The 118,306-nt window shown below is 33.8% G+C and overlaps 13 protein-coding genes and 1 long non-coding RNA gene across 16 annotated transcripts; 5 read left to right on the forward strand and 9 right to left on the reverse strand.

Moving 5' to 3' along the window:
* Positions 1 to 1,881: 1,881 nt before the first annotated feature.
* Positions 1,882 to 3,190, reverse strand: LOC108459546 (uncharacterized). Its single transcript, XM_053022366.1, has one exon. The coding sequence runs from the start codon at positions 3,188 to 3,190 to the stop codon at positions 2,087 to 2,089; it is 1,104 nt and encodes a 367-aa protein (XP_052878326.1). The 3' UTR covers positions 1,882 to 2,086.
* Positions 3,191 to 4,767: 1,577 nt separating this feature from the next.
* Positions 4,768 to 6,590, reverse strand: LOC108459583 (homeobox-leucine zipper protein HAT3-like). The gene is made up of 4 exons (XM_017758976.2): positions 6,167 to 6,590; positions 5,658 to 5,968; positions 5,490 to 5,569; positions 4,768 to 5,389 (listed from the first exon to the last, which is right to left on the reverse strand). Exons 1-4 carry the CDS (start codon positions 6,318 to 6,320, stop codon positions 5,056 to 5,058), a joined length of 879 nt encoding a protein of 292 aa, XP_017614465.1. The 5' UTR covers positions 6,321 to 6,590; the 3' UTR covers positions 4,768 to 5,055.
* A 3,914-nt stretch (positions 6,591 to 10,504) lies between these two features.
* LOC108459582 (uncharacterized) lies at positions 10,505 to 12,166 on the reverse strand. Its single transcript, XM_017758975.2, has one exon. It carries the CDS (start codon positions 12,164 to 12,166, stop codon positions 10,505 to 10,507), a length of 1,662 nt encoding a protein of 553 aa, XP_017614464.1.
* Positions 12,167 to 12,735: 569 nt separating this feature from the next.
* Positions 12,736 to 15,000, reverse strand: LOC108459584 (homeobox-leucine zipper protein HAT3-like). The gene is made up of 4 exons (XM_017758979.2): positions 14,493 to 15,000; positions 13,983 to 14,293; positions 13,815 to 13,894; positions 12,736 to 13,714 (listed from the first exon to the last, which is right to left on the reverse strand). The coding sequence occupies exons 1-4, from the start codon at positions 14,644 to 14,646 to the stop codon at positions 13,381 to 13,383; spliced, it is 879 nt and encodes a 292-aa protein (XP_017614468.1). The 5' UTR covers positions 14,647 to 15,000; the 3' UTR covers positions 12,736 to 13,380.
* Positions 15,001 to 16,113: 1,113 nt separating this feature from the next.
* On the reverse strand, positions 16,114 to 18,134 carry LOC128279228 (homeobox-leucine zipper protein HAT3-like). 2 transcript variants are annotated; one of them, XM_017758978.2, is made up of 4 exons: positions 17,607 to 18,134; positions 17,098 to 17,408; positions 16,930 to 17,009; positions 16,114 to 16,827 (listed from the first exon to the last, which is right to left on the reverse strand). In XM_017758978.2, exons 1-4 carry the CDS (start codon positions 17,758 to 17,760, stop codon positions 16,494 to 16,496), a joined length of 879 nt encoding a protein of 292 aa, XP_017614467.1. In that variant the 5' UTR covers positions 17,761 to 18,134; the 3' UTR covers positions 16,114 to 16,493. The 2 variants fall into 2 exon arrangements, with proteins under 2 accessions (XP_017614467.1, XP_052878327.1); XM_053022367.1 differs by having other exon boundaries at positions 17,098 to 17,462; positions 17,607 to 17,741.
* Positions 18,135 to 31,455: 13,321 nt separating this feature from the next.
* On the forward strand, positions 31,456 to 33,043 carry LOC108459581 (uncharacterized). Its single transcript, XM_017758971.2, has 3 exons — positions 31,456 to 32,463; positions 32,572 to 32,643; positions 32,739 to 33,043. The coding sequence occupies exons 1-3, from the start codon at positions 31,654 to 31,656 to the stop codon at positions 32,742 to 32,744; spliced, it is 888 nt and encodes a 295-aa protein (XP_017614460.1). The 5' UTR covers positions 31,456 to 31,653; the 3' UTR covers positions 32,745 to 33,043.
* A 3,418-nt stretch (positions 33,044 to 36,461) lies between these two features.
* On the reverse strand, positions 36,462 to 39,191 carry LOC108459580 (uncharacterized). The gene is made up of 4 exons (XM_017758970.2): positions 38,319 to 39,191; positions 37,874 to 38,032; positions 37,640 to 37,748; positions 36,462 to 37,492 (listed from the first exon to the last, which is right to left on the reverse strand). Exons 1-4 carry the CDS (start codon positions 38,763 to 38,765, stop codon positions 37,311 to 37,313), a joined length of 897 nt encoding a protein of 298 aa, XP_017614459.1. The 5' UTR covers positions 38,766 to 39,191; the 3' UTR covers positions 36,462 to 37,310.
* A 1,959-nt stretch (positions 39,192 to 41,150) lies between these two features.
* On the forward strand, positions 41,151 to 44,452 carry LOC108459579 (dnaJ protein homolog 1-like). The gene is made up of 8 exons (XM_017758969.2): positions 41,151 to 41,285; positions 41,740 to 41,909; positions 42,176 to 42,341; positions 42,449 to 42,590; positions 43,101 to 43,234; positions 43,322 to 43,464; positions 43,545 to 43,746; positions 43,843 to 44,452. Exons 2-8 carry the CDS (start codon positions 41,760 to 41,762, stop codon positions 44,172 to 44,174), a joined length of 1,269 nt encoding a protein of 422 aa, XP_017614458.1. The 5' UTR covers positions 41,151 to 41,285; positions 41,740 to 41,759; the 3' UTR covers positions 44,175 to 44,452.
* Positions 44,453 to 50,565: 6,113 nt separating this feature from the next.
* LOC108459914 (ethylene-responsive transcription factor ERF038-like) lies at positions 50,566 to 51,756 on the forward strand. The gene has a single exon (XM_017759314.2). The coding sequence runs from the start codon at positions 50,634 to 50,636 to the stop codon at positions 51,432 to 51,434; it is 801 nt and encodes a 266-aa protein (XP_017614803.2). The 5' UTR covers positions 50,566 to 50,633; the 3' UTR covers positions 51,435 to 51,756.
* A 5,079-nt stretch (positions 51,757 to 56,835) lies between these two features.
* On the reverse strand, positions 56,836 to 64,451 carry LOC108460904 (E3 ubiquitin-protein ligase BRE1-like 1). The gene is made up of 19 exons (XM_017760605.2): positions 63,877 to 64,451; positions 63,128 to 63,289; positions 62,907 to 62,988; positions 62,440 to 62,670; positions 62,079 to 62,240; positions 61,495 to 61,688; positions 61,330 to 61,413; positions 61,118 to 61,237; positions 60,829 to 61,015; positions 60,567 to 60,727; positions 60,380 to 60,451; positions 60,094 to 60,170; positions 59,057 to 59,251; positions 58,869 to 58,941; positions 58,705 to 58,791; positions 58,147 to 58,284; positions 57,867 to 58,069; positions 57,606 to 57,771; positions 56,836 to 57,271 (listed from the first exon to the last, which is right to left on the reverse strand). The coding sequence occupies exons 1-19, from the start codon at positions 63,985 to 63,987 to the stop codon at positions 57,140 to 57,142; spliced, it is 2,637 nt and encodes an 878-aa protein (XP_017616094.1). The 5' UTR covers positions 63,988 to 64,451; the 3' UTR covers positions 56,836 to 57,139.
* Positions 64,452 to 65,262: 811 nt separating this feature from the next.
* LOC108458041 (uncharacterized) lies at positions 65,263 to 70,079 on the reverse strand. Of its 2 annotated transcripts, none has more exons than XM_017757277.2 (9): positions 69,912 to 70,079; positions 69,372 to 69,434; positions 68,709 to 68,841; positions 68,186 to 68,456; positions 67,624 to 67,752; positions 67,486 to 67,535; positions 66,685 to 66,782; positions 66,321 to 66,608; positions 65,263 to 66,034 (listed from the first exon to the last, which is right to left on the reverse strand). In XM_017757277.2, exons 2-9 carry the CDS (start codon positions 69,420 to 69,422, stop codon positions 65,546 to 65,548), a joined length of 1,509 nt encoding a protein of 502 aa, XP_017612766.1. In that variant the 5' UTR covers positions 69,423 to 69,434; positions 69,912 to 70,079; the 3' UTR covers positions 65,263 to 65,545. The 2 variants fall into 2 exon arrangements, with proteins under 2 accessions (XP_017612766.1, XP_017612767.1); XM_017757278.2 differs by lacking the exon at positions 69,912 to 70,079 and adding an exon at positions 69,745 to 69,894.
* Positions 70,080 to 74,736: 4,657 nt separating this feature from the next.
* LOC128283795 (uncharacterized) lies at positions 74,737 to 75,896 on the forward strand. The gene is made up of 2 exons (XR_008274205.1): positions 74,737 to 75,041; positions 75,730 to 75,896. It is a non-coding gene; the product is annotated as an uncharacterized LOC128283795 (long non-coding RNA).
* Positions 75,897 to 98,450: 22,554 nt separating this feature from the next.
* Positions 98,451 to 99,983, reverse strand: LOC108459636 (uncharacterized). Its single transcript, XM_017759036.2, has 4 exons — positions 99,543 to 99,983; positions 99,262 to 99,409; positions 99,070 to 99,166; positions 98,451 to 98,979 (listed from the first exon to the last, which is right to left on the reverse strand). The coding sequence occupies exons 1-4, from the start codon at positions 99,836 to 99,838 to the stop codon at positions 98,714 to 98,716; spliced, it is 807 nt and encodes a 268-aa protein (XP_017614525.1). The 5' UTR covers positions 99,839 to 99,983; the 3' UTR covers positions 98,451 to 98,713.
* A 2,986-nt stretch (positions 99,984 to 102,969) lies between these two features.
* On the forward strand, positions 102,970 to 104,825 carry LOC108460005 (cell number regulator 6-like). The gene is made up of 5 exons (XM_017759391.2): positions 102,970 to 103,268; positions 103,421 to 103,530; positions 103,779 to 103,893; positions 103,988 to 104,253; positions 104,349 to 104,825. Exons 2-5 carry the CDS (start codon positions 103,423 to 103,425, stop codon positions 104,595 to 104,597), a joined length of 738 nt encoding a protein of 245 aa, XP_017614880.1. The 5' UTR covers positions 102,970 to 103,268; positions 103,421 to 103,422; the 3' UTR covers positions 104,598 to 104,825.
* Positions 104,826 to 118,306: the final 13,481 nt, after the last annotated feature.

Raw genomic sequence — 118,306 nt, forward strand, 5'->3', positions numbered from 1 at the left:
AATGCGATAACTCTTGATTAATAAGCAAGTGATATAACTTTTCGTTACTTATAACTTTTCATTTGCAACTATTAAAAACACTATATATATATATATATATATATATATATATATTGAAAATGTTCCAACAAAAATTACACAATTCTTGAACTAGTTCTAAACATGATAATGTGAATAATAAGCTCTAACAAGAATAGAATTTATCATAATAGCCATAATTATCTGCAGGGCAAATGTGTGAATAAAATTTAGGAAGGATTAGATATGAATAATAAATTTTGGAGGAGTCAAAAGATAATTTTACTATTATATTTATTTATAAATTTATAATTTGAAAGGATTTGAAAACAATTTTACAATTTTGAAGTACTAAACACCTGCCTACCCCTAAATTAACTTTTGATTATTTGTAAAATATTTTTAAAACGCCAAATGTAAAAAGGTGTTGGATAAATATTCATATTTTTATTCATGGAGTAATTAAAAAGAAATATATTATTAAATTGATGAAAATATTAAATAAAAATAGAAATTAAATGAAAAAATAAGAGAGGGTCACTTGGCGCTAGAGGTGATCATGGGCGGGCTGGGCCCAAATAAAATTTTAGGCTCTGTCTACTAGGCTCGGGCCCGACCGGCCTAAAATATGGGCTTAAAATTTTTCTCAAGCCCGCCCGAAATAAAATTACTAAGCCCGGCCCGGCCCGCCTATATTAATTTTTTTCTTATTTCATTAAATAAAAAATTTAAAATATAATAAATCAAATATATTTAAAACATAAAATAAATATTAAAACAAATAAAAATAATACTAAAACAATTCTTAAAACAATACACAAATTAACAATATAATAAAAATAGTTATATTAAAATTTTAAAATAATTAAAAATAAAATTAAAAAAATATTAATATATAATTTGGGCCGGGCCCGGGCCAAAAAAACTCTTACCCGAGGCCCGGCCCGTTTTTTAAACGGGCCTCGTTTTTTTGCCTAAGCCCATTTTTCGAGCCTATATTTTTACCCAAACCCTCCCATTTTCGGGGGGAGCCTTCGGGCCGGGCCGGGCCGCCCAACCCATGATCAGCTCTACTTGGCGCAATATCAACTTATATATCTTGACATATTATATATTAACTTTTTTACTGGTGGAATGCACGGGAATTAATGTATTTAATAATTAAATTTTATTAAATTAGTTCATATATTTTACATTTTAAAGTTTTCATAAATAATATGATTAAGAAATTAAAACATAATAATTAACAAATTAATTTTTCAAAAATAATAAATGATATTAAAATGAATATATTATTATATATTTATTTCGAATCATATGAATAATAGTTTATACCCATGCAATACACTGACTTATAAAGTCAATCTCAGTGTTCAATTTTAAAATGTTGTTATCATTATTTCGGCTTGATGATTTTGTTCTCGTTAGAGTAATAAGTATATTAATCTTGTTCGATTGAATCTTAACTCGATTGACATCGATATTTATACCACCTTAATATATTAAAAGAAATCCTTCTTTAATAATATATTATAATATTTTTTCTTATTCATATATTTGAAGAAGAACTACAACTAGCAATGCGTATTATAGAAATAGAAAATTAGAGGTTTTAATAGTGAAATTATGAAAGAAATTTGATCTATTTTGTTAGCTATTGATTATTAATTGATAAACATCTAATTAATTTTTAGAAAAATATGTTAAACAACAAGGCATTAGCTATACCAAACAAATATAGAAACAATGTAATATGTGTCCTAGTATTTAAAAAATAAATGTATATTTCAATTTATAAAATTTATTTTGCTTAAAAGAAGCAACAATTATATTTAAAATAAAAATAAAAATGGGATGCACCACTTGTAACAAACATACTGCACGTACCAGATAATTATATATGATTTGCATTAGATAATTCGTTATTATTTAAATTCATAATGGTTAGATTTGAAAGAAAAAAAAAAGTATCAGATAATAATATTAAGGTCACCACCCTAGGACTACGAGGATGAAGAATCCTCGACTTCCTAAGAGTGACAAGTGATATAAATCTACTACTAGAAATCTACTCTAAAAAATTCACGTTGAACCCTTTTAGTGTATCAATTGATGTTGTTCTTTGAAGCCTAATCTGCTCTCTGAACTTGGCTATAAACTCACCAGCCTTCCTATCAACCTCATAAGTATCACTTCCTGCTACACTCGTAGTTCCAGACATGGTTGCTTCATCTGACCTTTCTCGAAAATCTTCATCCCCTCTCTCCGACTCGGAATTCTCTGCAAACTCTTGGTTCCGGTTACTGGAATATGTTGGGTGTGGCATGTAAGCATTACCTCCAAGATTCTGCCTGTTGAACACAACCGAGGGATTACAATGTCCTACTTTAGGGTCACTTCCACCTTTGTAACCCTCAGACTTTTCAATTTCATCACATCCTTTTGTATGATTTCCCTGCTTCTCTCCGGCATCCCCAGACCCAATTATGGTAATGCCACTACCTCTAAAAGTTCGAACAGACTTCCCTCTTGAGGAAGCCTTGGAGGGAGCTATAGGCTTTGCATCAAATTTCAAGGGATAACTTGAGATCCTTTCTTTGTTGGTTGATGAATCATCATCCTTTTTGCTGTCACGGAATTCCTCCAATTCATCCTCAAAGCATTTCCTTGAGCGGGTCCCCAATAAGGAGCCATCACTATACTGCCGAGAATGCGATGCAATTAGTGGCTTCCGTCTTTTTAATGGTGAAGGCAGAGGAAAAGACTGGCTGGGACTGCTTTCCTTCAGGGATTCAATCATTTTGGATTTTGGCGGTTCTGAAGAACTGGGATGCGAGGGAGACGAGCTACTCGGTGAATGTGATTGGGAAGCGAGTTGGGAGTGTAAAGACCGTGATTTGAGTGATTGAAATTGAGATTCGTCAACTGAGAGAGGCCTGAAATGAGAAGGGCGTGTGACACCACCACCGTCAAATCGTTGTCTCATCCTTCCTGAACTCCAACGCCAAGGCATCGGAGAACCCAAAGCACCACTCTTGTTCAACTTCCCCTCCAAATTTTCGCAAGTCAAATCAGTAAAGCTCCCATTTTCACTCTTATCAGAACCATCCGATGAATCCATCGCACTCGGACCCGAAGAATCACTCGATCCATTGCCAAATTCAGGACTCATATCCCTGGATTTTAAACTCCTAACAGGCAACCCCAAAGGTTTATCATCTCTAAACGAAATCAATTCACCATACTTTTCGACACCACAATGTGGTTGAGCCAGCACAACCGTGGGTTCCCCTTGGACATACTTTGAACTCCAAGCTTGAACAACATTTTCCTCGTAAGGGTTGTCAAAGCTACCATTTTTAACATTAAAACATCCAGCTTTACCCTATCCACTACAGTACATGGAATGATCAAAACCATCTTCCAATATAGACGAAACATGGAACATTCCAGAAGCATGCGAGTGAGAATCATCAAGATTACCATTATCAATATATCTACGACCGAACAAGCCATAAGAAACAGCAATGCCAATGAACATAAGATGAAGAAGCTCCCAAAACTTGTTGAGTACTGTTTGGTTTATGAAATCTGGAGGTTGGGAAGGGAACAATGGGATTGCAATGAGTAAGAAAGCAAAAAACAGCAACTTACCAAGAAAGAGCGCGTAGTTATTACTATAATTGTTTCTTTGTATGCTGTTGGCCCTTGTGAAGGGAGGATCTGAATCCGCCATTAATAAAGTACAGAAGCTTCTCTGCTTCAGCTTGTTTGTTGGGTTTCTCTTCTTCTTTTGGTAAGTGAAGTGAAAATGGGGGGTGGGGAAAAATGTATCAGACTATACTTTGATTGAGGGAAGAAAGGAAGACTTTGAAATCAAGGAAAATAATGGTCCGGTTGCAAAGAGAGTAAAGTTAATTTTTTTATTTTTTTAGAAAAACAAAAGCAAGGAAAATAATGGTCCGGTTGCAAAAAGAGTAAAGCTTTTTTTTTTTTTTTAGAAAAACAGCTGGCCTGCATTTATTTCTAAACACAAACAAGAAATAAAAAGTAATAACTATCGTAATAAATGTCATGGCCGTTGAGTTAATTGACCAAATTGGCCTACGTTGCATCGTCGCTCCGTGAGGGAAAAAGAGGTGGTCCTTCGGGGTCAAAGAGTTGGACGACGTCGTTTGGACGGAAATAAAAAGAAACCTAACTAAATTGGGATGAACCCGTCGAAGCTCTTAAAATTGCACTCGAGTGCTCTGCTCCCGTGACCCCGGACGACCAATGCAAAGATTTGACAAAAAACCAAAAACAGATTTCCTTTTATATAATCACAGAAATACAAACTTTTTTTCTATTTTGGATTTTGGCTTTGCAGACGGTGAATTGGATAGTTGTTCATAGGGCGTTGATGGCTATAAAAAATGTTGAAACTACAATTACTAACTAGCCTCTCCTTCTGTTGACTAATCATTACCTGATAGTTTTTTTCTAGAATGACCAAATCGAATATGCTCCGTACTTGTGGATTTGACATTGCAAATGACTAACAAGGTATTGTTGATACGTTATTTTCAAGATACCTGTATAGAGAGGATTTCCCAACCGGAGATCGTCCCACATGTGATCCATGAGAAGCAGACAGAAAGAACTAGTTATTGCTTTCATCATTGTAATGCTTCTTTTTCTAGAGACTATTCAAGAGATTTGATGTTGATGCCATCTTTTTCTAGAAACTATCCAAGACATTAGATGAAATTAACAAATCATTTGATGATTTCAATTTAGGTTGAATTTAAATTGGATAGCAGTCACGGTAACATTAAATATTATAGCTTAAAATAAAAAATAAATTAAACTCACCACACCTCACCACATCCAATCACCCATTAATCCATTTAAATTTTTCCTTCAGCCTATGCTATCCTTTGTTGGTAAACGCTTTGACAGATCTCTGTAAAACAACAGGCATCTGATCAGACTTAACTCCGTCCTAACCACGATAATTGATATTTTGATTGTTATATACTCCCAAAGCAACTGGAACTATGGTCTAGAAGCAGAGGCATTGAAGGGTCGATGAGTAACAGGCAATGGCAATGCAGCCCAAGAACTGGCGGGTACCGGCCTTTGATGCTTTGAGTTAGGGGCAAAGGAAGTAGGCAAGGATAAGGACGAAGAAGAAGCAACAGCCACACGTTCACAAGAAGGGCACATGGTGAGGGTTGTGGGAGGGTTGATGTGGGTGTAGAGCTGTGGGGAGAGTTTTAATGCTCGAAGCTCTTGCACTTCCTTCTGAAGCCTTCTGTTTTCCTCTGTTAGATTGTCGCAACATCTTTTTAGATACTCACAGTCAACTTCCGTCTGCTTCAACTTTGTCCTGAACGTTTGCACCAATGAAGAAAAACAATGCTGAGCTTTCATTTCCCTTCAGAATACCCTCAACAATTAATTGAAGAAATAAAACATAACAAACTTACCTTGCTCTTCTGTTCTGGAACCAAACCTCCACTTGCCTAGGCCTCAGATTCAATTGCATTGCCAGTGCCAACTTTTGCTTCTGTATCATAAAACACAACTCCAACATTTCATTTCAAATATCAAATTGTTAAACTACCTGACGTTTTAAAGACTAATCGTTAACTAACCGGATTAAGGGTGCTATGTTCCTTGAAGGTTTCTTCAAGCACCAACGATTGTTCCTTTGAAAGCCTAAGCTTCTTCCTCGAGGCATCGTCACCAGCACCCACGCCATCTTCATCGTCACTGGTACGAGAGCAAGACGGTCTCTCAGCCTCGGTTTCATCGCACACGGGGTCTCTCCCGTTTCTCTTTCCACCTATGCTTGAAACGGTGCTGTTAGGCGAGGAGACCCCATCTTCTTCCTCGCATTCAGTCAAGGCCGGTGCCTGGTTCACATCAATTCCACCAGCAACTGATCTTGTTTCCAACTGTCCATCTGCATGCATACGGTCAATCACAAAACTCATTTCGTTGTGTTGGTCAAATCACACTGATGAATGTAAGAGATATGCAATGCAATCCAAAGATGGAAAGAGACGATAAAACATCAGATCTCAACATATTAAGGAATAGAAACAGGAATGAAACAAGACAACCCCGTAAACTGGTGCAAGAAAAGGGGACAACAACATACCAGAAGACTGAAACAGTTCACTCCAAATGTTCCTCTGCTGAAGGTTTTGCATGCAAGGTAAAGCTAAAGGCATGAGATTTAGCTTCAACGAGGGCTGATTCTGAGCACATCCCAAGCTCAAACTTAACCCCAAACTGTCATCTTTATCATCCATCTCTCCTTTTTTTGTCTTAAGAACTTCCACTTTCCCCAGAGCAGAACCAATCGAAGTTCATTGTTTTTTCCTCTTCCTTTCTGGGTTTACTCCCTTGTGTGTTTGGTTTCTGAGAAAAAGCAAAACGTAAGAAAAGAAAGGGTAGAAAATGGCTTGAGCTTTAACAGCCTTTTTGCTTTTGGTACAGTGGGACAGGGAAAGGATGGGACTTATATATAGAGATAAAACAGAGCCAGAGAAAGAGACAGATGGGGTATAGATTCAAATCATAACTTATGTCAGTGACCCTATTGGCTCAACCATGATTAGATAACCTTTTTCTCTGAGCTTGCAATTGCATGAATTAACTTAACGCAAGTTTAACACCTTTTTCTTTCTTCAAAAAACAATTTCCAAAACCACTCACTTTTAAGTCGATATACATTAGTTTTTTTGTCTAACTTTTAAATAATGAAAACTTATTATGTTTTTATACTAAATTCCTAAATATTAAATATTAATATTTACAAATATAATTTATCAAAATGATATAATTTTCGATGCCACTAAAAATAAAATTATTACACAATGCTTGAAAGATTAAAACTAACTTGGACGCAATATTTGAGACAGATGGAGATAGAAAGTGATAACACATTGTTAATCGATACTCTGCGAAATGGTCTAGCAGCAGTTAAGGTTATTGAGATTTGAAGATTCATGCATGGTGTTCTAAAGAATGGCAGGTGAAATTCCGACACATTTTGAGAAACAAAAATAAAGATGCAAATTGTATCGTGAAGGAGGCAAGGGATGTTCCTGGGCTTCTGTGTGTTTTTATGGATCCTCCGTTATATGTAAGGAAAATTATCGAAAACGATATACCTCTTACAATGAATGGTGTTTCAGATGGAGCTTAATTGTTTGGGATTTCTTTAATATTGTACTAAATGCATATTCATGAAACTAACTATATTGTTATTAATATTTATTAAGTTGATCATATATATAAACATTTTAAATGGTAATTAAATTTGTAAGTTTCTAAAATATATATAAAAGGAAAACGAAAGGTCTTTCAATAAGAAAATACTATCTATGTCCTTTCAGGACAGCTATCATAAAAGTATCTTTTGAGGATTTTAGGGTAAATTGTAAATAATCATAGAACTATTAGTGTAAACTCATATTTAAAATATTTTATTTTAGTCACCAATATTATCCAAATTTAATATTTTGGTTACTTATTTGTTAAATCATTAACAAAGTGCAAACGTTGTCATTTTTCATTAACATAACAATAAATATAGCCTCCAATATTTATAGATTTTATTAATTTAATTCTAATTTTTTTAAAATTTAATAAATTTAACCGTTAACTTTACACATTACATCAATTTAGTCTTTATTCTTAAAAATTCAAAATTCAAAAACCTTTAAGAAATAAAAAATATTAAAAATTATTTTTAAATAAAAATACATACAAAATTATTAATAAAGGAATGTAATTTTCTCCTATTTTAACATAAAATTTATTTATTACAATAATAATTTTATAAATAAAATATTTTTAAAAGCACACAAAGACTTAAATCAAATTCAAAGTTTTTTTTCAAATTTATTATATGAATAATAATTTATTTATTATATGTTTGGTCTTATTCCTTAGTCCTTGTCTAATTTATCAACCTAGAGACATTGATTCTTACCCTTTTTACCTCATGCTATAATTTTTACCCAACTTGAATATGATGGTCATTAACGTTGAAAGAAAAGGAAAAGCTGAATGTTCTCTTTCCTTAAATTATTTTATTTATAAAACTATTGTTTTAACAAGTAAAGGTTATGTTTAAAAATGAGAAAAATTATTCATTTGTTTATAAATATTTTTATAATTTTGGATGTATTTTATAAAATCTTATGAATTTTTATTAAAAAATAAGTTTTAGGTATTTTATTTTAAATTTTTAATTTTTAATTTTTAATTTTAATTTTAAGAATCAAGAGTAAATTGACATAATGTGTAAAGTTGAGGTTAAATTTATTTGGTTTTTAGAATTAGGACCAAAACAATAAAAATATGTAAACATTTGAATAGAAATTAAGCAGATGAATGGTCGAATATTAAATTTTGATAACATTAGTAACTAAAATAAAAATTTTAAACTTGGGTGACCAAAACATAAATACGCTAATAGTTGGGTAACTATTTCTCAGTTTACCCTTTTTAAATATAGTTATAGATTATTTTTAATTATTAAAGATATAACTATAATATTTAATAAATGTATATTGTAGAATTTATTGTAAATTATACTATTAGTCACTAAATTATTAGCGTGTTTTTATTTTAGTCACCAAACTATAAAAAATTAATTTCATCACTAATGTTTTAGTACATTTCTATTTTGATTGCTATCCGTTAAATGGCTAACGAAAATGAAGACATGACCTATTTCAAATTAGTATAATAAAACATTTAGTCCTCAATACTTATACATTCTATCAATTTGATTGTAATTCTAAATAATTTAATAAATTTAACTCTCCATATTTACAAATTCTATCAATTTAATTCTAAAACACTTATAATTAAATATAAATAATTAAAAGATTATTATATATTATAAGAGACAAAAGACTTTTAGACAAAGTTTATTATATATTATAGTTAAAATATTATATATATATATATAAAAGGGTTAGTTCTCTATTGTTGTTGGGGTTGAAAATATTTATTTAAGTGTATTTGAAAAGTGCTTTTAAAAAAAATGTTTTTGAAAATTGTGGTAGAAAAGTGCTTTAAAAAAGTATGATTTGTTAATTTGCAGTGTTCTCCATTGCTATTTAAAATTGCGTTGGAGCTTAAAACATCCATTTTAAACATGATAGTAGAAAGTAAAAATTAGTTAAGTTATATGATATTTAAATAATTTAATATAACAATATATGAAACATAAATTTTAAAAATCTTGAAGTAATTAATATAAATTATTTTTAAAATTAAATATAATAATAAGATTTAGATAATTTAATATAATCATAAATTATATTTAATATAATTTAATATAATAATACATGAAATATTTAAATAATTCAATATAATCATATATAAAATATAAATCAATTTCTTTTTATATATCTTTTAAATAATTAAATAATAAAGGTATTTTAATTATCTTCACTCTCAACCACAAGTTAAAAAGACAAAAGCATTTAAATCCTAACTTTTGCATTTGGGTGAAAAAGAATTTTTGACAACACTTTTGACTCCAAAAATCTATCGTTCTTCGTTGCTTTTACGGTGGAAAAACACTTTACACTGCAATGGAGAATGCACTTTAAATCTGTTTAGTTAAAATCAATTATTAGTTATGTATTATGCATATAATTGTAGATTTAGTCTATATTCTCCGATTGGATCATTTGAAGTCTATATACTTTTCAAATTTTGAAATTCCAATGTTGACAAAACTGACATTTATTAACTAGATCTTTAGTAAGTAATATGTAGAAATAACAAGTTGATATGATAATATGGGTGTCGCATTAGACTTTAGAAATAACATAACTTAATAAATTTAACAATTATAATTTGGTAATAATTAAAATTTTATAGTTCAAAAGTATAAAGATTAAAAAAATAAATAAATTAAAGTATATGACTTGAACCAAAACTACTCATGAGGAATATGAAGTCGTGACTAGTAGGTCACAACTTGAATTCTAACTAACAAAATTATATATTTCTAGTAAATAATATTTAGTTTTTAATTAATACAAATTAATTTTATTATTAATTGATTTTATTTAGATTTAATTGCATTGTTACTTAGTGAAACATACCAAAGAAAATTAACCAACCGATATTTAGTCGTTCGTTTAGGTCAATTAAGGCATACGTCAGTAAATTAGTTTATTAAATTTAAGTTGGTTAAATTATAAAATCCGACCCAATTAATTGAGAAAGTTGTTTGCTCTCACCTAAACACAAATAAGGATATATGAATGGTTTTGCATGAACTTGCTCAAACAAAAAGAATAATACTAATAAATCATATCTTCAACCATATAAAGAAAGATAATATAGAATGACAAATATTAAGGTCACCACGCTAGGACAACGAGGATGAAGAATCCTCAACTTCCTAAGAGTGACCAGTGATATAACTCTTCTATTAGAAATTTACAGCCAGCAAATACTTTCACTCTAAAAAATTCACGTTGAACCCTTTTAGTGTATCAACTGATGTTGTTCTTTGAAGCCTAATCTGCTCTCTGAACTTGGCTATAAACTCACCAGCCTTCCTATCAACCTCATAAGTATCACTTCCTGCTACACTCGTAGTTCCAGACACGGTTACTTCATCTGACCTTTCTCGAAAATCTTCATCCTCTCTCTCCGACTCGGAATTCTCCGCAAAATCTTGGTTCCAGTTTCTGGAATATGTTGGGTTTGGCATGTAAGCATTACCTCCAAGATTCCGACTGTTGAACACAACCGAGGGATTACAATGTCCTAATTTTGGGCCACTTCCACCTTTGTAACCCTCAACCTCTTCAATTTCATCACATCCCTTTGTATGATTTCCCTGCTTCTCTCCGGCATCCCCAGACCCAATTATGGTAATGCCACTACCTCTAAAAGTTCGAACAGACTTCCCTCTTGAGGAAGCCTTGGAGGAAGCTATAGGCTTTGCATCAAATTTCAAGGGATAACTTGAGACCCTTTCTTGGTTGGTTGATGAATCATCATCCTTTTTGCTGTCACGGAATTCCTCCCATTCATCCTCAAAGCATTTCCTTGAGCGGGTTCCCAATAAGGAGCCATCACTATACTGCCGAGAATGCGATGCAATTAGTGGCTTCCGTCGTTTTGATGGTGAAGGCAGAGGAAAAGACTGGCTGGGATTCCTTTCCTTCAGTGATTCAATCATTTTGGATTTTGGTGGTTCTGAAGAACTGGGATGCGAGGGAGACAAGCTACTCGGTGAATGTGATTGGGAAGCGGAGTGTAAAGACTGTGATTTGAGTGATTGAAATTGAGATTCATCAACTGAGAGAGGCCTGAAATGAGAAGGGCGTGTGACACCACCACCGTCAAATCTTTGTCTCATCCTTCCTGATCTCCAACGCCAAGGTACCGGAGAACCCAAAGCACCACTCTTGTTCAACTGCCCCTCCAAATTTTCGCGAGTCAAATCAGTAAAGCTCCCATTTTCACTCTTATCGGAACTATCCGATGAATCCATCGCACTCGGACCCGAAGAATCACTCGATCCATTGCCAAATTCAGGACTCATAACCCTGGATTTTAAACTCCTAACAGGCAACCCCAAAGGTTTATCATCTCTAAACGAAATCAATTCACCATACTTTTCGACACCACAATGTGGTTGAGCCAGCACAACCGTGGGTTCCCCTTGGACATACTTTGAACTCCAAGCTTGAACAACATTTTCCTCGTAAGGGTTGTCAAAGCTACCATTTTTAACATTAAAACATCCAGCTTTACCCTGTCCACTACAGTACATGGAATGATCAAAACCATCTTCAAATATAGACGAAACATGGAACATTCCAGAAGCATGCGAGTGAGAATCATCAAGATTACCATTATCAATATATCTACGACCGAACAAGCCATAAGAAACAGCAATGCCAATGAACATAAGATGAAGAAGTTCCCAAAACTTGTTGAGTACTGTTTGGTTTATGAAATCTGGAGGTTGGGAAGGGAACAATGGGATTGCAATGAGTAAGAAAGCAAAAAACAGCAACTTACCCAGAAAGAACGTGTAGTTATTACTATCATTGTTTCTGTATATGCTGTTGGCCCTTGTGAAGGGAGGATCTGAATCCGCCATTAATAAAGTACAGAAGCTTCTCTGCTTCAGCTTGTTTGTTGGGTTTCTCTTCTTCTTTTGGTAAGTGAAGTGAAAATGGGGGTTTGTTTGTTTGTTTTTTTTTTTTTTGGGGGGGGGGGGGACATGTATTAAACAATACTTCGATTGATTGAAGGAAGGAAGACTTTGAAAGCAAGGAAGATAATGGTCCGGTTGCAAAGAGAGTAAAGTTAAATTATTATTATTTTTAGAAAAACAAACGCAAGGAAAATAATGGTCCGGTTGCAAAGAGAGTAAAGGTAAATTTTTTTTTTTTAGAAAAACAGCTGGCTTGCATTTATTTCAAAACATCAGGAATTAAAAAGTAATAACTATTGTCATGACCGTTGAGTTAAATGACCAGATTGGCCTACGTTGCATTGTCACTCCATGAGAGGAAAAAGGGCGACCCTTATGGGTCAAAGCGTAGGAGGACTTCGTTTGGAACGAAATAAAAAGAAACCTTAATTAAATTGGGATGAGCCCGTTGAAGCTCTTAAAATTGCACTCGAGGGCTCTGCTCCCGTGACCCCGGACGACCAATACAAAGATTTGACAAAAAACCAAAAACAGATTTCCTTTTATATAATCACAGAAATACAAACTTTTTTTCTATTTTGGATTTTGGCTTTGCAGACGGTGAATTGGATAGCTGTTCATAGGGCGTTGATGGCTATAAAAAATGTTGAAACTACGATTACTGACTAGCCTCTCCTTCTGTTGACTAATCATTACCTGATAGTTTTTTTCTATAATGACCAAATCGAATAAGCTCCGTACTTGAGGATTTGACATTGCAAATGACTAACAAGGTCATGATTGTTACGTTATTTTCCAGATACTTACATAGAGAGGATTTCCCAACCGGAGATCGTCCCATATGTGATCCATAAGAAGCTGACAGAGAGAGCCAGTTACTGCTTTCATCATTGTAATGCTTCTTTTTCCTAGAGACTATCCAAGAGATTTGATGTTGATGGCATCATTTTTCTAGAAACAATCCAAGGTATTTGATGACATGAACAAATCATTTTATGATTTTAATTTAGTAGATTTTTCCTTCATCATATGCTATCCTTTGTTGGGAAACGCTTTGATAGTTCTCTGGAAAACAACAGGAACCTGATCAGACTTAACTCCGTCATAACCACGATTATTGATATTTTGATTGTTATATGCTCCCAAAACCATTGGAATTATGGTCTAGAAGCAGGGGCATTGAAGGGTCGATGAGTAACAGGCGATGGCAATGCAGCCCAAGAACTAGCGGGTACCGGCCTTTGATGCTTTGAGTTAGGGGCAGAGGAATCAGCCAAGGATGAAGACGGAGAAGAAGCAACAGCCACACGTTCACAAGAAGGGCACATGGTGAGGGTTGTGGGAGGGTTGATGTGGGTGTAGAGCTGTGGGGAGAGTTTTAATGCTCGAAGCTCTTGCGCTTCCTTCTGAAGCCTTCTGTTTTCATCTGTTAGATTGTCGCAACATCTTTTTAGATACTCACAGTCAACTTCCGTCTGCTTCAACTTAGTCCTGAACGTTTGCACCAATGAAGAAAAACAATGCTGAGCTTGCATTTCCCTTCAGAATACCCTCAACAATTAATTGAAGAAATAAAACATAACAAACTTACCTTGCTCTTCTGTTCTGGAACCAAACCTCCACTTGCCTAGGCCTCAGATTCAATTGCATTGCCAGTGCCAACTTCTGCTTCTGTATCATAAAACACAACTCCAACATTTCACTTCAAATATCAAATTGTTAAACTACCTGACGTTTTAAAGACTAATCGTTAACTAACAGGATTAAGGGTGCTATGTTCCTTGAAGGTTTCTTCAAGCACCAACGATTGCTCCTTTGAAAGCCTAAGTTTCTTCCTCGAGGCATCGTCACCAGCACCCCCGCCATCTTCATCGTCACTGGAACGAGAGCAAGACTGTCTCTCAGCCTCGGTTTCATCGCCCACAGGGTCTCTCTCGTTTCTCTTTCCACTTATGCTTGAAACGGTGCTGTTAGGCGAGGAGACCCCATCTTCTTCCTCGCATTCAGCCAAGGCCGGTGCCTGGTTCACATCAATTCCACCAGCAAATGATCTTGTTTCCAACTGTCCATCTGCATGCATACGGTCAATCAAAAAAATCATTTCGTTGTGTTGGTCAAATCCCATTGATGAATGCAAGAGATATGCAATGCAATCCAAAGATGGAAAGAGACGATAAAACATCAGATCTCAACATGGTAAGGAATAGAAACAGGAATGAAACATGACAACCCCGTAAACTGGTGAAAAGAAAAGGGGACAAAAACATACCAGAAGACTGAAACAGTTCATTCCAAATGTTCCTCTGCTGATGGTTTTGCATGCAAGGTGAAGCTAAAGGCATGAGATTTAGCTTCAACGAGGGCTGGTTCTGAGCACGTCCCAAGCTCAAACTTAACCCCAAACCGTCATCTTTATCATCCATCTCTCCTTTTTTGTCTTAAAAACTTCCACTTTCCCCAGAGCAGAACCAATCGAAGTACACCATTTTTTCCTCTTCCTTGCTGGGTTTTCTCCGTTGTGTGTTTGGTTTCTCAGAAAAAGCAAAACGGAATAAAAGAAAGGGTAGAAAACGGCTTGAGCTTTAACAGCCTTTTTGCTTTTGGTGCAGTGGAACTGGGAAAGGATGGGATTATATATAGAGATAAAACAGAGCCAGAGAAAGAAAGAGATGGGGTACAGATTCAAATCATAACTTATGTCAGTGACCCTATTGGCTCAATCATATGATTATATAACTGTGGTTTTAGAAAAAGTTCGCTCCGTCGCTAAACTTTGAAGATGTGTGCATGAAAGATTTGTTTACTGTTATAGGGCTTTAACGGAATTAAATATTTATAACAGTGATTTGGTTAATTGGTTAAATGAAACCGAAGAAATATTGTGAAAGTATTTATGCACCATGAAAAAACTATATTGATAAAAAAATTTATAAATTTATTAAAAGACATCAAAAAATGACTAAAATAAAGAAAAAATCTCTATGATTTGTTTGTCCTAAATATATTTTATCTCCTAATTACCACTCAAGAATTGTGAATTTCTTTCATGTAAAAATGATATGCATAGAAATGTAATATTTTTAAATAATGTATAAAACTGTGATAAGTTTTGACTAAAAACAAATATTTTGATAGTGATAAAAGAAACTAAATAAATTAAAGTTTTTGGCCTAATTATCGATTAGATGATTTAGCTTGTATGAATTCATATTGGTTTAATACTAATAACGGTAGTTGTTTTAATATGATAAGGTTCCGTATGTATCCGTGTTTAAAAATTTGTTAATGGTACATTTTAATTGAGGAAATAGATATGTAATAGTAAATAAAAAAAATCTAATAACATATATACCATTTAATATTTTAATGTATTTTTCAAATCAATTTAATATAAAAGAATAATATTTTCTATCAAAAGAATAATACTTAAATATAATATATTTAAAATAATAATTTATACTAAATTAATTTGATATTTAATATTAAATTATTTAAAATATTTCATTTTATATTTTCTAAAATTTTGAAATTATATGTCATATAAAATTATGGTAAAATATTTTTATATTAATTTAAATTCATATCTTATATTAAATTAAATTAAAATATTTATAATATATAACCTTAAATCTTTGAATAACTTTCATAACATTTTCTATAAATAATATACTTTTTCTATAAATTTATTAAATTATTGTTTATAACAAAGTTATGATAAAAAGCTATAACATTTTTTAATAAATATTATAATAATATATAACATTGGACACAATATTTTTTTAAACCCGACCAAATCAACAGGAAATAATTACACCGTGATTTACTTGAGAGCCAGCTTGCAAGGTGTCAACAGTGTAAATTTTTAGGTCATTTAAGTCATAATTTTCAAATTGTGTCATTCTTATAAATATTTATTTTATTTTTTTTGGATTAGTGGCCTAAAAAAGCCTCCCATATGTGATCCATGAGAAGCTGACAGAGAGCTAGTCATTGCTTTCATCATTGTAATGCTTCTTTTTCCTAGAGACTATTCAAGAGACTTGGTGTTGATGGCATCTATTTTCTAGAAACTATCCAAGAGATTAGATGACATGAACAAATCATTTTAGGATTTTCAATTTAGTATATTTTTCCTCCATCCTATGCCATCCTTTGTTGGGTAACGCTTTGACATATCTCTGGAAAAAAACAGGAATCTGATCAGAGTTAACTCCGCCCTAACCACAATAATTGACATTTTGATTTGTATTTTGCTCCCACAGCAATGGAATTATGGTCTAGAAGCAGGGGCATTGAAGGGTCGATGAGTAACAGGCAATGGCAATGCAGCCCAAGGACTAGCGGGTACCGGCCTTTGATGCATTGAGTTAGGGACAGAGGAAGCAGCCAAGGATGAAGACGAAGAAGAAGCAACAGCCACACGTTCACAAGAAGGGCACATGGTGAGGGTTGTGGGAGGGTTGATGTGGGTGTAGAGCCGTGGGGAGAGTTTTAATGCTCGAAGCTCTTGCGCTTCCTTCTGAAGCCTTCTGTTTTCCTCTGTCAGATTGTCGCAACATCTTTTTAGATACTCACAGTCAACTTCCGTCTGCTTCAACTTTGTCCTGAACGTTTGCACCAATGAAGAAAAACAATGCTTAGTTTTTCATTTCCCTTCAGAATACCCTCTAGCAATTAATTGAAGAAATAAAACATAACAAACTTACCTTGCTCTTCTGTTCTGGAACCAAACCTCCACTTGCCTGGGCCTCAGATTCAATTGCATTGCCAGTGCCAACTTGTGCTTCTGTATCATAAAACACAACTCCAACATTTCACTTCAAATATCAAATTGTTAAACTACCTGACGTTTTAAAGACTAATAGATAACTAACCGGATTAAGGGTGCTATGTTCCTTGAAGGTCTCTTCAAGCACCAACGACTGCTCCTTTGAAAGCCTAAGCTTCTTCCTCGAGGCATCGTCACCAGCACCCCCGCCATCTTCATCGTCACTGGAACGAGAGCAAGACGGTCTCTCAGCCTCGGTTTCATCGCACACAGGGTCTCTCTCGCTTCTCTTTCCACCTATGCTTGAAACGGTGCTGTAAGGCGAGGAGACCCCATCTTCTTCCTCGCATTCAGCCAAGGCCGGTGCCTGGTTCACATCAATTCCGCCAGCAACTGATCTTGTTTCCAACTGCCCATCTGCATGCATACGGTCGATCACAAAACTCATTTCGTTGTGTTGGTCAAATCACACTGATGAATGTAAGAGATGTGCAATGCAATCCAAAGATGGAAAGAGACGATAAATCATCAGATCTCAACATATTAAAGAATAGAAACAGGAATGAAACAAGACAACCCCGTAAACTGGTGAAAGAAAAGGGGACAAAAACATACCAGAAGACTGAAACAGTTCATTCCAAATGTTCCTCCGTTGAAGGTTTTGCATGCAGGGTGAAGCTAAAGGCATGAGGTTTAGCTTCAACGAGGGCTGATTCTGAGCACACCCCAAGCTCAAACTTAACCCCAAACCGTCTTCTTTACCACCCATCTCTCCTTTTTTGTCTTTCAAAACCAACAAAAACTTTCACTTTCTCCAGAGCAGAACCAATCGAATTTCTCTGTTGTTTCCTCTTCCTTTCTGGGTTTTCTCCCTTGTGTGTTTGGTTTCTGAGAAAAAACAAAACGGAAGAAATAAAGGGTAGAAAATGGCTTGAGCTTTAACAGCCTTTTTGCTTTTGGTACAGTGAAACAGGGAAAGGATAGGACTATATATAGAGATAAAACAGAGCCAGAGAAAGAGAGAGATGGGGTGCAGATTCAAATCATAACTAATGTCAGTGACCCTATTGGCTCAATCATGATTATATAACTTTTTTTTCCCTTCGCTGGGCTTGAAATTGCATGAATTAACTCAACGCTAGTTTAACACCTCTTTCTTTCTTTTGACCATAGATTCAAACTCTAACTGTGGTTTTAGAAAAAGTACGCTCCGTGGCTGAACTTTGAAGATGTGTGTGTAAGTGTGTTACTTGTAACTGATATCTTTAAACTTTATTAATCATGTTAAGTCTTGGGGAGGGTAATGAAGTTGGCTTAAAAAGCGGCTTTCTCTCTCGTTGACCGATGTGAATAAATGGGACAGCAAAAGCAGCTGCGATCCCCCTACACGCAGGGACCACGATCTTTCAAAATCCATCAGATATGATGGTAAATCATGTGCACAGCAATCTCTTACTCTCCCAAGCCCAGCCCTTCCCACAAGTCGGGCCCATGAGTGGCTCTTTTGCCTGCTTGCCAACCTCAAATCACGAGGCAAATGAATGTGTTGGGGGGGAGGACCCCATCTGTTGTCTTGTCCCAAGGCAATAGAAGGCGTGCGGGCTGATTTGGCGCTACTCTCCATGGGAACCACATCAATGGACTTATAGATTTTCGAGGAAACTGCATCCTCGTGATGACCTGGTCAGGGAGTTACCATGGAAATTGGGCAAATTAATGCCCCATTAATCACTCTTAACTTTACAGATTTTCCTTCAAAACAAAATTACAGGTTTGAAAGAGCTAACGATTGCTCTAAAACTCTTAAGTTAAACCTTCAATTTATGCTAATGTCGGATATTAGATTTTTTATTTTTTTTGGGGAGGGGGTTCGAATATTACATCTTTCATTAATATATAAGCTTGCGATAACATTGAAGCTTCGGTTTGTATTTGTTAGTTGTTGTCGTCGTTAAACGTAGTAAAATTCTAACGTACCAAATTAGCGTGAATTGCTTCGCTGTATATTCTATCCCCAGTAATTTACACAAATTGGAAGGATAAATTATGTGCAGGATTGTTAATATTCTTGTGAAAATATGTGCTTCAAAGATGATTATGTCTTAACTCGATTGGTATAGCATTGTTGTCAAGGCAGAAAAACGTGTGTTTCAGTGCGTTGAAACACATTATACTTTTATTTATGGATTGAGAAGTGACTATGAGTAGTTTTAAGTATTATGTCATTTTACACAAGAATATATAACAAGATGATCATATAATTGATGATTTATATTTTGAAAAAAAATCATTTTTACTATTAGAACGAATATAGAATTTGAGAATATTATAAGCTTAAATACTATAAAATATGAGAGAATATTTGATGCACTATCGGTGGATAAGTTCATGTATCATCAATTAATAATAACATGACACTTCATTAATAAATAAAACAAAAAAAAGTGGAGTATTTATAAGTAAATACTAATAACTTTGTTAGAACATAATTAAATAATAATTAATTATAAATAAAAGTTAAAATTCTAAACCCTAAACTCAAGATCCTAAATTGAATGTTAAAAATATTTATTTATAATAACTACATTTAATGTTTAATTATGCTTAAATAAAATTATTAGTATTTATTCATAAGTCCTCTATATTTTCGTTTAACTTAATGATAAAATATCATGTTATTATTAAATGATTATACATGAAATTTATACACTATATTATGCAAATATTATCCCATTAAATGTTTTAAATATATATATTTTCATTTATGATATATTGTTGCATATTTTATCATTTACCTAAAAAAGATTTGACAACACTTTTACATATTACAAATTAACAACTTGGTTTTTATTCTCGACCATTTTCTTAGATTTTCGGGAATCCTAAGGACAACTCAATCCAAAGAGATTAAAGGCTCATTTGGATGCTCGGTTTCCTCCAGTGAAGTACGATTGTTCTTGAAAATGGTGTAACACACTTCAATCATCTATTTGAATGACATTATATTCTGCCAATGAAGAGATTTCATAGCATTGGGCACTTGGTTTTTGACTAAAGCAAGGAACTCCAATATAAAAAAAGATGTGGTGGATTTGCCTGTAACATCCCTTACCCGTATTTGTCGCCGGAATAGGGTACGAGGCATTACCGAAGTTTACCGAATTAATTTTTTGTTATTACGAGTTAAATAATATTCATTTACCGAAACATGTCATGACGTCCTTTAGATGGGCCTCCAAAGCCCAAAACATACTTTAGGACCAAACCGAAATTAAATTGAAACCATAGAGAATTTTTTGCAAAATCCCAAATTTTTTTTAAAAAAAAAATTATAAGCTCAATATAACCCCTTTATAAATATCTAACCATCCCTACAATTTTAAAACCAAGACCAATCCAAACCAACCAATCCATTTCAACCAATTTGATACCAAATCATACTTCTATTATAATTATACCATTTAGCACATTCATCACTCTTTACTTTAATACATATTCATTAAACAAGTCTTAGCATTTATTTAATCATCAAACCATATACGTGCCATATAAATCAAAAAGGAAATTTACAAAAGTTACCAAGATAATCTAGATAGTGTGATCATCAGTGTTGATCCGATCCTCCGTATATTTTCAAGTCAATCTACAAGACACATTGAATACACTCAAGTAAGCTTATAAAATCTTAGTAAGTTCATAGGCATAAAACATAAATCTTACCAAATATTCATACACTTATACAATATACACAATTATTAAGTTCAACTATCAACCACAATCATTGGTGAGTTCCCTTGTATAAACTCACTACCACTTATCCATTTACTTTAATTCTTTTGGGCCCATTTGTCACATACCATTCTTAATCAAATTAGGGAACGGTTATGAAAAATTGATTACTTCACTTCCACTTTGCCATAGTATAACTACAATCTTGCGTATGATCACTTATCATTTTTCGAAGCCATAGCCCTACCACGGTCTTACACGGATCACATTTATCACTTGTCACTTCTCACTAATCAGATAAGTGTAGCTAAAGCTACCACTTATTACTTGTCACTGATTAGATAAGTGTAGCTGAGGCTACCACTTATCACTTATCACTTGTCACTTGTCACTGATCAGATAAGTGTAGCCGAGGCTACCAGTTATCACTTGTCACTGATTAAAAGTATTCAAATCTGACGTTCCGCTCAATTTGATCATTTATTCGATTTTCGCATTGTTAATTTATTCTCAATTCATCAATAAATATACATCATCATATATTATATAATTTATGAAATTAACATTTAATCATTAAATTTTAGCCATATGAACTTACCTGGGTCGATTTGCAAAATTTGTGAAAGTTTCAGGACTAATCAGCTACTTTTTCTTTTCCTCGACTTGTTTCGAGTTCTCGATCCATCATTTTCAAATCATTCATTTATCAGTATTGAATTCACCTTCACTTGATTTCACATCCTTAATGTTTATAACCCGCTTATAAGTAACATTATCTATAATTTCACTATTTACTTATATATATTCAATGCTGTCCCTCCATGTCATAGTCACTAAATTATTTTTATATTGACCTAGAGAACTCCAAATTAAGATCCGCTAATTTTTCCTGAAACTACACTCACATATCTTCTTACCATAAAATTTTCAGAATTTTTGGTTTAGACAATAAATACATTTTATTCTTTAAAGGCACCACTGTTCTGCTGTCTGAAAGTTTTGACCCTTATTCACTAAAAATCAATTATCTCATTGTACGAGATTTGAATGATGTTTTTGTTTGTTTCTCTTGAAAATAAATTTAAGCCCCTAATTATTTTTATCTAATTTTTGATGATTTTCCAAAGTCAGAACAGGGGAACCAGCAATCATTCTGACCTTGTATCACAAAATTTATTATATCTCATGATTTACAATTCCGTTGCTTACACAATTTCTTCTATAAGAAACTAGACTCAATAAGCTTTAATTTCATATTTTATTTATCCTTTAATTCGATTTATACAAATTTTGGTGATTTTTCAGAATTAGATTACTGCTGTTGTCCAAAACTGTTTTAGTGCAAAATGTTGATTTCAATTTTGCCCCAAATTTCACAGTTCATAAAATTCAGTCCTTACTCAATTAACCCCTAAATTATGCTAATTTTTCTTAATTAATACTTTACCTAGACATTATAAGTTATTTCACAACTATTGAAATTCATAATTTCCACGTAAAACTCTAACTTCAAACTCTTTTACAATTAGGTCCCAAACATTCACTTTTTATTCAATTCTTTCAATAAAATTAGCACATAAACAATTTAAAGGTCTAATTCCATGCTAAATCATCATATACTTCCAGCCCATATTCAAATCAACTTTAAATTTCTTTCATAGAATCAAAAACTAATGAACTCAACAAGTGGACCTAGTTGTAAAAGTCCCAAAAACACAAAAATTTTAAGAAATAATGAAGAATTGAACTTACTTACAATAAAAATATGAAAAACCAGCTTAAGGAAACGCTTCTATGGTGTTCTTGCTGATGAGAATGCAGAAAAATAAAGAGAAATCTAGATAATTCCACTTTAGTCCTAGCTTTATTAAGTAAATTTTGCAATATTCCAATTTTTCCCTTAATTCTCCTTATTTTCTCGTTGATTTCATGCCCTTGCGGTCCAGCCCAAATAGACCTTGGGTCTATTTCCCTTTTAAACCCTCTTTCTTTTATCATTTAAGCTATTTAATTATTTCCCATAATTTTACATTTGTTATAATTTAGTTCTTTTTATTCAATTAACTATTGAAACTTTAAAATTTATTGACGAAACTTTAATACTAACTTATTAACACTCCATAAATATTTATAAAAATATTTATGACTAGGTTTAAAATTTCCAAAGTCTCAATACCTCTTTTTCGATTGTAATTATTTTAATATTTATTTCTAGTACACTATTCACCATTTCAAAAAATTTCCTAACTTCACATTTAACTTATACTCACTAAATTAATAATATTTTCTACTCATTTGTCTGATTTAGTGATCTCGAATTACTGTTCCGACACCACTGAAAATTTAGGTTATTACATTGTCTTTTACCATTTTTACTTGTTTTGTTTTAGCTTTTTTTTTATTATATTTTACAAGGTGGTTGTGTTTTTTGTTTTGAAAGTGGGCTCCATAAAAATTAATTATATTATCGTATTGCACCCTTATTTGGCTAACTGGTACTGTTTGAGAGACTACGCTGGCAAAGACTGCTTAAGCCGTGAGACTTAGATGGGATAAGGTTGGTAACTTTGTGGCAAAGTACTTCATAGAACTTCGTCAATACTACGGAGTTCTACTTCACGAATTGACAAGTTCTTTGTTGTGATGAGAACCTTATTAGGCAGACTTTCCCACTAATAAGTCAGCCACTTGTGTTTTTGTTTCGCTACTAATGTAAACGTAGTAATTAGTGGGACACGTTTTAGTCATTTAACATCCTAGTGGAGGTAACATGTCAAAAAAAGGACACACGGAGAGTTCCATAGGATGTGAGAATAATTATTTATTAGAGTTAACCTGTATGTGATTTGGATGTGAGTTATCTATAAATAGGATAGCCTGTAGTGGAAAAAAGACTTTTGTTTTTTCTTCTCTACTAGTGTTTGTTATTATCGAAGAAAATGAGAACTATCTAAGCTTTTATCTTAAGCTATCTCCTAGTAAACTTTTAAAATTTTCTTTAAGTTTTACCATATAGAAAGAAGTTGTTGTAAGAGAGGTTCAATAAGATTTTCATTTGGTTACTAGATAGCAAGGGAACCTCTATCCAAAAATTGTTTGCATGTCTATAGATTCATGTTACTTTATAAAGTTTTGGTTTTTTTTTATGTTTAAAGAAGTCGTTTTTATTGTTTAGCTAAAAAAAAGGGAGAAGGTCTCAATGATTCATGTTACTTTATAAAGTTTTGGTTTTTTTTTATGTTTAAAGAAGTCGTTTTTATTGTTTAGCTAAAAAAAAGGGAGAAGGTCTCAATGCCCAAAGAAAGGAACACGTAGAGTAGATAAAGCTCTAAGTAAAGAATTCTGGTGAGTTCTTTCATTCTTTGAGTCTGTTATCTGCGTTATTTCATTTAACCCTTATCATTATATAACCAAGTAAGTGGCTCTGTTATTTGGTTTTGGTACTCATGTCTAAGGAAATGTGTTTAATGAGTTGGTGCATGCAAGGGTATAAGCTGTTAAACAAACACAAAAGTTTGGTATGTTCATGGTATAAATATTCCTTCTTTGGTGCGCAAGCTCTATATCTGTGACAGGTGAAAACCCGACCTTGTAGAGGAACACCTACATGTTCGAATACGATAAAGGATATTAGGGGTATAGAGGTTATGACTAGTAAATATCTTTGATGAGTGGTATGAAGACATAGGCAAAATGGTTTTTCAGAACTACGATCAGAAGCTAGCACAAAGAATGAAGTATGTCGAGAAAAGAGGGTGCATGTGTGTGAAATAAGGAGTGCACGTTGCATGAAATGTAAGTAGTATGTTTGGCAGTTATATCAGGGTAGTCCGCAAAAGTGGTGTATATGTAGAGCAATTATGCTTGTATCTGTCATGTGCGAGTTTCTAAAAATAGATTGTAATATCCTGAATTAGGGCTTAATCTAGTGGTTTCGTGACCACAAATCCGAGATAGAAATAATTATTTTACAATGATTTTGGTGTTTATGATATGATTGCATGATTGTGTGAAAATTTCATGATGAAATTCTATGGCTAAAGTGCTTAAATTGAAAGTAGGGACTAAATCGAATAAGTTGCAAAACTTGCATTCTAGAAGTTTTTAGTATGAAATTGTTTTGGAATATTAATGAGGAGGTATTAAATAGCAATTTGACCAATTTTAAGTTCATGGACAAAATTAGGACATGGAAGGAATTTTTGGAAAGTTTAGTAGTAAGGGTATTTTGGTCATTTAATTATTAAAATGAATTAAAAACAAAATTAAAAGCCAATTTTTGTCCATCTTCTTCATTAGGCCGAAATTTCAAGGGTTCTCCATAGCTAGGGTTTGTTTCAAGCTTCCAAGCTCCATATTAAGTGATTCCAAGCCCCGTTTTTAATGTTCTTTACGTTTTTTGAATCCCGGAAGCTCGATTAAGCTTATGTTAGCAATAATTCAACCTAGGGTTTATATTTGGAAAAGTACCCATAGGTGAAATTTGTGTATTTTGATGTTTTATGATAGAATATGAGGTTTTAAATTATGTTAGACAACTTGTGCTACTCGGTTTTTAGTGAAAACGAGTAAAAGGGCTTAATCGGTAAAAATACCTAATAGTCACAAGTATATGTTAGAGAGAGAATTTGATGTTGCCATAGAAGGGAAAAGTGATTAGCATGTTATAAAACATAAGAATAAGGAATAAAGTTTAATTCCCGAGCCTAGGGGCAAAAGTGCAATTATGCAAAAGTTTAGGGGCAAAAGTGTAATTTTCTTAAAGTTCGTATTAAATGCTTTTTTGATAAATGTATGTATTAAATAAGATTAATTTGGTATTATAGATCAAGAAAAACGAGATTCAAGTCGTGATTGAGGAAAAGAAAAGATTGTGGACTAAATTGCAAAATCTTTATATTTTGGTACCAAGGTAAGTTCATGTGTAAATAATGTAGCATAAATGTTATTTTTAAGTTATTAATGTTAATTATATGATATGCTGATTTTTAATCGTGAAATATTATGCTTTGTGGTTAATGTTGAGTAATATGCAAATTATGTTTACTACTTGATAAATATGAATTGCTACCGAGTATCGGTTCCGATATTCCATGGAAGACGGCAAATGTGAGATCGAGGGAAAAAGTCCGTTTGAACCTTAGGAATAGATTAGGATACAAGTGACATGTCACTAGGATGGTTGAGCATCCGAACTCGTTGAGTTGAGTCCGAGTTCACTTATGGATGCAAATGTCCGAACTCGTTGAGTTGAGTCCGAGTTCGTGAGATGTAACTAGGCATCCGAACTCGTTGAGTTGAGTCCGAGTTCATTTACGGATGTGAACGCCCGAGCTCGTTGAGTTGAGTCCGAGTTCATTTAGGGGCGGGTTACATGATTTCTTGATTACATATGAGGCACTTATGTGCAAATTATCCGTGTATCCGAGTTGTATTCCGATGTGTTCAACGGGTGAAATTTCTAGTTTAATGGAAGAGCACTTAAGATATAAGTGACGTTTTGGGTAAGTGTTGTGAAATGGACACTTTGGACAGGTATGTTCTTAACCCTCGGGTTGAAAATAGATACAACAACGACAAGGTGGTAAGATGATGAATGATGTTTAAAGATGTGATATATGTTTTGGTGGTACCATGCTAAAGTTGTTTGGTATATTTGTATTGTTATGTTACTTGTTATTTACATATGAACTTACTAAGCATTTATGCTTACTCCTTCCTTTTCATTCACTGTAGTTTTGAACAAGCCGGCTCAGGAATCGGGACAGGTCGAAAGTTCGATCACACTATCCAAAGGACTTTTATCTTGGTAAATGGCTTGTACAACTACTTAAGTATGGCATGTATAGCAATATACCTATTTTGTGTAAATAATTTTATGATATGGCCATGTTTGGTTGAGAAAATGTTTGATATTGATAAGTCATGTTGATGGCTAATTTAGATCATGTTTGATATCATGGAAGTTTAACAGTTATCTAGTTCATAAAATTCATGGAAAGATGAAACTTGCCTTAAAACAGAATATTGCTGCAGCAATGACATGAATTTGAAAAATCACTAAAAATAGTATAAATATAACTAAATGATGAGTAAGTTATGAAATTGAAGCTTAATGAGTCTATTTTCATATGGATTGAACAAAACAGGAATATAAATTATATTTTATGAGATATTTAAACTTTTACGAAACAGGGCCAAAGTGATTTCTGGATCCCCTGTTCTGACTTTAAAAATTCATAATAAATTTTACTAAAATAATTAGAAGTTTTTATTTATATGTACAGATTCCTTATTGAGTCTAGTTTTAATAGAAACAAACCTCATAGTCATTTAAATTTTTTATAGAGATATATCTGATTCGTAATACACAGAGGTCAAAGCAGGTGAACCCTGAAATAGGGGATACTTTAATCAATAAACTGTACTAATTTGCCCAATAAAAAATTCTAGAAAAAAATTAGTAAATAGATATATGAGTCTAGATTCAGAGAAAATTTACGGATCTTGATTTCGAGTTTCGTAACTCGAGATATGATTTTTCTTGTAACTGTGACGCGAGTAGCTAGAAAGCTGTGAATGTAGAAACAAATGATTTGAAGTTCTTAAATTGATAAATTATGTTCGGTAACCCCTCAAGCTCGACTCCGGTGATGGTCTCGGGCGTGGGGGCGTTACATAGATAGTCTCCACTAGTAGGCTAAGTCTGATCGTGGGAGTATCCACCAGCGGATACTTCAGATCAGAGAGAATTGTATCTACCAAATATGGTGTGCTAGTTGCCAGTTTGAGTCCAATCTTTTAATGTCTGATGGTCTTTATTGTGGGATTTTATTTCACGAAAATACACTAAGTTCTCTCGAACTTACCTAGTCGCTTCTTCTTATTTCCAGGTTCTTCGGTTGAACGTCGTGATAGTAAGGAATCATCCATAATAGCGGTCCATTTGTGATTCTTCATATTGTTTTATTCCGTGTGACATGTATTTGTTGGGGGTAGTATGATGATTGTTAGATGCCACCATTTGAAAGTCATTAACCTGTATTTTGAGAAACGATACTTTGTATTTATGAATGTTTATTTGTAACCTTGTAGGCTTATTATTAGAAGTGGTTAATGGTGTTATCGAATTAAAATGAGTTGAGTTTTTAAATCATTGCTCGAGCGATAACTCAATAGGAAATTTTATTTGAGCTTGTGGATATTTTCTAAGCTTTTGCCAAACGCTATTTACTTGTGTCTTTTAATATTTTAAAGTAGCGTGGTACTATTTTTAATTTGCTTTCAACCACAAATATTTTCAAAAAAATGGGGCACCGCTTTGGTAAGCGGGTACTCACCAATCTGGAAAGTTGGTTTTAAAAAGGTATTAGTCATTTCAACTATTTTGATTCGTGACATTCTATATCCGGATTCGACGATCAGGTCAGGCCTGGGGTGTTACAATACCAAATATATATATTTAGTAATTATGGGAAGTAATGGCATTTTTAATTATGTTATGATATAAGATTTATTTTTAAATAATAATTTATAAACTTTTTATTATGATAAATATATTTTAATTATTCAAAAGATATATATTTAAAACTATGATTTTAATAAAAATATGATTTTAATTTTTTAATTAATATTTTATTAAATAAATTTATAAATTTGCATATTTTAATAATTTCGTAAAAGTAAAATAATTTAAGAAACTTCTATTATATATAATTTCTTATCTAATGTCATCAATAGTCCTTTTCTATTCTCATTTCACCACTATGGTTGCATTTGAATCCAAACACATCTCATTGCTACAATAATTAACCTCATCAACGCTATTATTTTTAACCGCACTGAATATAAATGCACCACTAATCCAAACAAGCCTTAATCCAAATATGTTATTGCAAGCTTGATCGATCCTTTTTGATTTTTATATTATATACAAACAAATCATATCCAACATTGGAATTCATTATATGTGTATATATATTAGATATATGCTGATTCAATATAAAATGGCGTGTATACCCAATACATGCATGTAAAAACCGTGATTCTCACGAATTCGTCCAACCAACCAAATCTTGTAAAAGAAAATGACATGATTGACATCTCACCACATGCATGGATCTTTTTGCAATTCAGTATCTCAAGGATTCTCATCCATCAACAAAGAGGATCCCTCGAACTAATCATACTACCACAAAACAACTATGATATGTTTATGATATATATAATATATAATTAGTAGCAAACTTGTGCTCTAATCTAATCAAATCTTTATTTTTCATAAAGGAACAAAACATTTGTCTTTAAAGTTTTAATGATACTCAGATTTACTCATGTGATGTGAGCTTTACTTAAAATCCGACACTTCTTTTCATTTTTGATCATATGCAGTGCATATAATAGGAAGCTTCAGGAGGAAAAGTTCGGGATGTTGGAGTGGAGTGAAGAAAGCAGAGAAGTTACATGGGGGGAGATGTAGGTGTCTGCCTGCCAGAGTTCACTCGCACCATTAAAGTAAAAGATCTGTCATGTGTCAAACATATGCTTCACATCATTACGCTCGTGTGCCTGTCGCTTTGTGACCTCTTCCCGACCAGACATCCCTCCCTTGTCTACAGTCATTGGATTCTCATCCTCCTATGTTTTCCGGGATTTCAAGGTTTTCCCACTTTCACGTGCCTATTAAGTTTCATTAGAATAAGGTAAGCAAGTTGCTTAAAGCTTTTTTATTATTTGCTTAGAAATTAGAATGCTCCGTATGTGTGTGTATATATAAATTTCCTTGTCTGTGTTGCTGATCAAACTTTTCTAGGCAATGATTACTAACTCCAGCCACCCGATTCAACAATGGTAAGAGAGAAACAACTTTCATGTCAAACATCACCCCTTAGCTTCAGAATATTATACATATAAAATTCAAAATCCTGTCTTGGTGAGGGTCACAGTAATCCTGATGTTTCTTGATTAATTAGTAGGAGCATTTGCAATAATGACACCATTGATGAACACCTCCAAAGTTGAACTTGAAAGTTGAAAGAAGGCGTGCGTATGTATATGATATAATCCATACTCATTGGAGTAAGGCAAAAGTTAAGACGCACAAAATGCTATGAATATGTTTATTTTTAATGATATTTGTATGCGGTTCATAATAAGTCAAGGTTTTCCACGATGCACACTTGTCCATTGTTTTTCCTTTTCTTTTAGACGAGATTGAGTAAATTTCAATTCCAATCTTTCTATTTTTTTAATTATAAAAATAATTAAATTTTAATTTATCGCTATATTTCATTTAATTTTGAAATTTAATTTATATAGTTTAATCTTTACATAATTTGATACCTCAATTTTATAATTTCATTAATCAATCTAAATTCTTTATTCTAATTAACATGAAGATGTGAATTTTAAGGATTGTTAGTCTGTTAAAATTCTCTATTAAATCCAGGTCCATTGTAATTTTATTTTTGTGTTACATATATATCAAGTGAGTTTTTTTTAAATTTTAAAATGTCACACAATCAAATTAACAAAGGAATTTTAATATTGTTAACAAATGAATATAAATTTTTAATTTAAAAAGTAAATGAACTAAATTCCTAAAAATAAAAATATAGAGATTAAATTTTAAATATATGAAAAGTATAAAAACTTTGAACAAATTATAATCTTAATTTTTTATTTTATAATTTAATCAAGAAATAAATAATTAACTCAATGGGTAAAAACTATATTAATTTATTAATAATTTTAAGATGAAAATAATTGTTAACTATAATACCCAAATTGTAAATAATTTTAACTGGAACGCTTAAAACGAGCTGAAATTGAAAATTAGCAACCAAATTTACCCTTGAAAATACAAGGCATTGGGAAGCCAGTAAGGCACACGATACGATAGTGCACCTACCCAACATTTACATAAAGATGTTTTAACATGACTCACACGTGTCCGCTTTTGATATCTATCTAACGCGTTTTATATTTTAATTTATCTATCTGATTTCAGAAAACATTTTTAAAATGTTATTCAAAGCCCTCCTCTTCTTTGTGATTTGGGTTTTAAAAGTGATTCTTCACAAAAATAATAAAGAATATTTAGTTTTTGAGGTTAGTGAAATATAAAATTTGAGATTTAGGTGGTTATATTTTAGAAGGAAAATTTATCAAATATTTCATGTATTATTATATTAAATTATTTAAATATAATTTATTGTATTTAAAATTTTAAAATATTTTATTTACATTTCTAATTTGTTTTTGTACTTTTTTTAATAATATTTTGTAATTTTCAATAGTTTTAAAATAATCATATAAATAATTTTTATAATTTATTATATTTTCATAAATTATATAGTTTGATAACCTTCTATATTTTTTTTGTCATATAAAAATATTTAATAAATTCTATAAATTTATGGTTTTAATAATATTTTGTGATTGTTAAACAATTTAAACCCGACATGATGTTGATCTGGCATGTGGTGAAAATAAATAAGATGAAATGATTTAATTAGTGTTGGGTGGGTCAATTAAATGTTAACTGAGTAATAGTTAAAAGTTGATAAGTTTTGTTTTTTATGTACCAAAATAATTATATTATGAAACTTAAAAAGTCATGCTTCTTAATTTTCACATTATATTTTTAAGTTTGAGTTTGGAATGTTTCTTGTTTTTCATTCATTACATCTTATATTCCATCATGAATTTACTTAAAAACCGACCCAAACGGTAAAGTAAATATACAGATGTAGAAGGGCAAAAACGGTAAGTAAAAACATCCTTTGTTGTTTGATTCTAATTTCCGTAGACAAGCTCCCCCTTCTTCCTAGGAACTCAGACAGAAAACATCCCTTTTTTAAAAAAAAAAAAAAAAAGTGCTTAGCTTTTGGTTTTGTTTCAGTCGAGAAAACAGAGAGTTCATTTTTTTTCCATGTTCTATCGATCGGTGGTGTTTCCTTCAATCTCAGAAAGGAAACGGAATTCAAACAGAAGCAAAACCGACACTGTAATGGCTTCTTCTTCTTCTTCTTCGGCTTTGAAATCTCAGCCTCTTCATAACTTCCAATTACATGACCTTAAATGGGCCATGAACCACACTGGCAACCACCGCCTTCGGAAACTCTCCGATTCTTTGCACAAATCTCCTCAACGTGGAGAGAGTGGTTCTGAGTCCGACAATAACCGGAAGGTCAATCCGGTATGCGAAGCTCGCTCAAAGATTGGACATTCTTCAGGTTTTTCTCCTGATCATATAACTGGAAAATCAGAGAGGAAATTCATCGATGGTTCTGATGTTTTGGTTGATTTTAACTCCGATAAGAAAGTTGATCCATCGGACGCTAGATCGAAGATCTATATACGTTTTCCAGCCAAGAATGACAAGTCTGTTGACGAGGTTGCGGATGTAGGAGATCAGAGCTTGATTACTGAAGACATTGAAGAATTGGTTCCCAAAACTTGGAATCTGAGGCCTCGGAAGCCGATTTGTAAGCCTTCCAATCATAATGGAAGCTCGCTCAAGATCGGAGCTTCGGCGCACGAGAACAAAACTCATAGATCGGAAGCGACGCGATCTAGGAACGTAACCGAACCGAAAGCGGCTGAGAAGAAGGAGAAGAAACAAAAGTTCTCAGTTTCACTCTCTAGAGAAGAAATTGATGATGATATCTTTGCTATGACCGGGTCGAAGGCCTCTAGAAGGCCAAAGAAGCGAGCCAAGAGTGTGCAGAAACAACTGGATGTGAGTTTTTTTTTTCTTTTCTTATTTTTTTGAAAGGAAGTTTTTGATTTCTTCATTATCGATCTTCCAAAGTTTGAATTGTTCTAATTCTTTATGAATCCTTTGTAGTTCGTGTTTCCTGGATTGTGGCTAGCTTCAATAACGCCTGATTGTTACAGAGTCACGGAGGCTCCTGTTAAGGTCTGATGTTCTGCTGTTCAAAATGTTTAATCTTTTTACTTGCTTTACTCCGTAATCAAGTGATTTTGAGTGAAGGTTCGATTTGGTGATTGCAGGGCTAGATGGGGTTGCTGCTAAAACTGTGAATTTGGAAGGTGGGGGATCAGGGGAACTGCTAAACTTTTTCCTTTTTATTTTCTTTTCAGCTGTAGAATGAGCTTGTAGAGATCGGATCAGATGTTAACTAATGTATCTTGTTTTTTTGTCTAATCCATGATGAAGTTAGAACTTAGAGAGATGGTGAGAGACTGTTATATTATGAATCTTGTTGATAAGTTACAGATTGTAAATATGACTTACCAGTTTCATAACTAGGGTTTTAACCTTTTCAGTTTATGTAAAAGGAAATTGTTTTTCAGGAGATCTTTTAGTTCTTGGATAAATTATGAACGCTTGTTAGTTGTTCATTGAACTTGTTTAAATGTTAGATCATATAACTATTTACCGGTCCAGAAAGTTTGGAATGCATATTTGTATTTGATGTGCATTTGTTTCTTTCTTATTTAGTTATTTGTTCTTTCTAATATGCATGTTTAGGAGTGTGTGTTGATTATATTTTGGATTGAGTAGACATGAGTTAGTGTTAGTAGTTAACGGGTTGCATAGTATTGACCACATGTTAGCGATAAACAGATTGGATGTGTTAGTTATTAACGGATTTAGTAGTCCCGTGAACTTGTTTATAATTAACGGATTAAGTGGTTCTGAAAACGCGAGCATGCTTGAGCTACTGCTCATATATTATTGGGTTACGGTTTTGTGATTGATCTCTATGCTTTATACGTTTGTCTAAGTGTTTGTTTGTGTCTTCTCTCTAAAAAAAAGAAACTGCTCTTGGATGCCTCTCATGACAAGGTTTAGTCTTGGGGAAGTTTCTTTGTATGGCTTAGAAATATCACAATTAGAGAGACCATGAGTCAAATAATGGAAGGATTGATTAGATTAATTTTCTTTATCTTTCCATTATGAATCAGCAATAAGTAGTGAAACTAGAATAACTAAGTCCTCTTGGCTGAGTCTCATCTCTGTTATACGAATACTAATTTCTAGCAATATTATATGCAGCTAAAATTACATGATAGGAGTTCAAATTAAAAACGTGTTTATGATGTCAATTAGGTTGGCTATAGTACTAATCATCTCTTTGGCATGATTTGACATTTTGTTTGGTTAACTACAGTACATAAATTATTTTAACTAGAGGTGCATGAATATCTAACATGCTTTGCTTTTTAGAAGGGTGCAAGAGAATATATAGAATATACATAGATTGGTGTATGCATATACAGCATATAGAGTGAATAGTAAACGCATCTACAGCAGCCTTTACAGTCGAAATGTGTAATTTGTTTATATTTGAAACTTATGAATCCCAAATCTTGCTAAACCAGATTCTGTGAATAATTAAAAAATTCACTTTTGCGCACGTATCGATTAGGATATGTTAATACTTCTTTTTGGATAGAGGTTTGTGATTTTTAAGTTAACTGATTTGATGTGTTGCAGCTGTAGCAGCTATTTTCCCCTTCTCATCCACATGCCTGCATGTGCACATACATGCGCATGCACACACACTATAGCAGAGCATGGGCCTTAATTTGTTAGGATGTGCATTTCTTGGGAGACATGATGTTGCTATCTATTATTTGATAATTATACTGAAATCCCTGATGATCTATGACTTCTATATATGCATCTGATTGGGAATATGGAGCAGAAAGCTGCTTCAGGTTAGACGCTCAGATCCTTTGCCAGGAAAATCATTATGTGGCGTAATCTTCTTTGTTTTTACCGTGTTTTGTTTTCTAGTTCAGTGTTCTATAGTAAATTGTGGACTCTGTTTAAAGTTTCGGCCTAATTGAAAGGCTACGCAATTACCATCTTTGAAGACTACACGGCAGGTACAATTCTCGGTCAGCATTAAGTTTGATTATGATTTGGATAATTGGTGTCATTGATATGTGGTGCAAACTCAAAACTGCTCCATGTTCTTCGTTTCCTGACAAAAGACTAAGCAAACCCTGTCCTGGATTTTGTAGTGAGCTTGCCCTGTAGATTGATGCTGAACTTGTCGAAGGACATACAGGTATAGATTGTCCGTAGTTGAGTGAAACAGAATGGCTGCAGATAAGAGCCAGATGAAAATGGTGGCCCTGCACCCTCCATAAAAAATCTGCCGACAATGTAAGGAGGAGTCAATGGAAGTGAATACAAAATATTTTGCAGCTCGACGATGTTATGGAGGGCTTTAAATGTTTCGCGTTGGGCAAGTTTTGAGAGTGGCAATTTTTAGAAAATTCTACATCATCCTGAAACTAGGAGTCTTGAGTCTTAAGATTGTTTTGTTTTCGGACAATGATGGCAGAAGTATGCGTACTGCACTATATATTTCCAGTTATAAAATATCAGATTATTTTTTTTCAAATTTTATTATACTTAAAGTTCAAATTTTGTCTTCCTTCTTTTTCCTTCAATATTGTAATAATAAAAAAATGTTAATAATGTGAATGTAAAGTTTAATAGGATAACTGATTTTATTTTTTTATAGAATAAAAATAGTATTTTAATTTTAAGACGTATTTTACTTTTTAAAATATAACTATACGATATTTTATTAATCTATTTTAAATATTTTTAAGACATGTATTTTATTTTTAAAGCATTTATACTTTATTTTTAAATTTAATTTAAATAATTTAAAATTTTTATTTATATTTTGACCTACTAAATATTTAACTAAATTACATGGAAAATGATGATAAGAAAAATATATTTAATTTTAGAGAGGAAACAATCCAACAAATATGAAATTATGAAATATTAGAGTAATTAGATAAAATTGTATATTTTTTTTTTTTTAAATTTATTATAGTCGTATTGTTGAATACTTTTTTGGATTAAGACATTTGATTTTAAGTTTTATTAAGAGAAATTTTTTAAATTCACTAGTTGGTCCTTTTCAGAAACAAACCAACAACGCCATTTGGCATTGCAGATTGGTTAATGAGGCTCATTGTGTGAAAGGGAACATAATATTGTCTAGTCATAAAAATGGTATTGCAGATTGCTGTGAAGCTCCTGCTGGTATTGCAAATGATTTGTGCAGTCAATCAATTATCATGTAGTTGGTATAAATGGCAGTTTAGAAGGAATATCAGTAGTATTTCTCCATATCTGAGATGGATGATTTCAAGGAGGTTGTAGCAGCTGGTAATGATGTCTTTTCAGAGCAATAGAGACAACGCTGGTAAGAATGCTTTAAAAGGTCAAAATGGATTTGAAGAAATCTTTAACAAAAACTGCCATAAGAAGTGTGATGGCACAACCAGATGATATTCCTCAAACAGGACAGCTTCTTGAGCGATGTACAGTAACTCATCGGGATGGCTTCGGCGGCAGCAGTAATGAACCTGCAGTGGCATCCATGTCCACTTCTGAGAAAGCTTCCCCATCAGTGCCCCGGACTGTGGAGCCACAAGTGCTTTGATAGGGCTGAAACATATGGCATCTGAAAACGAGGATGAGTAGAAGTAAGAATCGTACTACTGACGCTGCCCTCCCGTCAGATATGGAGACCATGTTAATTTGAGAATCGTTGGTGATGAAGAAAAGACAGTTGACAACAGTGTGGTTGAACCCTCGGAAACATTCCAAAACCATTTAACCAGCTACTGAAGTTGCAGCTATAGAAACTGACAATTCTAATGACAAGGAACTTCTAAGCACTAAACTTTATACAACTAAATCTGAACTTGATGGAAAATGTGTGCAAATGGAGATCGACCAACGGGTGATTGATGATTAGAATTTGTGCTGATACCACTGCAGTCAGTGCTGCCTCTGACAAACAATAGATTGATAGCATTTTGCACAGCAGTTCCTTATTTTCTTTCTTTCTACATGTAATTGTGTTGTTATTCAGCTACTTTAAAATTTTGAGTAGTGTAATAAGCCAACTAATTATCTCCAATTGTACCCAACAACTGCCAAAATCATGCCGTTTCCGTTGGGTTAACAAACTTGGACCCAACTTGAAGAAGTGATCTTCAGTTTCTGTCGCTGTCTTCTTGCGCAAGTTTACGATAGAGGAAGAGAGGGTAGTTGTAGAGTTGCAGGCACGGTTTGGGAACAAATGGGCCAAAAATGCTACGTATCTTGCTTCGAAGGAACACGTATTCATTCCATCATTACATTCTCATGCCCGTCATAGTAACCGAGAACAAGGAAACTCGTCTTGAGTTTAACGTATTAACTAATTCTTCAGCCACAAAGTTGACTTTGCCCCCATATATTATGGTCGAACATATCCGCATCAAGACTACAACTTTCACAATGATTTAACAGTAACAATGGCATTATCCAATCAAGGAACAGAAATTGTTTCCCTTCATCACTTTCACGGCATCTCAATCTGCACTGTCAGCAAACAAAACAGGGGAAGAAAAAGACAGTTTCATACTGATATTTGTTGAATCCATGTCATCTTAATACAAAGTATGTTAATGTAAAGGAAAGCCGACGCATCAAGAGGAAGACTGAGGTATGCTTCAGATGAAATCAGAGTCATCTCCTTCGTGGTTGAAGGCAAAGAATCTATGACACTACCATTGACAAAATCATTAAAGTTGCTACTCTGCAATATAAGTTACCCCAGTCTGGCCACTTTCTGTAAGCACCTCGAAGTTTCCAGCACTGAATGACTCATTTTTCAAAGAAACTTGTCTTGTAAGTTCTGAATAAGCACAATAATCTACTTCAATCACATCAGTGTCCTCCTTGAATGCAGAAACTGAAACTCCAACCCCTTCCCCTGCCATAGGATATGTATGGCGACTTCAATAGAAATAGAATGACATTGTTTAAAATCGACGGGGCAAAGGTAAAAAATTGGGCCAAATATGCAGGACAAAGTGAATAATCAACATATTGTTGTCTAATATCGAAGAATGTAGCTTACCATGTGTCACTAACAGCAAGTTTTGTGATGGGTATTTATCCGCTAGTGCCTTAATAATTCGTTCATATCTGCTCCTTGCATCCCACACTGTCTCTTCCCATTGCGGCAACTGTGATTTTCAGACGAAGAAGTTGAATCAGGCAGATTAAACATCGTCAAGCTACACCGACAAAAATCTTAAGTTGTAGGAAAAAGGAAATAGATAAAAACGCACTGCAAATAGCCAAATGCTACCTCTTTATAAACTGGTTCCACCGTAGGATCTACCGTGCCACTTGGTAACAGAGCCTCGAGCTGTGGAACATCGAAACGAAAGATTCCGTCTTTGGGCGCAACATCAATCCTAATTGCTGTTTTATTTAGCATCTCACACAGCCCGTATTCTATTGAAACCTGTAAAATACAACAAAATGGGCTCAAGCATAGAGATGAAGAAAGAAAAATTGCTCAAATTATGAATTAAATATTAAATAGGTATCGAATTTCAGAACTCCTGATTTTGTTATTAAATTATTAGTACAATTTGACAAGTAAAATAAAAAACCTAGCTCATATTTACGATTTGACCAGATGTTCTTAAATATGCTTACGATTTGATCTAATTTGATCAGATCTGGATGATAGTTTGGGATGTTTAGTGCCAAAAGGAAAAAAGTGGGAAAAGTTGTTTTGACCTGACCTTGACTCTGGAGGGGTCGATGGCAATGACGTCATTGGATGACTTGGCATTAGGATCGTCATCGACGGAGCAAAGGGCAGCCACAACCTCGGAGGCAGTCTGGATGCAGCGGAGGAAGGGAGAGACGAAGACTCGGTGGATTGGGAAAGGTAGCCGGGTTCGAAACTCACGGCCCGTGCCAAAAGCCCTGTTTAGGCCATTCTGTATGAGCGGCGGATCCCACGGTCTGTCGGCCGTCTTTTCCCACTCTTGATCGAAGTTGTCCAAACGGTCGCCGTGCCTCATTACCAACACGTTCTGCTGATAAGTTTTTGTGCCCGAGGGATCCATCGATGTCGCCATAAGGTTTAGCTTTCTCCAAGGAATCAAAGGTTTTTTGCGTCTGCAAATGGAGATTGGAGTTCGGAAAGAAGCAATGAAGCAGTTGCACAATCCTGTTCTCCCCATGCTTAACTTCCCTTGTTATAGTCGTCGTTTTCCTATATTTTTTTAATAAGACATCGATTAAAATATGGAGATCCTGGGAAAAAAACATGCTTTTTATTTTTTTTTTTGTGGAACCCTATGCGTGCACCATTAGGTAATGTAAGAGCGTCTTCCTGGGAAGCTGCAAAAGGCTAGTGTGGATTTGTGGTGAAAACGAAATAGTTTTCATGGCGAGATATTTTCTGCAAATGAGGTTGGGATAACACGACATGTGTGGGGTGGTTTGCTTGTTCTCTTGTACTCATCTCTTGCATGGAGTTGAATTTACCCATTGAAATGTAAAAAATAAAAGTTGAATTATTATTTTTTAACAACATTACATTGTGACAGCTCGATTTGTAATCCACATTTACTTAATAATAATTTTTTTTGAATTTTCTAAGGATGGGCTCACTAAATTTCTGAGGCTCATTCAAAACACAGCAAGTGTGAGGGAAATAAGAAGGATAACTGGGTTTGCAAGAATCCAAGAGCATTTGGATGGTTCAGGGATGTTGGATTCTTTTTTTTTTTTGGTATAAAAACAAGATAAAACCTACTGAATGCAGAACACAAACTTAACTTCTTGTCTAATGCATTTGGAGAAACCTGTCCTCTTCATGTGTGTTACATATAGGTGCAATTCATGCACAGCTAGCTTTATGAATATTGGTTATTAAGAGCAAAAGGTACAAACACTAAGGCCAATGCCTATGAAAAATTAAGAAGTTAGAGTTGATACGCAATTTTATAGCCCCCAGCTTCTACTTTTTCAGCCTTGGTATCCAACAATAAAAAGAATGCTTGTATTTTGAAGGCGTAGTGAGCCAGCGGAACATCCCTTTTGAACAACAACAATTAATGTATATACTTAGCTGCTGGGGCAACATTTCAGGACATCAAGTTCAAGATTGGTAGACTACTTGTATACGATGTTAATAAAAGCCAACTTAATTGGATTAAAAAAAGTTTTTGACTTAAACTATCATGATTGAATGAATGACTTAAATTGATAAAATCTTTAACATTAACATATAAATATCCTTAAGATTTAATTATTTTTGTATCCATTAATATTTGAATTGCGATTTACAAAATAATTTTTACATTTAATAAATGCTGCTACACCTAGAACTGTCCACTGCTGAGTAAATTAAACAAATTGGCCATGAAAGGACAATATCTTGTAAATAACGGTTCAATAACTTAGAATCACGAGCCCCTCTATTTAAATGACAAGTGCACTGCATTAATCTAGCAATGGTATGATTAATTTTTAAATTTTAAAAAAGGGATAAAATGTGGTATTAATTCATGATTTTGTAATTAAAAGTAAAGAAATGAATAATTTAAATAAAAAAATAAATAGATGAAGAAATAAATATATAATGGGTATTATTATTGGTCCAATAGATAAAAAAAAAAAAAAAAAACATAGTAAACATATCTGTGGTAGTTACTTTTTGCACCAGGTTGTTTATATCCATGTCCATGCTTAATGGGTGCATGCTCCATGCTAATGTTATCTAGGGTTGACATAGATTTTAGTGAGAAATATCGGATTGTAGTGGTTCCAACTTCTAATATGCTGAACTCTTGAGTTATACTATTCTCTTCCATTTTGTGACCATTACTAATGACTAACGAGACTGGTCGTGTTGATTAACTTAGAGCCTGACGTAGTAATAGTAATTAATTATGTTGTTGGACATCTACCGTGATTGTAATAAATGAAAGTGAAAGTGAATATTTTTCAAATATTTCAACCAATTAGTATGGAACAACATCATTATAATAATAGCAACACCAAATACCTTAGTAGCTGAAAGTGAATTTTTCCTTAAGAGAGAATTATACTAAAATACCAATCAAAATTGATCTCAAATAATAAAACACTTGTGATTAAAAAAAAAAAACAAATATCTTATTTATATCCTAGTTTGGCAATAGCATGTTTCTTTCCTGTGTACGATGCGGTTACGTTTCAGCCATCAATTCTGACCAATCTGATGGCTGGGTGGGCTGCTGTAAGCCGCCAAAGTTGTTATAGTGTAACATCAATCGTCCGATATTTAAATTGCACGGTGAAGATGTCTTGTTTACAACCCTAACGTTTTTATCTATGGTCTCTCCGTTTTTGAAATCGTGTGCCATTGCCACCAATTAGCACGTAACACCTCACCGTTATTCCCCCAGGAAGGGAACTTTCAACTGTACTTTCCCCACCCACTATTGCTACTGCCAATCCCCAAACTAGCTCTGATATTGAAGTAAAGCCGGTTAAGCTGAAGTGGTAACAACAAAAAGAAGAGTGAAAATAAAATTTTAATTTTCTTTAATTGAAGATATCCACCCCAAGTAAAACTCCTCTGCGATTTGTGAGGAGAAACTTGAGGGGACGAATCTTGCTCTACCTTGATTTTCTCTCGCAAAAAATTCTCAAACTTGTTTTTAACGTTAGCTGAATACTATCGCTCATTTCTTCCCGCAGAACCCTAATCGGTGAGTTTCTTAGTTTTGCTATTCCTACTTAACTGCTTTCGATCTTTTGTTTTTGTTCTTTGCCATGCTGATGAGCTTTATGATTGTTTAGAAGTAGATATATATATTTTAAAATTGATAGCTTCTTTATTAGATTGTTTTGAGTTAGGGGTTTTGTTTTATTCCTTAAATTGGGTTTGCATCGCTTATTTCTTTTCTCCAAACCCTAACCGGTAAGTGTCCTAGTTTTGTTGTGGTTAAAGTTAAACTGTTTTGGGTCTTTCATTTTTTTTTGTTCGTCATGACTCACGAGTCTTTATTGTTTGGAAATTTAAATTTTTGTATAAATTTAGTGGCTTTGAATCAGACTTTTGTTTTTATTTCTTAATTGGAATTTGTATTACATCATATATAACTGTTCATTTAGAATTTGGACTAGTTTGTAGTAGATTGATTTTTATATTATTCGACGCAGATAACTGAAGCCATTTAATCATGTTTGGGCGTGTTCCAAAAAAATCTGATAACACCAAGTTTTATGAAGTACTTGGGGTTCCCAAAAGTGCAAGTCAGGATGAATTAAAGAAGGCTTATAAGAAAGCTGCAATTAAGAATCATCCAGATAAAGGTGGAGACCCCGAGAAGGTAAGGATAAAACAATCTTTCATCCAAGGTTACATCTTTATTATTCTTTTAAGCTTGAGTATATTTGATCATGAAATATATTTGGCAGATTCTTGGATGTGCTTTTGGTTTTCCTTTTAAAAGCACGAGAGAATAAAACTTACAGCTTTTGTTTTATGTACATAATTTCCGAAGATATATTATGCAAGTAAAATTATAAGGAATTGGGTTTGGGTTTGAGTTTGACTTTTCTCCCCGTAACACTATTTTCTGATACTTCTTCCCAGTTTAAGGAACTGGCTCATGCTTATGAAGTTCTTAGTGACCCAGAGAAGAGAGACATATATGATCAATATGGTGAAGATGCTCTTAAAGAGGGAATGGGAGGAGGCGGTTCTTCTCACAACCCATTTGACATATTTGAGTCATTTTTTGGTGGGGGAGCCTTTGGTGGTAAGAAATGGTTTTGTTTTCCTTTTTGTATTTTTCTTTTTTGATTGAACTTTATGATAAAGGTAGTTCCATTTCAAATTTCAATCACAAGTCTTTTTAATACATAGGCGGTGGTAGCTCGAGAGGAAGAAGGCAGAAGCGAGGTGAAGATGTGGTGCATGCTCTTAAAGTTTCTCTGGAAGAATTGTACAATGGGACAGCAAAAAAGCTCTCTCTTTCCAGGAACGCAATATGCAGTAAATGTAAAGGGTATGTCTACCATCACAGCTACTTCTACAGTTAACTGGACTTTCTTTATGGAAAATGTTAACCTCTGATGTCTTCTTGTAATTGCCCGTCATCTCTCTTTTTTGTTTATAATGTTCTATTTACCTGCTTGAAAAGATCTCATGTCTCTGAAGAAATTATTCACATCTGATATCTTCTTGTAATTACCCCTAAGTTCTCTTTGTTGTGTATAATGTTCTTCTATTTTTGTGCTTGGAAAGATTTCATGGAACCCGGGAAATTATATTGATTGATGTTGTCTGTTTAGTTCTTACTAAAACCTGTACTTGTTTTCTTTTCATTGTGGTCTTCTACAAGTTTTGGTGTTGATGCTCTTTGGTACCTTTACTCCTATGTAGTAACTTGTTGTGAGTCTTTCACTGAAGTTTTTTTTGTCTTCCCTCTCTGCTCTATGACCTATATCCTCGTATGCAGAGAACCTATATGACTGGTTTGATTACATTTATTCACTTGCATCCTGAAAATTTTCAGGAAAGGTTCAAAGAGTGGAGCCTCCTCTAGATGTTATGGTTGCCAGGGCACAGGAATGAAAATTACAACACGGCAGATTGGACTGGGCATGATCCAACAGATGCAGCATGTTTGTCCTGAATGTAGAGGCTCAGGTATTTAAATTTGGATCTTCTTTTTCTTCGGCTTGGTTCTCATTTTATGTAGGATTTATGTACTCAGATTCATTCACTTCCTTGCAGGTGAGATGATCAGTGATCGGGATAGATGCCCACAGTGCAAAGGGAACAAGGTTACTCAGGAAAAGAAGGTGCTGGAAGTACATATTGAGAAAGGAATGAGAGATGGTCAGAAAATTACATTTGAGGGACAAGCTGATGAGGCTGTAAGTGAAGTACTTTTGTCTTTTAAGTAACAATTTTCTAGTATTTTGAGCTTGACCGTTTTCTTTTGCATCATTTGCAGCCAGATACAATAACTGGAGACATTGTTTTTGTATTGGAACAAAAGAAACACCCCAAATTTGATAGGAAATTTGGGGACGACCTTTATGTTGACCACAATCTCAGTTTGACAGAGGCTCTATGTGGGTTTCAGTTTGCCCTGACTCACCTTGATGGCAGGCAGCTCTTAATTAAATCGAACCCTGGCGAGGTCATTAAGCCTGGTAAAATCCCTGTGCATATTTAGTTATATGTCAGAACCACCTTTCAAGTTGACATCATATTCACTCAACTTTCTCTTCCCTTGCTTGAAAATTTAGGTCAATACAAGGCTATCAATGATGAAGGTATGCCTCACCATCAGAGACCTTTCATGAAGGGCAAGCTAGTCATCCAGTTCCATGTTATTTTCCCAGAATCTGGGGTATTTTCACCTGAGCAATGCCGGAAGATCGAGAGTATATTGCCCATGAGGCCTAGTAAGCATTTGACAGACATGGAGCTTGATGACTGTGAAGAGACTACTTTGCATGATGTCAGTGCTGAGGAGGTAAAGAGGCGGAAGGAACGACAGCATAGGCACCGTGAAGCTTATGATGAAGATGACGATGACGATGAGTCAGCACCAAGAGTGCAATGTGCCCAGCAGTAAGAAATGTTTGCGTTCAATGTTTTGCCCCTCTTATTTTATAGCAGCAGCTAGCTTAGATAACTACATAGCCCAGAACTTGTATGCGGTTTTGTCTGCAACCAGCACATTAAATTGGTGTTTTGTCTCTTTATTTTTTATTGTTGCGTTCATCTCAGCATCTTGCGTTATTTTATCACAGTTTTCCTCGACATTTCAAGGATCTATCTACTATGTTCAGATGCTATATTTGATGATTATTAGATGTAAGTTTCTTGGAATGCCTACTTCAAATTGTTGAACCTTACTGTCCAAAACAGGATTTTTCAACCTTTGCTGCATGTTATTTCGAATTTATGGACTGAGGCGCAGCCGGAAAATGCTAATTACGCTTTGAACATGCAAAGGCGAGGCTGGTTTAAACTTGGCGGTCCACTTTTGGAATGATATATGAAATATAAACTTTAAATATTTTTAAGTAATTAATTTAAATTACTTATAAAATTAATGATTTCAATGACAAAATATTTACTCAACTTTCAATTTACTTTCGGAAAATAATAAATTAGTCACCATTAATCATTTACGTGCTAGATGGAGAGGGTGGTGGTAGGGGAGAGAGAGAAGGATGGAAAATGGTAATTCTATTATATCTGTAACGAAAAATGGCTAATAATGATTTATTTGTTATTTTTTGAAAGTTTAATGCTTGTTTTATTATTGAGATAAAAGTTAAGTGACTTTACCAAAAATTAAATATAATAATAAATGTGATTTAAATAATTTAATATAATTAATGATATTTAAATAATTTAATATATTAATATATAAAATATAAATTAATCTAATTTTATATACCTTTTACATAGTTAATATAAATAAAGACATTTTGATAATTTTTACTCCTAAAAGTAAAAGTTAAAAGCCCATAAATTTCAACTTTTATATTTTGGATGAAAAACACCTTTTACCATATTTTAACCATAATAGTTAAGTGTTTTTATTGTTTTAAGTGGAGAAATATTTTAATGTCAACTCCAACATTTAACTCTCATTTTCATTTTAAAATATAATATACTTTATCAATACACGCATCATTTATTACACTAAAATACCTATTTAGTATCTATTTTTTCACTTTATTTATCAAACATGTTGAAATCTAACTTAACAAAAATAAAACAGAGTGGACGGCAAAAGTGCGTGGCATTTACATGGAAATTTAAAAATAAAAGTTAAAATTTAATTCTCAAGAATCTATGATAACGTTTAAATAAAAATAATTAGATAGAATTTGATTCATCATACTAGAGTTGAGATAAAGGCAAAACTCATATTTGAACCCACCCCATCAGAGTAACAATAAACGGGGACTTGGAATCGTTTGTTGGCTACATTCTTATCTCTTTGGAGTTCAACACATCTTGGGCTCTTCTTCACATCATTTTTTATGTACCCAAAAACAAAAGCAAATTATAAACCACTAAATCAGGAAAGTTTCTAAATAAATAAATTTTTTAAAACAATTTAAAATTTGTCAAAACTCTTTCAAAAAGGATATTCAGTTCAAGAAATAATTGTATGAAATAGAAATATTATTTATTTTCAGTAGTTTAATGCTGCATCAGTAATTTTATCCTGAATTTTATGATGAAAATTTTAAAATTCAAGATATAAATACTAATATGACATTAAACTGTTGAAAAAGAAATACAAATGACATGATATCACTTCTTAGCATCAAAATCTTTATAACTTGAAATGAATTATTGCAAAAAAAAAAAACCCACAATTTTAGAGGCACATATTTTTATTTTTATGATCATGTCATTAAAAATTTCACAATTTATCAATTTAACTTACAAGATTCTTATTAAAGACAACATAAAGTAAAATATGTTAAGCAAATGATGCTCTCTCTTTTCTTTTATCTCCTTATTATTGTTATGTTATTCAATTTTATTCAATTTTAATATTTATATTCATAACTTATTAAAAACATGTATAGAAAAGCACATAATTGAATAATTACATAAAATATAAATTTTAACATTTTTATACAATACTTAGAACTATTCATAATTCCTCCGAATTCTTAAATAAGAGGATAACTCTTTAATATATAATTTTTGATGCAATACCTAGAACTACAGATAGCCCATCTCCAACCCTTAAATTGGAGTATAATGCGTTTCATCGCACTTGAACTCACTTCCTCTTATACTAACAACAATATCAATACCAATCAAACTAATACTCAATTGACATAATTTATATAAAAAATAAAACAAAATAAACATGCTTGCATTGAATAAATACTCAAATTACATTAAACAATTACTAATTCATATGCGTCCATTAAAAATTTTGGATTTCTATCACTCTCCGAAGACTGATATATCGGTTATTAATTTAACACTAAACTTTTTTTTTTATATAATAATTTGATAGTTAATTTAAGTGGAAAAGAAGTTAGATTATCATTTCCAAATGACAAACAAGTTACATCAAATAATTTATGAACCAATAACAACAACATATGCTTTTCTTTTCAACCAAATACCAATGATAATAATAATAACCCATTGAGGGGCAATTATTCATCATAAACAAGGGGCAATTAGCTGCTATGCCTATGCCTATGCCTATATATCATCCAATCTCTCATCCACTAAAAAGGATAAATTTTAGTAGTTTAATTTAAATAATTGGGAGTAAAATCTATGATTAAGGGTTGATTAATGAAGCATACCTACCAATGGTGAAGCGATATATAATCCATCATGCCATTACTAACTAACAAACAAAGAAGAGAAACTTGAAGTGAAAATATTCCCCATTAGAGTTAAGAAGTGCCATGCTTGCTGTTTGTCCCTTAACTTGATTAGACTGTACTTAAATTGCTTGTGGAGGTGGTTTGGATTAGATTATGTAGGGCAACAGCTTATCTTTCACAATTATTGTGCCATAAATTCTTCTTTATATATTAATGGGAATATGATTAGTTTTAAGCCAATCTTATCTGGTTGCATTAAAATTAACCAATTAACTTCAAGCCCCCAACCATTTTGTGGCTCACCTCAACTAAATTTCATGGAGTCCCCCACCATCAATATCCCACCTACATAACTCACTCAATTTATTAACCCTTTTGTAATTTAACATATTTATCTACTTGGCCATCCTTAAACCATTCATTAAAAAAAAATTAAAGTTGTTTCTGGCGAATCAGTTTTATATTAAGTTTATATATGATATTAATACATTTTATGTTTGTCCAAACTTAAATTATTTGAAATATTAACATTAAAATTTTTCAAACTCGTCCATATTTATAAATAAATAACCTAAGTTTATTTTAAGTAAGTCTATATTATTTTTAGAAAAATATATTCTTTAACTTAATATTTAATAATTTAATATTTTTATTAAAATTTTAAATACAAACAACTTAACATAATTTAATATTTATGTTAATTATATTTTAATTTTATGTGACATAAATTATATAATGTATAAAGATAAAAAAAAGTACAATATATTACAAAAAAAAAATGGGTTGGGTCAAGACAAATTTAGACCTTAAATACTGGAGATCAAATCTTTCTCATATTTTATAAAAGCTTAATTTTTTCCAAAACTTTTCAATATTTTAAGTAAGATTTTAAGCTTGGGGGTAGTCTAAATCTTGAATACGTCTACCTCGACTATTATTTATGTAGCTTTGCAAAGATTTGATAAGATCCAATTGCAGTATTAATCATATTCATAAGGGAGTTCAGAATTTCATTCAAGATGTTTTAGGTGTGCTGATAATCAGGGACGACGCCAAGTAATGGGCAGAGGCTTCAACTCCCAAAATGATGAAATATTAGCTTAGCCCCTCCAAAAATTATAAATTTGTAAGTTAATATAAAGGTAAAATTGCATTTTAACCTTAAAAAAATTATATTTTATCCCTCCAGAATTGATTAAGTATTCGTTTAGTCCCTCCAGAAATTACAAAGTTGTAAGTTAATATAGTGGTGAAATTATATTTTGATCCCTCTCAAAATTTATAATTTAACTCCAGAATCTTAAGAGAAAAATTCTAGCTTTGTCGCTGGTGATAACTCAGTGAATTTATTATTAACCTTCTACTAAGTAAAAAAAAAAAAATCTAGTTGTGGAAGTAGTGATATAGGTAAAGAAAACATGCAATATGGAAGGGACGAAGTGTAAATAAAGGCAATTTGAGAGGTGAAAATTGTGTGAATATTGAGATACGGTATGGCCCAATTGTTAGGTTTTTGATAATTGAAAGTGGTAATAGAAAAATATGAACTTTTTAAAGAGATGGAATAATTGTCTATACTGAAGACGTGGAAGTTCCAAGAAGCTCTGATATCTTGTATTATTAATTTCTGATGGTGGAAGCAGACAAATAAATAAACTTACATTACAAACTTGGGAAAGAAAACATGAAACATGCAGTGTTGCACGAGTGAATGACAGAAGTTAGCTTGATGGGGCTAAGCCCTCTTAACAAAACAATTATAGAATGGCCTCAAAAGTTCTGCAATGTTTTTTCTTTTTATAGGTGGTCCATGTGCCCTTCATTAGGGCTATACATATATCAGAATGTTCTCTTGAAAAATGATAAGGTGGAGAGAAAGTGCTCCATTAAAACAAGACAATACCTGTTAAATCACTTCATTAAGTAAAAATGGGTGTTTTAACGTTTTTACATACATAATTAATTGATTAATTAAAAATTGAGTAACAGGTTGTAAGTAAGTCGAAGGAAGGTTAATTTACTGCCTAGCTACTTGACTAATAATAATACGAAATCTGGAATCAGAGCCTCAGCATCTTGCCTGTATGACCCACTCGCATGTGCTCTCATGTTGATGAATTGTTCTCCCAAACGAGTGTTGTGTGTGTGTATATATATATATGTATATATCCTCCCTTAATACATTCTTCAGATGATGATTAGTAGATTTTATTAGTGTTTAATTATCAAAATCAATATGTGTTTAATTAACTGTTGATTTATATATTATAGGTTAAGAAACAATTTATAAATGAATGCATGGGTGGCATCAGATTTGGTCTTTCCCTTGTAACAGAACCCACATGTTCATTTTACACGACTGCTTTGAAACCAGTTTGACAATCTGTTTATGCTTGGTTTGTTTAATGTATCTTTGTGCAGATCCTATCACAATCATGAGATTTCCATTTCCTAATTTATTTAATTAAGCCATTTATACTACATCAGAGTTTGATGCGTGGTGTTGAATGAACAAAAACAGAGCAGGAACTCTGACCCTTTACAAAATAGACAAATTAAATAATAGTGAGAACTGAGAAAGCTATGGGAGAGAGGCAAGCAGGTCAGGTATCAGACATAGTTGGGCCAAGTTGAAGGCGACATAGCAACCAGCTAACCTATGGCTCACGTACTTTAACTTAGCTCCTTGTGGGTGTTAATTTTCTAAAACCACTTCAATCAGAGCGAGAAATGAAAAGTAAAAAAGAAAAAGAAAAAGAAAAAGAAAAGCATAAATGTGAAAAATCAAAGGAGAGTCTTTGGAGGGCCCTCAGATAACGCTTCATATGTACACTGTACATGGTTTCATTGAGTGCAGGATCTGGCCTACCATTTCCTCATCACTAAAGGCTTGCATGAGAAAAAGAGTTCATATTTAAAGCATAGGAAAGCATATGGAGAGGATTCATATGCCGTCTATTAGTCGAGTGTTCTTTTTTCTTAAAAATAATATTTTTATATGAAAAAAAATAAATAAATTCTCTTTCATTTAAAATTATACAATTCATTAATATTGCATTATTGTTTAAATATAAATCTTATTGATATAAGAAATAACAACAGTCCAAAGCCAAACATGATCTCTAGTAGGTCTAGGCATGCATTTATTCAATTTGCCACATGGGTAGGAAAATAGATGAACTGTAATCGCTTTTGCTATGGACTCATGATTCTTTAATTCTCATTTTAATCCTCCATTTATTTTTAATTTTTAATCATCAAATCTGTATTTCTTTTATTATATCACTCCAAAATATGAAAAAATTAACTTTATTACACATGAATTATTTTGTAAAATACCTCTCAACATTTAATTAATTTTTAAAATTTTAAAAATATTATAAAATCTATTTTAAAATAAAAAATTTTAAAATTATTAAATTTTAAAAAATAATTAAGTACTGGGCATGTCATGTCAACAAAATTAATAGATATTTCTATTTTAGAAAACTTGCCAAAAATGTAAATTTAATAGTTAAAAGAAGTCAAAAAATAAACCAAGGGCTAAAATGATTTTTCTTATAGAATTAGAGGGTAAAAAACATTATGCCTAAATCTTTTCTTTATATTATTATTATTATTATTATTATTAAAAAGGAAAGAAAAAGAAAGAAAAAAGGAAATCTGAATTCATAAAGAATCATATAAGCTCCTAGTCCTATACCACCATGTTATATGTCAATCACTCAAAATTCTTGCTTTACCAACAACAACTACGTCCTCTATCTATCATGGAAAGAGATCATATCAATATTGAGAATGATGCTCATCATAACATGCTAATTAGCTCTTCTTCCGTTACTTCCACCACCGCCACTTCTTCTCCTTCCTCCATGATATACTCGTTTTCGGATTCTGATCATCAAAACGAGAGAAGTTGTTCAAAAAATATTGATAATGAGAAGAAGAAAAGGCAAAGGAGTAGTGATATTGGTGAAGGCAAGAAGCATCCGACATACCGTGGAGTACGCATGAGAAGCTGGGGCAAATGGGTGTCTGAAATCAGAGAACCAAAGAAGAAATCAAGAATATGGCTTGGAACATACCACACAGCTGAAATGGCTGCTCGAGCCCATGATGTAGCTGCACTCGCCATCAAAGGCCGCTCCGCTTACCTCAATTTCCCTCAACTATCTAAACTACTTCCCCGCCCTGCCAGTACCTCCCCCAAGGACGTCCAAGCAGCCGCTTCCCTAGCGGCCGCCTCAACATTTCTCGACACAAGGCGGTGCAACATCGAAGCTGAAGCTGAAGCTAGCAAAGAAGATGAAGTTCCTCCCTCAAATTTGTCGCAAGCTTCAAGTTCACCCTCCATCGATGACGATGATACCTTGTTCGATCTGCCTGATCTCATGATCGATGTCACGGATCGAAGCGACGGATTTGGGTCTTACTCTTCAACATGGCAAATATGTGCAGTCGATGCTGGGTTCCGGATTGAGGAGCCATTCTCCTGGGACTACTACTAGAAAATCAAACAACATATTTCATGATAATATATATGGATTTTTTTTTTATGGTCAATAGCTCTATAACTTCCAAAATTCTTCGTCTGTTTACATAATAATCCACTGCATTCCCTTTGCAGAAGGAAACCAGTCAAGAAAAAAAAACTCGCTTTTCGATCGTGAATTTAGTTTCTTTTCTATTTTGGTTCAAGAAAAAAAAAAAAAAGGAAGTAGCAACAATATCGTCCCAGGTTTTCTACAGTTGATATGAGAGATAAAAAGAGGTTAAATCTCTACTGTAACTATAAGCACAGACGATATATATATATAAACAGTTAATGAATGGCGAGTTTCTTCTTTAATTGGTGACTGTAATTCTCTGCCAACTTTTGTCTTTGTATATTTGTTTAGCAAAATGAGAAATTATTGTCATGAAATTCAGTGCTAATATTAACTTTAAATCTAGTAACCTCAATTAATGCGACATTTAGACTCTAAAAGTAAGTTAACCCTTCCCATACGCCAGTCTGTAGTTGGAAAAGACCCCCAAAACCAAACCCATCATGGGGTGAATGATTTGGAGAGAACACAGTGATTAAAAAAGAATGAAGGGCGATGGAGGGAGTGGATAGTCGTGCTTTTGCCCAACAATAAACCCTTTTCTTTTTGGTGGCATCATTTGGCAGAAGGAAAGCCATGGGGATTCCCAAGATGTGTGGACGTACATGTAGGAGAACCCAGACAAGCTGACAGCATTATCTAACTAAAGTTATTTCCCAATGCCCAAAGGCAAGCCTAGTGCATTAATTATAAATTGGTTAAAAAACACTATTTGTTAGTGACAAATGACATCACCCTATTATCTCAGACAGTATGTGTATTTCTCATCATATAAGTTACACCCAACATTGCCCACCAGACAAAATGTATGGTAAGTGGTAACCCAAAGTCATGTATACGAAGAGAATATAAAACTTAAAGGAACTAAAATCACAAGTATACTCCTATACACTTTCATTGCATGAAGTGAAGGAAAATACAATAATAAGAAGCTAATCATATTTGGCTATAATTTTAGTAATTTTTACGTGCTTTTATTGGAACTTTATGGTTTTGGGAATTAATTTCAGTAACTTCAATGAATGGTATTCACATGTTATGTTATTTACATGCAAAGCACGTTTAATATAAAAGTAGGTGCTACTATTTTTAATACACATTGCCTATAAGGGAGATGCACGGGACCATATATAGCTAACATAGGTTGAAGATATATAGTATATATGAACAATTAAGACAAAAAATAATTGTCAGTCTAAGGTCAATCTTGCACATATGGATCATCTTATTGCTAAAGAAAAGCCACTAAATTACAAAGATAAAAGCAAAAACAGTTAATTAAAATGGGTTTGGAGAGCAATTTATAATTTGACACCATGGTGGATCATGACTTTATTAACTGTAAACCTACTTCTTTAGTAACAGTACGACAGATACCTTGTACGAGGAAAGAACAAATATTTCTTCTCTCTTAGATCTTTAAAGTTATCACTAAGAAATTGCTTTATTCTGCAAGCACTATTGCATGGTTAATCTTTTTTTTTTTTTTTTTTAATGTCTTTCATCAAAAACTTTTTGGTTGTAAGTATGACTGCTGTTGTTGTTTTCTTGGCCATCCATATTTTTAATACATATAACCATATGATTGTGACACTAAGCTGGATGTATTATTTTATATTAGATTATATTATGTTGGGCGAAAGAAATAAATAATTCTATATCAAAAATATATTTATAAAAGATTTATATAATATTTATGAATAAATTTTTGATTGAGTTGATGTCGAGTCTACTTGTAACACCAAGATTAATAAAATATTACATACTTAGAGTAAATTTTTTGGTGAAAACAAAACTTTAAATAATATATATGATTAATTTTAAGAAAGTAAAATATAGAATTAGTTGTTTTAAAGAAGGTAATATTTTCTTTTTTAAAAAACATGTAAATATATATAATAATTTAAATATGATTATAACATGAATACACAAATTATTAAATTTATTTTATTGAAAAATAAACTTGACAACATTCAAGGAACATAATTATTTATAGAGGTGCAAGAGAAAACAAAATACAGGATCCCTGTGTTGTTTGTTTTAAACCTCTCCAGTTTTCCAACATATTTTCTGAATTAATTGAAACATCGGACTGCAATGCATTAGCTAAACGACATATGTTTTTATGTGGGGCGATGAAGTTGGATCAAGTTTGATGTCACGACCTCCGAAATCAGACCACCTCCAATTCCATGAAGACATTAATGATTGTAATTATATGATTAAGGTCGTCTAATTACGAACTATAAAGGGGAAGAAAAAGGAAAAGAGAATCCAACCTGATTTTTCTTGCAAGTTGGTTCATCGATTTGATTTATTATTATTTTATCCCTAAAATCACGAGATGTATAATCTTGATTACTTTTGAACTAGTGTTCCCTTTACTGATATGAGACAGAAGCTTAATCTATCGTATATTTAAGGATTAAAATGCTGACAAGCACGAGGATTGTTTGGACTCCATAATGGAAACTCACATGCATTCTCAATCAACCCATTCCTATCATATTTAACAATTTTTCTTCATTAATATAATATTTGGGTCTTTGGTTTCAAATCTTGGTGTTAGCAATAATATGCTCATGTATGATATTTTGCCCAAAAATTGGTAATGCCAACCTTCATGTGCCCCACCAGCAAATCTTTAGGTTATATATCTGTATTTTGAAGATTAATATTACTCCATAAATTCAAATGTGAACTCCTATTTTTTTTGAAGTGGCAAAATTTATGGAACTACCCACTACTCACACGCCGTAGTTTTTACTCATCAGGGCATTCACAAGCAAAAGATAAATTTGAGAAATTTGTATCATATGAACTCACATACGATAAATTTAGTATCCAAGTCCTCGCATTTGTAACTTCTTTCACAAACTACAATCTTCTTTGTATAAGTTGAGGAATTGATATAATAAATGCAAAAATTATAGATATCTTTTATTTCTTTTTCAAAGAAAGAGCATCCTTAAGAAACAAAACTGATACTCCCTAGTCTTTGTTGGTTATTTTAACCTTTGAGAGAGATGAGAGAGAGAGCATGTGCATGAACTGAAAAGACAGAGACCTATGTTTCCCTTGCATCCAAATTGAAAGGAAACAAACAAACCATTATTATTATTATTATTATTATTATTTAACAAAAAACAAAAGGAAAAGAAAAGCTGTATATCTCCACTGGCTGCAAGCAAAGACATGACGACAGGTTAGCCCTTCTTTTTTTTCTTTTGCAGAAAGCAAAGAAAGAAAAAATGTAACGAATCCTATGTTTTTCAGGGCATTATTGCCTGCTGCCTACAGATAGCAAACAATTAAAGCTTGCAATGGTACTTCAACACCAATGAACCAACATACACGTCAAGTCATAGAGGGATTCACATTGCCGCTTGATTTAGCTGCGTCCATTGGACAACTGACTGGTGGATGATTTGAGTCTGTCTACAAATTTCGTGCTTCTTCCTCTCCCTCTCTTAAGTCTCTTTGCCAAAAAGCTTTGGATAATATTTCTACTTGCACTAACTCATTGACCTACATCTCTCCAAAACATTAACCAGGTTTGGTTCAATTTTCCAAGGCAGGATTCCTCTAAAACCTCTCGCAAAGGGATTAAACCCCAGTAAACCAAAGGAGAATTAAGACCCAATTAACCACCTCTCTGCATTCTTTTATGCAACCTCTAAAACATGGCATGAGAATTGAAATATCCCCGGCTGGCGCACTGCAATCAGGGATGTACCCCTTGAAATTTTCTAAGTTTTTGAATTTTATATATAAATTATTAGGTATTTTAAATTTGGTATCCATATTGTATAACATTCGCTCTTTTAGCCATATTGTATTTCATATAATGTCTTTTAAGCCATAAGGTTATATTTTATATTAACAAAATATTTATCGATTTTTAATTATTTAACTTTAATAATAATCAAATATTAATGTGTGATGGGCCTTTAAAAATTAAATTTAGAGGCCCATTATAGATTTTAAAGCCAAATTTCAAAATTAATTGATTTGACTCATACCCGAACATATTAGGTTAGCGACTTTCTTAATTTTTGATTTGTATTTTTTGCTAAGGAATTATATTTCCTCTGGTAAGCTGTTGACACTGTCGTGAGAAAAAGAAATGAATTTAACGTAGAGACTAAGAACACAAAGTAAAAAAATTAAGCATCATAATTGAGCATTACTATCGATTTGATATATTCATTGCTAACATAAATGAATTCTCAATTTAATGATGAGGTAGTGGAGTTACTTGTTTTTAGCTTCGCCTTGGATTCAAGTGATAATTGTAAAGTTTTTCAGGTGGAAGATATTTAAAAGCTTATGAATGATTTTAACTGAACAATTTTATGAAGTAAGAGAAGCTACATATGAAGATTCAATTGGAGCATTTTCAACTTGATGCTCATTAAAGCACGAAATTGTAGAGATATTCTACAGTTGCTGAGTTGTATCAAGTGTTAACTAAGACCAAATATTTATTTTCTTCTTAATAAAATTATTCGTCTTGTGCTAACTCTTCTTGTGTCTACTGCAACAACTGAACGAGCATTTTCAACCATGAAAATTATGAAAACAAGGTTTCGCAACAGAATGGAAAATATTCTTTCAACTTACTTGATGACATACATTGAAAAAGAGAACTTCAGAATTTTCAATAGATTCTATCGTTGATGATTTCGATCTTATGAAAAAACAAATTATGCAATTTAAGATGTCTAGTATTAAGAAATAAAACTAAGACTAAGTTTTTTTTTAAATTTAATTTACCTTTTAAATTATAATGATATTTATGAAATTTTAGTATAACATTAGTTATTCCTTTTACATATTAAAAAATATTTAATTCTATATAGTATGATTTTTAATTTTTTAAAATTATATCATTCATGTTTTTAAAAATAATAAAACGATTTGTTTGATAAGAAAAAAAATCCAAAAAAAAAAAAACCTCCAGATTTCGCCATTTCGCCATTTCGCCATTTCGTCCCCTTTTTAAAGTAAAATCCTAGGAGGGCAATCAGCACTCAATCAAAGAGCCTGTATAGGAGCCATGCCTAGTTGCCCATATTTGAAAACCGTGTAAATGGATTTGCTAGCCATGAGAATCCCGATTAAGTGATAAGGTTACGAATGTGAGGAAATGAAAGATTTGACAGATAAGGTGCGCAGATACGGTTGTTTTATTGCTTAAACCTATCCCCCTTGGAGGCAACCTACATTTGATTGTTGTTAAAGCGCCTATGACTATTTTATGGACCCAAAACTATGCTGTCAGCATCACTTATGATAACTGTTTTAAACAATCAACTTCAAATTTGACTAACCTTAACAACTTAAAAAGATTCCAGTAGCTCCCCAAACAGTTAAAAATCGAGGCAAACACCATAAATACAATAATAAATTTAAGTACAACCCCATAGGATTTGCATTGACCTCTAGTTCCTGTCAACATTCTTTTCTAACATCTTTCTAATACAACATACATGGGAACCTGTTTGAGCGTCCATGCATGCGTCAGGTGTTATGGCATGCACTCAAGATGCTGCTGACCACTGACCGAATCTCATGGATGAGCAGTTGTGATGAGCGCTCCAAAATCAGATATAAACAGGTTTAACATCATTAGCACCAAAGCTTGCAGCACACACTGGACACTTGCGGTGACGACTTCCAATAATCTTTTGTACACAAGGATTGCAGAAGAGATGGTAGCATTTTGTAATAACAACCTGGAAAAAAGGCAAACAATCTCTAAGCAAATACAGAGAATGGATGGAGAAATATTGACAAACCAAGAGAATTGTTTGAAACAGAATTGAACAAACCATAGCTATAAAAACTATGTTAAAAAGAGTATTTCTCTGAGAAGAGAAAACCAATATAACCAGTTTAAAAAGTCAAAAACCGTTCTTGAAGTTGCAGCAGTCAAATTGCACAAATTGCACGGAAGCACCCTAACCTATTATCGTGCAAAAGAGAATAAAAAGCTCAAGCTAACAACAAAAAAGGGCCTAGTTGAACAATTGGCACCTTGGAATACTAAATCCGGATTGCACATCTTACCTCTTTTGGTCTATCAAGACAGATACTGCATTTCAGTATTTCCTTGTACTCTCTAAGTTCTTGTTGAAGCCTTTGTACAGTTGATGATCGTTCAATCTCAGCTTGAAGTCGCAACACCTTCCTTCTCAGCACTTCCAGTTCTTCCTCATTTCTTTTCTTGCTAAACCTAACAGTTGAAAGAAATGTAGAATGAGTGACATGAACTCAGCCAATGCACTTAGAACAAAGTGAAACATAGAAACTACCAATATATTCATTTACCTTTGCCTCTCTAATTCTATCTGCAACTCCACCAATGCCACTCGACTTCTCTCAATCTTAGATTGTGAGTCCTCTAGTGACTCCCTTGCCTGATGAGATGATCTTCTAATATCTGACAATCGTTTTTGTGTATTTTCCAATGAAACCGAGTTTTGAAATCTTTCTTCTGCCAGTTTCTGAACCTGGTCTGAGCAAAACCTCAGCTGCAAAAGGAATTGCACAAGACTCAAAATTTGTATTACTTGCATAAGATTATTCCTACAAAATAAGTCATGCATACCTGATCCTCAATTCTTGCAGCTTTCGTCTCATAAAAATCAAGGGATGAACTGGCTTGCTGAATATCCTTCTCCATGGTATGTTTTTCAAAGAGTAGAGCATCTTGCAGCTGCTTTGACCTGACACCTTCTAGAAAAAGCTGAAAGAGAACCATATAAGTAACAAGATCAAATTCCATAGAAAAAATACAACTGTAGAGAAGACAATGGATGCTCTACAAGTATAAGTCCTCCACATGCTCTACAATGGAACCACATTAACAGAACTTCCAGATTCCAAATTATGCACTCTCCTCTAATCATTAGTTTTCCACGGTTGGGTTGCAAGCAAATGTGTTTATTCCATGTCAAGACATTTTCCCAATCTTTATGCAAGTATTCATGAATATGGAAAGCATAAAGTTAATCAAAAGCAATCATTCCTAGTGAGTATAAAAACAATCATAAAAATAAATAGTTTTTTAACAAATTGTCAAGAGATCCAATAAATAGAGAAGGTAGAACAATACTGAACCATTTCAATCAGATCTAAAGAATATCATAAACCATATAAGTGATACCTTGATGTTATAGTCATCCCTCTCTGTGACTTGCTGCAATAGCTGCTGGTTTTGTGTTTGCATGTCATCATATGACTGTCCAATTGACTGGGGAGAAAACAAAATACCAGGCTCAAAAAAATTCTACAAAACGCAAAGCCAAGCCTAGAAAAGAAGAAACTGACCTCTATTTCAGATAAGTAAGCCTCATTTTCCTCATTTTTGGATTTCAAAACATCAGAAAGCCTAGCCTTACCCCTGAAATAACAATATACTTGACATTTTTCACACACTTTTCTTAACCCATGGTATATTACTTCCAGTACATTTGTTCTTAGCTAAAGGGAATTTCTTCAGAAGATAAATCTAATACCTCCTGGAAGCCTCCAGTTTCTGTCGCAACTCAGCAATTTCAGCTTCTGCAGCAGCCAACCTTTGCTGGGATACCGCTTCAGCTTCATTAGCTGTCTTAACACGTAATTCCAGATTTTGCTCATCAAGACAAGATTTCAGACTTTGAACATGAGCCCATGCCTTGTATTCTGAATCTCTAGCTTCCAAAACATCTCTGCAATCAAGAAAAAGAATTATAACCATCTGGAACTGCACATCAAGAATAGAACCATATCAAGAGTTGCAAGATATCAGTACTATTGCTTTGGGTTGAACAAATAAACCAGAATAACACATCCAACAACTGTTTGAAAATCAATTGTATAAACTCAAACTCTCAATGTTGAAGACGTAGAAGTCAAAGCCTAACCTCCAAAATTCAAACATACCAAAATCTATACATGCGTCATAAGACCTAGTCTTAAGTCCATGAAAAAATAAAGCCCACATAACACAAATAAAAGACTAACAAAATAGATCAAGCAACAAGTCCATTAATACATGAAATGCTACTTCCAAACATACTAAAACCTATATATAAGCATCATAAGCCCCAGTTTTAAGTCCACGGGGAAAAAAGCCCACCTAACCAAATAAAGACTAACAAAATAAATCAAACAAAGAAGTCCACTGATACATGAAATCTTACTTCCTAATTTACTTCTAGAATAAACATGCTTACAACATGGAAGGAAGTTCATCATCCACAACATAACCAGAGGTAGCATATCATAATCAATCTAATATAAGATATTCAACATTCTCCACAATTAGCATGTGACAACTTCCATAAAAGATAAAAAAGTAAAACACATAAGAGAAATATGCTTATTCTAACTACAGGGAGCACTCAAGGGGAGAAATTTTGTGATTTCTTTTTTTCAGAACATTGCTCTGTCATTCATAAAATTCTTGGAGAGAAAGTCGGGCTGTAATGCAAATTACACATGAATTTACCTTAGAATAAATTTACTGTAGAAGATAATAAAAGAAAGCATCATGCACAAATAATCAAACCTTGAATCAGTAAATTCATGTCTGTACATATCAAATATCAACTTCAACTCCACATCACTGTCCTTCAATTCCTGGACCTGTAGTGAAGAAAAAAAAAATATAAATACATAAAGACAAATAGATTTACTTCTCTGAGAAAAAAGATGGGCATAAAGGTTGATACGAGTAGATTTTACAGGTAATAAAAGGCACATTTCCTTTAATTTGAACAAGCATCAATTCCCCATCACAGCTTTCTTCAACATAGATTTAATCAGAATCACGCAGAAATATTAAACAACCATACCATGGCTTGCAACTTGTTTGTTTCAGCAACTTGCTCAACAGATCTGACAGACAAATTCTCACACTCTTTCGCCTGTTCACAATAATTGTTTAAAATTTTTAACAAATCTACATAGAGAAAAGAACAAAGGACCTTTAAACCTTAAAGCAAAACCAGGAATAACCAAACAACTTATAAAATTACTAACCTTCCTATCAAGAGTAGTGGAAAGAGATTGCACGTCAGCCCGGAGAGAATGAATATCGACAGCAGCCTCTTTGTATTTACCTAATTGACTCTGCATCAAACTCATTTCCTCGGGAAATGAAGAAAGCAAGCTTTTAAATTCTGCAATTATTTCCTTCCTTCCTGGAGTGTAAATGTATTTTAAGCAGATTGTCAGCAAAATAATAGAAGATTAAAATCAGCAGATGGTTCAGATTCAGAGTAAACATAATTTATCTTCCTACCTGGTTCTCTAGATGCCTCTTCCAGCTTAGCTTCAATTCTCTTTCTTTCATCAATTTGTCGCTGTATTTCTGCCCCCATATGAGAAGCTCTAGAATCAGAAATTGCCAATGATCTCTGAAATAAATCAGCTATATCATTTTTTATACTCAACTCCTTTTCTTTCCAAGCCAGATTATCTTTCTCAACCTAAAAGTTTTAGAAGGGAAGTTATAGTCAGCATCGGAATTGGACATCCTCAATAAAAATGACAGACAAAAGGCATAAATGAAACTACCGACCAGTAACAACCTGTAGTTTCTCATATAAATCCTGATACCACGAAACTTCTGATTTTGACCTTTCCAGTTGATCTATCACCAGAAGATATACTTGGGAAGAAGAAATGCACTTTATACTCTTCAAAGTGTTCTGTCAACCGAAAATACTTATTTGATTTTATATGACTGACTAAAAAGAAGTGCAAGCTCAGAAATGAAGAGAAAATAATCAGCAACGCATACCTGCAAATTTGATAACTGCTGTAATATTTCTATTCTTTCCTCATGAAGGCTTTTTAGTTCTGTTAGTCGAGTGGATGCTTGCTCCTGTCAAACTCAAATTAATCATCCAGATGAACTTTCAGTTCAAGCAATTCACAAGACAACTAAAAGGAAATCAGGAATTACCAACAGCTTTTTGAGGGCTGACTCCATTTCTTGCAGATCTCTATGCTTATCTTTGAACTTATCACCAGCAACAGGCTTACCCCAGATGTTTAAGACAGGAAAAAATGCACCTTTCGTTGCATCTCTTTCTGCTTTAAGAGTTGCCAATTTGCAATTACTTACCTGCAGTTCTGCAATTGCAATTTCTAATTCACCTGCAAAACACACATAGCAAAATACGAGAGTCAAACTTGTAGCTGCTTCAATGACATTTGGTTTCTATAATTGACTAGCATTTGAAAACAATATAAGGGTATCGCCCATTGATTGGATCATCCACAGCTTTTGAGTGAAATAACAGATTTTATAAGGTGCAAGTGTTGTGGAGATGGCATAAATTTAAATAATCACATTGAAGGCATGCATACTGACTTTCTTCCATGTTACCACATAAATGCAAGATTTAGTATGTCATACATATTTAGAACATATCTATGCAAGATATATTTGCTTAGGTGGAAATTGATAATGTCACATCCAGACAAACGGTTGATGTCACAACTGCATAATAAACGGACAAATTCAGACCACATATAGAAAGTTACCTTTCAGACGTTTAAGTTCAGCTTTATTCTTAGCATCAATATCCCTATGGCTCTGCAACTCTCTTACCAAAGATCTGTGGTTCAAATGAATATCACCTATCGCTAACCTCAAATTCTTAACTTCTGATTCTAGGTCACAAAATGCCTTCTGCCTGCATGATCCTAGCATAAAGAGATGTTAACACAGTTAACAGAATAACAAAATCCAGAAAAGATTTTATCCCAAAAAAAAAAAAAGTCTGTATAGTTCACAATTTACATTTTCCACTAAACACATACCATAGCTGGGTAATAACTCAGAAAAGATTTTATCCAAAAAGAGAAAAGACTATCAATTTACATTTTCCAACTGAACACATACCATAGATAGGAAGATCTTTTTTGGCTACAGCATATAATCCATCCTTCAGACACCATAGGTCATTAATTGCAACTACTATATTGTGTAATATGTTCCCACTCTTTTCAGATGCAGTCTGTTCTCTATCTTCTTTCATCTGCACTGGGCAAATATTGGAAGAGGAACTCTCAGTTGCACCTGTCTCCATAAGTCTGCTAAGAAAAGCATCCTCAGCAGGAAATAGAGCCCCATCTACATTTGTAATACAAAAGCCTTCTCAGGAAGTTGATATACAGAACATTAAACCAAAGATTGACAACAGAAGAATTATAAAGCTCCTATAAATCAGAAGTGCAAAATTTAACTCGAATTTATAAATTATAAGTTATAACATGAAGAAAGCATAGTCCTTGGAAATATCTTCAGAGTTCATTACAAAGGACTACAACACTAATGAAAGAAAGCAAAGCATGGAAGAAAATCCTCACCCTCTGTATTAGGTGCACATTCACCATTTTGCCTGCCAGCTTCTTGTGTGTGGATGGCACGAGATTCCAAGCCAGTGATCAGCTATCGTAAAAGTAGAATATAAATTTCCCATCAAGCAATTTACTATATAAAGCAAAAACCTAAAAGATATAAATACGATTATCATCTTTTCTAGTAAGCAGAATGCACAAAATTTTTAACAGTTTGTACAGGATCTTACCGCTTCCCAAGATTTGTTCACCACTTGCAATGTAGAATCATATGGCTTTTGTTTGCTCTTCAGTTGAATGAATTTGTTCTCAAAAGCAGAATACTCAACCTTCTGAGCTTCTAACTTTTGCTGCAGCTTTTGATTCTGAAATTGCAAAACTTGAGTATCAAGCTGCATCAGACCAATAAAAGGAGGTGGCATTAGAAGAAAGTCAAATATACAAACAAGCTATAAAAGAAACCATTCTAACATGAGGATATTTCACCCAAAAAAGTTTTAATGAAGTTGGACCTCCAAATCTCCATGGACAAATCAACCTACCCAAACCCCAAGCGAACACGCTGAAAAAATAATAATACCCCGTATTCATAGCTCAGCACAGCAGAGGATCCAAGAACAATAAATGTTCAACCAAAAGCATACAGTAAAAGGAGAAGTGGCATTTGCAGCAAATAAACCAGCATCAAATCTATGATCACTAAAATAATAGAAAAATCCTCAAATTTCAAAAGAAAATTTAAACTAAATTGCTGATGACAATATTTATAAACATTAGGTCAAAGCCACATATAGACATGCATCCAATTGATGCTAAAGTAGCAATGCGAAATTTGATACATAAGAAAAAACCGTCAGAATTAAGTAATTTTGACTTTTTAAAATTGTAATTCAATAGAACACTAAGTATTAGGACAAGCAGATATCAATAATTGCTTCAAATCAGAAATTTTTAACAAAATAAGAAGCAAACACCATACCTTTTTCTCCTCAGAAGTTGGTGAGAATGGTTGCTTCTTTGAGTCAACAGCAGTGGGAGATATGGAGGCAAAGTGGCGCCGTTTTCGGTCAGCCTCACCAGTGCTCCCCATTGAAACCCACCCTCACACTCAAAACCCCTAGAAACCCACCCAAGACAACCTTTATCTACTTCAAGGCCAAACGGTGTATCCACCTCAAAGAAACTTTAATCTTAACCTGATTGAATAAAAAACTAATGTTTCAATAACAGAACCATAGCCAATTAATCCGTTCCAAAACCCTAATTCATCACAATTCGAAAGCCCTAACCGATCAGTTTTTCATTCATTGTTTCTTATTGTTGCTCACCAAAAACTAATTTTATCAAAATTATAATCGAAAACAAAAAGGGTCGTCACTTTCTAATGACAAGAAGAAGAGTTAGGCGCAGCAGTTCCTCTCGCCCTTTACTTTTTATCTATCTAAGAACGCAGTATAAAGAGAGAGCTTGAGTAGGAAATTGAAAAATAATTAAAACAATAATAAAATGAATAGAACAGTTGGGTGTCTGGGGGTATATTGAAATAAGGAATTTTGAAATTCTGAGAATGTTAAAGGGTACTTTTGAGAATTGAAAGACCGACTCTTTTTAAAAAAAGTTAAATTGAGAATTAGTCCCTGTAATTTACAAAAATTTATAGATTTAATCTTTTTACTTTAATTTGGTCATTTTTAGTTTCTGTTCAAATTTTAAAATTTTCGCCCTTACCAAACGATTATTGTCAATTTTGTTGAGTACAGCTACTTTCAAAATTTGATATGAAAAATATATTATTGTATTCGAAATACGATATCAACTTGTTATTTCTAAGTATTACTCACTAAAAATCTTATTAATGGATTGATGGTTGTTATTTATGTCAAGACTGGAATTTCAAATTTCGACAAGTATAAGGACTTAAAATGATCCAACGGGAGAATATGGCCTAAATCTACAATCGCAAGCATAGTACATGATTAGTAATTGAACTTAACCAAATGGATTTAACTACTCTTGTTTGGGTCATGACTAGAATTTCAAATTTTGAAAAGTATAGACACTAAATTTGACTAATTGGAAAAGTATATGGATTAAAATTGATCAAATTAAAGTATAAAGACTAAAATTATAATTTCCGCAAAGTACAGGAACCTATAAATATAATGCATGATTAAGACAATTAGAGAGAGAGAGAGAGAACCTATACTGCATGAATTAACCCTAAATTTGATATTATAACGTATGTACAGGAATACCAAATGTAAATATAAAATACACAAGAAGAAAATCATACGAATTTATATAAGGGTAAAAATTTAAAATTGATACAAATCATGATATGATAAGAAAAAAGTAAGATATATAATAATACGAAATATAAATCTTACAAATAATTATTGAGCCATTACAATGAAATCAGAATGTCTTAACTTGTTGCTGCTCTTTTTCTATTTTCTTTGGTCTTACGTTACATGCATCCTATTCTTTGATCATTGTCATGCATTTGAATCTGCCTAACTTTCAGCTATATACAATATCAAATATTAGACTTCAATACTGAAGTAGTATGGCCAGACAGTTTTAAAAAACCTGTACCAACCAGTTAACCTATTACAACCAAGTGTCGCAACAAGGTGAGCTGCTTGATGTCATTCATCTTTCATGGAGAGTTCATGTCTTTTTTTCTGCCCAACTTCCACAAGCAATGTCAAAAGAGTTTCACACACTTGGGCTGCATCTGCTTCAGAAGGGTCATCCCTCAAGGATGAATAAACCATCCAGGCATGATCTAATTTCCGTTTTGGGCGCACCACAATAGATCCTGGGACTTCTGCATCACAGCGTGCCACAAGCCCATCACTCTGTTCCTTATACCTGACCAGCAGCAATTGGGCACATGCAGCCATGGCAGCTCCGAGGGGCATGACCACGGGTAGTCTTGCAGGCTGGCCATCAGAGAGGGGAGCCATCATAGGTAGCTCCGCATGAGCAACACGAGATAATGTTGCCAGTACGGCAGGACTGATGCTAGCTTCAGTATGGAAAGAGACAACCGGAAGCTCCTTTGGCAAATGGTGTTTCTGCAAAAATTCTTTCCTCCTCTTGTAAGTCAAGTCTTCCATAGCTTGCATGTCCCCCTTTACAGTTGGAATGTTTCATATGAAGATTGTCAGAAAAATAATTTGCAATGAGCTACAAAATTAAAAGATCATGCAACTAGACTTCCACCAGAAAGTAGACTCATTTCAGACAAAAATCCTTCCATTGAAAAAGAGGTAACGATCACCAAACCATCCAATGAATGTGCTGAGTTCCTCCCATGGTAACTCAGAAGTTACAGCAAATTAATTGCATATGATCCTGCTGTCAATTATTTATGGACACTCGAGAGCAAAGAAACTGTATAAAAGACTACTTGCATACCTTAAGCACTTTACAAATTAGAATCTCCATAAGCTTCCGTAGATTTACATAATCACCAAGCTGGCCTTCTCTCAAGATATCTGAAGCTATAGGACTTCCACCGTACGGACTCTGTGCTAATGCTAACCCAGCAACCTTACCTTTCAAGTCAGACCAATACATAGATAGAGCAGCCGCTGCATCTACTCCCCCTTTGCTATGTCCAAGAAGCAAAACACGTTTTCCAGAACCCCAATAAATTTCCTCGATGTAATCTTTTATCTCTTTGGCATTTTTCTCAACTGAAGCCTGATTAGTGATTGTAATGTTCAGCGTAGACTAAAAAAAAAACCGAACTGTGTAACAGAAGAGTAATTAAATATACCTCACTATGAATCTTGGCAATATGACAAGTCAGACCCATCTTTGAGAAACTTGTTTTTGTACTGACAAAATAAAGAGGTCCATGGTTGCTGAAAAGACCTGCCAAATATGACAATTGCTGGAAGTAAGCAATTAAGCAACATAGAAATACTGAATCAGAACTTCTAAAAAGAAATTAAAACAATATAATACCAAGATCCCGCAGCACATCTATGATCTTTGTCATGACAACTAATGCATCAAACATCACCATTCAAAAGATAATGTTAAAGGTTAAATTTTGAATTTCAACTCAAGAGTCAACTTCAGCCTTTGTTCCATTTTAGTATATTTTAGCTCCAAGTTTGCGTAACTGATTTTTAGTCAGCTCAAATCTAAGGTAGAATTTTAATCGCTTGCTATAACTATATAAAGGCAAGCAATGATCAATGAACCTACATTCTTGATTTCACCTCTGAAAGACATGATGTGTTCAGAGCTGAAATGAAAATAGAGCATGCATATCCTAGGCCTGGAAGTCAAGCTTCACTAAGGATTTTGTACCGCTGTTTCTGACAAGGTTTCTTGTTCCCTAAAATGTTCAAGAAACAATATTTTGGTTGTTTAACCTGTTTATACAAACCTTTAGTTAAAAATTGGTATTTTCCAAAAAATGAGTGCTGTAAGAAATAGTGCCTATATTCTAATATCTACTTGAGCATATCAGATTCAATCCCCCTCCAATTTCACCATTTTTTTTCTTTCTCTCAAAATGCCCAGAATGCGAATACGTTGTTTTAAGGAGGAAAGTTTACAAAGGTACCTGGAACCAATAAATACACCATCGAGCTTGGCAGTTTATGGAGACCATGCCTGAAAAAGGAGAGACAACTAATCAAGAATTGCAAAACCATGCTAGGAAATAGAACTCACATAAAAATATGCTAAGCAGCCATTTCACCTAATATTTTCAAGAATTTCTGTAAACCTCCCAGTTCCATCTTCAACTGATGGCATCTCTGGAGCCCGTTTCAGCCATCCAATATCATTTGCAGACCCACGAACAGTACTCCTTGCTCTTTCAATAAGCCTGAGCATTTTTTATATGTGTATGTATAAAGACTGGAAAAATTCATTACTCCTTATAATACCCAAACAGAAATTACTTCTGGCACTAAATAAGAAGAAAGAAAGGGGAGGAAGATTATTCAAAATATTGCAAGAAATTTAAATTACAAATAAGTATGCTCAAATGATAAGCAACCAGTCATGAATGAATTAATCCAAACCCTCCTTTCCCCACCTTTGCGCAGAAAATTGTAGTGCACGGAAGGATCATTAAAATTGACAAACTGAGGAACTTCACCACTTAAAAATTGTAAACATTTTGACCTTTTAGTATCCCGTGTAATGACTACTATTTTTTAAAATCATAAGTATAGGATAATATCTTAAAATCACGATCTATTTTCACAAATTTCGTTATAAAAGAAATCCATGATTAAGCATATAGGAATAAATACCCTTGAAAAATGGAAATCCCATTTTGCCTCGTATGATTTGATTGTGCAATTGCACCATTAATTTCAGATGGATCTCCAGTGGAGGTCCTTACTACAGGATTGTTGGCTGAGGCAGTAGTTACATGACAAGAGGATGCAGACACTGTTGAGCTACTTCCACTTGAAAATGGATGATCATTAATCACAGAATCCTCAGTTCGCCCTGAAGAAGATGTTGATATTTCTTGCACACGTACAATGGAATCCCTTGAATCTCTAAAAGCAAGTTTCTCTGCAACATTGCCAAAAGAATTGCAATGAAGTCGTCCATAATTCATGGGTTAACACAATGAGCACAAGGAACATAGACCAAAATGAAATGAAGAACACAATAAGCTAGTTCAGCACAGAAATGATATAAGCAACTCTTAGAGGCTTCCAGGAAAGAAAATAAAAAAAAAAGAGAGAAATAAAAAAGGAACTTCTGTAGATAAATATTGAATTAAAAAAATGGAAGAAATCAAGATGAAAAGAGAGACCTTACCAGAATAACCAGAAAAATAACCAGCCAAGTAGTTAGTTGTTTGTGCAAGATAAGAAGCAGCTTCATTTAAAGCTGGTAAAGAGGTGAATAATTGAGGAATAACCCCATCATTTCCAAGACCATCATTTTCAGCCTGAAAATAGGGTTGTTGTTTTTGTCGTTCAAGACAAGTAAGATCAGGTCTTAATGTTATTAACAAAGATCTATAACGCCAATGTACCGATGAAAAAACAGAACTATAACACCAAGATATGAAATAAGTTATAGAATCTGGAATTTTGTTGCAAAAGATATCAAAAGAACTGCACAAAAAACAATAGATGAAGAAAAATAAGAAAAAGTTATAATATGTTTTTAATTTAAACAAGATGCCAGATCAAGCTAAACACATTGGCAAATTAACCTCTTTAAAACCAGGGAACTTCTTGAAACCTAAGTATTTTACAGATACATACAGCACATTCCCAAAAAGAAATAATCCCTAGACTCTGGAAGCTGAAATCTATGTCGCTCGGGCTTTCATTTTTCTTAAAAGTACTTGTTTAAGTGTTCACATAGTTAGATATCCGTATCGAATATGGTCCTCCAAATATATATATATATATAAACATAGGAAAAATTGAGCATATCCTGAGTTCAGATAAAATAGGCTTAAATACTTACCACCGACCCTGTCCTTGTTTCTCCATTTCTGCACCTTTCAGCTGTCCTCATTAGAATCAAGCTCTAAAAAACCAATTGGGAGGGGGGGGGGGGGAATAACACGTTAGCTCCTTTAAAAAAAGACTGGAGAAGAGCAATCCAAGCTTATTTAATCTAAGCTTGGGGCAGAGGATTCCAATGATAGAAAATATACTTCCAAATTAATTTCACTGATTTTCAAAACATAGATCGTTCTCGTTGAAATATTGGTTGGACAACGTGTTCAAATTAAATGATTAAAAAACAAAATGTAGAAGAGAAATTGAAGAGGAAATCAATAATCATCAGATTATAATAAATATATGTTTTAGAATTCCATTCTAGAAACACTTACCCAAATCCTTACTGAAATATCAATTATCAACGAAATTTTTACAGCAATAGGAATTTAGAATTTTTATTATATTAATGACTATTGTAGATTCGATTATTTTCAACTCGTTTGAATTGATAAAATTTCTTAACGACAAGGAATAGGAAAGCAAAAGCAAACCGAAATACCGAATGGCGAATGCGAAAGAGAAGAAGCTAGATGATGTCGTTTCATCTCGCTTTAGTGATACAAGGCCGTGGAGGGAACGAATCTCAAGGAAAACTTTTATTTCGTTGCGCCCATATCTATCTTCGTCGCCTAAAAAGCACGATTTGTATTTCGAGTTAATTTATATTTCGATCTTTTATTAAAATAGGTAAGTTAATTTTTATATATTTTAAAATATATAAATAAGTTTTTCGTTAAATTTTATTTATTAAATGATCAGGTGGTATATTAATTTAACAGAGAACTTAATTTGCACACTTCAAAATATATAAAAATTAATTTATTTATTTGTTCAGTAAAAGGGTCGAAATGAAATTCACCCTGTATAAGTGCTTTTTTGATAATTTTACTATGTCACATTATATCAAAATTTAAAAAACAATTATGGTCCATACTTTTTTGGGTTTTTTTAGAGAGAAAATTTTATGCCTTCTAAAAAATACATATATTTATCATTGAGTAAAATGTTGAAGTACATTTGCCTAGTTATTCTATTTTTTTTTTGTTATATATCTTCGCATCTTAAATGGTTAAAATTAAGATAAAATTACTTTCGATTTGAATCAATTCAAATAATTCTATATTTTGTTCTAATCTAAAAATAGTTGTAGTTTTTGCTAAGATGTGGGAACAAAAAACACTTTTTTTATTGGAAAAAGAAGATAATTCACAAAATTAGCTAGCAATTACAAAGAAAAAGTCTTTATATCTTTGAGTAAAAGTGTTTGCATCGAGCCAAGCGATGTGTCAAATACTAGCAATCCCACAGGTTCCTCTTCACTCTCCAACGCCATATGATCTGCAGCCATGTTAGCCATACAAGGTGTATGGTGCACTCCCACTTCTTATTGGCTCTTTAGTAAAGTCTTGATTCTACGCACCAGATTTATATCACTCATGTTACTTCGAAATCTTCGCGCATCACGGTTTGCGCCCAGCAAAACCTTATGGTGATATACAGAAACACCATTTCCCAAATCCTAACTTCATTTAACTCGTTAATAATTTCCCCTTCGTACTCCACCATCACAAACATGCAATACATGAAATTTCTAAACATATTATCACATAAACATAATAACGTGGAGTACGCCAAACTTATGTGTTTTACCGCAATCATTCATGCATACTACTCAATTGCCTACTCAATTTTATACATACATAGCATTCTCAACAACATATTCATGCCAGACATACAACATCCCAAAATTGAAGTATAAAAACTCACCTGATGCTTTTTTGCTTCTTTAGCTTAACTCAAATGCTAGAGCTTCCATTCTCCTAGTAGCTAAGCATTTTGACCAAAATCATGAGTTAAATTCAGTATTTTCAGAAACATGCATAACCCCAAAAAGGTTTTTGAAAATCTTTAACTTTATTTTCTTAATATTACGTATACTAAAGGACTTGGAGCCTTACCAGCTTACTGGATTCTCTACTTTTTTTACTCAAACCTCATGATCATCACTCCATGCAGAGCTTCTCGTACTATCTCTCCTTCAAAGCAACAAAAGAAAAAGATGAAGAAGAGAACGAAATGAAACAGAAGTGAGAAGAATTCTCCCTAGGAAGTCATTTCCCAGCTATTTATAGCCATTCACGCTCGATTATCAACCCTATAGAAACCATCTATTGATAATCATTTTGTCTCCTACTAAGGAACCAATTGGTTTTAATCTAACTGAACCAGTATTAGATTTCATCCATGTCCAAATCAGTTGCTAACTTTTTCTTAATTTTTCAATAAAGGCCACCAACTTACGGCTTCTTTAAATCTAACCCCTACTTAGTCCTAATTTCTGGACTTAAAGAAAATCGAGTATGACACTTGGCCTTGAGATGTGATGAGACGAGTAGGTTACAGACCACTTTTTAGCTTCTCCTCTCGTCTTTAACCTACGTGTTAAGCTAAAATAGCATAGTAAGTATTGTAAGAATTTAACCGTAAGCCTAAATGTATATTTTGAAACATGAAGCCTAAATGTATATTTTGAAACGTGGTATTAACAAAAAATTATATACATATCGAATGTCAATTTATTATATAAATACTTGTAATATTAATCAAGCTTGTTCAAATTACACTTATTGATTTGTATTTCATTCACAAGGCCCAAAGTAGACTTAATAAAATGGTTAAGATATACAGAACATAACAGAACATCGCTGAAGCGAATAACAGAACACTGCCAAAGTGGATAATAGAACATCGCCAAAGCGGGTAATAGAACACCACCGAAGTGGATAAACAAAGTGCGCCCTAAATATTCCTTAATGGCATGTCACTACTATCCTAATAGTTCCAATTTTGTCTACTTGGGCTTAATATCAAATATATTATCTTTGCATTCATTTCAATTTCATGCATATGTTATAAATTATACATATAACTTGTAATTCACTTTACTTATAGTATTCTTAATATAGTCACTTTTACATATACTTCACTATATCATTTTATTATTGCCATTAACTTTCTTATAGCATATTTTACCTTCATTACAATTTAGTCCTCTTTAATACAACTACACATTTTTAAAATTTAATCATCTAAATGGCATTTTTTACTAATAATATTTTTTTAAAGATAGGATTAAACCCTTTTAGTACTTACAACCAAGGCTTGATTGTAGAGTTTCCTTCTTTCTTCACTCATTGGCTACACTTTTTCCTTTATCTACAATTTGATCATTTTCTTTCTTCTTTTTTTCTTCATTTCCATGACAATCACATAAACATTTACTTGTTAATATCATAACATCATAACATATTTAAGCACAACTAAAGAAACTAACATGGATATTATGAAAGATCTTTATCTTTTTACATTAAATTCTTGTTGTTCTCACTAAACCCAACTTTTCTTTTTATTCTTAAGCGGCAATTAACCCGCTTCTCATGGAACTAAGATAACTATCAGGGGCGAAGCCAGAGTAATTTTTTAGGGGGGCGAATGAAATTTTTAACTTTTTATAGTTTATATCTTTATCATTTGTAAATGATTAAATTGAATTTTTATAATTTTAGGGGGCCAAAGTGTAATTTTACCTTTACTAATTTAGGGAAATAGCAATTTTACATTTTAGGGGGGCAGGGCCCATGCCAGCCCCCCTGGCTTCGCCCTTGGTAACTACCTTACTCTTTTATTGATTTGAGTAGTAAAACATGAAAGAGACTTGGTGAAATGAGCTTGGAAGATTCAAAAATAGTGAAAAGGGACTTGTTTGGAATAAAAGAAAAAGATTAGATAGTGAGGTTTTGCGGGGTGACGTGATGAGCAAAAATGGGAGATGATAATCCTTTCATTTTTTCTTTCTTTACATCTAAAATATCTTCTAATTTTATATTAGAAATAATTGATTTTGCTAATTATTCCTCCAATTAACAAATGCCACAATTCCACCCATAATCATGACATCTACATAATATCTAATTCATTCATTTACCATTTTGCCCTTGCACTTTCCTTATATTTCCCTACATGATTCATGACTTATTTAGGTAAAATTGCATCTCTAATCCCTCTCATTTTCCATCAATTTCCATGTCACTAACTTAGACTTTTAATTTCACACTTGTGCCCCACTAATTTCTATTTTCCAACAATTTAATCAATACTACAAGTTAACTTTTCCTATATCAATTACATTTTGGTCCTTCTATAGGCTTTGACTATATACTACACCATTACCTTATTATTCCTATTAAATTTATTTCTAAAAATTCTCCAGTATTTTAGATCCAACATGCTACTGTACCGTGAGGATGTTATTAGTATTGGAAAATACCCTATTAACATTGCCAGATAGAGTTATGAGTATAATTGGCATGCCATATGGTCCGTTTTGATAGGTGGGAGATTTAACACTATGCGTGTATATATTATGATAGTTTTGCAATACCCTAGGGTTTGAGAACTTATCACTAACTCAAATTGTAACGGCCTAATTTTCAGTGGTGTCGGAAATGGTGATTTGAGATCACTAAATTCGACAAATAAGATTGAACAAGATAGTAATTTAATATTTATGAGTCAAGTAAGATTTAGAAGAATTTGTGAAATGGTGAAATTAGTGAATTAAAAGAATTTATTAGGTCAAACGGGTCAAAAATGAGGTATCGAGACCTCAAAGTTGAAAATCGAGCTATAAATATTTTTATAAATATTTATGGAGTGTCATTGAGTTAGTATTAAAGTTTCGTTAGAAAATTTTAACGTTTGGATGGCTAATTAATTGAAAAGGATTAAATTGAAAATAGCATAAAATTTGTTACATTGTGAGTAAATAGCTTAAGTATTTAAAAAGATGGATTTAAAGAGCAATTAGACCCAAAGGTTAATGGCTGGACGTTTTGGGTATGAAATAAGCAAGAAAACAATGTGAACAAGGGGCAAAATTGGAAATAGATAAAAGTTAATAGTTAAATAATGATGTAATTGAAAAATCTAGACATTTTCTTCATAATTTCTCAGCCAAAACGCCATAGAAGGTCTGGAGAAAGCTGGTTTTTCATATTTTTACATCATGTGAGTCTAATTCTTGCTTTTTCTTGATAATTTTTATGTTTTTATGACTTTTACAATTAGGTCCACTTGTAGAATTCATTAGTTTTTGATTTTATGGGTGAAATTGGAAGTTACCCTGGATGGATAAGGGAATTTTATGATGAATTATTATGAAATTTAAGTTCTAATTTCATATTAAGGTGGTTTTATTAAGTGATTTTGATAGGAAATGATATTTAGGACCTAATTGTGAAAAAGTTGTGAATTGAAGGTTGCTGTTGAAATTCAGAATATAAAAGGTTTTGAAATAGTTTATAATGATAAAATAAAGTGTTAATTGAGAAAAATTAGTTCAATTGATGGGTGAATTGAGTAGGGACTAAATTGTGAAAACTGTAAATTTTGGGGTAAAAGTGCAATTTCGAAATTTGAACAGCATAAATTGTGAAGTGAAATAGAAATCAAATAAATGCTAATGAGTAGAAATATTTTATATTATAGATCAAGAATCCAAAGAAGAACGAGGAAAAGAAAAAGTTGCGGAATAGTCCCAAAATTTCAATATCTTCTACAAATTAGCCGGGTAAGTTCATATGGTTGAATTTAGATGTTTATTTGTGAATGATTGAAGTTTATAATGTGTTATTATATCTGAATTTGTTGTGGGATTGTGTAGATTTTGTTAATGAAAGAATAAATGTGGAAATGCAAATTAGGAAAAACGCAGGATTGAGTACGTTCGTATCGTGACGTGTGATGAATTGACGGATAAGACCATGGTTGTTCCATGGCAAAGTGTGAAATGTAGGTATGGTATTATCCATCTTGAAATGTGAAATGTAGGTATGGTATTATCCATCTTGAGTCATGTGAAATGTAGGTATGGTATTATCAAATCCATCTTGAGTTAAGAAATGTAGGTATGGCATTTCCCATACCGAGTTGAAAATGTAGGTATGGTATTTCAATGAGGAAAACCATACTGAGTTGTGGATCGTGGCATTGAGCAACGACATACTCAATTTAAAAGCCGTTTTCTAATTTGATTATAAGAAATAAAAGAGAAGTGATCCAAATGAAAGAGATTGAGTAGTTATTCTTGTTGAGCTCAACTATGTGAATTATTATAACAATGGTTGTGAATCGCAGGAAACTTTAGTAAATGTTTTGGTATTGTTTGGAAATATTATGCTTGGTAAGCATTACTTTTAACCTATGAACTTACTAAGCTTCAATAAGCTTACTTGTGTGTGTTTAATATTTTTATGTAGATTGACTTGAAGTGAAGTGGGTAGATCGGATCAACACAACAAAGCACACTATCCAGATCAATTCCGGTAGCTTTTGTTTTATGTTTGAAGATTTATATGGCATGTATAGAGTTTGAATGAATTGAAGTAAAGATGTTATAAACTAGTTAACAATATTTGTACTAAAATAGTTTTCGTAAGTAGCAGTAGTTTGACTTTGAAAATCACTAAAAATAGTAGAAATGGAATTAAATAATGAATAAATTATGGAATCGAATCTCGATGAGTCTATTTTCATATGGAAGAAGCAAAACAGGTATATGAGCTATATTTTATGAGATGTTTAAATTTTTGTGAAACAGGGCCAGAGCAATTTCTGGATCCCCTGTTCTGAATTTGGAAATTCACCATAAATTTTACAAAGATAATTAGAAGTCATACTTTATATGTACAGATTCCTTATTGAGTCTAGTTTTATTAGAGACAAACGGCATAGTCATTGAAGCTCTGTACAGAGAGATATCTGATTCGTAATACACAAAGGTCAGAGTAGTCAAACCCTGAAACAGGGAGATTTTAAATAATAAACTGTACTAATTGGCTTGACCAAAATTCTAGAAAAAATTGGTAAGTAGATATATGAGTATAAATTCATAGAAAATTTACGGATTTGGATTTCGAGTTTTATAACTCGAGATATGAATTATTTAGCAACTATGACACAGTTGGACAGCTTGTCTGGAAAGTGTGATATAAATTGTTTGAATTTGTTTAAGTGCTCAAATAAGTTTAGTAATGCCTCGTGCTCGACTCTGGCGACGGTCTCGGGTAAAGGGGGCGTTACACAAATACCCTAAGGTATGAACGTATTTTGGTGTGGTTGGTGGGATCAGTGCATTTATACCCGATTAGCACTTTGATGCGTATACTGGTGTGTTGGTGGATTGATCCGAGTGTCCTTCCTTGAGTTTGATTCTATTAATAAGGATTAAATATGAAATAAGTTGCTATGTGAAAGTTAGTGATGAAATTGTAAAATTACATATTAAGTATTAATATTATTGAATTATGAATATGATAATATGGAAATTGTATTGGTATGAATTAATAGATGCAAATACCTTGGGGTGTATCATAATTTGGATATGTAAAAGCAAGCATTATACTGATTCGAGTATGTTTATGTGATATATGATTATGGAATAATTAGAGGGTTTAATGGTTTATTTGAACATACATTCTAAATTGATAATGGTAAGGAATTAATTTTAATCTTATGAATATTCATGTACTTGACTAGTTTATTGGATTGCTACTATATTTTAATTGAATTCGAATTATGATAGTAGCATTGAGTATACATTACTTAGCGTATGGTTATATTTGTTTTCGTGCACATGTCTCATTCAAGTATTAAAGTAGATTAAATGTTTTGAAGCCTCCAACTCAACAACTTAATTCGAAAGTCAAACTACCCTATTTGTATGTATGTTTGTACTTGGTTAAATGGCATGTACCTAGGTTGGTTTTTGTTTGGTGTCTAAGTTAATGATTTGGTACATTTTGGAAACTTGACTTATAATGTTCTGAAAGTTGAAATTTAGCTTCTGACTAGTAGATAATGATGCATATGTGTTTAGTTATGCAATTTATGTGGTTAGGTGTTGATGTATTAGATGTTATGATTTAGTGGTGTTTGAATACATTTTGAAGGCTTCAAAATGTGCGTTTTAGGTTATTTTATTATTGAGTCTCAAAACAATAACAACATGTCTCGAGACCACTAGAATAAAGTTTACCATTTGGTGCTTTCTAACTTAAGGTCTTGAGACTTATCAAGTAATTCTTAGGACAATCTCTTACAGATATCGAGATAGAGTGACCTATGTCTCGAGACAAGGCACATCAAAGCTAAACTAGTTTTGTCTTATTCCAGGTCTCAAGACAATAACCTCTTATCGAAGCCAAATTAAGAAAATAGAGAAGGTTTGTCTCAAGATCAATCTCGAGACTGGAGGTACTATGTCTCGAGACATGAATCTTAAGGTCTCGAGATAGGTCTACATCAAAACAAATATATATTTAAATAAAAAGAGGCTTGTCTTGGGATATGAAATTTCCTGTCTCGAGACATAATACTGAAATTTGAGTAAAAGAGTTTGGATTTGAATCCTAACTACATTATAACCTCCGTACATCTTTTAAATATATAGCATGATATTTATGTACATGAATTGAATTGATTTGTGTGTATAAAATGAGAATGTACGAGGAATTATTTATTTGAATATCATGTTGTTGTCATTTGTGATTAAGTCAAATTGAGTTGCTCTAGCAATGTAATAATGTTACGCATTCATATCTGAAAATTGGGTTGAGTGTGGGGTGTCACAACAATAATAGTTTGCCTTCTTATCCATTAGGACGCTTCTTGATTTTCTCAAGAAAAAAGAAGAAGCATAAGTGCCTTCAGACACTATTATGGAATAAAGGTGCATCACATACTTGCCAAGATCATCTACTTTGTTGACCACCAAAAGGCAGCTGATATCATTTGCTAACCTCATATCAACATTATTTGAGAAAAATATTTTAGTCTTCTAGTAATTAACTCTATGTCCCGAAAAATAGTTAAACCTGGAAAGAACCTTTTGCACAATTTCGGCTTGAGATAAATTGGCCATACAGAACAAAACAAGATCATCCGCGAAAAATAAATGGGATAAAGGAAGACCTTCTTTAGAAACCCGAAGCGGCTCCCATCTCCCAATGTCAACTCTCTCTTAAATATAGCAATCCAATCTCTCCATACACAACACAAATAGATAAGGAGAAAGTGGATCACCTTGCCTGAGGCTTAAAGATGACTTAAATTTCAACATAAGTTCTCTATTCCAAAGAATCTGCATTCCAAAGGACGTAATGCAATTTATAATAGTTATACAAAACTTAGTAGGCATACCCATAAGCAAAAGTGTCTCCTCCAGAAACTCCCAACAGATACGGTCATACGCCTTTTCTAGGTCATAAGCTTTTTCTAGGTCCACTTTAATTGCCATCCACCCTCCTTTCTTTTTGACGTTCACATCGTATGGATGGCAACTTCTTGAGCTATGATTATGTTATCGATGATTGACCACCCCCAAACAAAACTCACTTGATTAGGCACCACAATCCTAGGCATAATTGTTCTAAGCCTGTGAACTATAATTTTCCTAAGAATTTTATATAAGACCAAATAAAGGCTAATTGGGCTAAAATATAAAAAAGACTTCGGGCTTTCCACTTTTAGAAAGAACAATTAGAGTCTTATAGATACTGGGTTCAATAGGCTTACCATCAAAAGTGTCCTTCACCATCTGAAAAATTGAAACACCAACAGTGTCTTATTGACTTTGAAAAAATTGTGCATGTCACTTTTGCGAAAAATACCTGGTGCTTTCAACATCTATCACTTTCGCTCGTAACATTTTCCTATAAACTAGTGAAATTTGAGAGAATCTATCTCCAACTAACAAGTAACCCGAAGCTGCTTCATCTACATAATAAAGCTTCGAGAAAAACACAATTGTTTCCTCTTTCAATTCATTAGAATCATAGCATCAATTACCATCACTTTTCCTGAGGGATTCAATTCCATTAAACCACCTATGGTTCATAGTGCGCCTATAGAAATATTTAGTATTCCTATACCCACCAACAATCTAGTCATACCTCAACTTCTACTGCCAAAGTAATTCCTCAAGGTCCAAGATCTTCTCCAACTCAGCTTGAAGTTTAAAATCAAGCTTCCTCAAGCTCCACGTTGCTTTTCGCTCCATCCCCTTTTAAACTCCTTTAATTCTAGCAATAACTTCTTTCTTTCGTAAAATTAAATTACCAAAGATTTCCTTCTTCATATCTTTTCAGCCACCAGAAACCCATTCATAGTCCCACTAATATTGCCCATTTCCTTCCAATTCGATTTCACCAAATTCGTAAATGAGGGATGAATTAGCCAACCAGCAAAGAATCTAAAAGTTCGGTCACCTCTATAAGGTTTTATCTCATCCAAATAAATAATAAGTGACCTGTGATCAGATTTAAGGCATTGCAAATGCATAATCTGTAATTTGCCTCGGTCCAGCCTTTCGAAAGTTACCTCCTATTCCACGCAAATTTGGGTCCAACAGAACCCATATTTGTTATAACCAATAAAAGAACAAAATCTCTTACATCCTTTTTTTAACCCTCCAATTTGGTCCTTGATTCTCATCCTGATCCACCAAGGCATTCCGATCTCCAACAAGCACACAAGGTCCATCGACACTGCCCATAAGGTTATTCAAACAATGCCACAAAGTCCTCACGTTTCCTCCATTTTGGACTTCCATAAACGACGTTCCACTATTCTTCAAGGCCAGTGATTAACCGAAAAGTCTATCTTAATATCCACTACATCAACATCGAAGTCGCGAATATATTCCTTCAACATTCTATGGAACCTGGGATTACCACATCCCTGGAAGTTCCAAACGAAAAATTCGGATACATGAAAACCATAAATAAAGAAATAAGAAAATTAAACCTTGTTCCAAACATTCTCATTGAGCTTGCATATTATCATTCTCGTCTGACACGTCGAAAACTTCCATACACTCTCCAAATAGATATCGGTTTTCCACCGCAATCAAATCTAAGGAATTTGAAATTGCCATGACCATCTCTTGGGCCGAAATAGAATCTCCTTTCATCATCCCTGCTCCCTTACCTTGCCAATGGTAGTCATTCCATCCCAATTCCCCATTCTCTTTGTCAGAGTCCGATGGAATCGAAGGGACCTCCCTCTAAAAATCGCTGGTCATCATTCATCTTTCGTCTTCCATCTTAGTCACGTTAGTGTTCTCCTCTAACACTACAATTGAATGCCTTTGAGGGTCCAAAGACGTGTTACCTTTCTTAACCCTAAAAAACACCCTCAATGCTCCATTTTCCTTTTGTTTCGCCCCCACATTCTCCACTGCTTCATTAACGAAACTTGCCCAGCTAACTCCATTGGTTTTGGGCCTTAGGCCTGTCCCTACAGTAAAACGAGTCAACTGCCCAGTCCCTATACTTTTACTCACTTCTGTGAAATTTGTGATTGGTGCACTATCTCAGTCTCTTTTAAATCGGCAATAAATTTAAAATGTGATCCCTGCACAATTGTCTTTTTATTACTTTCCCCAATTACATTATTCTCCCTGATATCATTTTTCCTCAAAGGATGCCTAGATTTCCGGGCAATGATCATCCAAGATCCATACGACTCTACCTTCCCCCTTCGATCAAGGACCTCCAGTGCCAGATTCTGCACAATTATATCGGCCTCATCATCATGTGACGTTGGGTTTTCTCTCCTAACTTCTGGGTAAACCTCTTTCGCATAGCCAAAAATACCGCATTCAAACACGCATTTGGTAGCCCTTCATACTCAGTTCTTTGAACTTTGCCTTCAGTCCTTATTTTCGACAGTAATGGTTGCCTGAGATCAACATTGACCGTCATACATGCAAATCGATCAGGAGCTCCGTTGTCAGTGTTCTCATTTATCTTGATCACATGTCCAATTGTACTACCCACTGCCTTCAATAAGCATTTCTTGTACAAAGCTCCGGAGAACCCTGGAAGACTTTCCATACTACCACTTGATGAGGATGGCTTTGAGCCGTCAAGAAAGACGTCGACCATGGTTGCACCGTTAAGTATTGCCTGTAAATTACCCATGGATCCTCCGAAAACGCCTTAGTATAGTCCTCCATTACTTGAAACTTAACAAGATAATAGTCATTTTCTAACTCCATCAGTTGAAACGCTTCACTTGGCTTCCATAACCCATAATCTTACTAGTCAGCACACTGAAGCCAATCTTCCTACCAATTAATTTCATGATAATGGACTTAGACATACTTCTTTGAATCAACGTATGAACTCTCCCAGAAAACTTTATATTCGGGATGCCATCCACCATCTCAGTAATCATTAACACCCTGTTTTAAATCAAAATCGTCATCTTCATAATCTTCCTCGCCTTTGTTATTTCTATCCCAGGCAATAAGCTTATCCTTAAAGGTGACCGGGGCCTCTTCTCCTCTATCCACCGCCATGTCCCCAACATCCGAGGGATCATCTTCCCTTTGCCTGACTTTCTTCGTCGCCCTCCCTAAGCCACTCTTTCTTGCCGCCTGACTTTGCATGATTTTAATTCAGATTTTTTAAGGTATATTATTTAATAGAAAACATTTTCTTTTGTTGTTTAACCTGAATTGTAATAAAGATTCTACATTATAATTGGTGTTGTTAAGCCCAATTTCTGCCCGGGCTCAATCAAACCAGCCCAAATTAAACACCACACTAAACCGACTACTAACTTCATCACCCTACTAAACCATCCACTACCTCCATCACCTCCACACCCTCCACTACCTCCATCACCCTACTTGTTATAAGTTGTAAAATTTGGATATAAAAGCCATGGAAAAAACTATTGTAAAGGGGAGGAATTTTTTTTTAGAGAATACACATACGAAATCAAAGAGAATACAAATCAGATTTTTAAGGTAACTTTTTATATTAGTCAATTTTGTTTCCTTTGGCGTTCACATTTTTTCTTTACACAAACGAAAGAAGGGAAAAGAGAAGGAGTTTACCTCTAATTTTATTTTCTTTCTGATTTGGCCCCAAAGTTTTCATTTTTAATTCAATTTAACCCTTTCTTTATTTTTGTTATTTTACTTGTTAAATTAATTAATTTGAGCTTTATTCTCATTATTTTTATATTTATTTTTATTATTTTCTATTAGTTTAATTAATTTGAGTTATGTTTCATATTATTATATTATTTGTTTATTATTATATATTTATTATGTAAATATATATATATATATATATTCTTAAGCGAAGTTAATTATTTTAAATATAAATTTTATTATACATAGACTTATTATATTTTTTATACCATTGTTTATTATCGGTTACCATTTTTATATCAAATTATTATTATTTACTATTTCTCACTATTACTAATTTAACATTGATATTCCTTTTTTTACTATTATTCCCCATATTTAATGTTATCGTCAACATATTTTTGTTATTATCATTATGTTTTTAATATTATTATTAATACTATTAGCACGATGTTTATTACATTATTGTATTTATTATTACTGTTGTTTTATTAATTATTTCTATCAATTACTATTATTATTATTATATTTTATTTATATATGGTTAGCATTATTCTCATATTATTATTTTCATGTTGTCTATTATTGTAATACCCGAAAATTTTTATAGTAAAATATTATCCGTGATATAGTAAAATAAGGAAATAAAGTGACAAAAGGGAAATTTTGAGTTATGTAAATATTGGGAATATATTATGACATATTGATTCAAGAAAGGATTAAATTGTAAAAGTGAGAAAAGTTTTGTGGCCCAAAAGTAAATACTCAAAATTTGAAGGATTAAAGTGTAAATATGAAAAGTTGAAGGACTAATAGTGCAAATATTTTAAGGGTGGAATGATCTAGAAACCAAGGAAAATTGATGAATTAGGACCAAATTGAATAGGTGAAGAATTATGAGGGACTAAATTACAATTTTACTAAATTAAGTGATGACTCAAGATTGGAATTTTAAAAGATCACAAAGGGCAAAATGGTCAATTGGAAGAGAGAGAAATCTAGAGACAATGATGATGTTGGAGATATTTTAGATAAATTAAATAAATAAATATTAGTTTATTAATACTTTAAATTGATTTTTAAATGATATTTTATTATTTTATTATTATTTTATTTAATATATATATATGTAAGGAAAGAAAGGGGAGGATGATCACCATTCTCATACAACTAACGTGAGAAGAAGAAGAAGAAGAAAGAAAGTTTTCCTTTTCTTACAATTTAGTCCTTCCTCCAAAAATTCATTATTTTCACTTAAAAATTGAAAGAATTTTCATAGCCATCAAGAGAGAAAGATAGCAAGGAGATGATGGGGAGCAAGAATATCAAGTTGGATTCAAGAAATAGAAGCTGGAGGAGAGAGAAAAATCAAGTTAAAGACTGAAGTCAATAAGAAAAGTAAGTACATCAAGATTTCAATATGTTTTTAAGTTTGTTATTATTAACAAAGCATGAAAATAATATTATAGTAGAGTTTTCTTACATAAGGTCCTATGTTCTTGATATGTTAGTGAAGAGAAAATAAGAGAAAGTGATGAGAAATGGTGTAGAAAAAGAAAATAAGGGTGTTATAACATGGTAATTAATATCTTGCACTAAAATAGTTATGGACAGTAGCAGTAGTCTAACTTTGAAAAATCACCAAAAATTGTAGAAATCTAATTATAGGATGAATAAAGTAGGAGATTAAATCTTATTGAGTCTAGTTTCTTATAGAAGAAACGGTGCAAGTAATGGATTTTTAAATCATGAAATATAATGAATTTTGTGAGACAAGGTCAGAATGAATTCGGGTTCCCAAATTCTGACTTTGGAAAATCATCAAAAATTGGATAGAAATAATTAGGGGCTTAAATTTATATGTTTAGAACCATGAATGAGTCTATTTTCAATAGAAATAAACGTGAATACCATTAAAATTATGTACGAGGAGATAATTAATTTTTAGTAAAGAAGGGTCAGAACTGTCACACAACAGAACATGGGTAACTTTAAAGAATAAACTATACTTATTGGCTAAACTAAAAATTCTGAAAATTTTATGGAAAGAACATATATGAGTCTAGTTTCAGGGAAAATTTTTTTATCTTAATTTGGAGCTCTATATATCAAGATATAAATAATTTAGAAACTATGACATAGATGGACAACTTGAATATTCATAAAAGTAAATAAAAAAAATATATAGATAATGTTACTTACAAGTGTGTTATATACATTAAGGATGTGGAATGGAGAGGAGGAGGAGGAAAACATATATGAATATTCATTTAGCATGGCTAGAGCTGATCATGGGCTGGGTGGCCCGGCCCGGCCCAAAGGCCCCCTAGAAAAATGGGAGGGTTTGGGTAAAATATAGGCCCGAAAAATGGGCTTGGGTAAAAAACGAGGCCCGTTTAGAAAGCGGGCAGGCCTCGGTAAGAGTTTTTTTTGGCCCGCCCGCCCGCCTTAATTATATATTAATATATATTATTTTATTTTATTTTAATTATTTTAATTTTTAATATAACTATTTTTATTATATTATTAATTTGTGTATTGTTTTAAGAATTGTTTTAGTATTATTTTATTTGTTTTAATATTTGTTTTATGTTTTTAAATATATTTGATTTATTATATTTTTAATTTTTTATTTAATGAAATAAAAAATTAATATGGGGGCTCGGCTTAGTAATTTTATTTGGGCCGGGCCGGCCTGGGCCTAGTAGACGGGCCTAAAAATTTGTATGGGCCCGGCCCGAACCCGGCCCGACCCGGCCCATGATCACCTCTAAGCATGGCTAATTTGCATATTTTAGGCTCAGGGACTAAATTGAATAAAAGTAAAACTTTATGGGCAATTTTGTAAAAATGTTAGAAATGACCAAATTGCATGAAATGGATTATTTTATTATTTAAATTAAAAAATTGAATAAAATTATTAATTTAGTTCAAGATAGGGGGAAAACATGTTTTAGGGATTAAATTGAAAAGTGTTGAAATTATGGAAAATTATGATATTTTATAGAATTCATGGACTGTTATCAATATGTATGAGAATAGTAGCTGAAAATAAGGATTAAATTGCAAGAATTTTATTTTCCTGACCCTAAGGATGAAATCGTCATTAATTAAAAGTTTATGGGCAAAATGGTAATTTTGTCTAGAGCATTAATTAAATGCATTAGAATATGAAATGAATGAAAATGATGATCAAATTTATTTATAAAGATCCGGACGACTCAAATATGAGACTTGATCGTGGAAAAGAAAATATATCGGATTAAAAATTATAAACACAAACAAGCAATGAAGTAAGTTGGTGTAACTTGAATTGTATTTTAAATACTTGAAATATGTGGTTATGTGATGAAAATATGATTTGAATGTTCAATTCATGATATTTGATGAAATATTGATAATACTCGATATAAATTGAAAATAAATCCCGGTTGAATGAAAGGAAATTTTGACGGATCTCTGAAAAGGAATTGACGGTAAAAAGGATCTAGCCCGGACGGGTGATCCTATTCTGATATAGCCCTCCCGAAGAATACGTGTAAAATGGATTTAGCCCGGACGGGTAATCCAAATTAGGGTCTGAATTTAGCCTGGACTGGTAATTCAGATCCAAGCTCATTAGAGTAATTGTCGTCTGAGGATTTAGCCTGGGACCGGTAATCCCGACAATACTCTATGAGTTTATATTCTGAGGATTTAGCCTGACCTGGTAATCCCACTGTAAGGATGAGGTTCATGAGTGTGCTCTCGAAATGAAATGTGTAAGATCATGGTTGAAAGATACCATGGCGACTGATATGAAATGTGTAAGACCATGGTTGAAAGATACCATGGCAACTGATATGAAATGTGTAAGACCATGGTTGAAAGACACCATGGCAACTCGATATGAAATGTGTAATACCATGGTTGAAAGATACCATAGCGACTGATATGAAATGTGTAAGACCATGGTTGAAAGATTCCATGGCAGCCTGATATGAAATGTGTAAGACCATGGTTGAAAGATACCATGGCAACATGACAGAAAATGAGTAGGACCATAGTTGAAAGACATTATGGCATCATGTCAAAGATAAATAAGACCGTGGATGGGAGACGCTATGACATCTGTTGAACAATTGATATTCAGGTAATATGTATCAGATGACGAATGGTTATATGAAATAATTATGAAGATAGATAAACGAAATAAGTATAAGTACATGGAATATAATTTATGTTAAGTTTGATATAAGCTATTACCGGAATAAATATACATAAAATATATGGAAATGATGGAGCATGAAATATTGATATAATTAAATGAATGATATATGCTTATGAAGAAACGGTAAGAGAATGATATGTTTCATGACATGTACATATATGATTATCTTTGATATGTTGATACAAGGAAATTATGTAAGTAAAGGCAATTATTAAACTCAAGTGTGGCATGTCGAGAAAATAAGTATATCAATGTTGAATTTATATGAAATATGTGCAAGTATACTAACAATGATATGGCTTGACGCTTAGACAAAGGTCAAGCTATTTATTGAATGGTAACATGTTTAATTATAAGAAGCATTGAAATGGTAAGTACTTAGATGAAAATAAAATTTAAGATTTTGCGAAATTTTTTATGATCCCGATTTAATTCCGGTTGGTTTTTAATGTATGTTTGGGGCTTCGAGGGCCCAATAAAGAGACGTTATGATTATTTTCAAAATATGAATAATAAATGAATCAGAATTATCTAAAAATGTTTAGTAAACTCCGGTAATGCCTCGTACCTATTCTGGCAATGGATACAGGTAAGGGTGTTACAATTATCATCATTTTTAAAAAAAAATCTATGTCCTTAATTCATTTATCCATTGATCTTCTCTCAAAATTTTTCAAAATAAAGGCAATGTTCGGCATTTAAAGAATTCGAAGAATCGTGCCCTAACGTACTGGGTTTCGCTTTCTTTGTTTGTCTTGAATATTCGAATATCCTCTTACCAGTTCACTCTCAAAAATTTTCAAAATAAAGGCAATGTTCGGTATTTAAAAAATTCGAAGAATCGTGCCCTAACGTACTGGGTTTCACTTTCTTTGTTTGTTTTGAATATTCGAATATCCTCTTAAGGCTAAAACGCACGTTTTAAAGGCGAGCTCACAATTGAGGGTCAAAAATGTTGCGTACTGGATGTAATGTTTTACCTTGAGGTGAGATGGTCTTTAATACACATTTGACTTACCTAAATGTTTTAAAAGCCAATAAAAGGAGGATCGCATTTTAAACTCTATCCAAATCTTTAATTTTCGACATTAAGACACTAAATAATCAATCAAGTACCAATTTTGGGCGTGTTGAGGGTGCTAATCCTTCCTCGTACGTAATTGACTCCTGTTTCTATTTTCGTAGACTAAAATCGTCGTTTTGAAAAATTTATTTATTTATTAAAAACGACCGTGTTTTAAGGTGATTCAATCACACCCTATTAAAAACGATTGGTGGCGACTCCCAACTTTTCGTTTTCAAAAGTCGATTTCCCATTTTCAAAAAAATGGTTTCGACAGCTTGGCGACTCCACCGGGGACCAATAAGAGAGTCGAGCTGTAAATTGATTTTTTTTTGTCTTCTTGTCAAAAGTTAGAAATTTGATTTTTCTAAAAATACACGATCCTCGTTTTGCATTTCCTGTGTTCTTGTTGAGTTTGTTGTTTCGTTGAATTTCTTTATATACTCTCGCATCATATCGCATGACCGTTGTGGTCACACATTTTAAGTGGGAGTGAGAAACTATGTTTTCGTGAGGTTTTCATCTCCGCATGGGATAGGGGATCGCTTCCGGAATACATCCGTACTTATGTCTTCGTGAGGTTTTCACCTCCGCATGGGCATAAGGAAATGTATTCCCTTGAACCGAACTTAATCCATATGAACCTATAATGGGCGAGGGTCGAGGAATCTGCTGGTTCAGGTACCTTTACAATAGAACTAAACCACATATAGTGAGCCGTAGGAACCCGCCATAGGTAGAATTACACCTAGCCTTAGTGGTTGCCCGAATAGGCATTTGATAATTTCTTGATTGCTTTGATTTCTATTCTTGTGATGATTCTGGCTGGTGTTTTTCCTTCTTTCTCTACTAGTGATTGCATAACATTTTCATCATAAAAGGAGGTATCAATATACGGTTCGGTTACTAATAGAAAGTTTTTCCATGAAGAACGAATTCCTTGATAAAGTGAAAGACAACGCGTTTGTCCAAAGATGGTCGGAAAATGCACAGTTAGAGAAAGGTGACAGTTTGACAAAGGATACACGTCAGAGTTATGGGACTTTACCCGTATTAGTGTGGTTCAGAATGATCTTCAGGAGTTGAAAAAATTATGGAGTCACTGGATGAGGAGATGAAGCAGCTACTCTACTGTAATTATGGTGATATTCCTTATCTCCTCGATGTTAAGGTAGATAGGTATTTGTTCCGCGCCATGGCTCAATTTTGGAATTCCGCCTACAGTTGTTTTACTTTCGGAAAGGTGGATCTAGCACCTACTGTCGAAGAATATACAGCTTTGCTTCGTTGTTTGAGGTTTCAAGTTGATAAGATTTATTCTAGAGCTGTCAATACCCCAACCTTTGTAAAGAGGTTGATGAACATCACTAGGATGAGTGAGCAGTGGGTTGCAGCTCGAGTCTAACAGAAAGGTAATAGAAAATGCATCCCTTGGGAAAATTTGAGAGATCTGATCCTGACACACCCTGACATGAAGAAAAGATTTGATGTCTTTGCCTTGAGCGTTTATGGTTTGGTTATTTTCCCTAAGGCTTTAAGGCATGTAGATGAAGCAGTCGCTGATCTATTTGACCGATTTGGTAAGGGAGTCACTCCTGTTCTTGCAATCTTGGCTGAGACTTTTAGATCTTTGAGTGTATGTCAAAGGGCAGGTGAAGGCAGATTCATTGAGTGTGCACAACTCTTGTTAGTGTGGTTTCATAGCCACTTTTGAAGGGTAGAAAAGGCCTCTTACAGACCTTTTCTTGGAGATTACTCACCTTTGAAGGAGATAGTGACCATATCGAGAAGAGATGACATAACAGAGGAAAAATGGATGGCGATACTTCAAAATCTCCAAGAGGATGATATCGAATGGCAAGCCCCTTGGTTGGTTTCCGATGAGATTCTCTACCGATGTGGGAGTTATGATTAGGTCCCTTTGTTGGGGATTTGGGGAGCCATTGGATACGCCCTTTTACTTGTATTGAGACAATATAGATCGAAATAATTTATACCGATGACGCATGAGCTAACTCAGAGTGGGTTCTCGTATGGGGAGAAAGACTCCAAGAAAAAGAGCCGCGAGATTTATAATGCCTGGAACCAAACCTGTCGGATAAAGGGAGTTGTTGTGAATCCAATGGTGACTCCTAAATATAATGAATTGTGGAGTAGAAGGGTTAACGACAATATCCTGAGGCCAAATTTAGAAGAAGCTCGACCGATAGAGGAATATCTGCGAGTGGTCCCCTCCGAATTGGAAATCATAAAGCAAGACTTTGAAAAGAAAACCTCGGAGTTAGAAAGGAAAATAGAGCAGTTGGAGGAGGAAAAAGTGTACTTAAAGCTGGATGTTGATGTTCAAAAATTTGAGGCTGAGAATTTGAAGAAGAGAAAGGGAGAGGTTGAGGAGGACCTGGATAGTCTGAAAACTGATTACAAGCAGCTGTACAAGTCAATGAGAAATGCTGGCTTATGTAAAACGTCTGAACAGTGGAGGCAAAAAATCCAAGAGGAAAAGCCTAGGGCTGATTGGTGGGAGAAAAAGTTCCATGATGCTCAAGCTTGAGAAGTCACTTGTAAAAAGAGTTTGGATGATAGCCAGAATGAAAAACAAATGTTAAGAACTCGGATGGCAGAGTTAGAAATGGCACTACAGCAACATCAGAGTCGTAACTCAGTGATTGAATTAAGGGCTAGCCTAAGTAAGATCGAGAATTTGAAGGGGAAAGTAGAAGAACTTGAGACAACACTTCAGAACTGTGAGAATCAGATTGAATTATTGGAAGCAAATAATGAGCAACTAGAGGAGCAACTTCACTGATCTCAGGATCAGGTCCAAGATAGGGACTACCTCATGGGCGAAGCTATAACTCAGATACGAGAGGTGGCTGATCATTTATAGACTTTGGCGGTCCAAGCAGATGTGCTAAGAGTCAAATATGAGTTAGAGTCAGATCGGGGGCGAGAGTTAGCCTGCCTTCTTAGGAAAGTAAAAGCTTTGGGTGTTAGGGCAAGACCGTATATGTAATTCATTTTATGTAAAAGATTTTGTTTTTCAGTAAGTTTTCTAAATGGAATTGAATTCAAATCGATGTCTCCTTTTTTTATTCATATCATGTATTTGTATTGCATAGCATCATAAACATTAAGTTGCACAAAAGAACCCTATTAATTAGTGATAATTTATCTAGTTACCCTGGAACATCGTTACTATACACGGAGGAAAACAAGGGATATGGATCAGAGGTTAGAGAAATTAGAACAAATGCAAAAGGAGATACAGGAGCAACTGCAAGCTCAGATGCAAGAACAACTGGCTAAGATCTAGCAGGAGATGAGGGATCAAATCTTGAGTCCCGAAAAACATCTTTGAGTCACAGAACAACATGATGAGCCGGTGACACAATTTCTTGAAGGAGGGTCGACAAAGGAAAGGGCCTATGGGTGATCTCGAGAATGACAACGATGACTCGCTTGTCCTACAAGCTTTGCCCGATAAATATTCAAACACGACCACCAAAGGTGTCATTAATGTTAAACCTCTCAGATCTTCAAGACTTCGACACCGATAAACTTTTCAACGGGCTCGTGCTCTAACCCTGAAGACAATATGGCAAATCCCACGATCCCTGATTTCGATGAGGTTGAAGGGAAAAAAGTAAGGGCAGAGTTCCCAAAGTAGCTCGAAGATCGGTGCAAATGGATAGAGGAGAAGTTTAAGGAACTAAAAAGTGCTGATCATTATTACGGAGTTGACGTAAAGGAACTTAGTTTGGTCCCGGACTTAATACTTCCTCTGAAGTTCAAGATGCCAGAATTTGAAAGATATAATGGAACCAACTGCCCTGAGGCTCACATTACAATGTTCTATCAGAGAATGACGGGATATGTCAACAATGACCAATTGTTGATTCACTGTTTTCAAGATAGTTTGACTGGGGCCGCAGCCAAATGGTACAATCAGTTGAGCCGTGCTCAGGTCAAATCATAGAAGGATTTGGCGCAGGCCTTCATGAAACAGTATGGCCATGTGAACGATATAACGCTTGACAGGATTACATTACAGAACATGGAGAAAAGGTCGGGTGAAAGCTTCAGGAAATACGCCCAGAGGTAGAGGGAAGTCGTTACGCAAGTCCAACCACCACTGCTGGAAAAAGAAACAACTATGCTGTTTATTAATACCTTGAAGGCACCTTTCATTAATCATATGTTGGGGAGAGTGACTAAGAGTTTCGTAGACATAGTGATGTCTGGTGAAATAATAGAAAATGCAATAAGGTGCGGGAAGATAGAAATGGGGGAAAGCACGAGAGGATCAGCCCTAAAGAAAAAAGAAAGCGAGGTAAGCAATGTGAGCTCAGGCTATTCAAAACTTGTCACAGTTAATTAATCGAGAACGGTAGTCACAAGCCAACAAGCTTCACCAAGGCAGGAGCCCAACATAAAGAGAAATACGGAGATGATACAATTTACCCCTATCCAGTGACATATAAGGAGCTATACAAAAGATTATTTGATGCACATGTTGTAGCACCGTTCTACTCAAAACTCATGCAACCTCCATATTCTAAGTGGTACAATGATAACGCCTAATGCGAATACCACGCGAGAATCACGGGGCAGTCGATAGAAAATTGCATCCCTTTTAAGATGTTAGTCGAAAGGCTCGTTGAAATGGGTATTGTGAAGTTAGACAACAGGTCTGGCGTAGAAAATTTATTACCCAACCATACTGATGAGGGGGTAAACGTAATAATCAATGATGCGGAGAAAAGAATTTGACAGGTATTCACCTTTGCATACTTGGGAGTGTTTTAAACGATGGGACGGTGGAAGAGATCCCTGTATTTTTTAGGGCTAATCTAGAGTCATATTCAAAACACACTTGTTGCTTTAAGCCTAGAGGCAATAAGAATCCTTTTGTGAAATAGGCTTATGTCTAGCGTCTTTATTTCAATGAAATACATTCTTTTGTTTCTTATTTCAAACATTTGTTCTTTACCATTTCATTCATGATCATACCACACGAGTAAATATTCTTGGTTTCTTTTGTTCTTCAAATTTTCTTTCATTCTTATAATAGGTCTCCAGATATCAATGATATGAGTGACACTGTTACTAACTTAGAATCTCCTTTTAAGCGAGATATGTGTTTAGTGAGACCTCAAGACTTTGAAGATGACTAAGATTGTAGCTTATCTCCTGATCTGTTGATGACGATAAACAAGATGAAAAGCAAACCTCATGTCGCAAAGAATCAGTGAAACCCATAATTTTCTTCTATATGGGGCATGTGTGCCGTCAGGCTGATTTCGCCAAAAGCCTCTGACGAGTATCGCTTCTTTTTGTGGTTGTCAATTATGTTGTCAAGTGGATAAAAGCTGCCTCATATGTCAATGATACGAGGTCAATAGCCAGCATTTTCTATGTTAGTATGGAGTACCGATATATCTGACGATGTACTAAATTTAAATAGCAATACGATATCTGAAGCATCCGGGCTGTTCAATATTAAATACCATATCGCCCGAAAATGAATGGTGCAAAAAAAAAAAAGGATCATGGGAGCCTCTATCAGAACCTCTACCGGGGCAACGTTTTTCATTAATTTATGGAATGATTGCAATTTTGGCAAGGTCTTTTCTCCACAAGTTTCGTTAGAGTTGAGTAAATCCAATTCTGATGATCAAGTGAACCTGATTGAAAAAGAAGGTCGAAAATTATCCGTTACGGTCAAATGATACGAAGTGATGACAGAAAGATCATTCCAGAAAATTTCATCAAGGAAACTTAGTTTTGAGAAGAATCCTTCCCATACAAAAGGATCTCAGTGAAAATGGATGTCAAATTGGGAATGACCTTATCCTTAGTGGGGGCATCGATGTTGATTAAGATAAATGGAAAGAACTTGCCTGACCTTGTGAACTTGGATTTAATCGAAGAATACTTCACTTAAAAAAAAAAGAAGAAAAAAAGGAAAGAGAAAAAAGGAAAAGGAAAAAGAAAAAGAAGAGAAAAACAAAAAAGAGAAAGAAAATAAAAGCAAAGGAGAGGCCAAGGCGAAAACCCGCAAAGAGCGCTTTGAGACCAAAGGGGATTTGAGTTGAAAACCCGAAAAGGGTGACTCAAATTTGGATCGAAAGTGGGGCATACAGTAGTCTTACTATGCCTGAGTTAACAATGAGGAAGTATGCTACATCTTGGGGCATTGACAAAGTACTTCAGATCACCTAAACACATATTGAGCTCAAATGGTCATCAAGAAGTTTGTACAGAGAAGCTCAGGCTGCGATATCTGGGGCACTTAATTTTCTATCTTACCCATGTTTACTATCCCTTGTTACCTTATTCTTTTCGATATACGCCCCAATCATTTTTATTTTATTACCTTGGATATCTCCGATTACTTTAATTGTTGCGAGCTATGCTCTTAATTAATTTCATTCTTATCTCTTACCATGATCTCTTTCAAGCATTTTGAATTGAAATATAGATTAAAATATTTCTACAAAGGAGATTCTGCTTATGACTCTAGAAGTTTCTAAATAATACGGGAACCTGAAACATGACTGTTGTTTAGAATTTACCGAACCTAAGGGTTGGAATTGTCTGAGAGACTACCCCTTAAGATTTTCTGTCAAATATATCAGAGACAAATATTACATCAAAGGTATAATCTTGACGAATAGCAAGCAATGTCAACCCAAGCTTTAAAAAGGGATCATTCTCGAGAGAAAGATGGTATTTTGCATCCATGCAAATATCAAGCATGTACATCTGGTCATGATACCCAATGAATGGTGTAGTAGACCAAATTAATGGAAGAAGAGTCAAATCTTGTACCCTTAAAATTACGGAGGAATGAATTGAAGAAGAATTAGATTATATTCCCCCGAGTTGCAGTAGGAGAGTTTGAAGATGATGCAAGCCTTATATCCCATGAAGTACAGTGGACTGGACCTTGAAATTATAGTGGGGCAAACCAGTTGAAGAAAATAGATTGTTTCTATGAGTTTTCTGTCGGAAAGTAGCAGCTGAACAAGAAAAACTCATGTCAGTGAAGCGATAGCCTTAACAGACAGCGAGTTATGGTAGCCCAAGCCTTAAAATGGGATTATTTTCATGACATTCTGCATTCGTACAAATGTCATTCATAATACATTTAGTTAGGGGCATTTGATTCATGTTGATCATAGCATCCTAATCATTTAGCATAAGCATAAACCACAGGAAATCACTTCTACAGATGGATTCCCCAGTGGACAGTGTAGTAAGATTGATTAAAATTACAGATTTCTGCAAGCCTTATCCCACTGAGCAGGAGTGGAATAGGCTAAATATAACAGATCTCATCCTACTGGCAGGAGTGGAATATATCAAATTTCGACAGATCTTATATTCGCTGATCAGGAGCAGAGCAGATCAAATTTTGGCGAATCTTACCTCCATGTATCGGCAATGGAGCAGATTTCAGCCACCAGCCTTATCTTCACTGAGCAAGAGTGAAGCAGGCTAAATATAGCAGATCTTATCCCACTGGCTAGAGTGGAACAGATCAAATTTCGACAGATCTTATCTTCGCTGAGCAGGAGCGGAGCAGATCAAATTTTGGTGAATCTTATCTCCATTTAGGCAATGGAGCAGATTTCAGCCACAAGCCTTATCCCACTGAGTAGGAGTGGAACAGGCTAAATATAGCAGATCTCATCCCACTGACAGGAGTGGAGCAGATCAAATTTCAGCGGATCTTGTTTCCATGTATCGGCAATAGAGCAGATTTCAGCCACCAGCCTTATCTTCACTGAGCAGGAGTGGAGCAGACTAAACTCTAGATCTTATCTTTGCTGAGCAGGAGTGGAGCAGATCAAATTTTGACGAATCTTATCTCCATATATCGGCAATGGAGCAGATTCAAACCACCAGCGTTATCCCACTGAGCAGGAGTAGAACAGGCTAAATATAGTAGATCTCATCCCACTGGCAGGAGTGGAACAGATCAAATTTCAGTGGATCTTATCTCCATGTATCGGCAATAGAGCAGATTCAAACCACCAGTCTTAACCCCCTAAACAGTAGGGTAACAGGCTAAAAACTACAGATCTTGTCTCCTTAAGCTGTAGTGGAGCAGATCAAAGATACACGCTTTAACTCCTTAAGCAATAGGGTCACAAGTTAAAGATTATAGATCTTATCTCCCTAAGAAATAGTGGAACAGATAAAAGATACACGCCTTAACCCCCTAAGCAGTAAGGTAACAGGCTAAAATTTACAGATCTGGGCTCGTCGAGCAGTGGCGGAGCAGATCAAAGATACATGCCTTAACCCCCTAAGCAGTAGGGTAACAGGCTAAAATTTACAGATTTGGGCTCGCCTAGCAGTGGCGGAGCAGGTCGAAGACTCGCCTTAACCTTCTAAGCAGTAGAGTAACAGGCTAAAGTTTACAGACTTGGGCTCGCTGAGCAGTGGCGGAGCAGATCAAAGATACATGCCTTAACCCCCTAAGCAGTAGGGTAACAGGCTAAAATTTACAAATCTGGGCTTGCCGAGCTGGTGGAGTAGGTCGAAGACTCGCCTTAACCCCCTAAGTAGTAGGGTAACAAGCTAAAGTTTACAGACTTAGGCTCGCCAAGCAGTGGTGGAGCAAGTCAATAACTCGCCTTAGCTTCCTAAGCAGTAGGGTAACAGGCTAAAATTTACAGATCCTAACTCTCCGAGCAGTGGTGGAGCAGGTCGAAGACTCGCCTTAACCCCCTAAGCAGTAGGGTAACAGGCTAAAATTACAGATCTTATTTTCGTTGAGCAAGAGCGGATCAGATAAAGTTCCAACAAATCGTATCTTCATTTAGAAGCAATAGGATACCGTGGGTTGCGATAAGGTTACACTAAGAAGCCAAGATCTGACAGGACCGGGCAAAATTGGCCTTTGTAATCTTTGCTTTGTTCCCATTACATGACAACGAGGAAAGAGGGGCAGTTGTTAAGCCCAATTTCTGCCCGGGCCCAATCAAACCAACCCAAATTAAACACCCCACTAAACCGACCACTAACTCCATCACCCTACTAAACCATTCACTACCTCCATCACCCCCACACCCTACTAAACCATCCACTACCTCCATCACCCTCACTAACTCCATCACCCTACTTGTTATAAGTTGTAAAATTTGGCTATAAAAGCCATGGAAAAAACTATTTCTAAAAGGGGGAATTTTTTTTGGAGAATACACATACGAAATCAAAGAGAATACAAATCAGATTTTTAAGGTAACTTTTTATATTAGTCAATTTTATTTACTTTGGCGTTCACATTTTTTCTTTACACAAACGAAAGAAGGGAAAAGACAGGAGTTTACCTCGATTTTATTTCCTTTCGATTTGGCCCCAAAGTTTTCATTTTAATTCAATTTAACCCTTTTTATTTTTGTTATTTTTTGTTAAATTAATTATTTGAGCTTTATTCTCATTATTTTTATATTTTTATTATTTTCTATTAATTTAATTAATTTGAGTTATGTTTCATATTATTATATTATTTATTTATTATTATATATTTATTATGTAAATATATATATATTCTTAAGCGAAGTTAATTATTTTAAATATAAATTTCTATTATACATAGACTTATTATATTATTTTTTATACCATTATTTATTATCGGTTACCATTTTTATATCAAATTATTATTATTTACTATTTCTCACTATTACTAATTTAACATTGATATTCCAATTTTTATTTTTTTTACTATTATCCCCATATTTAATGTTATCGTCAACGTATTTTTTGTTATTATCATCATGTTTTTAATATTATTATTAATACTATTAGCACGATGTTTATTACATTATTGTATTTATTATTACTGTTGTTTTATTAATTATTTCTATCAATTACTATTATTATTATTTTTATTATTTATATATGGTTAGTATTATTCTCATATTATTATTTTCATGTTGTCTATTATCATCATTTTTTAAAAAAAAATCTATGTCCTTAATTCATTTATCCATTGATCTTCTCTCAAAATTTTTCAAAATAAAGGCAATGTTCAATATTTAAAGAATTCGAAGAATCGTGCCGTAACGTACTTCGCTTTCTTTGTTTGTCTTGAATATTCGAATATCCTCTTACCAATTCACTCTAAAAAATTTTCAAAATAAAGGCAATGTTCAGTATTTAAAGAATTCGAAGAATCGTGCCCTAAAGTACTGTGTTTCACTTTCTTTGTTTGTTTTGAATATTCGAATATCCTCTTAAAGCTAAAACGCACGTTTTAAAGGTAAGCTCACAATTGAGGGTAAAAAATGTTGTGTCATAACGTACTGGATGTAATGTTTTACCTTGAGGTGAGATGGTCTTTAATACACATTTGACTTACCTAAATGTTTTAAAAGCCAATAAAAGGAGGATCGCATTTTGAACTCTGTCCAAATCTTTAATTTTCGACATTAAGACACTAAATAATCAATCAAGTACCAATTTTGAGCGTGTCGAGGGTGCTAATCTTTCCTCGTACGTAACTGACTCCCGAACCGGTTTTCTATTTTCGCAGACCAAAATCTTCGTTTTGAAAAATTTATTTATTTATTAAAAATGACCGTGTTTTGAGGTGATTCAATTACATCCTATTAAAAACGATTGGTGGCGACTCCCAACGTTTTCAAAAGTTGATTTCCCGTTTTCAAAAGTTGATTTCCCGTTTTCAAAAAAATGGTTTCCACAAGTGTATTATACTGCCAACGTTGATTTTCCCATTATCAACCCAAACTTCTCTGGCAACAAGAACGCATACATTTATGCATCAACTTCTTCAGGTTCAAGGCAAATATTGAAGGCTCATTTACTTAGTACATACTTTGATATTGTTACACTTTTAGGGTATACAGTTTGAATACAGAGAGATGTTACATTATCATTTTGGATCCTAAGAAGAAGAATGCAGAAACCGATGCACTCCCTCCGAGCACTTGAACTTCCCTCTTGGTTTTCATGGTTACCTTGTATGAAACAGGATTTAAGTTGGGTGTTTGATCAAACTGTTTGAACCCGAGCTACAATCACGATCAACAGTATTACAATTGAGAGAATCAAGGAAGATCTGATTTCTTCCTCCAACTGACCTCTGGTTTCTTCATTAGGTTTTTCTCTCTTACCACTTCGGAACACCTCATTCAGAAGTGATTGGAATTTCAATACGAGCTCTGTGACTTTAGCTTTTGCAAAGTCCAATATCCACTGCAAGATGTCATTGTCTGGCTCTGCTTCACCGCTAGAATTCCCAGGCCTTCCATTTTCAACTGTAAGAAACATAACACCAGGGAAGGGAGTGTCGAATCATACAAAATAAAAAGAGCATTCATAATATGATATTGCTATCAGGAACAGACCTGCAGGGAGAGGCAAGTCAAGGAGCTTCCGAACCAACTCGTTGTTCTTTATAGCATCCCAAACAGCTTTATCAGATGATATTGAAACGACCAGCCTCTACGTGCACATCGATTCAATTTGGCAAAAAAAAAAAACCATGGTCAGAAGAACTTGAGGAACAATATCTGGTAAAACAAATATAGGCAAAGCACCTTGACAGATGGCTCAGTGAGGAGCAAAGTTAAGCCATCGTAAACTCTACCAAGACCTTGACATAGCAACCCTCTCGAGTGACAGCTGTCCAAAAGAGGCTTCAACCATTTAAATTCTGGTGTAGATGAAGAAATCCCATGTATGTAACTGGTCCACAAAACAAAAGCGAAATTGGATGAAGCGCTCCAAGGGAATAAGTGATGAGCATAAATTTCTCATATAAGAGATGCAAAACTACCAAAATCAACACAGCAAGCAGAAAGTGAGAAATCCCACTCACCTGTGGAGAGCAGCCAAAGCATTTTCAACTTCTGGTTTGGATGGAACTGGTCCCAAAATAAAATTATTGAAGGACCCAGTTCCTATTTTATTTTCATTTCCATCTACAGCTTCTAGTTTTTTGCAAATTTCATTTTGACAGGAAGAAGAGGAAGAAGGTCTAAGTGGAGAAGCATAATTGGATGGGACTGAAAGGTTAAGGTTATGTGAAGAGGAAGAAGAAACAGCAGAGAGAGTAGTGGAAGAAGAATTGAACTGAATCTTTGGAAAGTCGATGTGCATGGTTCCTCCTCCCATAGTTCTGCTAGCTAGTTTTCTGTAATCAAAAGTCTGGTTTTGTTTGGATAAGCCAAAGCCTAGCTTTTGCAGGGCACCCTATAGTAAGTTCAAGATTTTATCCCTTCCTTTGGTTTGACTGAGATTATATTCTTGCAGATAATTTTAAAATTTCATATGTAATTGTGATACATATTTTATATAATTATACATACGAAATCTTAATGTTACTTGAATTTTGTACATGTATATATTATTTTGAATAAAATTTATACATGCAATGAGTAAATTTAGAATAGTATCTAAAATTAAACTAAAATCAAAATTTTATTCCTACAATTAAAATAAATTAACGGCCATTATATATCAAATAAAAATTCTATATAAATTTCAGACTGATTCTAAAAACAAAAACTATTTCGATTTACTTCAAATGTAATATATATCTTCTTTCCTTTGAAAAGAAAAAAATAATGTAAATAGTTTGTGATTTCGAAAAGGAAACACAGACAAATCACCATAATTCAATTTTCTAACTTTTTTAAGATTTTTTTTTTTTGTTCAATAAGGAGAAGTCCTAAACGCCCTTATCTAAGACTTGTGTTGATTATTCAGCCAGCTCCCACATCTGCCATTAGCAAACTCCAGCTTCTAGCAAGTGAATCTTCTAGTATCTGCAGTTCATACGGGGGCCCTCTTTGAAGTGCCTCGCTCCAAAGTCAGCATCTCTGTTTGCCTCCCGTGTCACATGCCTGATCTCCCCCCCCCCTTTTAATATAATGAATTCGAATTTTTTAGATTTGATTAGTTGATAAAATGTAATTATATCGTAATTTATTTAGTTGTCATATTTAGTAATATATACTGTAATCACATTATAGTATATATAGGTCTTCTAAATTTATAAGGTTGTAAGATTAAAACAGTTTGAATTCAGAATATATGATAGCTCAAAATGATTCAAACACTAGAAATAGGAAGACACATGACATTGTCCCCTTTTCTTTCTCAAATTTTATCATAATGCTCACCTCCTTATATCTCCATTTCTTTGTAACACCCATTTCCCAAGGTAAATCGATAACTCGAGCAACGAATGTCACATTTGGCATTAAATTACTTAAATTTCAATTACTAACACTTAAAATGCATTAGGTTAACATTCAAATTATTATATTTACTTTTTCATTATCAAACACCATGTAATTTCCAATAATGTCATTTAAGTACAATTTAAACATAACACAGTACATATCATTTTTAAGTCCAAAATCATATCCCAAAAGAGTCTTGAAAATTTGAGAGTCAATGCGATCCCCATGAAGAAGTACTCTTCGTATCTTCTATCTATTTTTTTTACCTACGCGTTTAAATGTGTTAGTCTACATAAATACTTTAATAAGTGCTTAACTAAATTCAATCTTATCATATATATATATATAATTTATAAGTTTTTAATAACATTTATTCACAGTTTCTTTCACTAATATACTTAAACTTTTAATTCATTTTCTAAAATATAAAATCATTTAAATTAACTTTATAACTTATAGCTTTTACTTTAACACATATAGTCACTAATCAACTTTTACATTCACATATCAAGTCTTTTCTTAAATCACTTTCATATAACATATTTGATATATCACACATATATCATTTTGTATCGCTTTTATGCATTCACTTTGAATCATATAAATACATTCGTTATATTTTTATTTCACATGTATGTTCACTTTATTCACAATTCATAAAAGTAAAACATAACGTTGTATTCACAAACTTAGCACATTACATTTCAATTCACTATCATTAAGTACTTTGTTTTCTTATAATACTCCACCTAATATTTTATTTCACTATTTTAAAACACATAGTAATTTTTGAATATTTTACAATTTTATCCCCAAATTCATGAAAATCTAATATTTATTTTTATAACATTTGAATATCATTAGTCACTTCATGTAAACCTTTAATCACAATATTCATTTCATATATCAAATTTTACACACTTTACAATTTAGCCCTTTCTATAGTAATTTCACTATTCTACATCTATTCATTTATCAATCATTGACAAATAAATAATTTTTCACTCCTTATACTTTCATCCTTAGTTTTATAAAATTCACTAATCGCTAAATTATTACTTTATCATTTATTATATTGCTAACATACCTTTAATTACATATTCACTACTAAATTCAATATACATATTCAATAATCATAATTATATCTTATTTAATAATTTCATATTAAAATTTAAATACTCAAATATTCAAATTAAAAAAATTAACTTGTATTCAGTTAAGTACTTATCTATTTTTTTCATTTTCCTATGCTTTCTTTCACCTTCCTTCTTCTCCTCGTTGCTGTTTGTTATCGTCCCATGTTAAAATAATATATAGAAAATTTTACATTTTTTTATTTCAATTTCATCATTATTTTTCACCAACCAATCAAATTTCAATAAGTTTCATCCTTAATTACCTTATTTTCCCCTAAAATTTATGCCTCACTAGCTTAGGGATTTTAATGCATTCATTATGTCTACAAATATCAACTAAAATTATAAAATTGCATCTACATCCTTTTCTCACAAAATGAGAAAATCTTTAACCCCTGTACTTTTCACCACCATTCAATTTCCAAATTATGAGAAAAAAAATATTAATTATTCTAAAAGTTATTGTTAATACTTGAAAAAAAACTTTAAATAAATAATAGAGCTTAAATTTTAATCATTGTATATAATAGGTTTGTTTAAGAAAGTATTCAATAATACAATGTTCATAAAATTAACAAAAAAAATAATTATTTTATGCATTTTAATCTCACTGCTACAATATTTAATTTCACTATCATATTATTTTTAAAGTACATTGAAATCAATCTCACCATCCACGTATATAACTAAATGAACACTAAAAATATGAAAAACACAGACCAAGTCAACAAAATAAAATATAATCTTTATAAATATTGACAATATTTTATCTTTGTAGATACAAATTTAAATTTTAAATTTTATTATTTTTAAATTACTATTATGCATTGTAAATAAACACACAATTATATTTTATATTAAGAATTAAATTACGGCTCTGTATCTCATTAAATCTTCACCTTCTGCTTCCCAACTTGGAACTTTTTTTTTTGGGGGGGTTATTTTTCTAACAATTTCGACTATATAATAAGTAATAACCCTCCTTGGGGCTTCTCGGTTCTCAAGGACGTCAATGGATTATGTAACTTCGAAATGAATATTATGAAACAAATTGCTCTTTATTAATAAGCCTTTTGTTTCCAACACTTGTTCCCCATAAAACAAAGTTAGCGTCGTCCCTCTCCGTAGGAAAAGGCAATGGAAAATCACAGTAAAAAAAATGGAAAGACTGACTGATTCGTATACAAGGCCAAGAAGGAAACATTTCCAGATTCGGAGCTGGTTATTCGTTATTCATTTTTGTTTTTTGCTTAAGAATTTCTTTCAACCTTCTCTGTGTTTTTTCCCTCTTACATTGTTAAAACACATGCAGGAAGTTTAAATGTATCTGATGATTCGGTGTTTTGGTTTTTGTTTTGTAATGTTTTGATTAGAGATGGATGAAAGCAAGGGACCATCACATTACGTAAGGCTTACAAAGGAAAAAGAGCCTCTTGAAGAGATCACCCCTGGAGAACTCAATCAACCCGTTCAAGTTCCTCAGGTTGGTATAGAATTTCCATTCCATTGTTATTTAATAATCATTTTCCTTTTTATTATAATGAGTTTCTGTTGATATAATCTCGGATTTGGTGTTTGTAACGATAACCCATTTCTTTTAGTTCATTTTTTTAGATCTAGGTCTGAGTATGGTTTGAACAAATCAAGTTCTTTTTTTGTTTTTGGCTATTTGAAGTGGTATGGCATGGTGGGAAGCCAAAGCTTGATAATTTTTATTTTATATATATACAGTTAGTTGTACATAGATGCCTTGAATGTGGGCAACCTCTACCTGAAAGCTATGAGCCACCTGCTGATGAAGACTGGACAACTGGAGTTTTCGGCTGTTTTGAAGATACTGAGAGCTGTAAGAGTCCAATTAATCTATCTTTTTGTTTTCATATAGTTACTATCATTCCTTATGGTTTCACAGTGCTGCAATTGTTGGATGATTATTGCAGGCGTGACGGGTCTGTTTTGTCCATGTTTGTTGTTCGGGCAAAATGTTGAAACCTTGAGAGACGATATAACAAGGAATGATGCATGCTTTTGTCATGCTTTATGTGTAGAAGGCGGGATGGTGATTGCAGCAACCACCTTATTCTTCCACGGCATTGACCCTCAAACATCATTTCTCATTGGTGAGACCCTGGTTTTTGCTTGGTGGTTGTGCGGCATCTACAATGGGTTGTTTCGACAATCCCTGCAGAAGAAATATCATCTCAAGGTATACGCCGCCCCCCCATTCTAGAATCTATACGCCCATAAGAAGCTATGGGTGTTAGGTGATTTGCTAAGTTGTGGTCTGTGTTTTAACTGCAGAATTCGCCATGTCATCCCTGCTTGGTCCACTGCTGCTTGCATTGGTGTGCCTTGTGTCAAGAGCACAGGGAATTGAAGAACCATTTATCTGATAACGTCGATATGCAAATGACCCTTCTTAAGCCACCGCCGGTTCAAGTAATGACCTCTGATGGGCAGAAACAGGAGGAGCCTGCACCAGCCTTACCTCCATCTACGGTACCTGACGGAAATGATGAACAACCAAAATTGGAGAAAACACCAATATAGGATTGATTTCTTTCTTATCAATATTTTTTTTTTATCATTAAAAGAAAAAAACTAGTAGGAAGGAACTCATTTATGTCTTTTATTATCGTTGCAGCAATTCTTTTTTTTGGTAAAGGTAGAAAACTACCCGTATTTAAACTACAATCACTCTAGGCACTATATTAGGTGGCTGTGGGAAGACGGTAAAACCCGGGTTCAAATTAAAAGTTATAGCTGCCATACTATTCACTAGTCGATTTCTTTATTGAGATCAATTTCTCAATTATTAACAATTATTCTTTTGACGTTTCGTAGTACAGTAATGTCGTAATCCATCTCACCCTTTCCACGAATAAAGTCTAATGCTGCCAAGCTGTCTGTTACAAAGATATCACTCTTCTTGTCATCTTCTTACTTTCTAATATCAATCCATCATGGATACCTCATAATCCAACCTCGACAATACTACATATCCCTATATTTCTTGCAAATCCTGAGTGCCAGACACCATTTTCATCTGTGACCCATCCTCCAGCTGCTGCAAAACCATTATCAAGTTGCCTAGCACCATCTGTGTTCACTTTGAGCCATCCCGATTCAGGGCGCTGCCAATAAACATGTTGCCATATCTTCTTCTTTCCCCTATTATTTCACATTTGTAGCTTGAGTCTTATCACAAAATTCTCGGCTTAAACGTTTTGCCTTGTCCAGCGTGTTTTTCCACTCAGAAAAATTATCGTTGAAGATAACTTGATTTCTTCGCATGCTAGCCCAAAAAACACCTCCTAGTTTTCATCATTCAAAGCAAAATATTCCAGCCTTGATAAGTTGACATGAACCCTGTCGAAACTATTTTTTTAAGTTTTGAAAAACGTGGATCGACTTTAAAAATATGGAGTCGCCACCAATCTTTTTTGATGTGTGATTGGGCCACCCTAAAACTGATCGTTTTAACAAAACATTTGGGCCTATTAAAACAATGATTTTTTTTTTGGTCTGCTAAGTTTGAGAAAATGGGCTCGCGAGTCGATTGCGTACGAAGAAGGATTAGCACCCTCGTAACGCCCAAAAATTGGTACCTATTTGATTAGTTAATGTCTTGGTGTCAAAATTTGAAAAGACTTTAGAGTACGATCCTTTTATTTAAAAGAAAACCGGATTAAAATGTAAAGACCTACTCATCTCGAAAGAGGAAAATGTCATATCCAGTAAGTTAGGGTTTAACATTTCAGACCTTCGGGACTAAGTTGGTCTTCGATTTTTAAAATTCAAGTATGAAGGTTCAAGAGAAGGATATTCGGTCCTCCGGGACTAATGAAAAATTAGAACTCAATAAGTTAGAGCTCAATCTCTCAGAACTCCCAAATACCGAAGGTTGCCTTGATTTTGGAAATCACTATACTCAGTATAACGCGATGCCACACCCAGTAAGTTAGGGTGCAACGTCCCAAATTTCAAGAATAGGTTTTTATTTGAACCTCATACAATTAGATTTAAGAAGGGTACCCGATTATTTAGGTTCAACGAGGAAAGTTTTAACCCAGTAAGTTAGGGCACAATCCTCCCGAGGATCCTAAATATCGAATATTGCCTTTATTTTGAAAACAATCGAGGATAAATCTTTAAATAAAAATGAATTTGGGGCGGTTGAAACATAACAAAAAAAAAATGATGACATGCAATATGAAAATAGCAATATGATAATAAACTTGACAGTGTAAATATTAATACCCAAAATATAGTAAATATAAAGAAAATCGACAATAATTATAACAATAATAATAAATATAATAACATAACAAACATAGCAATAAAGATATTAGCGATACGAAAATGCATAATAGAAGTGAAAATAATATGTCGAACGATGACGATATATATAGTGATAATAGTAAAGTTAAAATAACAATGCTAAATTAGTGAAAGTGAAAATAATAAATAATAATAATTTAGTATAAAAATATTCGATAAAAAAAACTATGGTATATAAAAAATAATATAAATAATATAGTAGGTCTAACAGCTGCCCCTCTTTGCTCATTATCGTGTAACGAGAATAGAGCAAAGACTTAAAAGGGCCAATTTTGCCCGGTCCTGTTAGATCTTGGCTTCTTGGTATAACCTTGTCGCAACCCACTGCATCTTACTGCTTCCAAATGCCTCATAGCTGTTTCATGAAGATATGATTTGTTGAAACTTTATCTGCTCCACCCTTGCTCAGCGAAGCTAAGATCTGTAGTTTTGGCCTGTTACCCTACTGCTTAGAGGGTTAAGGAGGGTCTTCGACCTGCTCCACCACTGCCCGGAGAGCCAAGGTCTGCAAATTTTAGCCTGTTACCCATTGCTTAGTAAAGATAAAGCTGATGATTGGGATCTGTTCCATCGCCGGTACGTGGAGATAAGATTCTCCAAAATTCGATCTGCTTCACTCCTGCTCAATGAAGATAAGATCTGGTATATTTAGCCTGCTTCACTCCTGCTCAGTGAAGATAAGGTTGGTGGCTGAAATCTGCTCCATTGTCGATCCATGGAGATAAGTTTCACCAAAATTTGATCTGCTCTGCTCCTGCTCAGCGAAGATAAGACTTGGTATATTTAGCCTACTCCACTCCTGCTCAGTGAAGATAAAGATGATGATTGGAATCTGCTCCATCGCCGGTACGTGGAGATAAGATTCTCCAAAATTCGATCTGCTTCACTCCTGCTCAGTGAAGATAAGATCTGGTATTTAGCCTGCTCCACTCCTGCTCAGTGAAGATAAGGCTGATGATATCTGCCATCCTGCTACATTGTCCACTGGGGAATCCATCTGTAAGAGAGTGATATGCCTATGCTAGATGATTAGGATGCCATGATTAATATGAATCAAATGCTCCTACCTACATGTATTATGGATGCTAAATGCACAAAATGCAAAATGTCATGAGAATGATCCATTTTAATTTTTGGGTTGTCATCGCTCGTTGTTTACTAAGGTAACATTCCTGACATATGCCTTATTGTTCAACTCAGTAGAAGAGGACTTGGAGATACGGTTAATTCCTTATTTCTCACACGTTTCTAGCCCTTTTAAGCTCGGTGAGTTCTAAATAATTGTCTTGTTTCAGGTTCTCGTATTGTTTAAAAACCTTTCAGAGTAATATGCAAAACCTTCTTTTGAAAGCATTATTAGTTCATTAATCATTATTTCAATAAAAATACTCGAAAAAATATTATAATGATAGGTAGAACTGAAATTTATTCGAGTCAAAATTTGCGAAAGATGTATCAACAAAGAGAGCAGACATTGTTTGAGATACAAAAACGGATGAAAAGGAACAGAATAGGTACCCCAGATTTCGCAGTTTGAGCTTCCCTGTACGAACTTCTCGAGGACCCTTTTAAACTTGGCACGCGCTCAAGGGATCTATTTTGTTGATGCCCCAAGATGTAGCTTATCTCCTCTTTGTCGATTCAAGTGTAGTGAGACTGCCGCTTGCCCCAATTTGGATCCAAATTTGAATTGCCCTTTGCGGGTTTTCAATTCAAAACCCCTTTAGTCTTAAGGTGCCCTTTTACGGGTTTTCACATTGGCCTCTCCTTTTTTCTTTTTTTCTTTTTTTTTGCGCCCTTTACGGGTTTTCACCTCAACTGCTTCAAGCAAAATATCTTTTGACAGAATCTGAATTTATCGGGTTAGGCAAGCCCTTGCCATCCATCTCTGCTAGTATCAATGCCCTCCAGAGAAAGCCTTTTTTACCACATAGGGTCCTTCCCAATTTGGCATCCATTTCAAATCTTTTTGCATAGGGAGAATCTTTTTCAATACTAAGTCCCCCTCATGGAACACCCTGGGGCGTACTTTTTTATTGTACGCTTGCATCATTCTCTTCTGGTACATTTGACCTTGACGAATAGCTTCAGCCTCTTCTCTTCAATCAAGTTTAGTTGATCGTAACGAGATTGGATGTAACACCCCTAACCCGTATCCACGCCGTAATGTGGTTTTGAGCATTACTACCATTTACGATCACTAAAAAATTTAAATACTTACCGATTCAATGCATCATATAAATAAATATATTACCATTCAATCAACAGTTTGACAGTTGTATAAGCATCAAACAGCAACATTGTTAGTATACTTGCACATATCTCATATAAATTCAACACTGATATATCTATTTTCTCGACATATCGCACTTGAGTTTAATAATAGTCTCAATTACATAATTTCCTTGTATCAACATATCAAAGATAATCATATATGTACATGTCATGAAACATATCATGCTCTTACCGCTTTCTTCATAAGCATATATCATTCATTTCATTATATCAATATTTCATGCTCCATCATTTCCATATATTTTATGTATATTTATTTAGGTAATAGCTTATATCAAACTTAACATAAATTATATTTCATGTACTTATACTTATTTCGTTTATCTATCTTCATAATTATTTCATATAACCATTCGTCATCCGATACATATTACCGAATATCAATTGTTCAACAGATGCTAGAGCGTCTCCGTCCATGGTCTTATTTATCTTTGACATGATGCCATAGTGTCTTTCAACTATGGTCTTACTCATTTTCTCGTTATGTTGCCATGGTATCTTTCAACCATGGTCTTGCTCATTTCATATCACATTGCCATGGTATCTTTCAACCATGGTCTTACACATTTCATATCAGTTGCCATGGTATCTTTCAACCATGGTCTTACACATTTTATATCAGTTGCCATGGTATCTTTCAACCATGGTCTTACACATTTTATATCGAGTTGCCATGGTATCTTTCAACCATGGTCTTACACATTTCATATCGAGAGCACACTCCATGAACCTCATCCTTGCAAGCGGGATTACCGGTCGAGCTAAATCCTCGCAATATAAACTCATAGAGTATTGTCGGATTACCACCCGAGCTAAATCCTCGCAACGACAATTACTCTAATGAGATTGATCCAATTACCATCAAAGCTAAATTCAGACCTAATTCGGATTACCCGTCCGGCTAAATCCATTTTACACGTATTCTTCGGAGGGCTATATCAGATAGGATCACCCGTCCTGCTAGATCCTTTTTACCGCCAATTCCTTTTCGAGATCCATCGAATTTTCCTTTCATTCAACCGGATTTCTTCCCATTTTATCAAATATATCAATGTTTTATAAATTTTCATATAATGAACATTCAAATCATATTCACATCAATAACATACAATCTCAAGCATTTCAGAATATAATTCAAGTTATACGAACTTACCTCATTGATTGCTCGTGTTTATTATTTCATTATTTTGATATATTTTCTTTTCCATGATCAAGTCTCGTATTTGTGTCGTCCGGATATTTATAAATAAATTTGATCATCATTTTCATTCATTTCATATTCTAATACATTTAATTAATGCTCTAGGCAAAATTACCATTTTGCCCCTAAACTTTTAATTAATGACGATTTCATCCTTAGGGATGTGAAAGTAAAATTCTTGCAATTTAATCCTTATTTCCAACTATTATTCTCATATATATTGATAACAGTCCATGAATTCTATAAAATATCAAAATTTTCCATAATTTCAACACTTTTCAATTTAATCCCTAAAACATGTTTTCCCGATCTTGAACTAAATTGATAATTTCGTTAAATTTTGTAATTTAAATAATAAAATAATCTATTTCATGCAATTTAGTCATTTCGACATTTTACAAAATTGCCCATAAAATTTTACTTTTATTCAATTTAGTCCCCGAGCCTAAAACATGCAAATTAGCCATGCTAGATGAATATTCATACATATTTTCATCCTCCTACTCTCCATTCCACATCCTTAATTTATATAACATACAACAAGTAACATTATCAATAATTTCACTATTTACTTATATGTACATTCAAAACTGTCCATTTGCGTCATAGTCACTAAATTATTTATATATTAAGCTACAGAACTCGAAATTAAGATCCGTTAATTTTTCCTAAAACTAGACTCACATGTATTCTTATCATAAAATTTTCAGAATTTTTGGTTCAGCCAATTAGTACAGTTTATTCATTAAAGTCACCCTGTTCTGCTGTCTGACAGTTCTGACCCTTCTTCACTAAAATTAGTTATCTCCTTTTACAGAATTCAAATGATGTTCTAGTTTGTTTCTAATAAAACTAGACTCATTCAGGATTCTATAAATATAAATTTAAGCCTCTAATTATTTTTCTTCATTTTTTATTATTTTTCAAAGTCTGAACAGGGGAACCTGAATTCATTCTGACCTTGTCTCACAAAATTCATTATATATAAAATTTACAAATTCATTGCTTACACTGTTTCTTCTATGAGAAACTAGACTCATTAAGATTTAATTCCATATTTTTTCATCTTCTAATTCAATTTATACAATTTATGGTGATTTTTCAAAGTTAGACTACTGCTGCTGTCCATAACTGTTTTAGTGCAAGATATTAATTACCATGTTATAACACCCTTATTTTCTTTTTCTACACCATTTCTCATCACTTTCTCTTATTTTCTCTTCACTAACATATCAAGAACATAGGACCTTATGTAATAAAACTCTACTATAACATTATTTCCATGATTTATCAACAATAACAAACTTAAAAACATATTGAAATCTTGATGTACTTACCTTATTCTCTTGATACCAATCTTTAACTTGATTTTCTCTCCTCCAGCTTCTATTTCTTGAATCCAACTTGATATTCTAACTCCCCATGTTCTCCTTAACATTTTCTCTCTTGGTAGCTATGGAAATTCATTTGATTTTTGGGTGAAAATGGTGAATTTTTGGTAAAGGACCAAATTGTAAAGAAAGTAAAACTTTCTTTCTTCCTCTCTTTCTCTCACGTTAGTTTGCATGGAAAGGAAAGATGATGAAAATTCTTCATCTTTCTTTCCTTATATACTAAATAAATAATAATAAAATAATATTAAATATCTCATAAAATATTAATAAAATAATATTTATCTAATTAATTAATTTAAAATATCATTAACATAATCATTACATTCTAGAATTCTCTCTTACTAATTGACCATTTTGCCCTTCATGATCTTTTAGAATTCCATCCTTGAGTCATCATTTAATTTGGTAAAATTGTAATTTAGTCCCTCATAGTTCTTCACTTATTCAATTTGGTCCTAATTCATCCATTTTCCTTAGTTTCTAGATCATTCTACCCTTAAAATATTTACACTATTGGTCCTTCAACTTTTTCATATTTACACTTTAACCCTTTAAGTCTTGAGTATTTACTCTTAGGCAACAAAACTTTTCTAACTTTTACAATTTAGTCCTTTCCTAAATCAAGATATCATAATTTACTTCCCAATGTTGCCATAACTCAAAACTTCCCTTTTTATCACTTTATTTCCTTATTTTATTATATCAAGGATAATGTATTACTGTAAAGATTTTCAGGGTATTACATTGGATCCATTCTGTTTCATCTAACTTCAGCTCTGATAAAACTCGGAGGGAAGGGATTTCAACCTCAATAGGTAAAACTGCCTCCATCCCATAAACCAATGAGAAAGGTGTTGCCCCTGTAGAAGTTCTGACAAATGTCCGATAAGCATAAAGGGTAAGTGGGAGCTTTTCATGCCAATCTTTGTAGGTCTCCGCCATCTTCCCCATAATCTTCTTGATATTCTTATTAGCTGCCTCAACTGCCCCATTCATTTTCGGGCGGTATGGTGACGAGTTGTGATGTTTAATGTTGAACCGACTGCAGACTTCTACTATTGCACTTATTGTTCAAATTCAACGCGTTGTCAGATACGATTCTTTCTAGCATACCATAACGACATACGATCTCCTTCTTCAGGAACTTGCTGACCACTGACTTTGTAACATTGGCGTACGAAGCAGCCTCTACCCATTTGGTAAAGTAGTCAATAACCACAAAAATAAATCGATGTCCGTTGGAAGCCTTTGGCGAAATCGGCCCAATGACGTCCATGTCCCACATTGAGAATGGCCATGGGAAAGTCATAACATGGAGGGGTGAAGGAGGCACATGGATCTTATCTCCATAAATTTGACACTTATGGCACTTCTTAGCGTAATTGATGCAATCTCCTTCCATTGTGGACCAGTAATATCTGAATCTCATGATTTGTCAAGCCATTGTGAAACCATTGGCATGTGTCCCACAGACACCATCATGGACTTCCTCTAGAATTTTTTTTGCCTCAACAACGCCAACACATCTTAGCAACACATGATCCTTTCTCTTTTTATATAAGACCTCACCGTCTAGGACATAGTCACTGGCTAACCTCCTCAATGTTCTTTTATCATTTCCGGTTGCTTGATCTGAGTACGCACGGCTCTTCACATATTGTAAGATATCATGATACCAAGGATGATCATCTCTCTCTTCCTCTTCATCGACATTACAGCAGTGAGCTGGAGCCTCACAAATACTCATTTGAATTGGCTTCATATCCTCCTGTTCATTTACTTTGATCATGGAAGCTAGTGTAGCCAAGGCGTCAGCCATCTGATTCTCGTCTCGCGGGAGGTAATGAAAGGTAATATTATCAAACTCTTCAATTAACTCCAGGATTAGCTTTCGGTAACTGATCAATTTAGGATCTCTCGTTTCCCACTCGCCTTTAAACTGATAAATTACCAATACAGAATCTCCATACACTTCTAATACTTTGATTTCGCGGTCTATAGCTGCCTGAATTCCCATGATACATGCCTCATATTCTGCCATGTTGTTTGTGCAGTCAAAATCCAGCTTGCAAGTGAATGGATAATGATCTCCATTTAGGGATATCAGTACTGCCCCAACTCTATTTCCAATGACATTTGATACTCCGTCAAAATTTAATTTCCAAGAATGATCTTCAGGTATGTCTCCTTCAGCGATTGTTACATACATTAGATCTTCATTGGGGAAACTGAAATTCAAAGGTTCATAGTCCTCCAAAGCTCTACTGGCTAGGAAGTCTACTATTGGACTCCCCTTCATAGCTTTTTGGTTTACATAGACTATTTCAAATTCGGAGAGCAGAATCTGCCATCGGACCATCCTTCCATTTAAAGCGGTTGACTCCATCATGTATTTAAGAGGGTCTAACTTTGAGATTAGCCAAGTTGTATGGTACAACATGTATTGCCTCAACCTTCGTGTTGTCCAAACCAAAGAACAACATAGCTTCTCAATTGGAGGATACCTCATTTCACACTCAGTGAATTTTTTACTAAGGTAATATATCGCCCTTTCTTTTCTCCCAGTCTCATCGTGTTGGCCGAGCACACACCCCATCCAATTATCAAATACTGTTAAGTACAGTATCAATGGTTTATCAGGGCTTGGTGGTGTTAGCACTAGGGGACTGAACAAATATTGTTTAACATTTTCAAAGGTTTTTTGGCATTCATCATCCCATACCCCAGGATTATGCTTTTTAAGAAGACGAAATATGGGGTCACACTTCTCAGTCAGTTGCGAAATAAACCGTGCGATATAGTTTAGTCTCCCTAGGAAACCTCGGACTTCTTTTTAAGTTCATGGCAGAGGCAACTTCTGTATAGCCTTGACTTTATCAGGGTCGACTTCTATTCCCTTCTCACTGACTACGAAGCCGAGTAACTTTCCGGACCTAGCTCCGAAGGTGCATTTTGATGGATGGAGCTTTAATTGGAATTTTCTCAACTTCAGGCATAATTTCCTCAACACTCGCACATGGTCTTCTTCAGTTCAGAATTTTGTAATCATGTCGTCAACGTAGACCTCAATTTCCTTATGCATCATGTCATGAAACAAGGTTGCCATGGCTCTTTGGTATGTGGATACTGCATTTTTAACCCAAAGGGCATCACCTTGTAGCAAGACATTCCCCATAAAGTTATGAATGTGGTTTTTTCCATGTCCTCAGGATGCATTTTGATTTGATTGTACCCGGAGAACCCATCCATGAAGGAGAACAGTAAATAGCCTGCCGTATTATCCACTAGAGTGTCTATGTGAGGCAATGGAAAGTTATCCTTTAGGCTGGCCTTGTTTAAATCTCTGTAATCTACACACATCCGCACTTTCCCATCTTTCTTAAAGACAGGGACAACGTTGGCCACCCATTCTGAATAATTGGCCACCTGTAGGAATCTAGCATTAAACTGTTTCTTGACTTCTTCCTTTATTTTCATTGCTACATCGGGTCTCATCCTTCGGAGCTTCTGCTGAACTGGCTTGTACTTCTTTTTTATAGGGACACGGTGCACTACGATACCGATACTTAGACCAGGCATATCCTGGTATGACCATGCAAAGACGTCATTGAATTCTTGCAACAGCTCAATGAGGTTCTGTCTTGTTTTCTCGTTAACGCAAGTGCCAATTTTAACTTCCTTCCTCTCTTCCAGGGCCACAATTTCAGTAGTCTCTTTGTGTGGCAGGATCTGTTCCTCTTCTCGCTCCACCATCCTTAACAAATCGGGAGATAAACTACAATCCTCGTCCTCTTCAAAATCCTGAAATCCCTCAAAGCACATGTCTCGCTCAAAAGGAGATTCCGGGCTCGCATTAGCATTAATCATGACGTTGACATCCGGGGGCCTATTATGAGTATAAGAGAATACCCAAAGAAAATAAAATAAATAATTCTTTGTATGGTATGATTGTGTATGAAATGAAAAAGAAGAAAGAATAATTGCTCGAACTGATATATGAAAATGCATTTTTTATTGAAAATAATAATGTTTGAACATGAGCCTATTTCACAAAAGATTCTTATTGTCCCTAGGCTAGAAGAAAACAAATGGATTTTGAATATTACTCTGTGTTGGCTCTAAAGATTACAGGAATTTCTTCCTCAGTCCAGTTATCCAAAACACTCCCAGGCTCATATGGGAAAATGCCCGATAAATTCCTTTCCATTGCTTCCTCTTCAAACTTAGCATTGATGTTCCAAATTCCCATCACATCCTCGACCATTCCTTCTTTTATCCTCTCCTGTGCAGAATGAATAAACCCTCCAGATACAAATGTTTGGGAAATGTGAGGGAAGCTCATCGGTTCTCACCTGAATTCTGTCCCACTCAATCTCGCTCTCCGCTGTTCTTGTTTCCTTTCAAACTCCTTCTTCACTTGGCTTGCATCTGGCCTGAATCTCAAACCGAAGCGATCCCACTTGCCAACCAAGACTGGCACTCTAACTTGTCCACGGAGGTGCCTCCCGAGTCCTCTGCCAGGTAACGCCCCTTTCCCAACTGTCAGCTGCAGGCTCATTTTTGTAGCCCCTGATATCTTAAGTATCGGAATCCTGCTTCCTTCAGCTATAAACGTTGTGTTTACAAACTCTAACGATCGAAATGAACATTCAACCGCTTCGTTGTCATTCTCTACGTTGGGTGCATCACTGGTAACTGACGCAATAATGTCCTCCTCTGCATTTATTGTTATTAGCCGACCCTCAGTAACCATCTTTAGCATCTGGTACAGCGAGGATGGCACTGCCCCAGCTGAGTGAATCCAAGGTCTTCCTAATAGACAGTTATAGGAAGGTTTAATATCCATCATGAGGAAATCTACCTCGTACACTTTTGGGCCAATCTGAAGAGGTACCTGTAACACCTCTATAACCCGTGCCCGTCGCCGGGGTGGGTTATGAAGAGTTACTGATCCAAAATTTAATATTTTAAAAACATACACAATAAAAATAAAATAAAAATATACATCGCCAAACTCAGTTAAAGATCGAAATTCAAACTTGTATCGACATTCAAAGGTAGCCATATTCACATGGCTTATATATAAGTACATCTCAAAATATCATTCGCTTAAGTCTATTCCATACATGCCATACTAGCTCCAAAATATAGTAGTACCCCAAAATGATAGATAGTGTGACAAGTAGCTGACGATTCCCTTTTTCGAGTAGGTAATTGGAATCAACAATCTATAAAACAGAGAACGTAACAAACGAAGTAAGCTTTCAAAGCTTAGTAAGTTTTAAGCATCACAAATAATTAAAACTTATCGAAAATCAAAACATTCATTTAAACAGACTTATTCTCAATTCAAATTGCTTCATGGCCGAATACACATAAACATAAACATAGATTCTCAGCACATATTTTTCTTTTACTAAAAGTTCATGCAATGCATTTAAATGAAATAATCTCATATAATAACAACATTTGACCTTATAGGTCATTGTTTTACTCGTAGATATAACAATCATTCACACTTAAGTATCATTCTTTGATACTAATAATTCACAAAATCATTGACTGAATGTACATGAGTACATAAAGAAATTTTAACATATAATTCATATACAAATATACCATGATCGATTAAATCATTCTCATATTCGCAAATATAACCATCAATCATATATATATATATATATTCTTCTTTGATACTAATGATTCACTTCAAATCAATTCACCGATGAGTAAGTAATACGATACTGAACATATTAAATGTATAGTACTTACTCGACGATGGTTTATCGCGAACATTCAATATCGTAATCTTACTTAACTTATCGGCATTAAGCCCGTCAGTCTTAGGACTTGAAACCAATTACAAAGACAAGCTCAGGGAATTTAAACCCGTATAATACTAGGTCAAGTCGGGACTTTAGCCGGACATATTTCCAAGACGTAGCTGCGGACCTTAAGTCCGGATATAATTCCAAAGACATAGCTCATGGACCCTAAGTCCGGATATAATTCCAAGATATAGCTGCGGACCCTAAGTCCGGATACACATCAAATATCATGCATATTTAATCATATATTAACACAACTTATTCAACATATCACATTAGTAGTCATTTGCTACGTTCGGATATAAGCTCCATATGAATACCATCATTTACATTTCGATTCGAAAGTCATACATAAATATCACATATCCATTTCACCATTCAAGCTTAACACATAGTGACCATTCGACTATAAGTCATATACATAAATTATTTAACACACAACTTAATTCAAGTATAACCGAAAGGTCACAATTCATCTAATATACACATATCAAGGCATCATCAATTATATACTAAAGGTGACTACTCAAAACTTACCTCGAATATTTTTGAACAGTCTCGGATCGGCTATTCAACTACTTTCTCTTTTCTCTTGTCCAACCTTGGTTCTCTATGCTCTTGAGCTTAAATTCAACAATTTTAAACTAGTCATTGTTCGACTATTCAAGTATTACTTTCAGAATATAATATATATATATATAGATCATAGTAAGTTTATAAGAAAACATTAAGCAACTCGTTAACAAATTTTTATCAATATTTACCACATAATCACAAATTCACAATAAGCTGTCTTCCTGATCAACAGTCACTAAATTATTTATAATTGGAGCTACGAAACTCCAAATCAATTTCCATAAAATTTCCCTGAAAATAGACTCATATATCTTTTACCCATAGAATTTTCAGAATTTTTAGCTTGGCCAATCAATACCAGATTTTTATTAAAATTTCCCCTATTTCACTGTTTGACTAATCTGACCACTCTTCACTACGAATCAAATTTCTCATTGTACAGAATTCAAAATATGTCTTCATTTATTTCATTTGAAACTAGACTCATTAAGGAGTCTAAGCATATAAAATCCATCATATAACCATTTTTTTACAATTTATCATGATTTTATAAAGACAGAACAGGGGATCTAGAAGTCATTTTGACCTTGTCCTACATCACTTCAAATATCTCATTATCGGAAA

This window comes from Gossypium arboreum, chromosome 11 (genome assembly GCF_025698485.1).
Source record: "Gossypium arboreum isolate Shixiya-1 chromosome 11, ASM2569848v2, whole genome shotgun sequence".
Classification (NCBI taxonomy): Eukaryota; Viridiplantae; Streptophyta; class Magnoliopsida; order Malvales; family Malvaceae; genus Gossypium; species Gossypium arboreum.

Excerpts from the sequence above, each read along its gene's own strand:
- LOC108459579 (XM_017758969.2), top strand. The coding sequence starts at position 41,760 with ATGTTTGGGCGTGTTCCAAAAAAATCTGATAACACCAAGTTTTATGAA. Across the intron at positions 41,910-42,175 it reads AAGGTGGAGACCCCGAGAAG|TTTAAGGAACTGGCTCATGC; the intron begins GTAAGGATAAAA and ends ACTTCTTCCCAG. Across the intron at positions 42,591-43,100 it reads ATATGCAGTAAATGTAAAGG|GAAAGGTTCAAAGAGTGGAG; the intron begins GTATGTCTACCA and ends GAAAATTTTCAG.
- LOC108459582 (XM_017758975.2), bottom strand. The coding sequence starts at position 12,166 with ATGGCGGATTCAGATCCTCCCTTCACAAGGGCCAACAGCATATACAGA.
- LOC108459581 (XM_017758971.2), top strand. The coding sequence starts at position 31,654 with ATGTTCTATCGATCGGTGGTGTTTCCTTCAATCTCAGAAAGGAAACGG. Across the intron at positions 32,464-32,571 it reads GTGTGCAGAAACAACTGGAT|TTCGTGTTTCCTGGATTGTG; the intron begins GTGAGTTTTTTT and ends AATCCTTTGTAG.
- LOC108460005 (XM_017759391.2), top strand. The coding sequence starts at position 103,423 with ATGGATGAAAGCAAGGGACCATCACATTACGTAAGGCTTACAAAGGAA. Across the intron at positions 103,894-103,987 it reads TTTTGAAGATACTGAGAGCT|GCGTGACGGGTCTGTTTTGT; the intron begins GTAAGAGTCCAA and ends TGATTATTGCAG. Across the intron at positions 104,254-104,348 it reads AGAAGAAATATCATCTCAAG|AATTCGCCATGTCATCCCTG; the intron begins GTATACGCCGCC and ends TTTTAACTGCAG.
- LOC128279228 (XM_017758978.2), bottom strand. The coding sequence starts at position 17,760 with ATGGGTGGTAAAGAAGACGGTTTGGGGTTAAGTTTGAGCTTGGGGTGT. Across the intron at positions 17,409-17,606 it reads TGAACTGTTTCAGTCTTCTG|ATGGGCAGTTGGAAACAAGA; the intron begins GTATGTTTTTGT and ends GTATGCATGCAG. Across the intron at positions 16,828-16,929 it reads TTCCAGAACAGAAGAGCAAG|GACAAAGTTGAAGCAGACGG; the intron begins GTAAGTTTGTTA and ends GCAAACGTTCAG.
- LOC108459914 (XM_017759314.2), top strand. The coding sequence starts at position 50,634 with ATGTTATATGTCAATCACTCAAAATTCTTGCTTTACCAACAACAACTA.
- LOC108459580 (XM_017758970.2), bottom strand. The coding sequence starts at position 38,765 with ATGGGGAGAACAGGATTGTGCAACTGCTTCATTGCTTCTTTCCGAACT. Across the intron at positions 38,033-38,318 it reads TCGACCCCTCCAGAGTCAAG|GTTTCAATAGAATACGGGCT; the intron begins GTCAGGTCAAAA and ends TGTATTTTACAG. Across the intron at positions 37,749-37,873 it reads TGGAACCAGTTTATAAAGAG|TTGCCGCAATGGGAAGAGAC; the intron begins GTAGCATTTGGC and ends TGAAAATCACAG.
- LOC108459583 (XM_017758976.2), bottom strand. The coding sequence starts at position 6,320 with ATGGATGATAAAGATGACAGTTTGGGGTTAAGTTTGAGCTTGGGATGT. Across the intron at positions 5,969-6,166 it reads TGAACTGTTTCAGTCTTCTG|ATGGACAGTTGGAAACAAGA; the intron begins GTATGTTGTTGT and ends GTATGCATGCAG. Across the intron at positions 5,570-5,657 it reads AACATAGCACCCTTAATCCG|AAGCAAAAGTTGGCACTGGC; the intron begins GTTAGTTAACGA and ends TTTATGATACAG.
- LOC108459636 (XM_017759036.2), bottom strand. The coding sequence starts at position 99,838 with ATGGGAGGAGGAACCATGCACATCGACTTTCCAAAGATTCAGTTCAAT. Across the intron at positions 99,410-99,542 it reads GCTTTGGCTGCTCTCCACAG|TTACATACATGGGATTTCTT; the intron begins GTGAGTGGGATT and ends TTTGTGGACCAG. Across the intron at positions 99,167-99,261 it reads TCACTGAGCCATCTGTCAAG|AGGCTGGTCGTTTCAATATC; the intron begins GTGCTTTGCCTA and ends ATGTGCACGTAG.
- LOC108459584 (XM_017758979.2), bottom strand. The coding sequence starts at position 14,646 with ATGGATGATAAAGATGACGGTTTGGGGTTAAGTTTGAGCTTGGGACGT. Across the intron at positions 14,294-14,492 it reads TGAACTGTTTCAGTCTTCTG|ATGGACAGTTGGAAACAAGA; the intron begins GTATGTTTTTGT and ends GTATGCATGCAG. Across the intron at positions 13,715-13,814 it reads TTCCAGAACAGAAGAGCAAG|GACTAAGTTGAAGCAGACGG; the intron begins GTAAGTTTGTTA and ends GCAAACGTTCAG.
- LOC108459546 (XM_053022366.1), bottom strand. The coding sequence starts at position 3,190 with ATGAGTCCTGAATTTGGCAATGGATCGAGTGATTCTTCGGGTCCGAGT.
- LOC108458041 (XM_017757277.2), bottom strand. The coding sequence starts at position 69,422 with ATGAGGACAGCTGAAAGGTGCAGAAATGGAGAAACAAGGACAGGGTCG. Across the intron at positions 67,536-67,623 it reads GAAATTCTTGAAAATATTAG|GCATGGTCTCCATAAACTGC; the intron begins GTGAAATGGCTG and ends CTCCTTTTTCAG. Across the intron at positions 66,783-67,485 it reads GGTGTATTTATTGGTTCCAG|GTCTTTTCAGCAACCATGGA; the intron begins GTACCTTTGTAA and ends CATATTTGGCAG.
- LOC108460904 (XM_017760605.2), bottom strand. The coding sequence starts at position 63,987 with ATGGGGAGCACTGGTGAGGCTGACCGAAAACGGCGCCACTTTGCCTCC. Across the intron at positions 61,689-62,078 it reads TGAACTTAAACGTCTGAAAG|GTGAATTAGAAATTGCAATT; the intron begins GTAACTTTCTAT and ends TGTGTTTTGCAG. Across the intron at positions 60,728-60,828 it reads AGAGGCATCTAGAGAACCAG|GAAGGAAGGAAATAATTGCA; the intron begins GTAGGAAGATAA and ends TTTACACTCCAG.